At 44.3% G+C, this 144179-nt stretch overlaps 3 protein-coding genes across 12 annotated transcripts in view; 2 read left to right on the top strand and 1 right to left on the bottom strand.

Annotated features, from left to right (window-relative positions):
• The window catches only part of LOC140207160 (uncharacterized), a 17020-nt gene extending 6876 nt beyond the window's left edge, over positions 1-10144 (top strand). Inside the window, exon 2 of the mRNA XM_072275501.1 lies at positions 7449-10144. Within this exon, the coding sequence (XP_072131602.1) occupies positions 7833-9122 (1290 nt within the window). The 5' untranslated portion in view covers positions 7449-7832 and the 3' untranslated portion in view covers positions 9123-10144. The remainder of the gene's footprint in view (positions 1-7448) is intronic.
• A 32232-nt stretch (positions 10145-42376) lies between these two features.
• Positions 42377-103513, bottom strand: LOC140207157 (uncharacterized). Of its 7 annotated transcripts, none has more exons than XR_011888518.1 (3): positions 98032-98182; positions 95349-95516; positions 42377-42647 (listed from the first exon to the last, which is right to left on the bottom strand). XR_011888518.1 is itself a non-coding variant. In XM_072275499.1 (3 exons), exon 3 carries the CDS (start codon positions 77555-77557, stop codon positions 75014-75016), a length of 2544 nt encoding a protein of 847 aa, XP_072131600.1. In that variant the 5' UTR covers positions 77558-77860; positions 95349-95516; positions 103350-103513; the 3' UTR covers positions 73506-75013. The 7 variants fall into 7 exon arrangements, 3 of the variants coding, with proteins under 3 accessions (XP_072131600.1, XP_072131598.1, XP_072131599.1); XR_011888515.1 differs by lacking the exon at positions 42377-42647 and adding an exon at positions 51637-53845; XR_011888517.1 differs by lacking the exon at positions 42377-42647 and adding an exon at positions 57820-58070.
• LOC140207158 (uncharacterized) lies at positions 103408-133934 on the top strand. Of its 4 annotated transcripts, XR_011888521.1 has the most exons (4): positions 103408-104113; positions 117446-123392; positions 123885-123932; positions 129835-133934. XR_011888521.1 is itself a non-coding variant. In XM_072275500.1 (2 exons), exon 2 carries the CDS (start codon positions 117853-117855, stop codon positions 119899-119901), a length of 2049 nt encoding a protein of 682 aa, XP_072131601.1. In that variant the 5' UTR covers positions 103408-104113; positions 117446-117852; the 3' UTR covers positions 119902-124079. The 4 variants fall into 4 exon arrangements, 1 of the variants encoding a protein (XP_072131601.1); XR_011888520.1 differs by lacking the exon at positions 123885-123932 and having other exon boundaries at positions 129832-133934; XR_011888519.1 differs by having other exon boundaries at positions 117446-123932; positions 129832-133934.
• The last annotated feature ends 10245 nt before the right edge of the window (positions 133935-144179 follow it).

Below are 144179 nucleotides of genomic sequence, written 5' to 3'. Positions count from 1 at the left end.
AGTTGTATAAGATGATGAGGGGCGTTGATCGTGTGGATAGCCAGAGGTTTCTTCCCGGGGCTGAAATGGCTAACACGAGGGGGCGTAGTTTTAAGGTGTTTGTAAATAGATACTGAGGGGATGTCAGGGGTAATTTTTTTACACAGAGAGTGGTGGATGCGTGGAATGCACTGCCGGCTATTTGTGTGAGAGTGTTTCAGTTACTTTGGGGCCAGGCACCCATGCAACTCATTGGGAACAGGGAATAATACCAATGGAGAGAGTCAAACTGAGCCAGGTCACAGATTGGAGACGGCAGTGTAAACGTAACTTTGTTGGATCAAATAATGACAGCACAAAAAGATCGTTACTTATCTTTTCACCTGTTTATTTCTTCGAGCTCAGCCAGCGAGTGAACTTGGACCGGACATCAGGGAGACAATCGTTTCTCATCTCCCCAGCGGTTCTACAAGTTCACTGCCCGATGTCAGAATTGTCAGAAGTGATAAGGCCACCGATACAAAAGAACAATCAGTTTGATAACCATTCTGGTCAAGTCAATGGACTATTGATACAGAGAACAGTCAGTTTGATAGACATTTCAGCCACCTTAATTAAAGAAAGGAATGTCCTACCTGGTTTGTTGGAGCCACAACTTAATGACAAAGATAAAAACATCCATCAAATTTGTGCTTTAATTAAGAAAGGAATGTTCTGTCTAATTTCTATCATGAACTGCTTTTTGTCAAAATCAAAAGGTGTGAAAAGCCCAGAGACATCCATGTGGATCTGGGCAAACTTTAATTATCTTGCTCCAAAGGCGGCAGTTGTGAGACATTATTCAAAGTCACAGACATAGTCAGTACTGAATCCATTGTTTACAGGAATCTTGAGAATCCCCCATTCCCTTAAACTTTATCATTCCCTCCTTTTTTATCATTACATGATAACCTTTAAGAACAGATTGTTGCTTCTACAACATGATACAAAACATACCCAACATGCTCCCCATTCTACTTGCGTAGGAGGGACAGAAAAGTGTTAACGTGGGGGCCTCCCGAAACAGGGGCAGGTCTCCTTAGGGTCATTAAAGTCATCATTGACCAATGCATTTTTCAGTCCTTATCAGTTCCGCCAGTAACGTGTTTACAGTCCGTTCGATGTATCCACTGGAGATGCCCTTCCACATTTACTGCAGTAGGTGTTGTCAGTAGCACTTGGTACGGTCCTTTCCACCTCAGTTCCAACATCTTACAATCCCATTTCTTGAGCAGGACAAAATCTCCAGGCTCAGTGATGGGGTAGTCACCCTTAGGCTGGGTGTTGTCCTCTTGATTGCCTGTCGTACCTGTGAATGCAAGCTTTGGAGAGTTTTAGTTTAAATGCATAAATATTTTCCCATCTCCTCCCCTAAGGTATGCACGTCCATCCTTTCAGGAAGTGGAGGTCGGGCCAGTTCTGACCCCTATGGTGTTCACATGGGTTTCCCGTAGATAATCTTGACGAGGGATAACTCCGTTTTAACTGAGGGTGTGATTCTCATGTGGAACAAGGCCAAGGGTAGAGCCTTAAGCCAGGTTGGCCCAGTTTCTTGCATAAGTTTAGTTAGCTTATTCCTTAAAGTTCCATTTGCTCGTTCCACTATACCAGCTGCTCTTGGATGGTGAGCACAGTGAAGTTGCTGTTTCATTGCCAGTTCTTTTACAGATTTTCTCATCTATCTTAGCAATTAAATGAGGTCCATTGTCTGAGCTTATTGATTCAGGTAATCCATAACAGGGAATCACTTCTCAATAATGTTTTTACAACGGTATTATCAGTAGTGGGTATAGCCTCTGACTGCTAAATACATCTACTATTACCAAGCAATATTTACAACAATATTACTGTAGGTAGTTCTACAAAATCAAGTTGTAAACAAGAAGAAGGTCCACCAGGCAAGGGGGTAGTTCCAGGAACACAAGGCATTCCCCTTCCAGCATTCATTTTTTTTTACATGCTGTGGCTCGCTTTTCAACTACTTGCTGGAAATCAGGGCACCTCCGCCACCAAGATATTAACCATTCCCTCCTTGCCCAAGTGTGTACAATTATTTACATAATCTATCAAGATAGATAAGAACACAGAGGGAACACAAACCTGTCCCGCAGGAGTCACCCATAAATTGGTCTGAGGTTCAAGGTGGCAACCCATTTGGGACCGTAGTTTGCGCTCTCCTTCAGGGGCGTCCCCCTGGAATTTACGTATTTTCCCCCATATCTGGCATACCTGTCCTTAGGTTTTTGTCTAATAAGAACTTGTTGGGCTCCCGAGGGGACTAAAAGTGTGGGGTCCAAGGCTGTCTGTTTTGCTGCTGCACCAGCCTGAGCATTACTCTTAAATATCTCATCAGATTCCCCAGTATGGGTTGCACATCTAATAATAACTAAAACTCAAGGTAGCTGTAGAGCGGTGAGTATGTTGTTTACTTTATACTTTATACCTTATTGTCGCCAAACAATTGATACTAGAACATACAATCATCACAGCGATATTTGATTCTGCGCTTTCCTCTCCCTTGATTACAAATATTAAATATTAAAACTATTTAAAATAGTAAAAATTAGTAAATATTAAACATTTAAATTATAAATCATAAATAGTAAATAGAAAAATGGAAAGTAAAGTAGTGCAGAAAAACTGAGAGGCAGGTCCGGATATTTGGAAAGTACGGCCCAGATCCAGGTCAGGATCGTTCAGCAGTCTTATCACGGTTAGAAAGAAGCTGTTCCCACATCTGCCCGTACAAGTCTTCAAGCTCCTGAGCCTTCTCCCGAAGGGAAGAGGGATGAAAAGTATGTTGGCTGGGTGGGTCATGTCCTTGATTATCCTGGCAGCACTGCTCCGACAGCGTGCGGTGTAAAGTGAGTCCAAGGACGGAAGATTTGTTTGTGTGATGTGATGTGCTGCGCCGTGTTCGCGATCTTCTGCAGCGTACACGATCTTTGCAGTTTACAAAGTTTGCAGTTTACATTACTAATGGTGGGGTGGGGGTGTGCAGAGGAAGTTAGTTCTGTAGTCAGGGCATACCGGGTGTCTATGTAAAAGCTCGCACTTTAATCTGTTTGAGATTTCTTTTCCACAGGCTTTTTCATTTTAAAATTCAAAATGTTTATCAAAGAGGATTCCAGCTTAGTCTCCTCCACTGAAGCCCTCATTCAGGCCCTTTTTATTTTGTTCCAAACAGTTGTGGACTCCCTCTTCAATGTCATCTTCATTTATGACTTGGCATTTTTTTTTAAGGTCTTCTACAAAGAATTGGTTCTGTACTGGATTCCTCAAAATCAGAACTGAGTACGCTGTCAGACTAGGCTGTTGCTAAGATACAAGCATGAGTCAGAGCAAATAGCTCAGCTTTCTGGGTGGAGGTAGCTGCTGCAAAGGAGTTTTGCTCAATTACTTCACTGTCGTCACTTACCGCATAGCCAGAACATTGTTTTCCTGCTGGATCCACAAAAGAGCTTCTATCCTCATAAAACATTGCCTCGGGCTTGAAGGGGTGGGAGAGTCTGTCCCTCTTTCACCGGGAGGGGGTGGGGGGGGAGGGTGGTTGCAGTTGGTGCAACCGACTTCATGGCCTGAAATTGCCCAGAGATGGGGTACAACATCTTGGGTTCAGTCAATATTAAAAGAGTGTTTCCCAGATATCCCGTCTTCACCTTTGACTCCTTCCAGTATCGGAGTTGGCCCGTGGCCAAGTCCCGCCAGTCTCCCTCGGTGCCTGAGGCTTGTTTTTTTCAGGGTGTAGGCAAGGAACCCAGGCTCTTTGGCTTGAACCCAGGGCAAAGCCTAATGGTGGTATGGGGAACCACTGGTCCTGTCTGTCGCCAAAGGAAATCCAGAACTTCGGCCAGTAATGCACTGCCCCCTCTTCCTTTAACCTCTCCAATCACCGTGACTGGGAACTTCTGTCCTTCGAGGGGTGCATAATATTGGTTTTCCTCAGTGGAGCACCCTGTAGGATCATAACACAGAGTCTGCCTCTGGCAGAGAGGGTTCAAACAAAGTGGAATCCAAATTAAGTGCCCACAACTGGGCGGTCGGTTGTTTGCTAGTCCCAGGGTGATACCCTTGTCTGTGCATAGAAACTCGACTTCCAACGGACAGAGCAAGTCTTATTCTGCTAGATTACACCTCAGACTGGTGGTGACTGTAAATGAAACCTCACACTGGGTCTCCTTGGAATTTCACCTGCAGTGGCTGGGTACGTGAATACGTACATTCCGTGCCTTCGAACCCAGAGTGACTGTAGCGTCTGATAGCCGGTATCCCTTTTCCTATATCATCATAAACGGAATTAGAATTACAGCATCTTGCAATATGATATTGGGCTCTTCCTGAGGGTTGGTACTCACGGTAGGAAGCATCCTTCTTCCTGCTGAACATATTCACCTTTAATGTTAGTTCCCTTCGGGGTTGATCGGGATTCGAAAGCTGGGTCCCAGTAATATGTCAAAGCTCGTGGCAATCGATTTCGGTCATTGTCAGGCCAAGCCATATTTTAATCCTGTTGGCTAATTTAGTTGGTAAGCACTTGAGCAGTAGGGCATTAAACTGGGGGAACGGATTCCCATTATTAAAGGCTTGGTCTCCTGTGAAAGTAGTGTAGCAGGCCATAAATCGCTCCCAATAGTCTGGTCCCAATTTCCCAGGTTTAGGTTTGCATTCAAGTACTTTTGTGATATTTACAGGTTGCTGGAGAGCCTTCTCCAAGGCTTGAATAATCCGGTCTGTCTGTTCATCCTCATTATGGATTCCCACCTGTAACTCCTGATGGGTTTGGTATCTTAATTCTGCCTTCCATTTCCACCCCTCAGATGAGAGCATCATGCAGCAAAGTGGAAATAAATCTTGCGGGATCTCATTATACATTTGTATAGTACTGCGGACATACCATACAAACTGTGCTGGTTTTTCTTTTCTATCGGGGGCTGATTCATGATCGTTACCATCTCTTGAGGCTTCCAGTGTGCATACAAGATTTACTGAGGGCTGTCCCTCCTTGGCTGCTCGTGGACTGCACAGCATTTGGGTAGGCAATTGTCTCTGTGGATCCATTAACTCTGGGGTCTTCCCTCCCTGTCTCGGAATAATCCCTTTCCCTTTCTGGATCTCAGGGTATAGGGAGCCTTCCCTTCCCTGCCGCTGCTGTTTTACTGGAGCAGCCACCGTACCTGAGTACTGGGAGGATTGGGGTTTGGAAGCACTGGGTGCCCAATCCTCATTGCGGTCACTGTCCTTAAACAGGGTCGGTATGCCAGATATGGGTTCGGGATCCCATATTGGCCCTAGATCTTTGCGCGCGACACTGCCGATTTTAAACCTTCCTGTCTGTCCGTATCTGCTTTTGCCTGTTTTCTTTGTTTCTCGTTCTCTTTCTTTTCCCTTCTACCCATTAGCACTCCACTCCGCCTGCAGTGTCTCCCAACTCTTGGGAGTCCCTTCTGCTGTACATACCTCTATCTCTTTATCACATGCATTATTCCTCCAGCTGGCCAGTAAGGTACCATTCCATTTAGTATCGGCTCTACCTTTCCATTCTTTAATCAATAAGTTCCACTCTTTACTGCAATTCTTTTCCCAAATTAAATTTACTGCTTGTTTCCCCTGGTGGCCACACTGTTTCCCTAGTTTCTTTGTTAGCGCTGCCCTTAACATCCAGAGGTCCTTCTCTTATCCGGTATTCATTCACACATAGCTGTATCAAGGGCCTGTCCCATTATTGCCCTTATCAGTTGTTCTTAATTATCAAGTCAAGTCAAGTATATAGCACATTTAAAAACAACCACGTTGACCAAAGTGCTGCACAAAGTAAAGCAAGTAGCCAAAATCACAAGTACACAAAATGCAGACAAACCAACAAGACAAACAGTTTATAGAAACAAAATACACAATACAAGGGGCTAGGCACAAGCCATTGGGTGAGAAATTTAGCCAGCCTGCCTCCCCCTTAATCAATTTCAACTGGCCATATTATCGGGAGACAGCTGATATAGTCAAATCCGTCAGATAGCAGTGGCCGCCTCTCCTGACCGGGGTCCCCAGCCCCGATTCTTTCCTTAGGAACAATACAGAATACCCAATGTCACCCGCAGCATTTAATTCTCACAAAAACTGCTAACCTATTTTCCGTTAATACTCGCAAAAAAAAAAACAACTCTCACATACTCTGGAGGCCTTTCCTCTGTTATCCTGAACTTGTCTCATTAAATTTCAACTAGCCATATTTCTGTTGCTAAGGTGAGAATTTAACCAGGCTGCCAGTCTCGTAATAATTACAAATTTCAACCGGCCATATCGTGAGACATGAGCAACCCCTTTTCCGAATCATCAAATTTCAACCGGCCATATCCTGTCACCCGCAGCAATGTGAAAGAGACAACTGCTTACCTTAAATTCTTTATCCAAATGGGTCGTCCGATCCTGTCAAGGTACCAGTCCCAATGGGCGAGGGGCAAAAATGTTTGGTCGGACACAAGGAGTAGCCAGAGGTAAACTACCTCGGGGCGCCTGTTACTCAAATTGTGTTCAATTCAAGCTCCCTATCACTTACTCAGCCCAGAGAGACGTTCCCTATGTTGGGATTCGAGTCACGGCGCCAAATATAAACGTAACTTTGCTGGATCAAATAACGATAGCACAAAAAGATCGTTACTTATCTTTTCACCCGTTTATTTCTTCAAGCTCAGCCGGCGAGTGAACTTGGACCCGACATCAGGGAGAGACCCTTTCTCATCTCCCCGGCGGTTCTACAAGTTCACTGCCCGATGTCAGAATTGTCAGAAGTTATAAGGCCACCGATACAAAAGAACAATCAGTTTGATGACCATTCCGGTCAAGTCAATGGACTATTGATACAGAGAACAGTCAGTTTGATAGACATTTCAGCCACCTTAATTAAAGAAAAGAATGTCCTAGCTGGTTTGCTGGAGCCACAACTTAATGACAAAGATAAGAACATCCATCAATTTGCACTTTAATTAAGAATGGAATGTTCTGTCTAATTTCCATCAGGTACTGCTTTTTGTCAAAACCAAGGTGTGAAAAGCCCAGAGACATCTATGTGGATCTGGGCAAACTTTAATTATCTTGCTCCAAAGAAGGCAGCTGTGAGACATTATTCAAACACACAGCAGTCACAGACGTAGTCAGTACTGAATCCATTGTTTACCGGAATCTGAGAACCCCCCATTCCTTTAAACTTTATCAGCAGAAATGCCCCATTCTCATAGAGACAGGAAGAACATCAGAGAATTTGATGATCATTCCAGATACCAGCACTGTGCCCAGTTAGAAGATGATTTCTCTCTCCATCTTGGGTTGAACTTCACTGTAGCAGTGTGATGCCAGATCACACCTTGACAACCCAAGTGATCTCATCTGAAATGTTGTCCTTCACCCATTGATGGATTTTGTAAATCTTTTCACAGGTTAAAAATGACAAGGAATTTGTCTGCGGCAGTTCGCTGTCTCTGTCCAGATCTTTAAGAAGTGGAGCAAGGGATTCACTGGATCATCCTTCCTGCTCAGACTGTGGGGAAGGATTCACTTGATCATCTGAGCAACTGGCATGCCCATCACTTCACAGGGGGATCCCGTTCATCTGCTCAGACAGTGGGAATGGATTCAGTCGGTCATTTCAACTAAAGGTACATCAGCAAGTTCACACTGGGACAAGGCCATTCATCTGTTCTGTGTGTGAGAAGGGATTCAGTTGGTCTTCCCACCTGTGGACACACCAGTCAGTTCACACGGGCCAGAGGCTGTTCATCTGCTGAATTTGTGGGGAAGGGTTCACTCGGTTATCTGACCTAATGGCTCACCAGCGAGTTCACACCGGGGAGAGGCCGTTCATCTGCTCAGACTGCGGGAAGGGATTCACTCGGTCATCTGACCTACTGGTACACCAGTCAGTTCACACTGGGGTGAGGCCATTCACCTGCTCAGACTGTGGGAAGGGATTCACTCAGTCATCCCAATTGAAGGTACATCAGCGTGTTCACACAGGGGAGCGGCCGTTCACCTGCTCAGACTGTGGGAAGGGATTCTCTTGCTCATCCCAACTGAAGGTACATCAGCGAGCTCACACTGGGGAGAGGCCGTTCACCTGCTCAGACTGTGGGAAGGGATTCACTCTGTCATCCCACCTACTGGTACACCAGTCAGTTCACACTGGGGAGAAGCCGTTCACCTGCCCAGACTGTGGGAAGGGATTCACTCGGTCATCCAACCTACTGGTACACCAGCGAGTTCACACTGGAGAGAGGCCATTCACCTGCTCAGACTGCGGGAAGGGATTCAGACATTTAGCTACCTTACAAGCACACCGCTCAGTTCACACCGGGGAGTGGTCGTTCACATGCTCAGACTGCGGGAAGGGATTCACACGGTCAGCTAGCCTACAAGCACACCGGTCAGTTCACACTGGGGAGTGGCCATTCACCTGCTCAGTGTGTGGGAAGGGCTTCATTCGGTCATCTGACCTACTGGCACACCAGTCAGTTCACACTGGGGAGAGGCCATTCACCTGCTCAGTCTGTGGGAAGGGATTCACTCGGTCATCCCAACTGAAGGTACATCAGTCAGTTCACACTGGGGAGAGGCCGTTCACCTGCTCAGACTGTGGAAAGACATTCACTCAGTCATCCTACCTACAGAGTCACCTACGAGTTCACACTGGAGAGAGACCATTCACCTGCTCAGTCTGTGGGAAGGGATTCACACGGTCATCCCAATTGAAGGTACACCAGTCAGTTCACACTGGTGAGTGGCCGTTCACCTGCTCAGACTGTGGGAAGGGATTCACTTGTTCATCTGAACTGAAGGTACATCAGCGAGTTCACACTGGGGAGAGGCCGTTCACCTGCTCAGTCTGTGGGAAGGGGTTCACTCAGTCATCCCATCTACTGACACACCGGTCAGTTCACACTGGGGAGTGGCCGTTCACCTGCTCAGACTGTGGGAAGGGATTCACTCGGTCATCTCAACTGAAGGTACATCAGCGAGTTCACACTGGGGAGAGGCCATTCACCTGCTCAGACTGTGGGAAGCGGTTCACTTGGTCATCTCAACTACAGAGACACCAGCGTGTTCACACTGGGTAGAGGCCAATCTCCTGCTCAGACTTTGGGAAGAGATTCTCTCAGCCAAATCAACCAAATGTGCATCACTGAGTTCACACTGGGGAGAGGCCATTCACCTGCTGTGAATGTGGGAAGAGATTCACTCAATCATCTAACCTTATGTAACTCTTGCTTCAGCTAGCAGGTTAATATAGGGGATGATAGCCCCCAGCCTGGCCAAACTTAAGAAATCTTGTTTGGGTGGGTGCTGCGTGATGTGTCCCCTGTTACAAATCAGTACCCCAAAATAACAGGTGATTAAACAATTGAGCTTTATAATTCTTACTTTGACTATAGGGTTAGTAAAGAAAAGAAAAAAAAAGAAGGACCCTCTCTCATCATCCGCGTCTTCTCCTCTCTCTCTGGCAAAAGACTGCAAAAGTCTCTCTTCCAGACTCACAAGAAAGAACAATATTTCTCTCATTGGATAGCCCCACATTCCAAAACCCTGTTATCTCTAGTCATAACTTGAACATTGCTGCTACAGAGAAACCATTAGCTCAGCAGTGAAACATTGCAGAGAGGCTATTACATTAGCAGTGAAACCTTACAGCATGTTACACTTGTGACACACTGCCGGGTTCACACTGGGGAGAAAGTTTCAGTAAGCTTCATGCTGGATATTTATTCATCACCGTTGCTGAATGCAATTTCGAGAGTGACTGTCGGTGCTGAACTCTGCAATTATCGCTGCTGCTCAGCACACCCAGTTCTGCACCCTGGTCACTGGGCATGGGAGGAGTTTCTTCTGCTGCACATTCACCTTTAATGGGACTAGAGTTCAATATTCTGCATCTGCTGGGTCTGAGTGTAAATAGACTTTTCTAAAGTTGTCATTTCAGTTCTTCTTTATCTTTGTAATTCTTACTGATTGAAATGGGACCAAGATATTTTCATTAAAAAAGTCAATGTTGGTATTGATGAAAGTGTTTATTGCCTTTGTTGTATTTGTCAACTATTGAGCTCTGTTTGGCAGGTTTTTTGAAGCCTTGAAATAAATTTTGTTGGAGGTTTTCCCTATTTTGCACTACTTTCTATTTTCTTTCCTTGTTGATATTCCAGATACGTGGGTATCAAGAATCCCAATGAAAGGTCTTGGCCTGAAATGTTGATTTCCATCCATGGATACTGCCTGACATGCTGAGCTCCTCCATCGCTGTAGTTCTCTAGATTTCTAGCATCTGCAGGTCCTGTTGTTTCCCAGATACTTACATGTTTCTTGAAAGAACAAGCTAGTAGTGGAGTTGTGTGGCTCTGTTGGTAAAATATTAAATAAAATAATTAGAAAGAGGTGGCATAGGGTTGGAAGGTGTAGAGTCTTTGTGGGTTGAATTAAGAAACAGCAAATGTAAAAAAAAAATCCCTGATGGGAATAGAGATCTCCAAACAGTAGTGAGTATGTGGTCCACAAATTACAATGGGAGATAGAAAGTGCGTGCCAAAAGGGCAATGTTACAATAGTCATGGGGGATTGTTATGCAGGTGATTAGGAAAATTAGGATGTTGTTGGTCTCAAGAGGTGGAATTCTAGAATGCCTAAAAGATGGTTTTTTAGAGCAGCTCGTAGTTGAGCCCACTTGGGGATCAGCTATTCTGGATTGGGTGTTGTGATGAACCAGAATTAATTAGGTCACTTAAGTTCAAAGAACCCTGAGGGGCAAGTAACCTTAATATGATCAAATTCACCCTGACATTAGAGAAGGAGAAGCTAAAGTCAGATGTGGAATAAAAAGAATTAGGGAGGCATGAGAGAAAAATGGGTCAAAATTAATTTGAAAAGAACACGGGCAGGGATAAAAACAGAGCAGCAATGGCTGGAATTTCTGGAAGCAATTCGGAAGACAGAAGATATATACATCACAAAGAGGAAGTAGTATTCCTTTTCTTTTCCAGTCTTTATTAACTTTCAAAATTTTAAACATAATAATATTGATAAACAGAGAAGGGGATTACCTTAATAATAGCTAACATTTGCAATTATAAGTTGCTGATAGTACAAGTATGTTAGATCTCCCCAACTCTAAATATAATTGAACATGATAAAAGATAAATGGAAGAAAAAAATTAAAAAGAACCCAAACTAGAAAAAAAAACACTAAATTAAGCTAAGGAAAACTAGATTATACTAAACAAAACTACAACAAAGTCGGGCTAACATATTACATTGGATACAATCATTAATGTCATTAACTCCACACCTCTATCTATATATTTTTAGTTTGAAAAAAGGATTTGAAAAAGGCTATATCATATGAAAATGTTGAATAAATGGTCTCCAAGTTTCTTCAAATTTCACCGAAGGATCAGAGGTGCCACTTCTGATTTTCTCTAAATTTAAGCAAGATATAGTTTGAGAAAACTATTGCGAGGATTTCAATAAGGTAGATCTTCTAGCCATTAATGTAAGGAATGCAATCATCCGGCAGGCTGAAGGGGATAGTAACTATTTTCCATCATTGGTAACCCAAAAATTGCAGTAATGGGCTGAGGTTGTAAATCAATACACAAAACTGTAGAAATAATATCAAAGGTATCTTTCCAATATTTACCCAAAAAAGGGCAAGACCAGAACATATAGGTCAAAGAAGCAACTTCAGAATGATATCTATCACAAATAGGGCTTATATAAGAATAAAAACGAGCTAATTTATCTTTAGACACATGAGCCCTATCTATCACCTTAAATTGTATCAATGCCTGTTTCGCACATAAAGAAGACAGGTTAACAAATTGAAGATCTTTCCCCCCTTTTTCTGTAGATAAATGAAGTTGAAGTTCCCTGTCCCATTCAGTCTTAATTTTATCAGATATACCTGAATTTATTTTCATAATCAAATCATAAATGATTGCTATTAAACCCTTCTGACCAAGATTTAAACCTAATTTTTTCCCGTGATATCAAATGGATATGAAGTTGGAAATGTAGGTAGCTTAGTATTTAAAAAGTTTCTAGTTTGTAAATACAGTATCTGAAAAAATGAGATCCAGGCAAATTATATTTATTTGGTAACTGTTGAAAAGACATAAAACAGCTATCACAAAAATAAATCACGAAAGCTTAATATACCCTTCATTTTCCATACCAAAAAAGCTTGATCTATAACAGATGGTTGAAAGAAAAAGTTAGATTTCATAGGGCTTGATAAAGTAAATAGGTTCAAACCAAAATATTTGCGAACTTGAAACCATATTCATAGCGTATGTTTAATTATTGGATTAACCATCTGTTTATTTAATTTAGAAAGAACAAATGGAAGAGAGGTCCCTAAAATGGAAGTCAGAGAAAACCCTTGTACGGATTTACATTCCAGGTTTACCCATTGTGGGATTAAAGTTATATCCAAATCTTGTGTCCAAAATATTATGTATCGAATAGTAATTGGCCAGTAGTAAAATCTAAAATTTGGCAATGCTAAACCACCATCCTTTTTAGACTTCTGTAAATATTTTTTACTTAATCTAGGCTTTTTATTTTGCCACATATATGAAGAAATTTTAGAATCTAAAGTATCAAAACAGGACTTAGAAATGAAAATTGGTAATGCTTGAAGCAAGTATAAAAATTTAGGTAGGACAATCATCTTAATAGTATTAATTTGACCAAGCATTGATAGACAATTGCCATTTAATAAACAATTGCTTAACCTGAACAATTAAACATAAAAAAATACTTAAATAAATCCTTATGTTTCTTTGTAATTTTAACACTGCCAGATAAGTAAAATAATCAGCAACCATTCTGAATGGTGAACATCTATAAATTGGATCCTGCATATTTAAAAGGAAGTGTTCACTCTTATTAAGGTTCAATTTGTAGCCAGAAAAATTAGTAAACTGATCAAGCAAGGATATTACTGCCGGAATAGATTTTTTGGGCTGAGAGATATATAGTAATAAATCATCAGCATATAGTGATAACTTATGTATTTCATTCCCCTGAGTGATACCAAATATATTAGTTGATTCACGAATAGCAATGGCCAAAGGTTCCAAAGCAATATCAAATAACAGTGGACTAAGAGGACAACCTTGCCTGGTGCCGCGAAACAACTGAGAAAAGGGAGATCTTTGATTATTGGTAAATACCGACGCCGAAGGGGTAAGATATATTAATTTAATCCAAGATATAAATATTGGACTAAAGTTAAATTTCTCAAGTGTAGTAAATAAATATGTCCATTCAACTCTGTCAAACGTTTTCTCAGCATCTAGTGAAATGACACATTCTGGAATTCTTGATGAAGGGGTATAAGCAATATTCATTAATCTCCTAATATTAAAAAAACATATAATGATTTTTAATGAATCCAGTCTGATCAACAGAAATAATTTGAGGCAATACCTTCTCCAATCTAATTGCTAAAATCTTAGAATCTACATTCAACAGGGATATAGGCCTATATGATGCACATTCAGTAGGGTCTTTAACTTTTTTAAGAATTAAAGAAATAGTAGTGCCATAAAAGGATTGTGGTAATTTACCTTTAGATAATGCATCCTTAAATATCCTATATAGCCAATGTGAGAGAATATTAGAAAAGGATTTTAAAGATTCTACTGTGAACCATCTGGACCAGGTGCTTTACCTGAATTCATCGAAGAAATAGCATTTTTAATTTCATATTCAGTAATGGGAGTTTCTAATACTACACGTTCATTGAGTGATAATTTTGGGAAATTCAGTTTCCTTAAAAATTCATGCATTATAGTAGAATCATCAGGAAATTCTGATTGGTATAGTGAAGTGTAAAATTCTTGAAAGGATTTATTTATCTCATCATGGTCAACAGTCAAGGTACCATCTCTTTTACGAATCTTAAGAATCTGACGTTTGACCAAAGCAGTTTTCAATTGATTGGCCAGTAATTTACCAGATTTATCACCATGTATATAGAACTGACTCCTAGTTTTAAATAAAATTGATTTTCGCTCAAGGATGTTAGTAATAAACTATGCTCCATTTGAAGCTCAACTCTTTTTATAAAGCTCCTTACTAGGAGCAATAGAGTATTCCTTATCAATTTCTTTAATCTTATCAACCAGCATATGTATTTCATTATTAATTTTTTTTTCCAGTCCAGCAGAGTATGAAATAATTTGACCATGTATATATGCTTTAAAAGAGTCCCATAGTACCCCATTAGAAATTCCTTCCCTAACGTTTGTTGAAAAGGAGAAATCGATCTGATCCATAATAAAATTAATAAATTTCGAGTCTTGAAAGAAGAGTAGAATTAAACCGCCGTTGTCTAATGCTGGAAGATGTATCCATTAATTTGATAGATAGTTTCAAAGGCGCATGATCGGAGATTGCAATGGAATCATAATTACAGGCAATAACAGATGGAATTAAATGAGAGTCAATAAAGAAGTAGTCAATTATAGAATAATTATGGTATACATAGGAAAAGAATGAAAACTCTTTATCCTTGTAGTGTAAAAATTTCCAAATTTCCAAAGTTCCTGTATCAACCATAGAAGAATTGATAAGAGTAGCAGATTTATTAGGAAGTGTCTGATTAGAAGCAGATCGGGGGATTTAAACAACATTTAAAATCTCCACCCATTAGAAAGATAGATAGATAGATAGATATACTTTATTAATCCCGAGGGAAATTTGGTTTTGTTACAGCTGCACCAACCATTATCAACATATAATCATTTAAATTAGGAAGAGATGTAAACAAATATTTGAAGAATTCAGGATAATCAATATTTGGAGAATAAACATTCACTATAGCAACTTTTTTGTTGAAAAGTAAACCAGTAATTAACAAAAATCTACCATTCAGATCGGAAATAGTTTCATAATGAATAAATGAAACTGAAGGATCTATAAAAATGGAAACACCTTCACTTTGGCATTCGAGTTCGAATGATATTGTTGATTCTTCCAAAACCTAAAACAACACTGATTATCCTCTTTTCTCACATGAGTTTCTTGTGCAAAAATAATGCGTATTCATTCTGTGGAATAACATTAAAATTTTTCCCGTTTAATCGGATGATTTAAACCGTTTGCATTCCACAAAATAAAATTAAAAATATTATGCATATAACTAGAGTTAACCATTTGGTATGTAAGGGGTTAACCAGAGTATAAACTCATGGATCCGGAAGAGGAAAAAGAGATTTGAGGAGGAACCGGAAATTATAGCCCCATTGAAAAAACTAAACTAAAGATAGAAAGACCCCACCCCCACCTACAAAGATCTGGGAAAAAGCCATAGAAAGACCAAAAGGTAATCTAACACTAAATCTAACCCCATCTTTCTAGAAGGTAGCCCAAAAGATATATATTTTTATATAAAAAAAACTCCCCAAAAAAATTACCCTAAATAAATGAAAACTGCAGTTACTGAAAGCATAGGACAAAATATCATCTTATTAATGTTTTTTAAAAGCAAGCGCCAACTCATATTGTTAATTCTTTTCAAGCAGAAACAATAAAAAAAGACGCAATGAGAGTGATAAAACAACGTAGAGGAAAAAAGCTGAAATGCCACCTTGAGATATAAAGAACCAAAAAAACCCAAATATTTCCCCCAACATTTCAACAGAACAAAATTAAACCCTGAATTTTCTACTAAATTACTTTCAAAAACAGAAAAAGTAAAAATACGGATAGAAAATAAATTTAAAAAACGGGCAGAACCATTAAGAGAAGAAAAATACTTTAATCTAAAAGTATAAGAAAAATACCTACACTACAAACCAAGAACATAAGCCCTCAAATTTTCAGAGATTCAAATCTGTAAATCTGTTATTAACCAAAAACAAGGAAACCAATAAGAACAAACATGAAAAAAGGAATAGTAGATTAATTAGGTCTTAGCAGACAAATTCAGATCATAATTGTTTAAGGGCTAAGAGAGTTGTAAAAACGCACCTGAAGGCTTTGTGTGTCAATGCAAGGAGCATTCGTAACAAGGTGGATGAATTAAAAGTGCAGATTGTTATTAATGAATATGATGTAGTTGGGATCACAGAGACATGGCTCCAGGGTGACCAAGGATGGGAGCTCAACATTCAGGGATATTCAATATTCAGGAGGGATAGACATGAAAGAAAAGGAAGTGGGGTAGCATTGCTGGTTAGAGAGGAGATTATCGCAATATAAAGGAAGGACATAAGCCGGGAAGATGTGGAATCGATATGGGTAGAGCTGCATAACACTAAGGGGCAGAAAACGCTGGTGGGAGTTGTGTACAGGCCACCTAACAGTAGTAGTGAGGTTGGGGATGGTATTAAACAGGAAATTAGAAATGTGTGCAATAAAGGAACAGCAGTTATAATGGGTGACTTCAATCTACATGTAGATTGGGTGAACCAAATTGGTAAGGGTGCTGAGGAAGAGGATTTCTTGGAATGTATGCGGGATGGTTTTTTGAACCAACATGTCGAGGAACCAACTAGAGAGCAGGCTATTCTAGACTGGGTATTGAGCAATGAGGAAGGGTTAATTAGCAATCTTGTCGTGAGAGGCCCCTTGGGTAAGAGTGACCATAATATGGTGGAATTCTTCATTAAGATGGAGAGTGACATAGTTAATTCAGAAACAAAGGTTCTGAACTTAAAGAAGGGTAACTTTGAAGGTATGAGACGTGAATTAGCTAAGATAGACTGGCAAATGACACTTAAAGGGTTGACGGTGGATATGCAATGGCAAGCATTTAAAGATCACATGGATGAACTGCAACAATTGTTCATCCCAGTTTGGCAAAAGAATAAATCAAGGAAGGTAGTGCACCCGTGGCTGACAAGGGAAATTAGGGATAGTATCAATTCCAAAGAAGAATCATACGAATTAGCCAGAAAAAGTGGCTCACCTGAGGACTGGGAGAAATTCAGAGTTCAGCAGAGTAGGACAAAGGGCTTAATTAGGAAGGGGAAAAAAGATTATGAGAGAAAACTGGCTGGGAACATAAAAACTGACTGTAAAAGCTTTTATAGATATGTGAAAAGAAAATGATTGGTTAAGACAAATGTAGGTCCCCTACAGACAGAAACAGGTGAATTGATTATGGGGAGCAAGGACATGGCAGACCAATTGAATAATTACGTTGGTTCTGTCTAAGGAGGACATATATAATTTCCGGAAATAGTAGGGGACAGAGGGTCCAGTGAAATTGAGGAACTGAGGGAAATACATGTTAGTAGGGAAGTGGTGTTAGGTAAATTGAAGGGATTAAAGGCAGATAAATCCCCAGGGCCAGATGGTCTGCATCCCAGGGTACTTAAGGAAGTAGCCCAAGAAATAGTGGATGCATTAGTGATAATTTTTCAAAACTCTTTAGATTCTGGACTAGTTCCTGAAGATTGGAGGGTGGCTAATGTAACCCCACTTTTTAAAAAAAGGAGGGAGAGGGAAACCGGGGAATTATAGACTGGTTAGCCTAACATCGGTGGTGGGGAAACTGCTAGAGTCAGTTATCAAAGATGTGATAACAGCACATTTGGAAAGCGGTGAAATCATCGGACCAAGTCAGCATGGATTTGTGAAAGGAAAATCATGTCTGACGAATCTCATAGAATTTTTTGAGGATGTAGCTAGTAGAGTGGATAGGGGAGAACCAGTGGATGTGGTATATTTGGATTTTCAAAAGGCTTTTGACAAGGTCCCACACAGGAGATTACTGTGCAAACTTAAAGCACACAGTATTGGGGGTAAGGTGGATAGAGAATTGGTTGGCAGACAGGAAGCAAAGAGTGGGAATAAACGGGACCTTTTCAGAATGGCAGGCAGTGACTAGTGGGGTACCGCAAGGCTCAGTGCTGGGACCCCAGTTGTTTACAATATATATTAATGACTTGGATGAGGGAATTAAATGCAGCATCTCCAAGCTTGCGGATGACACGAAGCTGGGCGGCAGTGTTAGCTGTGAGGAGGATGCTAAGAGGATGCAGGGTGACTTGGATAGGTTAGGTGAGTGGGCAAATTCATGGCAGATGCAATTTAATGTGGATAAATGTGAAGTTATCCACTTTGGTGGCAAAAACAGGAAAACAGATTATTATCTGAATGGTGGCCGATTAGGAAAAGGGGAGGTGCAATGAGACCTGGGTGTCTTTATACACCAATCATTGAAAGTGGGCATGCAGGTACAGCAGGCCATGAAAAAGGCGAATGGTATGCTGGCATTTATAGCAAGAGGATTCGAGTACAGGAGCAGGGAGGTACTACTTCAGTTGTACAAGGCCTTGGTGAGACCACACCTGGAGTATTGTGTGCAGTTTTGGTCCCCTAATCTGAGGAAAGACATCCTTGCCATAGAGGGAGTACAAAGAAGGTTAACCAGATTGATTCCTGGGATGGCAGGACTTTCATATGATGAAAGACTGGATGAACTAGGCTTGTACTCATTGGAATTTAGAAGATTGAGGGGGGATCTGATTGAAACGTATAAAATCCTAAAGGGATTGGACGGGCTAGATGCAGGAAGATTGTTCCCGATGTTGGGGAAGTCCAGAACGAGGGGTCACAGTTTGAGGATGAAGGACCGAGATTAGGAAAAACTTCTTCACACAGAGAGTGGTGAATCTGTGGAATTCTCTGCCACAGGAAACAGTTGAGGCCAGTTCATTTGCTATATTTAAGAGGGAGTTAGATATGGCCCTTGTGGCTAAAGGGATCAGGGGGTATGGAGGGAAGGCTGGTGCAGGGTTCTGAGTTGGATGATCAGCCATGATCATACTGATTGGTGGTGCAGGCTCGAAGGGCCGAATGGCCTACTCCACCTATTTTCTACGTTTCTATGTTTCTATTAAGAAATTTTTGAGTTTCAATTGGAGATTTAAAGAGACGGTAAGACTTATCAGAAAGGACAATTCTTAGACGAGCTGGGTAAAGGAGAGCAGGTTTAAAACCTTGTTAAAATTCAGAAGACAATGGTTTAAAAGCTATCTGTTCACTTAAAACTTCAAGACTCAAAACCTTAACCAAACGAAATTTGAAACTTTGGAATTCGATCATTCCTATTCTTCGGGCAGCTCGTATCAGACGATCCTTGATGTGAACGTAATGGAACTGAATAATAACAATTCTTGGTTTAGAACCTGCAATCAGTTTGGTGAAAGGAATACGGTGAGCTCGGTCTATTAACGGAGGGGTATCCAAAACTTCTGATCCAACACGTCCATTAAAAATTGAGAAAAGAATTCAACAGGATCACCCTTCCCAATGTCCTCGGGGAGTCCGATTATCCGCAAATTCTGTCTCTGGGAGCAATTTTCAAGATTGATAATCTTGGATTTATAACGTCCCAACATTTGAGATGTCGAAGATAAATTTTGCCTCAAGGTTTCAATTTTCTGATCCTTTCGCCAAGCAGCTTCATCGAGTTCTGAAATTCTTGCTTGTTGGTGTTCAAATTCGCGTCTAAACAATCTAAGATTATCTTCGACCGTCTTTAAAACTCCTTCAATCGCAGAAAATCTGTCGGAAAATTTTTCATCTCGACAGTTGGATTTTTCATCTAGAAAGTTCAAAATTGTATCTAAAGTTAATGGGATGTCTGTAGATGGTTTAGGATCACCATTTTTTCTTTCCTTGCCGTCAGAATCTTTGCCGTTTTTAACATCTCTTCGTCTGAGAGTTGCCATTTCCAACAACTTGAAATCAAAGTTCAAAAAATTTATCTGTATATAAACCGTTTAGTGTAGGTTTAATCAAAATGATGGGTGGTTACGGATTTAAAAAAAGTAAAGAAAATGGAGCGAAGCCAAAGTGTAGCTCACTCCATGAGTGCCTCCTAGAAAGTCCGGAAGTAGTATTCTAAAGGTAAGATGACAAAACCGTGGCTGATCAGAGAAAGCAAAGACAACGTAAGAAACAGAGAGGGCAGAGAGCAAAAATTACTAGGAAGTCAGGAGATTACGATGCTTTTAAAAACCAACAGAATGCAGCTAAAATAATTAAGAGGGATGCTGGAGAGGTAGTAATGGGGTCGGGGTGCAACGTGATGGCAGATGAACTGAATACGTATTGTACATCACTCTTATCTGTCGAAAACACTGACAAGAATATGGAAGTCCCAGATGTCAGTGGTCAGAATGTGTAAAGTTACGTTACTCGGGAGAAGGTTCTTGGGAAACACAAAGGTCTGAAGGTAAATAGGTCACCTGGACCAGATGGTGTTCACCCCAGAGATCTGGAAGAGGTGGCTGAAGAGATGTGGAGGTATTAGCAATGATCTTTTAAGAATTGTTAAGGAAATTATATCCTAAAAAGATTTTCCTTCACTGCTCTCCTCTCCCAGTTTCACATATCACCTACCACTTCTTCCACCCCTCTCACCCCCACACTTCTTCCTTTGATGTCTCAACTTTTTTTCTCCCCCAGTCCTGATGAAGGGTCTCGACCCGAAATGTTAACTGTTTGCTATTTCCCATAAGTGCTGCCTGGCCTCCTAGGTTCCTCCAACACTTTGTTTATGTGTTGCTTGGATTTCCAGCATCTACAGATTTTCTCCTGTTTTTGATAAAAGCAAAAGTGGGGTCACAAAAGTAAGAAAGTAGTGGGAGGTTAGAGGATTGGAAAGCTTTTACATAACCAACAGGAGACAACTTCAAAAAACACACACAACACTCAAAGTTGCTGGTGAGTGCAGCAGGCCAGGCAGCATCTCTAGGAAGAGGTACAGTCGACGTTTCAGGCCAAGACCCTTCGTCAGTCCTGAGATGCTGCCTGGCCTGCTGCGTTCACCAGCAACTTTGTTGTGTGTTGCTTGAATTTCCAGCATCTGTAGAAGTCCTCATGTTTGCATTCAAAAAACACACGAGAGAGATGATGAAAAATTAAGGTAAGTGAGCCAATAATATCAAATATCAAAAGTTGCTCAGATATCTTCCTCTTCATGTGCCTTGTGCGTTACACGCTTGGGCGATCGTGGCTTTCCATATCGAACAATCCCACGCAGCGTCAATGATATCTCTACACTTAGATCTATTAGTCCTTTCACGATGTACATTTATTTTCTTCTTTGCCTTCCTCTACCACATTTCTCAGGCATATGGCCTTGTAATATAAGGCATTCTATTTCTCCCTTTATGATGACATAGCCCAGGAATTTAAGCTTCCTCTAATTTAATGTTCTCATTAAAGATCTTTTTGTATGGGCACGTTAGAGTACTGTCTCATTAGTTACCCTATCTCTATATGATACTTTCAGCATTCTTCTAAGAAACAATAATTCTGTTGCTTCTAAGTTTCTTTGGAGTTCTGGTGTTATAGTCCATGTTTCGGAAGCATACAGCAAGATTGACCAGATGTAAAATTTTAGTAGCCTAAGCCTTGTTGTCATAGAAAGTGTCTATTGGTAAAAAAGGGTTTCAGTTTTGGGAAGTTGGTTTTGGCAATGGCAATTCTTCTTTTCATTTCTACTTTACTTCTAGCATCTTGTAATTAAAGTTACCAAGGTAATTAAAGCTGCTGTTATGTTCAATCTCTTGGTTACTGATGTACAATTGACAGTTGGGAGTAGCTTGCTGTTTTGATATTACCATACACTTGTTTTTTTTACAGTTGATTATTAGACCAATATCTGCACTTGTTTCTACTACTTTATCTGGGAGGATTTGTAGATCTTAGAAACATAGGGTATGTTAAAATTATCCACACTACGCCGGATAATTTTGAAAACAAAGCTTTTTCTCTTCGTTTTGCTCCCCCGTCCACACTGAGCTGGTGTTTTCAGCCCCCGAAAACGGAGATTTTCAAAAACACTCTCCAGAGTGAATAAATCTGAAAACGCTTAATATCCGGCGTAGTGTGTACGGGGTAACCGGAGAGATTTTAAAACGCTGTCATGACAACACCACAACAACAATGCTTTTTTCTGCTTCTGCTTGGCACTGCGCAAGCTGTTATAACGCACAGTCGGTGTAAACGGCCTGAGAGTTAAATTGTATAGTGAGTTTTTTTGACTATTTAAAAACGCTGTCAAGACATGCTGGAACAGATGTTCGTTGTTTTCTTGAACGCCACCACCTAACAATTTCAGAACAGATGGACGAGACTGAAGCCAATTGACCCCTAGCTTACTGAATAAATAAGTATACTCACTTTGCCCTGTTTTCTGTCCTTGCTTGTATGAAGGTGCTTTACCTATTTATGCAAGTACTTCTCTGACAATAGATGTGTAACAGCCTAACGTAACATTGTATGGAAATACAAGATAACGCTGATGCAGACGTTTTATACATTTAACAAGGTGCTTTATTAATGTAACAGAGTTGGTTTTTCAATGTTCGTTGTCAGCTGGGTCATACTGTCCGTGAACTCCCTGTCGGTTGTCTCCATACGCTCCAGTATTTGTTTTTTTTAAGTTTTAAGACCTCCTGTGCGAGAGCCAAGAGCAATTCCTTTAAAGTTTTTCTACTCTGTAACTGGACAAACGCGCACGAAGTATATAGTTTCCTCTTCGCTTGTTTTCTCTGTGTGTCCTGCGCATGCCCAGTAGGAGGAGATTCACCCAAATATCCGCCTAATGTGGACGGAGATATTTTGAAAAACACTTAGTGTGGACGCCTGTCGTTTTTACTCGAAACCGGCGTTTTCAAAATTATCCGGCGTAGTGTGGACGTAGCCATAGATAGAAATATAGAAAATAGGTGCAGGAATAGGCCATTCAGCCCTTTGAGCCTGCACCACCATTCAGTATGATCATAGCTGATCAACAAACTCAGAACCCTGTACCTGCTTTCTCTTCATACCCCCCGATCCCTTTAGCCACAAGGGCCATATCTCAAATATAGCCAATGAACTGGCCTCAACTGTTTTCTGTGGCAGAGAATTCCATAGATTCACCACTCTCTGTGTGACGAAGTTTTTCCTCATCTCGGTCCTAAAAGGCTTCCCCTTTATCCTTAAACTGTGACCCCTTGTTCTGGACTTCCCCAACATCGGAAACAATCTTCCTGCATCTAGCCTGTCCAATCCCTTTAGGATTTTAAACGTTTCAATAAGATCCCCCCTCAATCTTCTAAATTCCAGCGAGTATAAGCCTAGTTGATCCAGTCTTTCATCATATGAGTCCTGCCATCCCAGGAATTAATCTGGTGAATCTTCTTTGTACTTCCTCTATGGCAAGAATGTCTTTCCTCAGATTAGGCGACCAAAACTGCACACAATACTCCAGGTGTGGTCTCACCAAGGCCTTGTACAACTGCAGTAGTACCTCCCTGCTCCTGTACTCGAATCCTCTTGCTATGAATGCCAGCATACCATTCGCCTTTTTCACCGCCTGCTGTACCTGCATGCCCACTTTCAATGACTGGTGTATAATGACACCCAGGTCTCGTTGCACCTCCCCTTTTCCTAATCAGCCACCATTCAGATAGTAATCTGTTTTCCTGTTTTTGCCACCAAAGTGGATAACCTCACATTTATCCACATTAAATTGCATCTGCCATGAACTTGCCCAGTCACCTAACCTATCCAAGTCACCCTGCATCCTCTCAGCATCCTCCTCACAGCTAACACTGCCGCCCAGCTTCGTGTCATCCGCAAGCTTGGAGATGCTGCATTTAATTCCCTCATCTAAGTCATTAATATATATTGTAAACAACTGGGGTCCCAGCACTGAGCCTTGCGGTACCCCACTAGTCACTGCCTGCCATTCTGAAAAGGTCCCGTTTATTCGCACTTTTTGCTTCCTGTCTGCCAACCAATTCTCTATCCACATCAATACCATACCCCCAATACTGTGTGCTTTAAGTTTGCTCACTAATCTCCTGTGTGGGACCTTGTCAAAAACCTTTTGAAAATCCAAATATACCACATCCACTGGTTCTCCCCTATCCACTCTACTAGTTACATCCTTAAAAAATTCTGAGATTCGTCAGACATGATTTTCCTTTCACAAATCCATGCTGACTTTTGTCCGATGATTTCACCGCTTTCCAAATGTGCTGTTATCACATCTTTGATAACTGACTCTAGCAGTTTCCCCACCACCGATGTTAGGCTAACCAGTCCATAATTCCCTGGTTTCTCTCTCCCTCCTTTTTTTAAAAAGCAGGGTTACATTAGCCACCCTCCAATCCTCAGGAGCTAGTCCAGAATCTAAAGAGTTTTGAAAAATTATCACTAATGCATCCACTATTTCTTGGGCTACTTCCTTAAGCACTCTGGGATGCAGACCATCTGGCCCTGGGGATTTATCTGCCTTTAATCCCTTCAATTTACCTAACACCACTTCCCTACTAACATGTATTTCCCTCAGTTCCTCCATCTCACTAGACCCTCAGTCCCCTACTATTTCCAGAAGATTAATTATGTCCTCCTTAGTGAAGACAGAATCAAAGTAGTTATTCTATTGGTCTGCCATGTCTTTGTTCCCCATGATCAATTCACCTGTTTCTGACTGTAAGGGACCTACATTTGTCTTAACCAATCTTTTTCTTTTCACATATCTATAAAAGCTTTTACAGTCAGTTTTTATGTTCCCTGCCAGTTTTCTCTCATAATCTTTTTTCCCTTTCCTAATTAAGCCCGTTGTCCTCCTTTGCTGGACTCTGAATTTCTTCCAGTCCTCAGGTGAGCTGCTTTTTTTCGCTAATTTGTATGTTTCTTCTTTGGAATTGATACTATCCCTAATTTCCCTTGTCAGCCATGGGTGTACTACCTTCCCTGGTAGTGCAAAACTTTTTTTTTTGCCAAACTGGGATGAAGAATTGTTGTAGTTCATCCATGTGATCTTTAAATGCTTGCCATTGCATATCCACCGATAATCTTTTAAGTATCATTTGCCAGTGTATCTTAGCTATTTCACGTCTCATACCTTCCAAGTTACCCTTCTTTAAGTTCAGAACCTTTGTTTCTGATTTAACTATGCCACTCTCCATCTTAATGAAGAATTCCACCATATTATGGTCACTCTTACCCAAGGGGCCTCTCAGGACAAAATTGCTAAGTAACACTTCCTCATTGCTCAATACCCAGTCTTGAATGGCCTGCTCTCTTATTGGTTCCTGCAGCACTTGCTATTAGGGTGCATATTGTTGATGTTAACACCTTCAATTTTTATCCCATCTAGGTGTTCTATTTCTCTGAGAATCATTTCACTACAGATATTAAATAATTCCAGTGAGTCAACGCATCCCTGTCTAACTCCCCTTTGAATTTTAGTCCAACTACTTATATTATCATCAAATTTTTACAGCTGCCATTTGGTTCCAGTATAAATTTTGAAGCAGTTGTTGGTCCCTTCCATCAATGTTTAGCTTAGTGAGAATTTGAAATAAATTTTCATGTTGTGCTTTGTCAAATGCTTTAATGAAATTAATAAAACATAAAAGACATAATTCTGATATTCAATTGCCCTTTCTGAAAGCATACGTAGTATGAAAATCGCATTCCTCAATACACCCATATTGCAGTTTAGAAGTTTCTGGTCTTAACTTGTTTTTATTCGACTCAGAGCAACTCTCAACAAAATCTCAACTATGTGACTCATAAGACTGATTGTGCTATAATTTTTGCAGTCAATAGTTCCAGGAATTTTTGGCAGGGTTATAAATATTGATTTCAAGAGATTGTCAAGCAATACACCAGACTCATATATGCCATTAAACAGTTCAAAAAGAATATCTATGCCCAGATCTTCTAGGGCTTGTATCATTTCCACTGAAATTTCATCAGGTCCAGTGGCTTTACCATGTTTCATGCTTTTCATTGCTTTAGTTATTTCTTGTTTGGTAATAGGTGGGCCAGAATTAGGGTGTTTAATATCTGGGGGTTCCCTTCTATTATCCTCAAACAGCTGCTCTGTATACTGAATCCACCTCTCACATACTTTATCTGGATCTGTTAGTATGGATCTGTCTGCTGATCTTATGCATCCTGTAGAGGGGGTTTTCTTAATTCCAGTAATTATGTTCAGATATGTAGTAACTTCTATTTTGAAAAAGGACCACTCGACAACTTGATGCCCATAGGAACGACGTTAACTGGGATGGCAAAACCGATATTTATATATAGAGTCTTTCACTGAACCATGCGGCATGGAAGAGAGATATACACATGCCCACTGGACGTAAAGAAGACAGAAATAAACCACAACCGCCCCCCCCCAACCCCGGAACCAGCCCCTCTTTCCAAACAGCTTACCAGAGTGGGAGTATTGCTGTATTACCATTATCCTGATTAGTATTAACTTATTTTTATAATGCTCACATTACAACACTTCTCCCCCTTTAAATTCCAACATTCCCCAAATGTAAAATAACTGGGAAACAACAACAGTGGTGTCATTAGCTTGCGTACCCCTGACATTTAAACTAGTGTCTCGGCAACAGTTTACCAATACAAACACCTGAGTAATGTGGCAGATTCAACATTCAGTCTAACAAAAAAAGAACTGTCCACTCATACATTCAGTGTGTCAGGAGGTTTGCGAGGGCACTGTGATCTGCGCACTACCCCCGGTTACCCAGCAGGCACCACTGGTGATCAGGTGTTGGGGGCATGATAGGGGTCTGTGTGTCCATGTGAGAATGTCCATCCTCTTCAGGGGACCCCGACCCCTCTGCCAGCGTCTCTGTCTCTCTCTTTCTCTGGCAAAGTGGCTGGTGGGCATGCTCCCACAGTAGTCTGTCTCGCCATTGGAAACTCTGAGCAACTGTCTGCCTCTGAGCCTATGTCATGACGCAGGCGCACATGTGGTCCTGATGTCTGCGGAAAACATGTCCGTCCGTCAGCTTAACAACATCGGAGACTGGACCACTCTGCTTAAGAATAACCCCAGGTAGCCATTGCTGATTGTTTCTCACATAGACATTGTCATCTGGTTTTAACTGTTTCTGTCGTGCATATTGATCATGCCTCTCCTGCTTTTCTTGCTTCCTCTCCATTTTTGGCTTTGTGTCTGGGCGCAGCGGGTCCAATCTTGACTTGGGCCTACGCCCTATCAGCATCTCTGCTGGAGTGTGTGCAGTCATAGTCTGTGGTGTGAGGTGGTATTTAAACAGGAAACGTGAAAGCTGAATGCTAAGAGAGTCCCCTGTCATCCGCCTCAGGCCTTCCTTCACTGTCTAAACAGCTGAGCCGTTTGCTCAGCCAAGCCATTTGAGGTTGGGTGGAAAGGGGCCGTCCGAACGTGATGAATGCCATTCTGCTGCATGAAGTCACTGAACAGCTCACTGGTGAACGTCGGGCCATTATCAGTGACCAGAGCGTCAGGCAACACGAGGACTGCAAACACTTGCCTGAGTTTCTCTATAGTTGAGTGGGCTGTAATGTTGCTCATGATGTGAGTGCGCATCCACCATTACCAGAAACATCTGCCCCATAAAGGGGCCAGCAAAGCCCAAATGTAGCCTAGACCAGGGGTGGTCTGGCCACTCCCATGGGTGCAAAGGAACTGCCGGTGTCATGTTCTGATTGGTCTGTCATTGCGTGCATGATTTTACCTTGTTCTCCAGATCCTGATGCATTCTTGACCAGCAGACTTGCAAGGCTATTCATCCGAGACACCCCTGGATGAGTCTCCTGAATTTCCTCCACAATCTGTGAGCGGCCAAGGGGAGGCACGATGACCCCCGCCCCCCCCCCCCAGAAGATGCAGCCATCCTGCAGACTCAGTTCTGTCTTGCGTTTGGCATAAGGCCTCAGTTCCTCTCCTTCCAGGACACTGGGCCAAGCTCGTAAAAGCAAAGTCTTGACTTGGGACAGGACTTGGTCCCTCTCTGTCCACTGCTTGATTTGGGTCGCCTTTATACGTGTCTCTGACAGTCTCTCCAATGAAAACACAGTCTCTGGAGGCACATAAGTCGCAGCAGGTGTCTCAGTAAAGGTTGGCGCATCGTTGTTTGCAATTATCCCCACCCGCTCTGTACACTATAGTGTACTGGTAGGCTGACGGTATGAGAGCCCAACGCTGTATCCTGGCTGATGCACGCGGTGGGATGTATCTTGTCTCACTGAACAGGCTCATCAGCGGTTTATGGTCCATATAAATTGTGAATGCACGTCCATAAAGGTACTGACGAAAGCGTTTGACTGGAAAAAAACAATGGCCAGACAATTACCTTCTTTCTCTAGCTGTGAATATACCTTCTCAGCAGCCGTCAGGGTAGTGAAGCAAAACGAATGCGGTCCTCCATTACACGTGAGAGAACTGCCCCGACCCCACAGGGTCGTCTCATGAAAGGGTGATCTCCTTGTCTGGGTCTTAGTGAACAAGTAGCTTTGGTGAGTGCAGGAGTTCTTTCACTTCCTTGAAAGCTTTCTCCTGCTCTTCACGCCACTGCCACTTAGTGTCATTGTGAAGAAGTGGGGCCATGTTGTAAGTGAGGACACAGATTCGATAGGTCTCACGGACAAGGACTCTGGACACACAGCCTTGGTATAAAGGATTTTACTTACAGAAGGCAAACGTGGGAAAATGGCAACAGAAGCAACACGCACACGCGCACACTTTACAGAAGTCGGATCGGCAATAAAACACACGCTGACAATTAATAACGAATGTGGGAAAATCGGGGTGGGGGGTGGGGAACAAATTACACGCGCACACACAACCTAGGGAAAAGTCAATACGATATCTGCCATCCCTTGACTCTGTGCAAGCACGGCTTTTCTGCTTAGGGACAATACCCACACTCCCAACCCTATTCAATGCACAACTCACCAACAGCAGGACGGTCCCTCGGAGATGACAAGGAGAGCGGGTCCAGCACATGTGGCACCCTTTATAGTGCAGCAGGGCTGGAGGGTCCCACCCAGGTAATTCACGGGGGTGGGGGGGCATTGGCTAGGTGCCGGCAGGGTTAAACTGATTACGAAGGCCAATCGCCTGAGGTCAAGTACAAGGCTAATTAAAGGGGCCAATGGTGAGGTGCGCATTGATGTGCGGGGAGGGGTCAAACCTTGATTGGCAGGTGACGTGTCTTCCGACCAGGGCAGTGTTGTCACGTAACAGTCCCGACCCCTCCAATACAGTCCAACCCTCGGAAGCCACGCCCCTGCTCAAGCATTATATATAACACAGTGAGAAGGAAAGTAATATATCTTAATGGAAGTCTTACACTTAACTATTTCTAAGGTTAATGCTTTATGTGACTATATAGAACTAAAGAAAGGCCCTTAATAATTTGGCAAACACAACATAGTATACACACAGCGCTGATAACGAGAATGAGTGTAATCGACCAGTGGATGACAGGATGACAGTTGTCCACCACCCCCAGACGGCCACTAGTTTCTCCATGAGGTGTGGTGCTGCAGGATCTGGTTCCTCGATTTTTGAATTTTAGCCACCGTGTCCCGAATGTGAGTAGCCAAGTAGGTGATGTTAGTCGACTCGTCAGGGATAAACGTGCAGTCACTGCACGGGTACCACCATCAGCCGCGAGTAGGTAATCCAGGGCCTGTCGATTCTACAGGGCGAGCTCTGCCGCCGTTCGGTTGAGGGCATCTTCGGTGTGTTGCAGTGCCACTGCCGTGTCGCTGGCCAGCGTCTCGAGCACGCTGGTCATCCGGATCACCTCACGGGACAATTGGGCCGTGCCATATCTGGGAAAGGCTATCATCCAGAACTTCCCCGCCTCTGTAATGGCCCTCTTGTCCCGGTGGCCACTGTATGCCTAGTGCAACCCCAGATCGTTCAGGGGGTTGGATGAAGGGCACTACATATGCTGGAAGGCAACAACCGGCCCAGCTCGCGGGGAGCCACAGGTAGCCGCGGTGGCCGGAAATCCAGTGGGTCCCATTCAAAGTCCAGGGAGCCCCCAGTTTAGCGGCACCGTCGGCAGTGGTCACTGGAGCGCCCGGATACCAGTCTCGCTCACAGTCGCTGTGGCCAGCTGAAAGGTTGGAACTGTGCTCATTTCGGAGCCTGCATCAACATTCCCTGGGTCTGCTCACTGGCTAAGGGATAACCCTGAGGGTCGGGACTCGGGTGGAGGTCAGTTACTGAAGCACGCACCCTATCGGGGATCGCTGGAAGAGATGTTATGTAGTGGTGAGGGGAGTGGTGGGAGACTGGCATTAGGGGCCCCAAACAGATATACCAAAACCCACAGGAGCAAACAGTCTGTGTAAACAGTTAATTTCAGAGTCATCCAGCGGGATCGGTGTGTGCTGGGATTCGCATGCAGATCCAGCAGTCCGATCTGTTGGTGGTGCTGGCGAAGTCGTAAGCGACCCTGAGGAAGGTGCTGGCAGCTGTCCCGAAGCGGATCATCGCGGTGACCAGGAGGGATGACTGGAGTAACGCCATTGTCCTGTAGGGGGTCAGGAACAGACTCATTCTCGTCGGATTAGTTGTCGCGTATGTAAACAAGACAAGTCAGTTTTACCCGGAATCGCTACCCAACGGGTGTCACCCGGACGGCGCGTGACAACTTCTTTCCGGGGAGATCCTTGTGGCAAACGTATGCATACTCTACCCGAGTCTTCCGTCTCGGGGGGTTCGGTGTTTTCTAAATCCGGGGATGGGGAGTGTGGCAGGACAGCGGGGACTCCCGCCCCGCGGCCGGTCGGCAGCGTATTTAACCGGTCAACGGCCTGCTGCAGCACGCTCAACCACCCCTGCAGTGTGCGAAAGGGCGTTAGCGTGCGTAGTTTTTTCTTTAAGCAGGCCATTCATCCTCTCAATTAATCCCGATGCCTGTGGGTGATAGGGTATATGGAACAGCCACGAGATCCCCGCCTCAGCAGCCCAGCTCTGACCTTTGGCCCCAGCAAAGTGCGAGCCCTGATCGGATTGTACCTCCCACGGGACTCCATAAATGGAAGTGAGGTACTGTAATCCTTTGATGGCTTTGTTCTGGCCGGCCCTGTCACAGGGCACTGCAACCAGGACACCAGAGTACGTGTCCACCGTCGTCAGAGCGTACTGCTTTTTATTTTGGCGTGGGAGCGGTTCAATATATTCAATCTGCCATATGCGACCCGCTCCCGTCCCGCGAGGAATGTGACTCGGCGGCCCTGTCGGCCAGCCCCATGGTTTCACCTGTTGGCAGATGGGGCAGTTGGCAACAGAGGTCTTACATTGATCTAGCGTGAGGGCGACTCCAAATTGCTCTGCCCAACACCGTGTATTGTCGGCACCTAGATGTCCACCTTTGCGGTGTGACCGTCGGTTTCTGGTGGGGAAGTGGTGGCGCGGCATATTTGGGCAGCCTGGTCCACAGCGGCGTTATGTATGCCTTCGTCAGTGTTTCTCTGGGTTTGGGCATCCACGTGATGGACAGAAATTTTTCTGTGGGCAGCCTGGTCCCAAATGAACCGCCAGTGCTGCTGTTCCCAAAGGGGACGTCCATGAATTTCCCACCGCATCTCCTGCCACCGGGCTATCCACACAGCCATACCGTTCGTCACTGCCCAAGAGTCGGTATAAATGTGGACTGAGCCGGTCGTATCCCGCAGGGTAAGGGCTACTACCGCCAGCTCGGTAAGTTGGCTGGACCCACCCGCTCCCTCTATGGTTAAAATTTTGCCCGTGGCGGGATGAAGTGCCGCCGCCTTCCAATACTGTTTTCTCCCTTCCAGCGGCTGGATCCGTCTGTGAACCAGGCATGAAATTTGTGATCAGGGTCGAGGGAGTCGAATGGTTGGCCCCTGGACACAGGGGAAGGCCGGATTTCGGGTATGTCTGGGGCTGGGTCCTTGGACTGCAGGAATGACAGAATCTTTTCGTGGAGGCGGCTGACCCCTTCTGGACCGGGTTCGGCCCAGTCCGCAATATACCACTTCCACTTTACTATGGAGTACCTCTGGACACGACCCTCTTTGTGGGTGGAATCGGGGGACTTGACCCACTGCATTATGGGCAGCTGGGGGCGAAGGACGACAGGGTCGCTGCCTGTTTGGTGTTCGGTGGCGAGGAGCACCAAGTAACAGACCAGCAACTGGCGCTCGAATGGGCTGTAGCGCGCGGCAGCTTCAGAAAGAGACTTGGTCCAGAAACCAAGCGGGAATCTGCGCCCTTGGGTCTTCTGCCAGAGGCTCCATTCGGCGATCTTCTCACTGGCCGAAACCTACAATTCAAAACGGACACCTGCCTGGCGGGGAGCAAGTAGCAGTGCTTGTTCCACAGCTTGCTTCGCGGTATCGGAAGCAGCTTGTTGCTCGGGTCCCCATAGGAATGTGGCCTTCTTGTGGGAGATCGTATAGAGGGGTCTGAGAAGCATGGTAAAGTGAGGTATATGCTGCCGCCAGTAGCCTAAGAGGCCGACGAATCTCTGGGTGTCCGTTTTATTTGAGGAGACAGCAAAGTTTAAAATTTTGTTGTTGGCAGTCTCGGGAATGTCTTTTTGGCCTGAGTGCCATTGAATCCCGAGGAACAGGAACAGGAGAAGGCGGAAGATAGCGGCGCGACGCAGCTCGCAGCGGCCACTCCGGTGGTGATGTCTGTTATTTGTCAAGTGGGGTGCCGTGCACAATCCTGATTTGATGGAGACGGACGTGAGAGCACGGAGGAACATGTGGAGAAACTACTGAAATGCCTGCTTCGCTGCTGCTGCTACTGTGTGGTCCAGAATCTCCAGCTTCAGTTTGTCGCAGCTGAGGCTTGGAAGTGTCCTATGCCCATAAGAGTGGGTTGATCATCGGTACACGGAACCATAACGAATGTGTGTGGCTATCGCTTCATATAATCCACAGGAGATGAATCCAGTTTGAACTCAATTGCTGCTGGTTCGTTTCTAAAAAGTTGCATAAAACTAGTTAGACCACATCTGGAGTGTTTCACACAGTTCTGGTCGCCCCCATTCTCGGAAGGATGTCGAGGCTTTGGAGAGGGCGCAGAAGAGGTTTGCCACGATACTGTTTGGATTAGAGGGCATGAGCTATAACGAGAGGTTGAACAAACTTGGGTTGTTTTCTCCAGAGCGGCGCAGGCTGGGGTGAAACTGGATAGACGTTTATAAGATGATGAGAGGAATAGATGGACAGACGATATATTTTTCCTGGGGGTTGAAATGTCCAATACATTTAAAGTGAGAGGAGATGTGAGTGGCAATTTTGTTTCTTTCAATAGGGTAGTGGGAAGCTGGAGTCTCTGCCGCAGGTGGGAGACCCCACCAGTCACGTGATCCCGTTTGCCCCTCCCATTTAACCAGAGATGGGCAGCATCTGCGCATCTGTTTCCGAGGCCCCGCCTTCCGGATGATGCAACAATCACTTTGCGCATGCTCACTGTCTCCAGGTGAGCGGTGTTTTCCTTTCCGCTCAATGCTGAAGCGGACCTTCTGCGCGATCGGCACCTCTTAGGTCGCGGAGCCGGGGGTCGGATTCACCGCCTGTGGGTCGAAGATATCACTTTCCCATCAGTGAGTATTAAGACCGATCCAGAGCAGGGAGATCCGATGCCGGCCATGAGCCCCAGACTGAGGGCAAATACTAATTTATTTTGCAGTTATCTGGGCGTGTCAGAAATGTGCAGACTTCACTTAATCTGCATTGAACGATCCAAACCAGGAGACCAGCCTGTCTATTTCCGCAGAATTGAAATGGAAGTCCCGCCAAAAGGTCACGTGAGGCTGTGTGCCGCAGATCTCCCTGCCCTCCGCTTTGTGACGCAAGATCACGTGGCGTGTGCTACCGTCCCCGGATGGGTGATGATGCTTCCTCCATGTTGTGTTGGGGCATCTGATGTTGGCCACTGAGTCCCATTAACTTCCCCCAACTCGCCTCGCTTCCTGAGGCACCTTGCATTTGTACTTTGAGCTTTATGGCTGTTGTGTCTTCTCCCCGATTGGGGTAGGTGAAAAAGGAGAACGTCCCACTGACTGCTTTACCGACGGACTGGGAAGTCTAGAGGCGAGAATCGTTTCTGTGATATGCACATGGCCAAGTGGTTAAGCTGTTGAACTAGCAATCTGAAGGTCGTGAGTTTGAGCCTCAGTCCAAGCAGTGTGTTGTGTCCATGAGCAAGGCACTTAACCACACACTGCTTCTGGACGTTTAGAACTCAGCGATGGCAGTTGGTACAGTGTGCACAAGACAAGATCTGTATCCAAAGGTCTCTGCAGTTCCTCGCAGACACGGCCAGAGTAGTTACCATGCAAAAGCGAGAAGTGTCCGGATGGGAAACTTTCTCTGGTGTGTTGATAAAAATTTGGGGAGGGTCAAAGTATATATGACTAAGTTCTTGTTGTTTGTTCTAACTTTGTCATTTTAGAATCTTTTATACAGTAATATGTACTATTCATTCAGTATCTGTGCATTTCTGGAGGGCCATCAGTGATTGTCCTTGATCTCTTCTCCCACCTGGTTCCATCTGCTCATCCCTGCCCATCTTGTTCAACCTCTGTCCAGTCTCCTCACCCCCACTTCAGTGATATGCATTAACCACCTGGGTCCACCTCAGTCCACCCTGTATCCCACCACCTCAATGTTATATATCAGCAATCTTTCTTCTAACCTTTGTCTTCATTGTGAAGTGTTCTTTTGCATATTTGGCCTCGCTGAGTTATTTCCAGAATCGGTTTTTGTTAGCTGGAATGCCAGAGGATCATCAGGTTCCAGTTCTGTTGTGCATTGGTGGGGAGAGTCTAGTTGTGAACTGTGACTGGCTGACACGCTGCAGCATTTTACTGGCAGCAAAGAGTACTGGGAGAATTGGTGCTTGGGCTACAATCCTGTGATCTACATTCCAGGCATGTGGAACTGTTGGTGTTTTGGCTTTGACTTTGGTTACTCCTTCTACAGATGGGGCTGGATGGTCATCTTTCTGCAGTGAAGCAGAAATTTCGAGCAGCTGGACATTGGTTATGGGGAAATCCCGGATTGCATTACCTGTGTGAGATGCGGGGATGATGTGTGAGACTCTCAGGGTCGGAGAGAGGCAGATTCAGCTGTGTGACTCTGTGAGGTTGGGTCCTGGGATATCACAGTTTTTGATCCAGGTATAATGGACCCGGGGATCGAGCTGCCCAGGTTTATGAGGTGTTGAGTGAGTATCAGATGTTCAGGGATCAGATGTTTGTTTCTGGAGTTCCTTTGGAAGCAATGATTGGTAATCTGAGGAGAGGATGAGTTCCCATTCCATCCTCACAGGTAGAGGCTATGAGTAAATGGGCTGTTCCATGTTTACAACAATAGAAATAGATCCGTGAGTTTGATGTTCAAACTGTGTTTGGAAATCCCCCCTCACTGTCAACTGTCTGTGAATCGGGGAAAATCAAGCAGAATATCAAGTTGTTGGAGATTGCACTAAAACCTGAAAATATCCGCAGTCATTCTGACGAAACATTAACAACCCGAATTGTAATGTCCGTTCCTCTCCCCACAGCTGTTCCTTACCTGCTGAGCATTTCTGGTAATTCCAGTTTCTTTCTATTACATTCACCCTGGACTGGTTTATATTTCCTGAAATGGACCTGTTTTAACCTGGGAATGGAAATGGCTTGTTCTGTGACAGTAGAACAGTAAAGAAAGCACAACTTTTCCCTGTAAATTGTCCTGGTACCAATTTGTCTGTTATTCCTGGAAATGTGTTCAACACAGTTGTTGCTAACAAGGTTTAGAAGAATAATCTCAGGAATTATCGGCGTTATCTATGAGGAGCATTTGATGGTTCTGGACCTGTGCTCAATGGAGTTCAGAGGGACGGTGGGGGTGGTGGAGGGATGTATAGTTAAGTAAACCCTCCGAATGCTGAAAAGCCTGGATACAGTGGACATGGAGAGGATGTTTGCATTAGATGGAGAGTCTGTGATTCAGTATAAAGATGCTTCACTTTAAAGCTGAGATGAGAAAACATTTTTGGCCAAAATATGTCTGATGTGTGGAAGTTGTTACCGCAGAGGTTGGTTGAGTCTGCCATTTGGGTATATTTATGACAGAGATTAATATATTCATGACTGCTAAGTAGCTTCAGGGTTACAGGAGGAAGGCAGGAATATGGTGTTGGAATAACAAGCAGCCATTTTGGGTGGTGGGGCAGACCAGATGGGTCGAATCACCTAATTCTGTTCCTGTGTCTTTTGTCTTACCATCACTGAGTGATGGCTGCTTATTACCCCATATCGTTTTGCGATGTGTGAGGGACAATAAAAGATTGTTCACTGAGATCATTATGTCTGCCTTCAATGTTTAAATTTCAGTCAGTTTTGTTCTTAGTAACATTAAGCGGAAATGTTTAGTTCTCTTTTGTACTGTTAATGTGCATCATAATGTGGGTCACTGTCAAGAGAGGGAAGAGAAATGCCCGGATAGTGGAGAGCACCCCTGTGGCTGTCCCACTCAGCAACCAATATCTTGTTCTGGATGCTGTTGAGGGGGATGACCTGATGCCCACGGTGACCGGGTCTCTGGCACTGAGCCTGGCGCTGTTGTGCAGGAGAGAAGGAGGGAGGAGAGAAATGCGGTAGTCGTGGGGGATTCCATAGTCAGGGGAACAGACAGGAGATTCTGTGACCCTGACAGAGATACCCGCATGGTGTGTTGCCTCCCAGGTGCCAGGGCACAGGATGTCTCGGATCGGGTCCTGAATATTCTAAAGGGTGAGGGTGAGCAGCCAGTTTTCTTGGTACATGTTGGTACCAATGACATAGATAGGACAAAGGAGGAGGTCCTGAAGAGAGATTTCCAGGAGTTAGGAAGGAAGCTGAGAAGCAGGACCTCCAGGGTAGTAATCTCGGGATTGCTACCTGTGCCACGTGCTAGCGAGGGCAAGAGTAGTCAGATCAGGCAGATGAATGCCTGGCTGAGAGACTGGTGTAGGGGGCAGGGCTTCAGATTCTTGGATAATTGGGATCTCTTCTGGGGAAAGTATGACCTGTTCAAAAAGGACGGGTTACACCTGAACCCGAAGGGAACCAATATCCTGGCGGGAAAGTTTAATAGAGCTGTTAGGGAGGGTTTAAACCAATTTGGCAGGGGGATGGGAACTGGAATGATAGAGCGGAGGAAGGGGAAAACGGAAATAAATCTAAGATAGTGAGCAGTAAAGATGTCAGGAAAGACAGGCAGGTGATGGGGCAAATGTGTAGCCATTGGGATGAGTTGCAGTGCAATAAAGTTGCAGTGAAATCAAAGCAAAAAGTATCAAATACTGGTCTTAAGGTGTTGTACTTAAATGCACGCAGCATAAGGAATAAGGTGGATGATCTTGTTGTACAGCTACAGATTGGCAGGTATGATATTGTGGCCATCACTGAGACCTGGCTAAAGGATGCATGTCTCTGGGAGCTGAACGTCCAAGGATACACGGTGTATCGGAAGGATAGGAAGGTAGGCAGAGGGGGAGGCGTGGCTTTATTGGTAAGAAATGATATTAAATCATTAGAAAGAGGTGATATAGGATCGGAAGGTGCAGAATCTTTATGGGTTGAGCTAAGGAATAGCAGGGGTAAAGGACCCTGATGGCAGTTATTTATAGGCCTCCAAACAGCTGCAGGGATGTGGACTACAAATTACGACTGGAAATAGAAAAGGCTTGTCAGAAGGGCAGTGTTATGATAATTGTGGGGGATTTTAACATGCGAGTAGACTGGAAAAATCAGGTCGGCACTGGATCTCAAGAGAGAGAATTTGTAGAATATCTGCGAGATGGCTTTTTAGAACAGCTTGTTGTTCAGCCCACTAGGGGATCGGCTGTACTGGATTGGATATTGTGTAATAAACCAGAGGTGATTGGAGAGATTGAGGTGAAGGAACCCTTAGGAGGCAGTGATCATAACATGATTGAGTTCACTGTGAAATTAGAAAAAGAGAAGCCAAAATCTGATTTGTCGGTGTATCAGTGGAGTAAAGGAAATTACAGTGGCATGAGAGAGGAACTGGCCAAAGTTGACTGGAAAGAGACACTGGCGGGAAAGATGGCAGAGCAGCAGTGGCTGGAGTTTATGCGAGAAATGAGGAATGCACAAGACAGGTATATTCCAAAAAAGAAGAAATTTTCGAGTGGAAAAAGGATGCAACCGTGGTTAACAAGAGAAATCAAAGCCAAAATTAAAGCAAAGGAGAGGGCATACAAGGAAGCAAAAATTAGTGGGAAGACAGAGAATTGCGACGTTTTTAAAACCTTACAAAAGGAAACCAAGAAGGTCATTAAGAGAGAAAAGATTAACTATGAAAGGAAACTAGCAAATAATATCAAAGAGGATACTAAAAGCTTTTTCAAGTATATAAAGAGTAAAAGACAGGTGAGAGTAGATATAGGACCGATAGAAAATGATACTGGAGAAATTGTAATGGGAGATGAGGAGATGGCAGAGGAACTGAACAAGTATTTTGCATCAGTCTTCACTGAGGAAGACAGCAGGATACCGGACACTCAAGGGTGGCAGGGAAGAGAAGTGTGCGCAGTCACAATTACGACAGAGAAAGTACTCAGGAAGCTGAATAGTCTAAAGGTAGATAAATCTCCCGGACCAGATGGAACGCACCCTCGTGTTCTGAAGGAAGTAGCTGTGGAGATTGCGGAGGCATTAACGATGATCTTTCAAAAGTTGATAGATTCTGGCATAGTTCCGGAAGACTGGAAGATTGCAAATGTCACTCCGCTATTTAAGAAGGGGGCAAGGAAGCAAAAAGGAAATTATAGACCTGTTAGCTTGATGTCGGTGGTTGGGAAGTTGTTGGAGTCAATTGTCAAGGATGAGGTTACAGAGTACCTGGAGGCATATGACAAGATAGGCAGAACTCAGCATGGATTCCTTAAAGGAAAATCCTGCCTGACAAACCTATTACAATTTTTTGAGGAAATTACCAGTAGGCTAGACAAGGGAGATGCAGTGGATGTTGTATATTTGGATTTTCAGAAGGCCTTTGACAAGGTGCCACACATGAGGCTACTTAACAAGATAAGAGCCCATGGAATTACAGGAAAGTTACATACGTGGATAGAGCGTTGGCTGAATGGGAGGAAACAGAGAGTGGGAATAAAGGGATCCCATTCTGGTTGGCTGCCGGTTACCAGTGGTGTTCCACAGGGATCAGTGTTGGGGCCGCTCCTTTTTACATTGTACATCAACGATTTGGATTATGGAATAGATGGCTTTGTGGCTAAGTTTGCTGACGATACGACGATAGGTGGAGGGGCCGGTAGTGCTGAGGAGACGGAGAGTCTGCAGAGAGACTTGGATAGATTGGAAGAATGGGCAGAGAAGTGGCAAATGAAGTACAATGTTAGAAAGTGTATGGTTATGCACTTTGGCAGAAAAAATAAACGGGCAGACTATTATTTAAATGGGGAGAGAATTCAAAGTTCTGAGATGCAATGGGACTTGGGAGTCCTCGTACAGGATTCCCTTAAAATGAACCTCCAGGTTGAGTCAGTAGTGAAGAAGGCGACTGCAATGTTGGCATTCATTTCTAGAGGAATAGCGTATAGGAGCAGGGATGTGATGTTGAGGCTCTATAAGGCACTGGTGAGACCTCACTTGGAGTACTTTGGCAGTTTTGGTCTCCTTATTTAAGAAAGGATGTGCTGACGTTGGAGAGGGTACAGAGAAGATTCACTAGAATGATTCCAGGAATGAGAGGGTTAACATATGAGGAACGTTTGTCTGCTCTTGGACTGTATTCCTTGGAGTTTAGAAGAATGAGGGGAGACCTCATAGAAACATTTCGAATGTTAAAAGGCATGGACAGAGTGGATGTGGCAAAGTTGTTTCCCATGATGGGGGAGTCTAGTACAAGAGGGCATGACTTCAGGATTGAAGGGCGCCCATTCAGAACAGAAATGCGAAGAAATTTTTTTAGTCAGAGGGTGGTGAATCTATGGAATTTGTTGCCACGGGCAGCAGTGGAGGCCAAGTCATTGGGTGTACTTAAGGCAGAGATTGATAGGTATCTGAGTAGCCAGGGCATCAAAGGTTATGGTGAGAAGGCGGGGCAGTGGGACTAAATAGGATAAAATGGATCAGCTCATGATAAAACGGTGGAGCAGACTCGATGGGCCGAACGGCCTACTTCTGCTCCTTTGTCTTATGGCCTTATTATATTTCTGTCACAATGGGGTGCTGAAACAGACCCAAATGCAAGACACAGACACTGAGGTACAAGGAAGAGGTCTTGATTAGAGTAGGGACGTGACAGGATTCAGGCAAGGAGCAGGGACAAGAACACAGACTTGTGCTAGGGAAAGCAGGACCAGGACTAGGAACCATGGACTAGGAGACAAGACTTGGACTCCGAGCCCGAGACTGGACAAAGACCCAGAAACTGAGTCTTGCCTCTGACATGGCTTCAGGACAGGACGTGGCTGGGGTCTAGAGGCCTGAGCTTGGGGACAAGACAAGGCTTGGACTCCGAGCCCAAGACTGGATAAGGACCCAGAACCTGGGTCTTGCCTGAGGCTCGAACCCCAGAACCAGGCAAGGACATGACATGGCTTGAGGCTGGGGTCCAGGGTCTTGAGCTTGGCTTGGGATCCTCAAGGCTTGGGTTCTTGGAGCTTGGCTTGGGATCCTCGAGGCTTGGGCTCTTGGGTCTTGAGCTTGGCTTGAGGTCTTGGGTCCTGAGCTTGTCGTGGGATTCTTGAGACTTGGGGTCTTGGAGCTTGGCTGAAGGATCTTTGAGGCTTGGTTCTTGGAGCTTGGCTGAGGGATCTCAGAGGCTTGGGTTCTTGGAGCTTGGCTGAGGGATCTCAGAGGCTTGGGTTCTTGGAGCTTGGCTGAGGGATCTCTGAGGCTTGGGTTCTTGGAGCTTGGCTGCGGGATCTTCGTCTTGAAATGCGAAGGCTGATAACTTGGAGGCTGGAGCTGAGAGACAGACTGGGAACTGAACATCAACATAGAGCCGGGACTTATCCTTTGACTAGCCAGGACCCATCTTTAACACAACACTAACATGAGACAGGACAGAACATAGACATAGAGCCCCGACTTATCCTACCGCAAGCCGGGACTCAACTTAATCTCCACACCAAGGTGGGACAGGTCTCTCCATCAGGTAACAGCAGAACGGCCGGACTTACCCATCAGAGGCGGGGATAAGACAAGTGCAAGGCAGTGGCAAAATGGCCTGGCTTATCCCACAGAGGCAAGGACAAGAAGAGACAACACCAAAGAATGACAGACAGTTCCATCTCTGCTCCGGGGAAGCTCCGAGTCTCAGTTCAGCTAGTAACCTCAGCTGGCTACGGAAACAGCCGGATCCCTACCTAGCTTGGAGTGGCTGGCAGCCACTCAGCTGGCCCGAGAAACAGCCGAATCCATACCACAAAGACTACTCCAATGAGTGGCAACAAGGCTTCATGAAGCGGTGGTCCTCCAACCAGGCCTACGCATCATGAATGGTTTCACTAGCCTTCCATCAGCAGGGTGCTCCAAGGAGGACTGACGAGACAAACCAGCAGCCCACACTCAATCCCAAGGCTACTTATATTGCAAGCGCAAAGATGGGAATCAGGTGCCTATGATTAACTCCAACAAGAGACAGCTGGAAGACCCGGAGTCCTGAGTCCACGGACCAGACCATGAACCCCAATGCGGTCTTCACGGACCAGACCATGACACTTCCTTGTTAAAGTTAGACCTGTGGTGAGAGATTTATTAGAAGAAAAACCCTAATTGGAAGCAAACCACGACTGAAGAGGAGGGAACAGCAACAAGTGAACCAGCCCGAGGATTGACAGCATCAACTGGCGAGGACCCATCTGACTCCAAGAATCCAGTGATTCGGTCAGGAGAAAGTTTGGTGAGTCTCATTTACTCAAACACTGGTCCTTTCAACATTACATTACATACCTGTGCAAAGGAAGGTAGAAAATAGTTGGAGTGAGACTGAATGTGCCCAGAGGTACCAGTTATACCTCTGTCAGTCCTAGTTGCAATCACTCCAGGTCTGGTAATGTGCTTCCAGCAGCCCAGCCCTTTAAAACCACTCCCATTCTGTGGAAGTCGAATCTGGATAAAGTCACTCAGAGACCGTAGAAGTACAAACTCTTTATTCCAAGTACCCGGTGCTTCCTCAGTTAGTTTCTCAAACAGGAACAGTCAATGACTGTTCAGGGCCAATTCACTAACTGACTAACAATTCCCCTTACACCACAGATATATCCATCCAGATACCCCACACACAAGACAGGCTGGAGCCAAAGTTATTTACAACATGACAGCCCCTAAATACAAATGTAACGTTCCGTTATATTGGCTCGTGAATGTCTAGGGGAAATCCCGCCCAGCACCTGCTTCAACACTCCCCTCAGGGTCAATCGTCGCCCAAATCAATCACAAACATCAATCATCAGCCAGCACACCCAGTAAATTTTAACACATACACTTTATAGATATTCCTAATTCTAGGGCATTAATATACATTTGATACAGAGAGGAAAGTAATGGGAAAAAAAAAGGTGCCAACACTTATCAAAGTCCAAGTTCTTCGCGCGCTACTGTTGGAGCTCAAGTTCGACATCAGACGACCACCCGAATTCCGTCGACCCACAGCTCGGGACCACCCGAAGTGATCGACCGGAGCCTCTCCGCACGTCCGCCGTCCTCCTCGTCTCTCCTCCGACTCCCCGCCAAAACTCAGTCCACAGTCATATCATACAGCATGGCATCCGAAAACAAAACGATACATAACCATCCATTGGCTAATAGAACCTGGTTATCTCATTTAAAGTAAAACAAACTGTTAGCGCAAACTCTCTGCAGCGTTAAAACACAACAAAGCCGCATTCCACAGATTAACATAACAAAATCGCCATTTTAAATGTAACAAAAGAAAGACCCCATACACAAATTACAAAATAGTCATAATGGCTTACACACACAGAACAGACTGAAGCTGTCCTATCTCTACGCATGAGTGCACAAGGAGATAAGCATCCTGAAACCCTAGCTAGCGACCCTCAAGAAGAAATATGGCTCAGCATGGCTCAGCACATCTGTTGATCATCAGCAATTTCTTTCAGAAAAACAGGCTGCTATTGGTTAATGAAGTGTTAAGCCTTTTACGTAATTTATCATACCCTCCCTTTGATCATTATATGATCAACAAAGCTGTAATTTTTTACAGAGAAAGCAACTGAGTACAGCATTGACTTATCAGTGCATAAAACAGCGTACAACAGTAATTATAACAATCCTATGTACAACTATTAGGCTATAATGCAATATCATGCCCCACATATTACCGAACAGGCCTTTGAAGACCACCATTTTGACCCTTCGGTTAACACGTGTAAATCCTGTCCCACTTTCTTGATGCTGTGATTCTCCTTGGCAGTGTGCTCAGAGAGGGATGTAATGTTAGTAGACTCATCAGTGATATAGGTGCAGCATTCTGTGTCAATAAGAGCACAGGTTCCCCCTTTCTCAGCTAGGATAAAACCTAAAGCCATACGATTCTGTAGGACAGTTTGCCGGATTGCAATCATTTCAGTGGATATTTCTGCTACTTGGGCCTGTGTTTCTGTCAGGGCCCCTGCAGTATTGTGGCCAGCTCCTCAAGTACTGTAGCCAAATTGATTATCTCTCGTGAATTCCTGGCTACTCCATCGGAGTGAAAAGCGATCATCCAAAATCGCTGTCTCAGTTATTCCTCTCTGCTGCTGGGCACATGCAAGTATGGCCGGGATACACGTTTCCCAGTATAAGAGGTTCTGTTTGATGGGGGCCTGAGATACCATCCCTCAAAACACTGACAGCCACAGTCATCTCTGACTGGACCACAGTTCCTCACCTCACTTCCCCGGATGTTATTTGAGAAAGCCCAGGCTGAGAGTTCCTCACTCTGGCTGAGCGGGATTACTGACATTGGAATCATAGTTTTACCATGTTGCGGAATTTCCGCACAAACCCAGGATAGGTATGACAGAGAGACAGAAAAGTGTTAACATGGGAGCCTCCGGATGCTGGGGTGAGCTCTCTCAAAGACATAAACACGAACACCACTATTAACCAACACATTTTCCTTTAGTCCAAGAGAGTCCTTCTACTCAGTTCCTTCAGTAACATGTTTGCAGTCTGTTCAATGTATCCACTGAGATTGCCCCTTCAGTTTCACAGCTGTGGAAGTGGTCAGTAACACCTGATATGGTCCTCTCCAGTGAGGTCAGAGTTTCTCTCAATCCAAGTTCTTGATCAGGACAATTCCCAGATTCTATGGTGGGATAGTCACTCCTCTCTGTGGGGTAGTTCTCTTCCTAGTAAGCCTGTCATATCTCTGAATGTAATGCTTGGAGAATTTTGGTTAGTTGGCATGTATATTTCCCCATCTCTTCCCCTCCAATTTAGGGGCTGTCATGTTGTAAATAACTTTGGCTCCAGCCTGTCTTGTGTGTGGGGTATCTGGACGGATATATCTGTGGTGTAAGGGGAATTGTTAGTCAGTTAGTGAATTGGCCCTGAACAGTCATTGACTGTTCCTGTTCGAGAAACTAACTGAGGAAGCACCGGGTACTTGGAATAAAGAGTTTGTACTTCTACGGTCTCTGAGTGACTATATCCGATTTTGCCGGTAGACTTTCTGGGAGCAATGGTACACAAGGTCTTGGTCCCCAGGGTGTCCTCATGGGCCATCCATAAATGATTTCAGCTGGTGACAACCCTGTTTTCCCCCTGTGGGGTAAACCTCATGTGGAATAGGGCTGAAGGTAGAACCTTCAACTAAGTGAGTCCAGTCTCCGCTGTTAGTTTGGCCAATTTACTGTTCAGAGTGCCATTGGCTGTTTCCACTGTGCCGGCGGCCCGTGGGAGGTGTACACAGTGGAATTGTTGCTTGCTAGCTAGTTCGTTACATACCCCTTTGTTTACTTTGGCCACTAAGTGTGGGTCATTGTCAGAGCTCAGTATCTCTGGCAGGCCATACCTGGGAATTATTTTCCTTAATAATACCTTCACAACAGTCATAGCAGTATTATTGGTAGTTGTAATAGCTTGAATCCATCTACTAAACATATCTATAATAACTAAGCAGTATCTATAGCAATGTACTCTAGGCAATTCAATAAAATCAATTTGTAAACATGAAAAAGGTCCAGCTGGCAAGGGAGTCCTACCCGGTGTGCAGGGTACTGGTTACCAACCATTGCCAGGTGTGTACAATTATATATATAATCGACCAATATTGGTAAAAACTAGATCTGGGTCTTTCTGGCACCCCATCTGGGACCACAGTTTGCACTCCTCTTCAGAGGCGTCCCTCTGAAAAGTACATACCTCCCGCATGTCTGGCCAACCCGTTCTGCTTAAGTCACTGAGGGCTGCTTGAAGGGAACCCAAGGGAACAACTACTGCACTTTTCACTGTCTTATCTGCTAAAGAATTGCCTGTAGTGACCCGGTCAGACATGCAGGTGTGGGCTGCACATTTAATAATAGACAAATCTTGAGGTAGCTGTAGAACGGTGAGTAAGTTTTTTCAAAGGTGGCATTACTACTGGGGTGGCCAGAGGCAGTCAGGAATCTCCATGCTCCCAGAGAGCCCCGTAGTCATGTACAACTCCAAATGCATAATGGGAATCTGTGTAAACGTTCGCTCTTTAGTCTGTTGCTAGGATACAGGCACGAGTCAGAGCAAACAGCTCAGCCTTCTGGGCAGAGACAGCTGCCTCAAAAGAGGCTTGCTCAATTACTTCACTGTCCTTCACTATCACATAGCCAGAGTATCGTTTTCCTGCTGGATCCACAAAAGAGCTTTCATCCTCATAAAATGTTGCCTCGGACTTGAGGGGGTATTGCGGAATGGCTGTGAGAGTTTGTCCTTCTTTCACGGTGATCTGGACAGAGGGGCAGTTGATGCTGCCGACTTCATGGCCTGAAATTGCCCAGAAACGGGGTACAATGTCTTGGATTCAGTCAATATTAAAAGAGTGTCTTACCAGATGTCCCGTCTTCACCTCAGACTTGCCGGTCTCCCTCGGTACTGGGGGCTTGTTTCATCAGGGTGTAGGCAAGGAACTCTGGGCTCTTTCGTTTGAACCCAGGGCAAACCCTAACGGTGGTAAGGGGAACCACCAGTCCTGTCTGTCGCCAAAGGAAATCCGGAACTTTGGCCAGAAATGCATTGCCGTCTCTTCCTTGAACCTCTCCAATCACCATGACTGGGAACTTCTGTCCCTCGAGGGGTGCATAATATTGGCTTTCCTCAGTTGAGCACCCATAGGGTCATAACACAGAGTCACATGAGAGTCGGCCACTGGCAGAAAGGGTTTAACCGCAGTGGAGTCCAGATTAAGTGCCCACCACTGTGGGGTCGGAAACTGGGGAAGCTGTCGGTTGTTCACTAGTCCCAGGGTGATACACATGTCAGTGCATAGAATCTTGACTTCTAACGGACAGAGCAAGTCTCTCCCGGCGAGTTTACACCCCCGACGGGTAGTGACTGTAAATGAAACCACACCGGTTCCCCTGGAATTCCACCTGCAGTGGCTGGGTACGTGAATACGTACGTTCCAAGCCTTCGAACCCAGACAGAGTGATTGTAGCGTCTGATAGCTGGAATCCCTTTTCTGATACTATTTCCTGATTGAGAGTGGTTGTGGTTGCCCCCAAAATCAATCATAAATGGGATTGAAATTCCAGCAACTTGCAATATTACATTGGGGTCTTCCTGAGGGGTGGCATCCTTGCTTGTCGGTTTCTAAACGGGTTGTTGTCCCCACCTGTCCCTTGGTAGGTTTTTGTTCCCATTTCTGATCCCCAGATATAGTCCGCTTGCGTCCTTCTTCCCACTGAACATATTCACCTTTAATATTAGTGCCCATCGGGGTTGATGGGGATTCGAAAGTCAGGTCCCAATAATACTGTATGTTAAAGCTCGTCACATTCGATTTCGGTCATTGTCAGGCCAATCCATATTATTTATTTTAATCATGCTGGCTAACTTAGTTGGTAAGCATTGGAACAGTAAGGCATTCAACTGGGGGGATGGATTCCCATCATTAAAGGCTTGGTCTCCTGCGAAAGTGCCGTAGCAGGCCACAAATCGCTCTCACCAGTCTGGTCTCGATTCCCCAAGCTTAGTTTCGCATTCAAATACTTTAGTGAGGTTTACAGGTTGGTGGAGAGCTGTTTCCAAGGCTTGAATAATCCAGTCTGTCTGTTCATTCTCATTATTGTTTCCTGCCTGTAACTCCTGATAGGTTTGGTATCTCAATTCTGCTTTCCATTTCCGCCCCTCATCAGTTGAGACTATCATGCAGCTGAGACCGAATAAATCTTCTCGGGTCGCATTATACACTTGTATAGTACTGCAGACATACTGAGTAAACTGTGCTAGTTTTTCTTTTCTATCTGGGGTCTGATTCATGATCATTGTCATTTTCTGAGGCTTCCAGGGTGCAGACAGAGGAATCACTGAGGGCTGTCCCTCCTCCTGCTCGTGGATTGGGGGCAACATTCGGGAGGGCAATTGTCTTTGTGGAGCCATTAACTCTGGGGTTTTATTGGATTCTTCCCTCCCTGTCATGGAATAATCCTCGGTATTCTATTGGGACTTCACCGCTGTTTTACCCGAGCGGCCAACTTATCTGAGTACCCCGAGGATTGGGGTTCAGGGGGCACTGGTACACTTGGCTCCTAGTAAGGTGGGTGCCCACTCCTAATCATGGTGACTGCCCTCAAACAGGCTCGGTATGCCATACATGGGTTCTGGATCCCTTGTTTCCCTATCAGTTCGAAGTTTAGTGTGACGTTCCTGCCCTTCTCTTGTATCTAGGCCAACCTTGGTTTGCTTATGTTGTTTATCCTGTTCTCGTTTTCGGCGCCATTCCACCCATTCACGCTCCGCTTTTAGCATCTCCCAAGCTTTGGCGTTCCTTCTGCAGTACATACCTCTATCCCTTTGTCACATGCAGTTTTCCTTCAACTTGCCAATAATATACTGTTCCACTTTACATCTGTCTTTTCCTTCCATTCCTTTTTCAACAATTTCCACTTCTTTCTGCAGTTCTTTTTCCATATCAAATTTACTGCTTGTTCTCATCAGGTAATATCCCAGGTTCACACCCGCCCCCCCTCCCCCCCCCCCCCCCATGGCCACATTTTGTTTCACAATTTCTTATTCAGCGCTGCACTCAAAGTTCGCAAATCTTTTTCCTTGTCTGGAAAACTCACACACATATTGTGTAACCATTGAACTATAGGAACTACAGCACAGAAACAGGCCTTTTGGCCCTTCTTGGCTGTGCTGAACCATTTTCTGTCTAGTCCCACTGACCTGCACACGGACCATATCCCTCCATATACCTCCCATCCATGTATGTCCAATTTATTCTTAAATGTTAAAAAAGAACCCGCATTTACCACCTCGTCTGGCAGCTCATTCCATACTCCCACCACTCTCTGTGTGAAGAAGCCCCCCCTAATGTTCCCTTTAAACTTTTCCCCCCTCACCCTTAACCCATGTCCTCTGGTTTTTTTCTCCCCTTGCCTCAGTGGAAAAAGCCTGCTTGCATTCACTCTATCTATACCCACCATAATTTTATATACCTCTATCAAATCTCCCCTCATTCTTCTACGCTCCAGGAAATAAAGTCCTAACCTATTCAACCTTTCTCTGTAGCTGAGTTTCTCAAATCCCAGCAACATCCTTGTAAACCTTCTCTGCACTCTTTCAACCTTATTTATATCCTTCCTGTAATTTGGTGACCAAAACTGAACACAATACTCCAGTTTTGGCCTCACCAATGCCTTATACAACCTCATCATAACATTCCAGCTCTTATACTCAATACTTTGATTAATAAAGGCCAATGTACCAAAAGCTCTCTTTATGACCCTATCTACCTGTGATGTCACTTTTAGGGAATTTTGTATCTGTATTCCCAGATCCCTCTGTTCTTACCATTAACCCTATATGTTCTACCTTGGTTTGTCCTTCCAACGTGCAATACCTCACACTTGTCTGTATTAAACTCCATCTGCCATTTTTCAGCCATTTTTCCAGCTGGTCCAAGTCCCTCTGCAGGCTCTGAAAACCTTCCTCACTGTCTACTACACCTCCAATCTTTGTATCATCAGCAAATTTGCTGATCCAATTTACCACATTATCAACCAGATCATTGATATAGATGACAAATAACAATGGACCCAGCACTGATCCCTGTGGCACACTAGTCACAGGCCTCCACTCAGAGAAGCAATTCTCTACTACCACTCTTTGGCTTTTTCCATTGAGCCAATGTCTAATCCAATTTACCACCTCTCCATGTATACCTAGCGACTGAATTTTCCTAACTAACCTCCCATGCGGGACCTTGTCAAAGGCCTTACTGAAGTCCATGTAGACAATATCCACTGCCTTCCCTTCATCCACTTTCCTGGTAACCTCCTCGAAAAACTCCAACAGATTGGAGTTTACCTACTACCGACGTTAAACTTACCAGCCTATAATTTCCTGGATTACTTTTCGATCCTTTTTTAAACAACGGAACAACATAAGCCACTCTCCAATCCTCCGGCACCTCACCTGTAGACAGCGACATTTTAAATACTTCTGCCAGGGCCCCCGCAATTTCAACACTAGTCTCCTTCAAGGTCTGAGGGAACGCCCTGTCAGGTCCCGGGGATTTATCCACTTTAATTTTCCTCAAGATGCAAGGACCTCCTCCTTTTCGATCTGTACAGTTTCCATGATCTCACTACTTGTCTCCCTTAATTCCATAGACTTCATGCCAGTTTCCTTAGTAAATACAAACGCAAAAAACCTATTTAAGATCTCCCCCATTTCCTTTGGTTCCGCACATAGCCGACCACTCTGCTCCTGGCCCATGTTGACCCATTGCATCAACTGAGGAAAGCCAATATTATGCAATTGACCCATGTTCTCTAAGTAGTTTACCCAGCACATCTGCCTCCTGCCCACTTAGTAAAATTTACCCAGTACTGCCTCCTGCCCACTTTTGCCTACCTTATACGAGTCTCCCGACAGATTCTGCCCTGATTCCGTCAAGGTATGCGATCAGCCTTGGGCGAGGGACCGTATTTCCAAAGGAACGAACGGAGAGCGACAAAAGGTAAAATACCTATTGGGCGCCCAGTCGGTCTCCACAGTCTCCAGAGTGGTCCAGCCACTTACTCAGTCCGTCTGCTTGGCACTCCCTATATTGGGATCCTCTTAGTGACGCCAAATGTTAAAGCTGAATCTGAGTAAAACTTGGAAAACCAGCTTCTTATCGTCACCACAATTTATTGTGCATTCTCCTGCAGGAGTTTGAGACCCAGTTGTCGAAGGGTACTGCCACCATCTGACAAGTGGACTGACTTAGTCAGGTTACAGCCGTATACTTATACATAGTGAGCCCAATGCATTAATATTACAAGATGTTATTTGAACTGGTACGCCCACCAAGTCTGCTGGTGCCAGTCTTAATTACTTAGATAAGAGAGTTTGCTAAATCAAAGTTTTAATTACAGATGGATGTGCTGTCCAGTCCTTATCAGGTATTCTCTTTGCAAGGCCCTGACTTAATTACAAACAGATGTTCATTACTGTCCTTATCGGCGAGACCCCCTCCCTTTACTCAAACGAAGGTACAATGCATAATGTTATCAACTAATGAGGGTACAATGTATAATGTTATCAGCTCTCAGTGTGTCTCTCTGCAAGCCGCACAGAACTGGTAATGAGCCTGTCTTAGCTAACTGCTGAAGACAGAGTTTACTTCAGCTCAAACATTCCTATTCAGTCTCAATTATTCTTTTAGCCAGAGGTTACATCGGTTCAAAATGATTTTTTTTATATATCCTCAATTCCTCAGGAGGGTTCAGGGGAAATATTTATGTCCAAAATAGAAATTGGTGTTAACTGTGTGTATTGTGGTGATGCAAAAGTTGCTGGAGAATTTACAAGTGGGAAGAAGTGGAGTGATATTTGGAAATCTGACTTTTTAAAGTGTAATTTAGCAAGCAAACCACATATCGACAATGTGCAAAAGCGCTGGTGAGAAAGTCCTTCATTACCCGTTACAAGCGTGCAACATAGAGAGAGTGTAGATGAACTCGATTGAACGCAAAGGAGATCAAAGTTTTTATCGACAGTGATTTGCTAGCTGTTAAAATGAATACTTCTCTATATAAAATTCTCTGTGCACATGTTGTCACTGGGTAAAAAATGCACAGTACATGATTTATGTGCACACTGGTCATTACAAATTAGAGGGGACATCGGTGGGAAGGTGGGGGGACCTCCAATGTCCCTGATGCCCTCACCTACAAGATGCGCATCTAGCTGCAGCTTGTAAACCTGCACTTTAGGGAGTTGTAACTTGAAATCAATGAATTCTGGATCAGCTGGGAGTCAGAGGGGGTGATAGATATGACATGAAGAGAGATGAGTTACACCCAAGGTGCAGGACACAAAAAACTGGGTGAGAGTCAAGAAGGGAAATGAGTTCAAATAGCCATCGCAGAGTACTCTTGTGGCCATCCTCCACAACAACAGGTAGACCACTTTAGAAACTTTTGGGATGATTACTTGGCAGAGGAAAGTTAAAGGGGTGATAGGGGATTCGTTAGTTAGGGGAACAGAATAAGAAAGGGACTAATATCTTCGTGGTAGGGCTTGCTAGTGCTAGTGTGGGGGGAGGGGGTGATGTGGTTAAAATAAGTTGGAGGGGGAACGGGAGCCAGAATGACAGAACAGATAGTGGAGAGGGTGAACTGACTTTATTACATACATTCTTCATATACATGAAGAGTAGAAATCTTTACATTATGGTTCCATCTAAACCTGCAAGGTGTAATTTATAGTAACTTATAATAAATAGTTTGTACATAGGACAGTCAATATAACATATGTAATAGCCTTTGCCCCAAATGACTGCCGTTGTCTAGGGTGAATGGCCGTCTACCCCGCCAAACAGTGCAAATGCTTTGGTGCGGATACGGTGTGAGGCACCCAATGATCAGCCACGACACAAATATCAAACAATATACCAAGTGCAAGTAAAGAATTATACCTTATAGCAAATTTTGGTGATGGGTTAGTAGCAACAACTAAAAGAAAAGGCGCCACATAAGTAACTTATCAGTCTTGCGCACATAATATTTTCATACGTTGGAGCTCACGCCTCCGATTCCATCCACAATGTCCTTCCAAGACTCCGGCCACCATCTGAACCCTCGAGGTCCGGTATCTGCTGCCTTGGAACTGCTGTCCGTTCCCCGCACGTCCGTCCTGTCTGCTCGCCTCCCAAAAAAAACCCGCGCTCTTCAACTCAGCACACACATACAAGATAACAGGACATGACTTCCATTGGCTAGCAAATGAATACAATTTCCATTATCACTAAGTATAACCCAAACATGCTGTTACAGAGAACCCCTTGTTCAGCAGTTAACAGTACGAGAAGCCATTTTAGTATAACACTTCAGAGAAGCCATTTTGGTAATAAGCAATTAACAGTTAACAGTCCATCTAGTATTACTGAGAACCCTACACACAGAAATCAATTAATCAGTCTGATGGCCTGGTGGAAGATGATGTCCCGGAACCTGTTGGTCCTTTTGCTGTGGTACCGTTTCCTGGATGGTAGCAGCAGGAACAGTTTGTGGTTGTGGTGAATTGAGTTCCCAATATCCTTTGGGCCCTTTTTACACACCGGTCTCTGTAAATGTCCTGAATAGTGGAAAGTTCACATCTACAGATGCACTGGGCTGTCCGCACCACTCTCTGCAGCTTCCTGTAATTAGAGGAAGTACAGTTCCCATACCAGGCAGTGATAGAGCCAGTCAGGATGCCCTCAATTGTGTCCCTGTAGAAAGTTCTTAGGATTTGGGGCCCCATCCTAAACTTCTTCAACCACCCGAGGTGAAAGAGGTGCTGCTGTGCTCTTTTCACAACACAGCTGGTACGTACAGACCATGTGAGATCCTTAGTGATGTTTATACTGAGGAACTTAAAGCTGTTCACCCTCTCAACCCCAGATCCATTGATGTCAATAGGGATTAGCCTGTCTCCATTCCTCCTGTCATCCACAATCAGCTCCTTTGTTTTTGTGACAATGAGGGAGAGGTTGTTTTCTTGACACCAGTCAGATGTTGTTCAGACCTCAGATAGAGTCAGCAATCGAATGGTTGAGTATGGTGCAATGAATGTGCTGAGCTGTGTATATCACAATACAAGAAGCATCGTAGGAAAGCCAGATGAGTTCAGGACAAGGAATTATGATATTGTAGCCATTATTGGGACTTGGTTGCATCCAGGGCTGGTGACAGAAATTAATGTTCATAATGCCATGAGATTCAAAGTAAATATGGAAAAAGAGAGGTCTGGACCACGGGTTGAGATTCTAAATTGGAGAAAGTTCAAATTTGATGGTATCAGAAAGGATCTGACAAGTGTGGTTTGGGACAGGTTGTTTTCTAGCAAAGAAGTACTTGTAAGTGGGAGGCCTTCAGAAGTGAAATTTTGAGGATGTAGAGCTTGTATGTGCCTCTCAAAATAAAAGTTGAAAGGTAACTGGTGCAGGGAACCTTGCTTTGCAAGAGATATTGAGGGCCCGGGATATTTTGTTCCTCTAAATGTCTCAGACTGTTGGGTGCAACCAAGACCCATTAATGACTACAATATCATGATTCCATGCACTGAGCTCATCTGACTTTTTTTTAGTTGTCTTCTGTTGGTTTCTAAAAGCTACCCAATAGAGTTTGCTCTTTTGTTTGCCCTCTCTTTGGCTTTTATGTTGGCTTTGGCTTCTCATTTTAGCCACAGTTGTGTCCTCCTGTCTTCCCAATGCTTCCACTTCTTTGGGATGTATCGATCACTCAGCTCCAGAATTGCTCCCAGAAACTCCAGCCGTTGCTGCTCCATTATAACTCCTGTCTTCCCCTTTGAAACAAGTTTGGCCAGCTTCTCTGTCGTAGAAACATGGAGAAGTTAAGTACAGAAGCAGGGTATTTGGCCCATCTAGTCAATGCTGACAAAACATTTAAGCTGTCTAATGCAAGTACCTGCACTATGACCATTACCCTTCATACCCCTACTATCCAGGTACCTATCAAACTTCTCTTAATTGTGAAATTGAGCTCATATTCACCACTTGTGCTGACATCTAATTCCACACTGTCACGACCATTTCAGTAAAGACCTTTTCCAAATGTTCCCATTAAATTTTCACCTTCCCCGCTTACCCATGACCTCCGGTTGTCATCCCACCCAACCTCAATGGAAAAAACTGCTTGCATTTATCCAATCTATATCCTCATAATTTTGTATAATTTTAACAAATCCTCAGTGTATAATTTCCTTGTTTATATTTAGCACCTTTTTACGTGTATAAAATGATGAGGGGTCGATCAAAACTTGGCAACTGAAGTAATCTCATCTGAAATGTTGTCCTACACCCATTGATGGATTTCGTAAATCTTTCTACAGGTTAAAATCGAGAAGGAATTTGTCTCCAGGAATCTCAAACACAGCATGCCAGTTTTGCTGTCTCTGTCTAGATATTTAAGAAGTGGAGCAAGGGACTCAATCGACCATCCTTCTTGCTCAGGCTGTTGGGAGGGCTTCACTCGGTCATCTGACTGACTGGCACGCCTGTGATTTTACACAGGGAAAAGACGATTCACCTGCTCAGACAGTGGGAATGGATTCACTCGGTTATCTCAATTTCACAAGTTCACAAGTACATCAAGTTGACACTGGACAAGGCCATTCATCTGCTCTGTGTGTGAGAAAGGATTAACCCTAAGACCATAAGACAAAGGAGCAGAAGTTGGCCATTCGGCCCATCGAGTCTGCTCCGCCATTTTATCATGAGCTGATCCATTCTCCCATTTAGTCCCACTCCCCTGCCTTTTCACCATAACCTTTGATGCCCTGGCTACTCAGATATCTATCAATCTCAGCCTTAAGTACACCCAATGATTTGGCCTCCACTGCTGCCCGTGGCAACAAATTCCATAGATTCACCACCCTCTGGCTAAAAAAATTTCTTCGCATTTCTGTTCTGAATGGGCGCCCTTCAATCCTTATGTCATGCCCTCTTGTACTAGATGCCCCCATCATGGGAAACAACTTTGCCACATCCACTCTGTCCATGCCTTTCAACATTCGAAATGTTTCTATAAGATCTCCCCTCATTCTTCGAAACTCCAAGGAATACAGTCCAAGAGTAGACAAACATTCCTCATATGTTAACCCTCTCATTCCCGGAATCATTCTAGTGAATCTTCTCTGTACCCTCTCCAAAGTCAGCACATCCTTTCTTAAAGAAGGAGACCAAAACTGCCCACAGTACTCCAAGTGAGGTCTCACCAGCGCCTTATCGAGCCTCAATATCACATCCCTGCTCCTATACTCTATTCCTCTAGAAATGAATGCCAACATTGCATTTGCCTTCTTCACTACCGACTCAACCTGGAGATTAACCTTAAGGGTATCCTGTACAAGGACTTCAAGTCCCGTTGCATCTCAGAACTTTGAATTCTTTCCCCATTTAAATAATAGTCTGCCCGTTTATTTTTTCTGCCAAAGTGCATAACCATACACTTTCCAACATTGTACTTAATTTGCCACTTCTTTGCCTATTCTTCCAATCTATCCAAGTCTCTCTGTAGGCTGTCCATTTCCTCAGCACTACCAGCCCCTTCACCTATCTTTGTATCGTCAGCAAACTTAGCCACAAAGCCATCTATTCCATAATCCAAATCGTTGATGTACAATGTAAAAAGAAGCGGCCCCAACACGACCCCTGTGGAACACCACTGGTAACCGGCAGCCAACCAGAATAGGATCCCTTTATTCCCACTCTCTGTTTCCTGCCAATCAGCCAAAGCTCTATCCACGTATGTAGCTTCCCCGTAATTCCATGGGCTCTTATCTTGTTAAGTAGCCTCATGTGTGGCACCTTGTCAAAGGCCTTCTGAAAATACAAATATACAACATCCACTGCATCTCCCTTGTCTAGCCTACTTGTAATTTCCTCAAAAAATTGTAATATCTTTGTCAGACAGGATTTTCCTTTAAGGAATCCATGCTGAGTTCTGCCTATCTTGTCATATGCCTCCAGGTACTCTGTAACCTCATCCTTGACAATCGATTCCAATAACTTCCCAACTACCGATGTCAAGCTAACAGGTCTATAATTTCATTTTTGCTTCCTTGCCCCCTTCTTAAATAGCGGAGTGACATTTGCAATCTCCCAGTCCTCCGGAACCATGCCAGAATCTATTGACTTTTGAAAAATCATCGCTAATGCGTCCGCAATCTCCACAGCTACTTCCTTCAGAACACGAGGGTGCATTCCATCTGGTCCGGGAGATTTATCTACCTTTAGACTATTCAGCTTCCTGAGTACTTCCTCTGTCGTAATTGTGACTGTGCACACTTCTATTCCTTGCCACCCTTGAGTGTCCGGTATACTGCTGATGTCTTCCTCAGTGAAGACCGATGCAAAATACTCGTTCAGTTCCTCCGCCATCCCACTTCAGTTTCTCCAGCATCATTTTCTATTGGTCCTATATCTACTTTCACCTGTCTTTTACTCTTCATATACTTGAAAAAGCTTTTAGTATCCTCTTTGATATTATTTGCTAGCTTCCTTTCATAGTTAATCTTTTCCCTCTTCATGACCTTCTTAGTTTCCTTTTGTAAGCTTTTAAAAACTTCCCAATCCCTGTCTTCCCACTAATTTTTGCTTCCTTGTATGCCCTTTCCTTTGCTTTAATTTTGGCTTTGACTTGTCTTGTCAGCCACAGTTGCATCCTTTTTCCATTCAAAAATTTCTTCTTTTTTGGAATATACCTGTCTTGCATCTTCCTCACTTCTTGCATAAACTCCAGCCACTGCTGCTGTGCGGCCCTTCATGCCGGTGTCCCTTTCCAGTCAACCTTGGCCAGTTACTCTCTCATGCCACTATAATTTCCGTTACTGCACTGAAATACCGACACATCAGATTTCGGCTTCTCTTTTTCAACTTTCATAGTGAACTCAATCATGTTATGATCACTGCCTTCTAAGGGTTCCTTCACCTCAATCTCTCTAATCACCTCCGGTTCATTACACAATACCCAATCCAGTACAGCTGATCCCCTACTGGGCTCAACAACAAGCTGTTCTAAAAAGCCATTTCGCAGACATTCTACAAATTCTCTCTCTTGAGATCCAGTGCGGACCTGATTTTCCCAATCCACTTGCATGTTAAAATCCCCCACAATTATCATAACACTGCCCTTCTGACAAGCCTTTTCTAGTTCCTGTTGTAATTTGTAGTCCAAATCACTGCAACTGTTTGGAGGCCTATAAATAACTGCCATCAGGGTCCTTTTACCCCTGCGATTTCTCAGCTCAACCCATAAAAATTCTGCACCTTCCGATCCTATATCACCTCTTTCTAATGATTTAATATCATTTCTTACCAATAAAGCCACACCTCCCCCTCTGACTACCTTCCTATCCTTCCGATACACTGTGTATGCTTGGACGTTCAGCACCCAGAGACATGCATCCTTTAGCCGGTCTCAGTGATGGCCACAATATCATGCCTGCCAGTCTGTAGCTGTACGACAAGATCATCCACCTTATTCCTTATGCTGCGTGCATTTAAGTATAATACCTTAAGACCAGTATTTGGTAATTTTCGCTTCGATTTCACTGCAACGCATCCCAATGGCTACAAATTTGCCCCATCACCTGCCTGTCTTTCCTGACATCTTTACTGCTCACTATCTTAGATTTATTTCTGTTTTCCCCTTCCTCCGCTCTATCATTCCGGTCCCCATCCACCCTACTCAGTCACTCAGTCATCCGCCCTACAGAGTCATCAGCGAGTTCACACTGGGGAGAAGCCATTCACTTGCTCAGAATGTGGGAAGAGATTCACTCGGTCATCCAAACTACTGGCACACCAGTCACTTCACAGTGGGGAGTGGCCATTCACCTGCTCAGACTGTGGGAAAGGATTCACTTGGTCATTCCACCTACAGAGTCATCAGCGAGTTCACACTGGGGAGAAGCTGTTCACCTGCTCAGAATGTGGAAAAGGATTCATTCAGTCATCCCAACTACTGGCACACCAGTCAGTTCACACAGGGGAGTGGCCGTTGTCATGAATTCCGAGGTTTTGTTTGCTGTGGACTGTCATTTTAAGAGAGAGAGAGAGAGATTAAGAAGGCAAATCAGTCTGACTTGCAGCTTGTTTACATCGCTCACAGCTTGTTTAGTTTCAACCAAGGATACAGACACTCAGAGTCAGATGGAGATGAAGGAGGAAAAATGGAATGATCGAAACAGGGGAACTAGTGACCAAGAGTTACTGTTTTCTATGCCCACAACGGTGGGTTAATTATCGATTCAGTGAACATCAAATGTGTGGTTGTCACCTCACTTGATCCATAGGAGTGGACCTGATCTGGGGTAACCCTTGCCTGGGTGTGGATGTGGTAACTCACTTGAAGACGATACCTCTGGTGACAAGTCACTTTCAGTTATAATTCGTTTGTGGATTTGGAACAACGATAGATAAAATCTACAGCGACTGTTCTCTCGTTTTATCACCGTGGAACCTGTGGAATTTGACATGATTGCCTTTTCTCAACATTTACCCTGGATTAAAATATCTCTCATCACCTATTCCGTGGTTGAACTGAATTTTCATAATTTGCCATCTCAAGACTCCAAGCCTTGTTTCCGCTGAGCTCAATAGTTTGGGAGTTATATTTACCTAACACGGTTAACTTTTGTTTATCTTGCTTAACTTACTATATTATAAGTAGATACTAATAAAGATAGTGGTTTTACCATTGAAATCAGACTCCAGGTGTAGTCTATTGCTGCTGGTTCATTTCTAAATCATTATGGTTCTTAACAAAATTGGGGCCTGCGTCCGGGATATGAACAGATTTGGGGGCGTATTGATTAGTTATCCATTTCATTGGGAAAATCTCTTTTGATTTATTTGTATGTGGAAAATCAGCAGCAATGGATGTTGGAAGCACCAACCTCTGAGGCATTAGAGGACGCCAGAAGGATTGAGTTGTTGCGTATTGCTAAAAGGTGAAAACTTGCTAAGGTGAAATCGATAATGAGGAGGACACAAATGCAGAGGATAATCCACTGGGTTCTGAACATTCTGTTGAGGCTCAGTTAAGGACTGAGAGGTCTGACGGAATTAAGAAGGGATTCCATCAGTTTAAGTCAGGTGGGTTTGTATTAGTAAAGAAAGGGTCAACCCCGGTACCAGTGAAAATTCTTCGAGATACTGGGACTTCTCAGACAGCATTCTAAAGTTTGGTGATGAGACTAATATTAGTGAGGTAAATCTTATTAAAGGTATTGGGGGTGGCATGGTTTCTGTGCTGTTGCACAAAAGGGAACTATGCAGTCAGGGTTGGTTTCGGGACCTGTTAAGAACGGATCATGTTCCAGTTTACAGGTGGAAGATGTTACTTTGCTCTTAGGTAATGACCTGGCAGATGGTAAAGTTGTTCCTGCGGTGCAGTTGACAACTAAGCCAACCACTAACGACCCACAGATGGATTTTAACATTTATCGTAGTAACTCGAAGTATGGCTAAAAAGTCTGCAAATGCAGACGGTTCTGTGCAGCATGATTCTGATACCCATGAAAGCCAAGATCGGGATTCAGGTTATGATGACTTGTTGGGAACTTTTCTGCCTTCATTTTTTCAACAGGATTCGGGTAGTAAGTCTGATGAGAAAGATTTATTCCTGCCTGTGAAGGAGTTTATAGCAGAACAGAACGGAAACACTGAGATTGAAGTTTTAAAAAACAGCTCTCTCAGATGATGAGATTAAGAAAGTGCCAGTAGGGTATTATCTAAAGGATGGAGTGATAATGAGGAAGTGGCAGCCATCTGCTATACCTGTGAGTGAGGCATGGGTAATTGTTCACCAAGTTGTAGTTTCTAAAGTTTATAGGGCTGAAATTTTAACCTTGGCCCACAGTATGCCCTTAGGTGGTCATTTTGGAGTGAATAAAACTGTAAACAGGATTATGAAACAATTTTACTGGCCTAATTTGAGGAAAGATGTTGTGACTTTTTGCAGAATCTGTCACACTTGTCAAGTTGTGCGTAAACCTAATCAGGTCACCCCAGTGGCCCCACTCTGGCCTATACCGGCATGCAGTGAGCCCTTTTCCAAAGTTATAGTGGTTTGCATTGGCCCATTGCCAAAGACTAAAGCTGGCCATCAGTATTTGCTAACTATTATTGGTACTGCATCCAGATTCCCAGAGGCAATACCTCTCAGAAATATTAAAGCTAAAATTGTGGCAAAGACTCTTACCAAGTTTTTTTTTACTTTATCTGATTTGCCAAAAGAAATCCAGTCTGATCAAGGAGGTAATTTTATATCTGGATTATTCCAGCAGGTAGTTTATGAACTGGGAACTAAACAAATTACATCGTCTGCGTACCATCTGGAATCACAAGGGGCTTTAGAAAGATTTCATTCTACACTCAAAACAATGATTAAGACATACTGTGTTGAAAATGGAAAAGACTGGGTTGAAGGAATACATTTGATTTTGTGCGCAGTAAGAGAGTCGGTACAGGAATCACTGGGTTTTAATCCATTTGAACTCGTATTTGGTCATCGAGTGAGGGGGACCTTTGACCTTGTTAAAGGAACAGAGGATTGATGGGGACGTACATGTTAACTTGTTAGACTATGTTTTGATGTTCAAAAATAAACTACTCCAGTCCAGCAAGACAAAACTTAATGATCTCTGAAAGCAAAATGAAATGTTAGTTTGATAAGCGGGCTTGCGAAAGAAAATACCAGGTGGGAGATAAGGTGCTTGCCTTATTTCCAATGTTGACGAATCCACTTCAGGTGAAATTCAATGGACCATATGAAATAGTTTCTCAAATTAATGATGTGAATTATGTTATTAAAACACTCGATCTACGTAAACTAACACAGGTGGTACACATAAATATGATAAAGCCTTATTTGGACAAGCAGGCCCCATCTGTGAGTGTTGTCAAAACATATGAATCTGGCAACCCTGAGGATGAAACAATTGACTCGTCTGAGAATTTTCACAAGCCAAATATGGTCGCAGTTAGGATAATGAACTCGGTTGTTTTCGAAAACATTGATAACAAGTTGGCTCATCTGCAGCCAAAACAACAACAACAGCTGAAGGATTTAATTATGAAGTTTAAAGGTTTATTTCCCGATGCTCCCAAGCAAACCATGGTCGCAGTACATGACGTAGATATTGCTCAAGCCAAACTGATTAAACAACACCCATATCACACAAACATAGAAAAGTATAAATTGGCTGAGCAAGAAATTGAATATATGCTGGAAAATGGTATTATTAGGCCTTCAACATCAGATTGGAGCTCACCCTGCATTATTGTGTCCACACCTGATGGTAGTGTTAGATTTTGCACTGATTATAGGAAGGTAAATGCAGTAACAAAAACAGATGCCTATCCTATCCCTAGGGTGGATGATTGCATCGATGTTGGAAAAGCTAAATTTCTTACAAATATTGATCTGTTCAAAGGGTATTGGTGTGTTCCACTGACAGACAGAAGCAGAGAAATTTCTGCATTTGTGACACCTTCTGGGTTGTATGAATACAATATTTTGCCTTTGGAATGAAAAATGCTCCAGGAACATTCCAGAGAATGATTGATTCTGTAACTCTTGTTATGGAACACACAGATCCCTATATCGATGACTTAGTCACAGGGAGCGACACTTAGGAAGAGCATACCTCTGCAGTGGAAAAGCTGTTTGACAGGCTTTCCCAGGCCAACCTTACAGTTAAGAGTGAATTTGGCCATGCCACTGTGACCTATCTTGGCTATGTAGTAGGTCAAGGCAAGTTGGCTCCTGTGCAGGCAAAAATCCAGGCAATTTCTGAAGTTCCTAATCCGACTGGTAAGAAAGCTCTGAGAAGGTTTCTGGGAATGGTTGGATATTATTATAAGTTCTGTAAGAACTTTGCTGATATCAGGTGTAATAGCACCGGCATATGTCATGAAATTTGTTGTCTCTGCGGCAGGAGTAGAACCTAATTCATAACAATAGATTTTAACAATTGTGATTTAAAATAAGAATATACATATTAAATAGTTAAATTATATAAGTAGGACAAAATTTAAAAAAAATAAAAAATGTTATAAATTCTTTCTGCTTGGGTTCTTACTAATTTTCAGAATTCTAAACCTTTTAAACTCCAACGTGGAATCAGACAAGAATGTCCTTTGAGCCCTTTGCTCTTTGATCTGGCTTTAGAACCCTTAGCTATTGCTTTCGAGAATCTGGTGATATCGCTGGTATTTCAAGGAGAGATTCTACCATAAAGTTTCGCTCCATGATGATGATCTATTGTGTTTTATTTCTGATGTTGAGACCTCGTTACCTCCTACGCTTTCTTTACTCTCATGTTTCAGTACGTTTTCAGGATATAAACTGAATTTACATAAGAATTAACTTCTCTCCTTGAATAATCTGGTATCAATTAACACTAACCTTCCTTTTAAAATTGTAAGAAATCAATTTACCTATTTGGGTGTAACTATTACTTGGAACTATAAACAGCTACTTCAAGGAAATTTTCTTACCCTATTGAATTATGTGAAAAGGGCATTGTTAAACTGGTCGCCCCTCTCTTTATCATTGATTGGTCGAATTAACTCTATTGAAATGAATATCCTGTCTAAATTTATATACCTTTTTCAGGCCTTACCTGTTTTTATTCCTAAATCCTTTTTTGATTCTCTTGATTCAATTCTATCTTCGTATATAGGGAAAAACAAACATCCTCGATTAAACAACGTCCACTTTCAAAAGTTAAAAAGAATGGAGGTTTAGCTTTACCAAATTTTAGGTTTTATTACTAGGCAGTCAATATACGAAATCTTACGTTTTGGTCCAATTACATTAATTGTGAGGACTGTCCAGTATGGGTCTCTTTAGAAGCTAACTCTGTTAAAAAAAATTCTATTATTTCTCTTCTTGGATCCTCACTTCCTTTATCCTTAAATAAACTAACTGATAATTTGGTAGTTGGACATACTTTGTGGATCTGGTTACAATTTAGAAAATATTTTGGTTTGTTGAGATTTTCTCTTTCTCGTCCTATTTTTCCTAATTGTTTTTTTAAACTTTCTATGACCGATGTAGTTTTTAAAGAATGGGATAGATTGGGTATTAAATGCTTCAAGGATCTGTTTCATGGAGGAAGTCTTTTTTCGTTTGAGCAACTGTCAGCTAAATACAGCTTACCAAAAACACACTTTTTTCGATATCTACAAATTAAGAGAATTTCTGCGTTCTCAATTACTTAATTTCCTATGAGTCCTGATAAGAACTTACTAGTCGTAATTTCTAATTTGAAACCTTTTCATAACGACTCAATATCCAATGTTGTTGGGAATGAGAGAGGCTCCTTTGGACAAAATTAAAAACGCCTGGGAACAAGATTTACAGATTTCAATTTCTGAGGAGACTCGCCACTCCCTCCTACAATTCAAACTGGTCCATAGAGCCCACATATCCAAAGACAAGCTATCGCATTTTTATTGGGATAGATCTCCCTATTGTGATAGAGGCTTCATTAATTCATATGTTTTGGACATGTCGGAGTCTTGAAATATACTGGAAGGAAGTATTTCAAACTTTTTCTGTACTTTTTAAAGTAAATTTGACTGTCTTGTTTGGTATTGTTGGAGAAAAAGGCATAACGTTGGAGGCATCTGATTTGCATATATTTGTTTTTATTTCTCTTATTGCTAGGAGGGTGGTGTTGCTTAAATGGAAGGATGTTGCTTCGCTTACTCACGCTCAATAGTTACGTGTTGTTATGTCGTGCTTAAACTTAGAGAAGATCTGTTCAATTTCTGATCCTAACCAAGACTTTCAAACAATGTGGGGACCATTTTCTGAACTACTTTCAAAACCTTTGATTTGCTGTTAAAGTACAGATGTTGGCTAATAACATAAATTACTATGCGATAAGGATTTTTTTCTGTCTTTTTTTCTTTACCAAACAGCTTCCATCTTGGTAGTGGGTTTAGGTTCTACTTTTTTATAATAAAATTAATACAATTCAAATTACAACTTAATTAATTTATGTGCTTGATTGTGAATATGGGGTTCCAAGATTGCAAGTGTGATCTAAATATAATATATTCAGTACTATATTATCTCTTTTTTGATTCATAATATATATCTTCATGTACTCTGTATCCCTATGTGAAAATTAACAAAAATATTGAAAAAGAAAAGAAAAAATGTAATAAACTATTTTAATTGTGTGGAACTATTTGACTGATTGGGTTGTTGCTTTGGAAATTCTAGAGTGAAGCTTAACTAAACTGTACACATTTATGAGAAGCTCAGATAAATAGAAAAGGCTAAATTCTCACATAAATGGGTCATACATCCAGAAACATTGGCTGCACTTCAGCAGGTAAAAACAGTGGAATGAAACATGCTGAAAATATTACAGATAAAAGCATATTGTCCACCCACAATGAGAGGACGTGACAGATCCGGATCTCACTGCCTTGTCTGAATGGCCGAAAGATGAAGCTACACGTACATGTAGAGCAGTGACTGGCAGATGCTGCAGATCTGCAGAAAACTTGTCAGGAAACGGGATCAGGTGATGGGTGGAGGGTCTCCCACTTGAACCGGTGACTCTGCTCCTCGCCCCTCACACGCTGTCCGACCCATCCGCCGCATTTCCCACATTATTCCATATTTACACCAGATACATAGTTACCTTTTTCCTCCATATCTTCCCCCTCTACATCCGGATCACAGAGTTACAGGCTCGATTCCCATCCCAGTCTGACACACAATTCAGAACCAAACTGGAAATGTGCAAGTTTCATTCAAATCAGTCTATGTGTACAAATACTCATTTCTATTCACATTCCTCCGGCCTTATTGGACAGGAACACTGAAACATCAAGTGGGAAACAGCAGGAGGCCCCTCTAACCATCAACAAGATGACAGCTGCTCTCCCATCTCAGCCCCATGTTTCTGCCCGATCCTCATTTCCTCGATCCCTCTGGTCTCCACACATCTGCTGGCCTCTGTTTTATGTGAGGACAATCGTTGAGTCTTCACTGCCCTCTGCAGTGGGGATTTACAGACATTCACCACTCTCAAAGTGGAGACATTTCCCCTCATCTCAGTCCCAGACTCTTTTTCAGAGACTGGGATCCCTGATTCAACTGGTAATGATGTTGTGCATTTCAATGTGTTCACCTCTCAGTCTTCGATTCTCTAAATGAAAGGGTCATTTGATCTTTCTTCATATGATGACCCCACCACCCCAGGGATCAGTCTGGTGAATCTTCATTGCACTCTCTATAACAAATACTCTCTAACCTCTTTGTTAATCCTCTATGGAATTAATTTCCATCTTCTGCAGCCCCGTGTTGCCCCAACCACTCACCTCCCACCACTGTCACTATTTCCACCTTCCCACCTCCCCCTCACCTGGACCCACCTCTCACTCCCCAGCTCTTGCCCCATCCCCACCCCTCACCTCTTTTCTCGGACTATTTCCCGTCCACTCTCAGTCCAGAGGGAGGGTCTCGGCCCGAAATGTTGACGGTCCATTTCCCTCCACAGATGCTGCCCGACCCACTGAGTTCCTCCGGCAGTTTGTTCTTTGGTCTGTATAACCCGTGTTAGTGTGGGGAGCGGGATTTTACACCATATTCCCGGTGCAATCTCAACAAAACACAAATAATTGTCACTTTGCCCGGACCATTGGCCCCGCTTGCAGGGCAACAGTCTGCCGGTGTTTGCCCCCCAATGTGGTGAATCGCCACCACCGTGGGCTCAGACATTTCCACAGATGAGCCCCTCCTGTCCCCACCGGGACAAACATCCTGTCCGCCCCCTCTCTCACCGTCTTCATCCTCTCCCTCCCCGGGGAACCGGCATCAAACCGACGGGCCGAGCGGTCTCCTCCTACCTCTCAGCGATACATCAGACTCCGGCCGCAGGAGACGCTTCACAAACGCCCCAACTTCCCTCGGAGGGAAATGGAAATAAATCAGAAAGCGCACATTTACTTTAGGGTTTGACGGAGAGATCGGAGCGGGAGAGAAAGTCAGTGGGGGTAACGCCCTCTCGGTTGGTCCGCATCCACTATTGGTTGTAACCAGTGACTGGCATCGCTTCGCACCAATGGGAATAGAGCAGGTCCAGAATCCTCTGATGGCAGCAGTGGGGCGGGCGGAAAATGCTGATCACGTGATTAGTAGCACCGCCGTTAAACCGATAAAGCTCGTGCACAGCAGCGCGTGGGTGACGTGAGACACAGCGCACGTGGGGGCGCACTCCTATTTAAAAGCACCTTAATGGAGGTTTCTTATGATTTCAGCGGGACAACAACATTAATCACGGGTTTCATCACTGAATCCAGTGTTGTGAGATGTAAAGTCCCTGTTATGTGTCCGGCTGTGCCGTGTTGTTGGTGGAGTGGGCAGCGTGGTGTTTGTCTCGATTCGGGTCACAACACCAGAATTGCCAGCGGGGTCCACACACAGTGTATTAGTGACCAGAAAACCTCTCGTCCCTGCAGTCTCTGTCTCCTGGTAAACTCAACACCCTGACAATGTGGACCATAGACACCCCTTCCTCACCCGTCCCGTTTTGATTCAGATATGTTTCCCCCCTTCCTGCTCAGTCCTGAAGTAGGGCCTCAATCGGAAACGTCGACTGTTGACTCTTTTTGATACCTGCTGAGTTCCGCCAGCATTTTGTTTGTGTGGCTCTGGCTTTCCAGCATCTGCAGACTTTGTCGTGTTTGTGATTTACATCTCCGTTGTCCTTCAGGCCTCCGGCCACCGGAACCTCTGTGGCGCTGCGGGAACTCCGGCAACCAGCGGCAATGTGGCGCGGTGTGGACCTCAAACCACGGGTGACACTGCGGGGAGCTCCGACACCGGCGGCGATGTGCAGACTCCGGCCACGGGTGGTGCTGCCGCGCACCTCCTGCTGAACGCGGGTGCGGCGCCGACCGCCGCTGTTTCTCCTCTGAGGCGGCGGTGAGGAAGGAACTGATCCCGGGATTGTGTAAGTCGGAGGTCGGTTGCATTGCGAAAGGGCCCAGGACCGAGTTCTGCCGGACGGCTGCAGGCTCCGGGCTCTCCGGTCCCGCAGCCCCGGTTTTAGCTTTGCGCCCGAGCCCGGGCTGTGGGATCAGTTAGTTGTGGTTCCCAGGCTGGGAGGGGGTTTGGGGTGAAGGGGATCTGTCTGTGTGTGGGTAGAGGTTACGGGTGGACTGTGGGTGGGGGGTGAGTGGTCGGAAGGTTGTGGGACCGTAGGCGTGAAAGGAGGGGGTGTTGAGGTCTGTTGTGAGAAAGTGGGATGTCCTTTCAGGAAGCAACAATTCTCTCTTCATATGAATTACTGACTAATTTTGCTGTTAACAATTGTGTTTGTTACAAAGCCCCAGATTCTGGAAAGCGCTGTCACCGTCATGGGCTATTGGTGCAGATTGGGATGGCGGTGGGGTGTCAGTGACCTCTGTATCAGAGAACGATTTGTTCAGCCTCTTATGGATATAAATGTCCTTACAATAGATTCGGATCTGGTGGCATATCTGGAGTTTGCAAAGGAGAAGGGAATTGGGAAGGGGCTGAGGAGGGAGAGTTTTAAGCAGCAAAGCATGGTCAGGGGTGGAGGGGTACAGCAGCTGTCTGATAGACCATTTTAATTGTGTTTTTAATATAATCTCACAGATGGTGACTGAGGAAGAAGCTTGTTGAGGGAGGCTACCCGGGGGTGAGCAGGTCACACATGGTATCAGGAGAGAGACAGTGATGTGATTTCCTGTGTCACGGGTACAGACAGTCATCTCAAGTGAGGAGTTTGTGTGGAGATGCAGCTTCCCTGGAGATGGAGGAAAGAGGACACACCAACAGGTGGAACCAGCTGTGGGAAGACATGGTTTGTCAGGTCTGACGAGCTGAATGTACCATAACCTTCACACCGAATCAGAAAACCATTCTCAGGGTATTTGAAATTCAGAAGCAGGGGAGATGTGATCACATGTGCAGAGGGCAGGGGTTGTGTCTCCATCAGACCCTCAGTGAGATGGTTCAAGTTACAATGTGCAGGGCTGAAGGCATAGTGTTTGGGGCCGGATTTAATCACTGATTCTGACACAGTGAAAGGATTAGGAGTTTGAAGCAGTTTGGCATGTCAACAAATATACTCCCAGGATCGGGGCCGACATGGCATCAGTGAGGCCTTTGACACGGTTCAGCATGGTAAGTTGCCGTGGAAAGTTAGATCACATGGGATCCAGGGAGAGCTGGCTAACTGGATGCACAGTTGTCTTGATGGTAGAAAGCAGAGCGTGATGGTGGGAGGCTGTTTATTGGACTCAAGGCCCAGCCCAGTGGGGTTCCCCAGGGTTACACCCCATTGCTCTCGTTATTTATTGATATTTAATTATATTTGCATTTACACAGTTTGTTGAATTCTATGCTGTACTTGATCTTTCACTGATCCTGTTACTATTCTATAGATTTGCTAAGTGTTCCTGTAGAAAAAAGAATCTCAGGGTTGTATGTGGTGACATATGTACTCTGATAATAAAATGTACTTTGAACTTTGAACATTGCTACTTGTCATCTCGATCAATAACTTAGTTGAGAATGTACAGGGTATGGATAGTAGGTTTGAAGCAAGTAAGTTCAAACAAGTACTTTTTCTGAAACATATTAAGTATAAACTCTCTGCTCCATTTCCCCCTCCGCGCTCGACCACCCCCTCCCCTCACTGTCTTCCCTCTCACCCCCACATTGGACATAAGTTCAGGGTGAAAGTGAATTCTTTTAAGGGAGTCTGAAGGGGAATTCTTCACTCAGAGGTTGGTGGGAGTGTGGAATGAGCTGCCAGTGGAAGTGGTGGATGTGGGTTCAATTGAGACACTAAAGAGAAATTTGGGTGATGACATGGATGGGAGGTGTATGGAAGCTATTGTGCAGGTAGTTGGACTTGGCCGTAACAACCAAAACAGGTCGGCATTGACTAGAAGGGCCGAAGGGCCTGTTTCAGTGCTGCTGGTCTCTGTGACTCTAATAATATTCTGATTTGTAATTTCCACAGTCAGTGCTTTGCTGCTAATGACTGAACCCAGAAATTTACCCAAACAAGGATTGAAAGACTCTTAGCTGCCTACAAAAGGCGTTTACTTGCCAAAGGGGGATGTTACTAAGTACTGACCATGCAGGGTGCCCAAACTTTTACTTCGGGCCCTTTTCCTTTTTCGTTATTTTGAAACTCTGAAAGATGGAAATAAAAATGTAATCTTGCTTAAAATATTAAAGAAATGTGTCATGTTTAACTTTATGCCTTTTGGAAATCAGGTCATCTTTTACTCACTCAGCTATTCACAGTAACAGAAATTTTGACCAGGGGTGCCCAAACATGAGCTTGCCCCTGTATATATCCTGTGCCTTCCGAATTGCTTCCAGAAATTCCTGCCATTGCTGCTCTGTTTTCATCCCTGCCCATGTTCTTTGCAAATCAATTTTGACAATTTTTCTCTCATGCCTCTCTAATTCTCTTTATTCCACATCTGACTTTAGCTTCTCCTTCTCCAATGTCAGGGTGAATTTGATCATATTAAGATCACTTGCCCTTAAGGGTTCTTTGAACTTAAGTGACCTAATTAATTCCGGTTCATTACAACACCCAATCCAGAATAGAACATGGAAAATAGAACAGTACAGCACATTACAGGCCCTTCAGCCCACAATGTTGTGCCGACCCTCAAACAACTGCCTCCCATATAACCCCCCCACCTTAAATTCCTCCATATACCTGTCTAGTAGTCTCTTAAACTTCACTAGTGTATCTGCCTCCACCACTGACTCAGGCAGTGCATTCCACACACCAACCACTCTCAGAGTAAAAAAAACCTTCCTCTGATATCCACCTTGAACCTCCCACCCCTTACTTTAAAGCCATGTCATCTTGTATTGAGCAGTGGTGCTCTGGTGAAGAGGTGCTGGCTATCCACTCTATCTATTCCTCTTATTATCTTGTACACCTCTATCATGTCTCCTCTCATCCTCCTCCTCTCCAAAGAGTAAAGCCCTAGCTCCCTTAATCTCTGATCATAATGCATACTTTCTAAACGAGGCAGCATCCTGGTAAATCTCCTCTGTACCCTTTCCAATGCTTCCACATCCTTCCTACAGTGAGGCAACCAGAAATGGACACAGTACTCCAAGTGTGGCCTAACCAGAGTTTTATAGAGCTGCATCATTACATCGTGACTCTTAAACTTTGTCCCTCGACTTACTAACACCCCATAAGCTTTTTTAACTACCCTATCTACCTGTGAGGCAACTTTCAGGGATCTGTGGACATGTACCCCCAGATCGCTCTGCTCCTCCACACTACCAAGTATCCTGCCATTTACTTTGTACTCTGCCTTGGAGTTTGTCCTTCCAAAGTGTACCACCTCACACTTCTCCGGGTTGAACTCCATCTCCCACTTCTCAGCCCACTTCTGCATCCTATCAATGTCTCTCTGCAATCTTTGACAATCCTCCACACTATTTACACCACCAACCTTTGTGTCATCTGCAAACTTGCCAACCCACCCCTCTACCACCACATCCAGGTCGTTAATAAAAATCACGAAAAGTAGAGGTCCCAGAACAGATGCTTTTGGGACACCACTAGTCACACTCCTCCAATCTGAATGTACTCCCTCCACCACCACCTTCTGCAGGCAAGCCAATTCTGAATCCACCTGGCCAAACTTCCCTGGATCCCATGAATTCTGACTTTCTGAATAAGCCTACCATGTGGAACCTTGTCAAATGCCTTACTAAAATCCATATAGATCACATCCACTGCACTACCCTCATCTATATGCCTGGTCACCTCTTCAAAGAACTCTATCAGGCTTGTTGGACACGATCTGCCCTTCACAAACCCAAGCTGACTGTCCCTGATCAGACCGTGATTCTCTAAATGCGCACATATCCTATCTCTAAGAATCTTTTCCAACAGCTTTCCCACCACAGACGCAAGGCTCACTGGTCTATAATTACACGGACTATCCCCACTACCTTTTTTAACAAGGGTACAACGTTCACCTCCCTCCAATCCTCCGGTACCATTCCCATGGACAACGAGGGCATAAAGATCCTAGCCAGAGGCTCAGCAATCTCTTCCCTCGCCTCATGGAGCAGCCTGGGGAATATTCCGTCAGGTCACGGGGACTTATCTGTCCTAATGTATTTTAACAACTCCAACACCACCTCTCCCTTAATATCAACATGCTCCAGAACATCAACCTCATTCATATTGTCCTCACCATCATCAAGTTCCCTCTCATTGGTGAATACCAAAGAGAAGTATTCATTGAGGACCTCGCTCACTTCCACAGCCTCCAGGCACATCTTCCCACCTTTATCTCTAATTGGTCCTACCTTCACTCCTGTCATCATTTTGTTCTTCACATAATTGAAGAATGCCTTGGGGTTTTCCTTTACCCTACTCGCCAAGGCCTCCTCATACCCCCTTCTTGCTCTTCTCAGCCCCTTAAGCTCCTTTCTTGCTTCCCTATATTCCTCAATAGACCCAACTGATCCTTGCTTCCTAAACCTCATTTATGCTGCCTTCTTCCACCTGACTAGATTTTCCACCTCACTTGTCACCCATGGTTCCTTCACCCTACCATTATTTATCTTCCTCACTGGACAAATTTATCCCTAACATCCTTCAAGAGATCTCTAAACATCGACCACATGTCCATAGTGCATTTCCCTGCAAAAGCAACATCCCAATTCACAGCCGCAAGTTCTAGCCTTATAGCCTCATAATTTGCCTTTCCCCAATTAAAAATGTTCTTGTCCTCTCTGATTCTATCCTTTTCCATGATAATTATAAAGGTCAGGGAGTGGTGGTCACTGTCCCCCAGATGCTCGCCCACTGAGAGATCTGTGACCTGACCCGGTTCATTACCTAGTACTAGATCTAGTATGGCATTCCCCCGGTCGGCCTGTCCACATACTGTGACAGGAACCCGTCCCGGACACACTTAACAAATTCTGCCCCATCTAAACCCTTGGAACTAATCAGGTGCCAATCAATATTAGGGAAGTTAAAGTCACCCATGATAACAACCCTCTAATTTTTGCAGCTTTCCAAAATCTGCCTCCCAATCTGTTCCTCTGTATCTCTGCTGCTACCAGGGGTCCTATAGAATACCCCCAGTAGAGTAACTGCTCCCTTCCTTTTCCTGACTTTCACCCATACTGACTCAAAAGAGGATCCTGCTACATTACCCACCCTTTCTGTAGCTGTAATAGTTTTAGAGCTGCTCTAAAAAAGCATCTTGTAGGCATTCTATGAATTCCTCCTCTTGAGACCAACACCATCCTAATTTTCCTAATCACCTGCATGATAATCCCCCATGCCTATTGTAACGTGGCCCTTTTGGCACGCATTTTCTATCTGCCATTGTAATTTGTGGACCACATACTCACTACTGTTTGGAGGTCTCTATTCCCATCAGGGATTTTTTTTTTTTACATTTGCTGTTCCTTAATTCTACCCACAGATTCTACACCTTACAACCCTATGCCACCTCTTTCTAAATTTATTTAATATTTTACCAACAGAGCCGTAGAATCCTACTACCAGCTTGTTCTTTCAAGAAACATATAAGTATCTGGGAATCAACAGGACCTGCAGATGCTAGAATTCTAGAGAACTACATACAAGGTGCTGGAGGAGCTCAGCATGTCAGGCAGCATCTATGGATGGGAATCCTCATTTCGGGCCAAGACCCTTCATCGGGACTCTTGATACCCACGTCTCTGGAATATCCACAAGCAAAGAAAATAGGAAGTCATAGTCATAGGGATACTTGACAAAATTGAGTTCAAGGCTTCAAAAAAACCTGCCAAACAGACCTCAAAGTTAACAAATACAACAAAGGCAGTAAACACTTTCATCAATACCGACATTGACTTTTCTATATAAAAATATCTTTGTCCCATTTCAATCAGTAAAATTTACAAAGATAAATAAAAACTTTAGAAAAGACTATTTACACTCAAACACACTTAGATTAACACTACCTTGGACAGAAGGAGGAAGAGAAATAACACATGAAAAAAATCACACAACAGTAAGTATATATTTTCATCAAAAATGAACGGGATTCAGCACTCCATGTGTGTGTATGCCATCGTGATAAGAAATACAGACCAGAAAACTTCAATGAGAGACCAACTCAGAAAAATGAATCATCATTATGGAAGAAAACATTAACCAATTGAATGAGTATGACCCTCCATGGGAGACATCCCAATGATCTGAGCAGACGAGATGGCGACAGGGAAGCATCGAGCACTTGACTGAGAGTTGGAGACCTCTTCCCAGAAACAGAGGGGTTTCCATGCAGAAATACAGGACAAGGTGGCTAACAAAAAAAAAAAGAAAAAAAAAAATCGAAAGTACATGAAATATAAACAAACAAGTGCAGAAAATGCCAAGAGAAACCAGACACAATTCAACACATTCCAGGATCCTGCAGCAGTTTAATTCAATTCGATCACTTACAAAGATACAATCAAGTGGCAAATATCATTCACCAAACTCTTGCTTTAAAATACAAACTCATGAATGCCCTCCATCACTTCATAAAGGCACCATAAATTCAAGCCAGATCCAGTTTTAGAGTCAAAATCTTACAAATTATATGATAATCAATACATTATTTCAGATAGGACAATCTATAATAACCATCCAGATATAATATTACAGGATAAACAAGCAGGAACAACTCTCTCAATCGATAAAACCATTCCCAACACACACATGTCCTCGACCAGTGGAGCACCTCACCACAGGCATTGTTTGTGTCATCAGTCAAGACAACCGAAAGTCAATCAGCTTCCAAATGTTGCTACTCTGTCATTCGTTACCACACCCCGCTGCTGATTCCCTTCTCATCATCATACATTCTTACCCCGACCATCGTCCAGAGCCCCAAACTCTGCCCTGTGCAGACCTGCCTCTGGTTTCTGACCATGTTTCATTGAACATCCAACTGGTGGTTTCCCATTCTGATTTCAGTCTTTAGAGGACAGTGGTGTTTTCCAACAACCTTTTAGAAGCAGGGAAAATGCCCCATAATGTGGAAATGAGTCATGATTAAGGAGGTTATCTACCAATGTCATTCTTCCTCAGCTCAGAGATTAGAAGGGCGAAGAACATCTCAGACAGAACTGCAGTCAGCTCGACTTCTTCAGTCTGCAGAAAATTCAAGGGAAACCTCTTCACCCACAGAGTGGTGACTGTTTGGAACCCATCCCACAGGGAGAGAGAGATGAACAACAAGGGAGGATTTAAAAGACTGTCATGGAACAGAATCACTGGCAGGGTCCAGCCGGCCTGAGTTGCCTCTTTACTGTACATTAGGTGTGTTATAAATTCACTAAGTACCGGAGACAGACTTCAAAATAGAACTGATGTATTTGTCACAGACCCAGAATATTAAACTCCAGTCCCACTAAAGGTGAATATGTAGCTGATGAAACTCCTCCCATGCCCAGTGACCAAGATGCAGAACTGGGTGTGGTGAGCAGCAGCAATAATTGCAGATTTCAGCACCGACAGTCACTCTCGAAATTGCATTCAGTAATGGTGATGGATAAATATCCAGCGTGCAGCTCATTGAAACTTTCTCCCCAGTGCGAACCCGGTAGTGTTTCAGAAGGTTAGATTACTGAGTGAATCACTTTCCAGATTCACAGCAAGTGAATGGCGTCTCCCCAGTGTGAACTCAATGATGCACATTTGGTGGAGATGGCTGAGAGAACCTCTTCCCAATGTCTGAGCAGGTGATTGGCCTCGACCCGGTGAGAACTGACTGGTGTCTCCATAGGTGAGATAATAAAGTAAATCCTTTCCCACAGTTTGAGCAGGTCAATGGCCACTCGTCACTGTGAACTGACTGGTGTGCCGGTAGTTCGGATGACAGAGTGAATCCCTTCCCACAGTCTGAGCAGGTGAACGGCCCCTCCTCAGTGTGAACTGACTGTTGTCTCTGGAGGGTGGAAGAGTGAGGGAATCTCTTCCCACATTCTGAGCAGGTGAAATCCCTCTCCCCAGTGTGAACTGACTGGTGTCTCAGTAGGTGAGATGACAGTGAATCTCTTCCCACAGTCTGAGCAGGTGAACGGCTTCTCCCCAGTGTGAACTCGTTGGTGACTCTGTAGGTCGGATGACCGAGTGAATCCCTTCCCACAGTCTGTACAAGTGAACGGCCTCTCCCCAGTGTGAAATCGCTGGTGTCTATGAAGGTTGGATGACCGATGGAATCCCTTCCCACAGACTGAGCAGGTGAATGGCCGCTCCCCGGTGTGAACTCGCTGGTGTACCATGAGGGTAGATGACCGAGTGAATCCCTTCCCACAGTTTGAGCAGGTGAATGGCCACTCCCCACTGTGAACTGACTGGTGTGCCAGTAGTTCGGATGACTGAGTGAATCCTTTCCCACAGTCTGAGCAGGTGAACGGCCTCTCCCCAGTGTGAACTGACTGGTGTGCCAATAGGGATGATGACCGACTGAATCCCTTTCCACAGTCTGAGCAGGTGAATGGCTTCTCCCCAGTGTGAACTCGCTGGTGTCTCTGTAGGGTGGATGATTGAGTGAATGTCTTCCCACAGGCTGAGCAGGTGAATGGCCTCTCCCCAGTGTGAACTGACTGGTGTCTCAGTAGGTGAGATGACAAAGTGAATCCCTTCCCACAGTTCGAGCAGGTGAATGGCCTCTCCCCAGTGTGAACTCGCTGATGTACCTTCAGCTTAGATGAGCAAGTGAATCCCTTCCCACAGTCTGAACAGGTGAACGGCCGCTCCCCAGTGTGAACTTGCTGGTGTGCCAGTAATTCGGATGACTGAGTGAATCCCTTCCCACATTCTGAGCAGGTGAACGGCCTCTCCCCAGTGTGAACTCGCTGATGTCTCTGGAGGGTGGAAGAGTGAGAGAATCTCTTCCCACATTCTGAGCAGGTAAAATTCTTCTTTGCAGTGTGAACTGACTGGTGTCTCAGCAGGTGAGATGCCTGAGTGAATCCCTTCCCACAGTCAGAGCAGGTGAACAGATACTCCCCAGAGTGAACTGACTGGTGTCTCGGTAGCTGAGGTGACAAAGTGAATCTCTTCCCACAGTCTGAGCAGGTGAACAGCATCTCCCCAGTGTGAACTCGTTGGTGGCTCTGTAGGTCGGATGACTGAGTGAATCCCTTCCCACAGTCTGAGCAGGTGAACGGCCTCTTGCCAGTGTGAACTGACTGGTGTGCCAATAGGGAGGATGACCGACTGAATCCCTTTCCACAGTCTGAGCAGGTGAATGGCTTCTCCCCAGTGTGAACTCGCTGGTGTCTCTGTAGGGTGGATGACTGAGAGAAAGTCTTCGCACAAGCTGAGCAGGTGAACGGCCTCTCCCCAGTGTGAACTGACTGGTGTCTCAGTAGGTGAGATGACAAAGTGAATCCCTTCCCACAGATCGAGCAGGTGAATGGCCTCTCTCCAGTGTGAACTCGCTGATGTACCTTCAGCTTAGATGAGCAAGTGAATCCCTTCCCACAGACTAAGCAGGTGAACGGCCTCTCCCCGGTGTGAACTCGCTGGTGTGCTATTAGGGTGGATGACCCAGTGAATCTCTTCCCACGGTCTGAGCAGGTCAATGGCCACTCGCCACTGTGAACTGACTGGTGTGCCAGTAGTTCAGATGACTGAGTGAATCCCTTCCCACAGTCTGAGCAGGTGAAATCCCTCTCTGCAGTGTGAACTGACTGGTGTCTCAGTAGGTGAGATGACAAAATGAATTTCTTCCCACAGTCTGAGCAGGTGAACGGCTTCTCCCCAGTGTGAACTCGTTGGTGACTCTGTAGGTCGGATGACCGAGTGAATCCCTTCCCACAGTCTGTACAAGTGAACGGCCTCTTGCCAGTGTGAAATCGCTGGTGTCTATGAAGGTTGGATGATCGATGGAATCCCTTCCCACAGACTGAGCAGGTGAATGGCCGCTCCCCGGTGTGAACTCGCTGGTGTACCATGAGGGTAGATGACCGAGTGAATCCCTTCCCACAGTTTGAGCAGGTGAACGGCCACTCCCCACTGTGAATTGACTGGTGTTCCAGTAGTTCGGATGACTGAGTGAATCCTTTCCCACATTCTGAGCAAGTGAACGGCCTCTTCCCAGTGTGAACTGACTGGTGTGCCAATAGGGAGGATGACCGACTGAATCCCTTTCCACAGTCTGAGCAGGTGAATGGCTTCTCCCCAGTATGAACTCGCTGATGTCTCTGGAGGGTGGATGACTGAGTGAATGTCTTCCCACAGATTGAGCAGGTGAATGGCCTCTCCCCAGTGTGAACTGCCTGGTGTCTCAGCAGGTGAGATGACAAAGTGAATCCCTTCCCACAGTTCGAGCAGGTGAATGGCCTCTCTCCAGTGTGAATTCGCTGATGTACCTTCAGCTTAGATGAGCAAGTGAATCCCTTCCCACAGTCTGAGCAGGTGAACGGCCGCTCCCCGGTGTGAACTCGCTGGTGAACCATTAGGTCAGATGACCGAGTGAATTCTTCCCCACCAATTCAGCAGATGACCAGCTTCTGCCCGGTGTAAACTGACTGGTGTGTCCACAGGTGGGAAGACTGAGAACAGGCGAATGGCCTTGTCCCAGTGTGAACTTGCTAATGTACCTTCAGTTGAATTGACCGAGTGAATCCCTCCCCACGGTCTGAGCAGGAAGGATGATCGAGTGAATCCTTTGCTCCACTTTTTCAATATCTGGACAGGGACAGCAAAACTGGTGTGTTGTTCTCGAGATTCCTGTAGATAAATTCCTTGGCAATTTTGACCTGAAAAAAAGATTTACAAAATCCATCAGTGGGGAAGGACAACATTTCGGATGAGATCACTTGAGTTGTCAAGGTGTGATCTGACATCACACTGTTACAGTGAAGTTCAACCCAAACTGGAGACAGAAATCATCTTCTAACTGGGCACAGTGCTGGTATCTGGAATGACCATCAAACTCTCTGATGCTCTTCCTCTCTCTATAAGAATGGGGTATTTCTGCCATCTCCTATCTGTGACCTGGCTCAGTTTGACTCTCTCCATTGGTATTATTCCCTGTTCCCACTGAGCTGCATGGGTGCCTGGCCCCACAGTAGCTGAAACACTCTCACACAAATAGCCTTTAACTTACAGCTGGGATTTTCTTTTATGTACTCTTAATTTAAAGTGCCACAGTTTTAACACCATGTAAATATCTCCTGCTGAAATGTATGGTTGGTCTGCACAGTTGTTAAAAGCAATTAGAGTGAATATTAGTATTATTTAAGGTTCTTGTTGCAGTCATAGAAAAGTACTTCATGGAAACAGACCCTTCAGGACATCTAGTTGGTGCTGAGCTATTTAAACTGTCTACTCCCACACCTCTACCATCCAGGTACCTATACAAACCTCTTAAATGTTGAAATGGAGCTCACATGCACCAGTTGTGCTGGCTGCTCATTCCACACCTGGATGACCATCTGTGTAAAGAAGTTTCCCCTCATGTTCCCCTTAACGTTTCACCTTTCACCCTTAACCCATGGCCTCTGGTTGTAGTCCCACCCCAACTCAGTGGAAAAACCCAGCTTGCATTTATCCTATCTATAACCCTCATAATGTGGTATACCTCCATCAAATCTCCCCTCAGTTTTCTACGTTCCAAGGAATAAAGTCCCGACAACGTCAACATAACATCGATCTCCTGTACTCAGTACTTTGGTTTATGAAGGCCAACGTGCCAAAATCTTTCTTTCCATCCTAATCGAACTGTGACACCACCTGCAGTGAATTATGGACCTGTATTCCCAGATCCCTTTCTTCTACAACACTCCTCAGTGCCCTACCAGTCATTGTGTATTACCTACCCTGGTAGATCCTACCAAAGTACAACACCTCGCACTTGTCTGCATTAAATTCCATTTTCAATTTCTCAACCCATCGTTCAGCTGGTCCAGATCGCACTGCAAGCCATTATACTCTTCCTCGCTGTCCACGACACCACCAATCTTGGTGTCATCCATAAATTTGCTGATCTAGTTAACCACACCATCATCCAGATTACTGATATAGATGACAAACAACAACAGATCCAGCACTGATCTGTGTGGCACACCACTAGTCACAGGCTTCCGGTCAGAGAGGCAACCATCTGCTACGACACTCTGGCTTCTCCCAAAGACAGTGTCTCATCCAATTTACTATCTCATCTTGAATGCTGGGTGACTGAACCTTCTAGACCAACCTCCCATATGAGACTTTGTCAAGTGCTTTGCTAAAGTCCATGTCGACAACATCCACTGCCTTGCCTTCATCCACTTTCCTGATAACTTCCTCAAGAGACTCTATAAGATTGGCTAGACATGACCTACCATGAACAAAGCCATGCTGCCTATCCTTAATCAGTCCACATCTATCCAAATACTTATACATCCAGTTTCTGCACATACGTTCCAGTAACTTTCCCACTACTGATGTCAAGCTCAGCAATGTAAGATTTCCTCGTTTATTTTTAGAGCCTTTCTTGAACAGTGGAACAACATTGGCCATCTTTCAATCCTCCAGTCCATCACCTGTCACTGAGAATGATTTAAATATCTCTGCTTGGGCCCCGACAGTTTCTGCACTTGTCTTCTGCAGGGTACCAGGGAACAACTTGTCAAACCCTGGGGATTTATCCACGTTAATTTGCCTTAAGACAGCAAACACCTCCACCTCTGTAATCTGTACAGGGGCCATGAAGTTGATCCTGTTTTGCCTTACCTCTAGAGACTCTGTGACCATCTCCTGAGTAAATACAGATGCAAAAATAATATTTAAAATCTCCCCCATCTATTTTGTCTCCTCATGTGGATTACCATTCTGATCTTCCAGAGGATTAATTTTGTCCCTTACAATCTTTTTGCTCTTAACATATCTGCAGAATCCCTGAGGATTCTCCTTCACCTTCTCTGCTGGGGCAACCTCATGCCTTCTTTTATTTCTTTCATAAGTGTTCACTTGAATTTCCTGTACTCCATTTGTTCCTATCTGCTCATTTGACACCCGGATGACCATCTGTGTGAAGAAGGTTTCCCTCATGTTCCCCTTAACATTTCACCTTTCACCCTTAACCCATGGCCTCTGGTTATAGTCCCACACCATCTCAGTGGAAAAAGCCAGCTTGCATTTACCCTATCTATGCCCCACTATCACAATCAGATCTCCCCTCAATCTTCTACGTTCCAAGGAGTAAAGTCCTGACCTGTTCAATCTTTCCCTATAACCCAAGTCCTCCAGACCTGGCAACATCCTTGTGAATTTTCTGGGAACTCTTTTAACCTCTTTTACATCTTCCTGTAGGTTGGTGACCAAAACTGCACAAAACACTCCAAATAAGGCCTCACCAATGTCTTGTACAACATCAACATAACATCCATCTCCTGTACTCAGTACTTTGGTTTATGAAGGCCAATGTGCCAAAATCTTTCTTTCCATCCCTATTTAACTGTGACACCACTTTCATTGAATTGTAGACCTGTATTCCCAGATCCCTTACTTCTACAACATTTTTCAGGGCCCTACCAGTCACTGTGCAATTCGAGGTCCTACCAAAGTGCCAATACCTCACACCTGTCTCTATTAAATTCCATTTCTCAAACCATTTTCCCAGCTGGTCCAGATCGCACTGCAAGCCATGATAGTCTTCCTCACTGTCCACTACATCACCAATCTTGGTGTCAGCCACAAATTTGCTGATCCAGTTAACCACGCTATCATCCAGATTACTGTTTCAAAATAGAACATAGAAATCTACAGTGTATTTCAGGCCATTCAGCCTAAAATGTTATGCCAACCATGAAACTTACTCTAGAAACTGCCTAGACTTTCCCTAGCGCATAGCCCTCTATTTTTCTAAGCTCCATGTACCTATCTAAGAAACTGTTAAAAGACCCTATTGTATCTGCCTCAACCACAGCTGCTGGCAGTGCATAGTCCCATCACCTTACCAAGGATCTCATGTTGTCTGTACATACCGGCGATGCTGTGAGAAAAGAATAGCAGCACCTCTTTCACCTCAGACGGTTGGAGAAGTCTGGGATGGGTCCCGAAATTCTACGGACTTTCTACAGGGACTCAATTGAGAGCATCCTGACTGGCTGCATCACTGCCTGGTATGGGATCTGTACTTCCCTGAATCCCTTAACAATATATATTAATGACTTGGATGAGGGAATTAAATGCAGCATCTCCAAGTTTGCGGATGACACGAAGCTGGGTGGCAGTGTTAGCTGTGAGGAGGATGCTAAGAGGATGCAGGGTGACTTGCATAGGTTGGGTGAGTGGGCAAATTCATGGCAGATGCAATTTAATGTGGATAAATGTGAAGTTATCCACTTTGGTGGCAAAAATAGGAAAACAGATTATTATCTGAATGGTGGCCGATTAGGAAAAGGGGAGGTGCAACGTGACCTGGGTGTCATTATACACCAGTCATTGAAAGTGGGCATGCAGGTACAGCAGGCGGTGAAAAAGGCAAATGGTAAGCTGGCATTTATAGCGAGAGGATTTGAGTACAGGAGCAGGGAGGTACTACTGCAGTTGTACAAGGCCTTGGTGAGACCGCACCTGGAGTATTGTGTGCAGTTTTGGTCCCCTAATCTGAGGAAAGACATCCTTGCCATAGAGGGAGTACAGAGAAGGTTCACCAGATTGATTCCTGGGATGGCAGGACTTTCATATGAAGAAAGAATGGATGAACTGGGCTTGTACTCGTTGGAATTTAGAAGATTGAGGGGGGATCTGATTGAAACGTATAAGATCCTAAAGGGATTGGACAGGCTAGATGCAGGAAGATTGTTCCCGATGTTGGGGAAGTCCAGAACGAGGGGTCACAGTTTGAGGATAGAGGGGAAGCCTTTTAGGACTGAGATTAGGAAAAACTTCTTCACACAGAGAGTGGTGAATCTGTGGAATTCTCTGCCACAAGAAACAGTTGAGGCCAGTTCATTGGCTATATTTAAGAGGGAGTTAGATATGGCCCTTGTGGCTACGGGGGTCAGGGGGTATGAAGGGAAGGCTGGGGCAGTGTTCTGAGTTGGATGATCAGCCATGATCATAATAAATGGCGGTGCAGGCTCGAAGGGCCGAATGGCCTACTCCTGCACCTATTTTCTATGTTTCTACGTTTCTAATCGCAGGACCCTGCAGAGAGTGGTGCGGACAGCCCAGTGCATCTGTAGATGTGAACTTCCCACTATTCAGGACATTTACAGAGACAGGTGTGTAAAATGTTCCCAAAGGATATTGGGACCCAATTCACCACAAACACAAACTGTTCCTGCTGCTACCAGCCAGGAAACGGTACCACAGCAAAAGGACCAACAGGCTCTGGGCATCATCTTCCACCAGGCCATCAGACTGATTAATTCATGCTGATACAATTGCATTTTTAGGTTATATTGACTGTCCCATGTACAAAGTATCTATTATAAATTACTATAAATTACACATTGAACATTTAGGTGGAGACATAAAGATTTCTACTCCTCATGTATATGAAGGATGTATGTAATAAAGTCAATTGAATTCAATTTACCCTCTCCACTATCTGTTCTGTCATTCTGGCTCCCATTTCCCCTTCAACCTATTTTAACCACATCACCCTCTCCCTCCACACTAGCACTAGCAAGCCTTACCACTAGGATATTAGTCCCTTCTTGATCTGTTCCCCTAACTAATGAATCCCCTATCACCTCTTTGACTTTTCTCTGCCAGGTAATTCCTCCTCCAACATTTTCTAAAGTGGTCCACCTGTTGTGCAGGATAGCAACAAGAGTACTCTGTGATGGCTACTTAACATCATTCCCCTCCCTGACTCTCACCCAGTTTCCTGTGTCCTGCACCTTGGGTGTAACTCAGCTCTCTTCATGTCATATCTATCACCCCCCCCCCCAACTCCCGGTTGATCCGGAATTCATCCATTTGAAGTTCCAACTCCTGAAAATGCAGGGTTACAAGCTGCAGCTGGATGCACATCTTGTAGGTGAGGGCATCAGGGACACTGGAGGTCTCCCTCTAATTTTTAATGACCAGTTTGCATATAAATCTTGTACTGTCCATTTTTTTTTACCCAGTTACATGTGCACAGTGAATTTTATATAGAGTGGTATTCATTTTAACAGCTAGCAAGTCACTATCGATAAGAACTTTGATCTCCTCTGGGTCGATCGAGTTCATCTACACTCCCACACAAACTATGTAGCAGGCCTGTAACGGGTAATGAAGGATTTTCTCACCAGAGCACATTGTCCATTTGCTTGCTAAATTACCCTTTAAAAAGTTAGATTTTTTTTTAGATTTAGATTATGAGAACACTCAGTTCTCTTTTATTGTCATTTAGAAATGCATATATGCATTAAGAAATGATACAATGTTTCTCCGGCGTGATATCACAGAAAACAAGACAGACAAAAGACTAACACTGACAGAACCACATAATTATACCATACAGTTACAGCAGTGCAAAGCAATACCATAAATGATGAAGAACAGTCCATAGGCACAGTAAAAAAAAAATAGTCTCTAAGTCCCTGAGTCGATCGACCCAGAGTCCCTGATAGCGGCGGCAAAAGGGAGAAACTCCCTGCCATAAACCTCCAGGCACCGTCAACTTGCCGATACCTTGGAAGCAGCCGACCACGACCGACCCTGAGTCCATCCGTCCGAAAACTCCGAGCTTCCGAGCAGCCTCTCTGATACAGCCCCCCAAGCGCCTTCCTCTGCCAAGCGCCTTCGACCTCTCCCCGGCCACTGAAACATGCAAAGCCAAGGATTTCGAGGCCTTCAGCTCCAGAGGTTCCAGTTACCACACAGTAGCAGCGGCAGCAAAGCAGACATTTCAGAAGTTTTCCAGATGTTCAGCTATGCTCTCACATCTGTCTCGATCAAATCAGGATTGTGCACGGTCCCCTACTTGACAGATAATCATCACCGGAGAGGCCGCCATCTTCACCCGCATTACAAATATTTCCAAGTATCATTCCACTTCTCCTCACTTATGAATTCTCCAGCAATTTTTGCATCACCACACAGGTAACACTAGTTTCTTTATTGGACATAAATATTTTCCCTGAACCCTCCTGAGGAATTGAGGATACATTAAAAAATCATTTTGAACCTATGTAACCTCTGGCGAAAAGAATAATTGGGACTGAATAGGAATTTTTGAACTGAAGTAAACTCTGTCTTCAATGGTTAGCTAAGACAGGCTCATGACCAGTTCTTTGCGACTTGCAGAGAGACACACTGAGAGCTGACAATGTTATAGATTGTAACCTCATTAGCTGATAACATTATACATTGTACTGTCATTTGAGTAAAGGCAGGAGGACATGCCGATAACAATAAGGATGAACATCTGTCTGTAATTAAGTCAGGGCCTTGCAAAGGGAACAACTGATAAGGACTGGACAGTACATCCATCTGTAACTAAAACCTTGATTTAGCAAACTCCCTAATCTAATTAAGTTTTGCACCAACAGGTATGGTGGCTGTACCAGTTCAAATATTATCTTCCAATAGTAATGTATGGGGCTTATTACATGGCTGTAACCTGACTAAGTCATTCCACTTGTCAATTGGTGGCAGTGCTTACGTGCCTTCCCTTTGACAACTGGGTCTCAAACTCCTGCAGGAGAATGTGCAATAAACTGTGGTGATGATAAGAAGCTGGTCTCCCAAGTTTTATTCAGATTCAACTTTAACATCTGGCGTCACAAACAGGATCCCAATATTGGGAGTGCCAAGCAGTCTGTGATGGGATATTACCTGATGAGAACAAGCAGTAAATTTGATATGGAAAAGAACTGTGGAAAGAAGTGGAAATTGTTGAAAAGGGAATGGAAGGAAAAGGCAGATGTAAAGTGGAACAGTATATTATTAGCAAGTTGGAGGAATAATGCATGTGACAAAGGGATAGAGATATGTACCGCAGAAGGAACGCCAAAGGTTGGGAGGTGCTAAAAGTGGAGCGTGAATAGGTGGGTGGGCGGGCGCTGAAAACGACAGCAGGAAAAACAACATAAGCAAATCAAGTCCGGCCTAGATAGGAGAGAAGGGCAGGAATGTCAGTCTAAAGTTCGAACTGATAGGGAAACAAGGGAACTGATAGGGAACCCATGTCTGGCATACCAACCTTGTTTGAGGACAGTGACTGTGATGAGGAGTGGGCACCCACCTTACCCCCTCCCCCGACCTTACCAGGGGCCAAGTGCACCCACTGCTCCCAAACCCCAATCCTCCCAGTACTCAGATACAGTGGCCGCTCCGCTAAAACAATGGCGGCAGGGAAGGGGAGGCTCTCGATACCCTGAGATCCAGGAAGGGAATACAGAGGATTATTCCAAGACAAGGAGGGAAGAATCCAATAAAACCCCAGAGTTAATGGCTGCACAAAGACAATTGCCGACCCAAATGCTGCCCAATCCACGAGCAGGAGGAGGGACAGCCCTCAGTGATTCCTGTGTATGCACCCTGAAAGCCTCAAGAAATGATAATGATCATGAATCAGGCCCCAGATAGAAAAGAACAACCAGCACAGTTTGCTCCGTATGTCTGCAGTACTATACAAACGTATAATGCGACCTGGGAAGATTTATTCTGTCTCTGCTGCATGATTCTCTCAGCTGATGAAGATTGAAAATAGAAGGCAGAATTGAGATACCAAACCTATCAGGAGTTACAGGCAGGAAACCACAATGAGAATGAACAGACAGACCAGATTATTCAAGCCTTGGAAAGGGCTTTCCAACAACCTATAAACATCACTAAAGTACCTGAATGCAAATCTAAGCCTGGGGAATCAGGACCAGACTATTGGGAGCAATTTGTGGCCTGCCAAGGCACTTTCACAGCAGACCAAGCCTTTAATAATGGGAATCCATCCCCCCAGTTCAATGCCTTACTGCTCCAATGCTTACCAACTAAGTTAGCCAATGTGATTAAAACAAATAACATGGATTGGCCTGACAATGACCAAAATCGAATGCAATGAGCTTTGACATATTATTGGGACCTGGCTTTTGAATCCTGATCAAACCCAAAGGGAACCAATATTAAAGGTGAATATGTTCACCGGGAAGAAGGACGCGAGTGGACTTTATCCTGGGATCAGAAATGGGAACAGAAACTTACCAAGGGACAGAGGAGGACAACAACCTGTTTAGAAATTGACAAGCAAGGACGTTTCCTACTGTGAGTACCACCCCTCAGGAAGGACCCAATGTAATAAATATTGTAAGTTGCTGGAATTCCAATTCCATTTATGATTCATAAGGGAGGCAACCACAACCACTCTCAATCAGGAAATAGTATCGGAAAAGGGATTCCAGCTATCAGACGATACAATCACTCTGTCTGGGTTCGAAGGCACGGAACATACGTATTCACGTACCCAGTCACTGCAGCTGGAATTCCAGGGGAACCAGTGTGGTTTCATTTACAGTCACCACCAGTCAGGGGTGTAATCTAGCAGGAAGAGACATGCTCTGTCAGTTGGAAGTCGAGATTCCACCACGGACAAGGGTATCACCCTGGGACTAGCGAACAACCGACAGCGTCCCCAGTTACCGACCCCCCCAGTGGTGGGCACTTAATCTGGACTCCACTGCGTTTGAACCCCTTCTGCCAGCGGCTGACTCTCATGTGACTCTGTGCTATGACCCTACGGGTGCTCAACTGAGGAAAGCCAATATTATGCACCCTCAAGGGATAGAAGTTCCCAGTCATGGTGATTGGAGAGATTAAAGGAAGAGAGGGCAGTGCATTACTGGCCGAAGTTCCAGATTTCCTTTGGCAACAGACCACCGTGAGTGTTTGCCCTGGATTCAAGCCAAAGAGCCTCAGGTTCCTTGCCTACGCTTTGACAAAAGAAGCCCCAGCACCGAGGGAGAATGGCAAGACTTGGCCGCGGGCCAACTCCGATACTGGAAGGAGTCTGAGGTGAAGACGGGACATCTGGTAATACATTCTTTTAATGTTGACCGAACCCAAGACGTTGTACCCCATCTCTGGGTAATTTCAGGCCATGAAGTCGGCCACACCAACTGCCCCCCTGTCCGGATCACCGTGAAAGAAGGACAGACTCTCCCATCCATTCCACAATACCCCCTCAAGCCCAAGGCAACGTTTTTTGAGGATGGAAGCTGTTTTATGGATCCAGCAGGAAAACGACATTCTGGCTATGTGACAGTGACGGACAGTGAAATAGTTGAGCAGGCCTCTTTTGAATCAGCTGTCTCTGCCCAGAAAGCTGAGCTGTTTGCTCTGACTCGTGTCTGTATCCTAGCAACAGACTAAAGTGTGAGCATTTACACAGACTCCCGTTACGCATTTGGAATTGTGCACAACTACTGGGCTCTCTGGGAACATGGGGATTCCTGACTTCCTCTGGCCACCCCATTAGTAATGCCACCTTTGTAAACAACTTACTCACCGCTCTACAGCTACCTCGAGTTTTGGTTATTATTAAATGTGCAGCCCATACCCAGATGTCCGACCAGGTCACTAAAGGCAATACTTTACTAGATTAGACAGCGAAAAGTCAATCCTCGGTAGTTGTAGTCCTCTCAGGTTCCCGTCAAGCAACCCTCCATGGCTTAAGCAGAACAAGTTTCCCAGACATGCAGGAGGTACGTACTTTTCAGGGAGATGCCTCTGAGGAGGAGCGCAAACTGTGTTCCCAGATGGGGTGCCAGAAAGACCCCGACCTAGGTTTTTGAATACCCCAGTGGGACAGGTCTGTGTTCCCACACAGTTTTTACCAATATTGGTCATTATATACATATAAGAAGAAGAATGAGGGGAGATATGATAGAGGTTTACAATATTATGAGGGGCATAGACAGAGTAAATGCGAGTAGGCTTTTTCCACAGATTAGGAGAGATAAATATGAGAGGACATGGCTTTAGGGTGAAAGGGGAAAGGTTTAGGGGTAACATTAGGGGGAACTTCTTCACTCAGAGAGCAGTGGGAGTGAGGAACGAACTGCCATCTGACATGGTAAATGTGGGCTCACTCTTAAGTTTTAAGAATAAATTGGATAGATACATGGATGGGAGAGGTCTGTAGGTTATGGACTGGTTGCAGGACAACGAGACAAGCAGAATAAAGTTTCAGCACAGATGAGAAGGGCTGAATGGCCTGTTTTCTCTGCTGTAGTGTTCTGTGGTTCTGGGAAAGGAGGGAATGGTTGGTAACCTGTACTCTGCACACCGGGTACGACTCCCTTACCAGGTGAACCCTCCTCGTGTCTACAAGTTGATTTTATTGAATTGCCGAGAATACATTGCTACAGATACTGCTTAATTATTATAGATGCATTTAGTAGATGGATTGAAGCTATTCCAACTACCAATAATACCGCTATGACTGTTATGAAGGTATTATTATGGGAAGTAATTCCCAGGTACGGCCTGCCAGAGATACTGAGGTCTGACAATGACCCACACTTTGTGGTGAAGCTAAACGAAGAGGTATGTAACAAACCAGCTATGAAGCAACAATTAAACTGCGTACACTACCCACAGGCCGCTGGCATAGCAGAAAGAGCCAACGGCACTCTGAAGAGTAAATTGGCTAAACTAACAGTGGAGACTGGACTCACTTGGTTGAAGGTCCTACCGTTAGCCCTATTTCACATGAGGGTTACCCCACAGGGGAAAACAGGGTTGTCACCAGCTGAAATCTTTTATGGACAGCCCATGAGGACGCCCTGGGGACCAAGACCTTGTGTACCATTGCTCCCAGAAAGTCTACCAGTAAAATTGGATTTGCATACCCTGGGGGAAGAGATGGGGAAATATATATGCCAACTAACCAAAATTTTCCAAGCATCACATTCACAGGTACAACAGGCTTACAAGGAAGAGAACTACCTCACAGAGAGGAATGAATATCCCACCACAGAACTTGGGAATTTTGTCCTGATCAAGAACTGGGATCGAGGGAAACTTGGACCTCGGTGGAGGGGACCATATCAGGAGTTACTGACCACTCCCACAGCTGTGAAACTGAAGGGGCAATCTCGGTGGATACATCGAACAGACAACAAACGTGTTACTGAAGGAACTGAGTAGAAGGACTCTCTCGGACTAAAGGACAATGTATTGGTTGATGATGGTGTTCGTGTTTATGTTCCCGAGAGGGCTCACCCCAGCATCTGGGGGCCCCCACGTTAACACCTTTCTGTCTCTCTGTCACACCTATGCCAAACAGGTAGAACTAGGGACCTGCTGGGTTTGTGCGGAAATTCTGCAGCATGGTAAAACTATGATTCCAATGTCAGTAATCCCACTCAACCAGAGTGAGGAACTCTCAGCTTGGGCTTTCTCAAATAACACCCAGGGAAGTGAGGTGAGGAACTGTGGTCCATTCAGAGATGACTGTGGCTGTCAGTGTTTTGAGGGATGGTATCTCAGGCCCCCACCAAACAGAACCTCTTATACTGGGAAACGTGTATCCCGGCCATACTTGCATGTGCCCAGCAGCAGAGAGGAATAACTGAGGCTGAGCAATTTTGGATGATCACTTTTCTGGCGAGCTGGCCAATAATACTGCAGGGGCCCTGACAAAAACACAGGCCCAAGTAACAGAAATATCCACTGAAATGATTGCAATCCGGCAAACAGCCCTACAGAATCGTATGGCTTCAGATTTTATCCTGGCTGAGAAAGGGGGAACCTGTGCTATTATTGACACAGAATGCTGCACCTATATCCCTGATGACTCTATTAACATTACATCCCTCTCCGATCACACTGCCAAGGAGATTGACAGCATCAAGAAAGTAGGGCAGGATTTACACCGGTTCACCGAAGGGTCAAAATGGTGTCTTCGAAGGTCTGTTCAGTAATATGTAGGGCGAGATATTGCATTATGGCCTAATAGTTGTACATACCTGTTGTACGCTGTTTTTACCCACTGATAAGTCAATGCTGTACTCAGTTGCTTTCTCTGTAAAAAATTACTGCTTTGTTGATCATATTAAGATCAAAAGGAGGGAATGATAAAGTATGTAAAAGGGTTAATACAACCTTAAACAACAGCAGCCTGTTTTTCTGAAAGAAACTGCAGATGATCAACAGATGTGCTAAGCCATGCTGAGCCATATTTCTTCTTGAAGGTAGCTGGCTAGGGTTTCAGGATGCTTATCTCCCTGCGCACTCATGCCCTGTACAGTCCGGCCCTGTAGCTCAGAAGGGTAGGGAAAGGAAGAGGAGGGCAGTAGTAATAGGGGACTCGATATTAAGGGGGTCAGATAGGCGATTCTGTGGACGTAGTCCGGAGACCCGGATGGTAGTTTGCCTCCCTGGTGCCAGGGTCCGGGATATTTCTGATCATGTCCAAGATATCCTGAAGCGGGAGGCAGAGGAACTAGAGGCCGTGATATAGGGAGTTAGGAAGGGAGTTGAGAAAAAGGACCGCAAAGGTAGTAATCTCGGGATTACTGCCTGTGCCACGCGACAGTGAGAGTAGGAATGCAATGAGGTGGAGGATAAATGCGTGGCTGAGGGATTGGAGCAGGGGGCAGGGATTCAAGTTTTTGGATCATTGGGACCTCTTTTGGCACAGGTGTGATCTGTACAAAAAGGGCGGGTTACACTTGAATCCTAGGGGGACCAATATCGTGGCGGGGAGTTTTGCGAGGGCTACTGAGGTGACTTTAAATGACAATGTTTGGGGAGTGGGAATCAAATTAAAGAGACTAGGAGAGAGGAGGTTAGTTCACAAATAGAGAAAGCTAGTAGACAGTGTGTGAGGGAGGATAGGCAGGGGACAGAGATCGGGAGCACTCAGACCTAAGATGTAGGGAATAAGGAAGAAAAAGATAACAAAGTTGTTTGCTCCATTAAGGATAAACAGAGAGTAAGAGGTGGATGTTTCTTAAATGCATCTATTTTAATGCTAGGAGCATTGTAAGTAAGGATGAGCTTAGAGCATGGATTGATACCTGGAAATATGATCTTGTAGCTATTAGTGAAACGTGGTTGCAGGAAGGGTGTGATTGGCAACTAATTGTTCCAGGATTTCATTGCTTCAGGTGTGATAGAATAGGAGAGGCAAGAGGGGGAGGTGTTGCATTGCTTGTCATATAAATATAACAGCGGTGGTCTGGCAGGATAGATTAGTGGACTCATCCAGGGAGGCTATTTGTGTGGAATTGAGAAATGGGAAAGGTGTTGTGACGCTTATAGGGGTGTATTATAGACCAGCTAATGGGGACCGAGAACTGGAGGAGCAAATTTGTAAGGAGATAGCAGATATTTGTAGTAAGCACAAGGTTGTGATTACGGGAGATTTTAATTTTCCACACATAGACTGGGAAGCCCATTCTGTAAACGGGCTGGATGGTTTGGAGTTTGTCAAATGTGTGCAAGATAGTTTTTTGCAGCAATACATAAAGGTACCATCTAGAGAAGTGTCATACAGTGGTGGCTGGGAACAGATCCAAGTGTAAGACACAGACACTTAAGTACTAGGGACAGGACTAGGATACAGGGCGATGGCCAGGACATTGACAGGAAAACCAGGAACCTGGAACAGGACAGGACAAGAGAGCTAGGAGCCCGGGCTTGGACTCCGAGCCAGAGACTGGACAAGGACCCAGTACCTGGGTCTTGCTTCTGGCTCGGACCCCAGAATTAGGCAAGGACGAGGCTTGGCAGGCAGGCAGGATGAGGCTGGAATCCTCAGGCTTGAGGCTAGAGGCGAGGCTTGGCAGGACAGGAGGCTGGAGTTTTCAGGCTTGAGGCTAGAGGCTAGAGACTTGGCTTGGCAAGAGGCTAGAGGCTAGAGACTTGGCTTGGCAAGAGGCTAGAGGCTGGAGTCTTCAGCCTTGAGGTTATAGGCGAGGCTTGGCAGGAGGCAGGATGGACTCCGAGCCAGAGACTGGACAAGGATCCAGTACCTGGGTCTTGCCTCTGGCTCGGACCCCAGAACCAGGTAAGGACGAGGCTTGGCAGAAGGCAGAAGGCTTGAGGCTAGGAAGGCTCCTCCTGGGCAGGGCGCGGATCACCAGGAGGCAAGGGACAGGAAGGTTCAGAACCAACCCCAGGTAACGGCAAGACGGCCTGGATTATCTGGGCGGAGGCAAGGGACAGGAAGGGAGCTAGGTACAGGATGGCTCCAGGACAAGACTGCAGGCGAGACGAGGCGAGAGTTACCAGCAAGACAAGGCAAGGTTTCTGGCAAAGCAAGGGGAGACGAGAGTTACCAGCAAGACAAGGCAAGGTTTCTGGCAATGCAAGGCGAGATGAGAGTTACCAGCAAGACAAGGCAAGGCTTCAGGCAATGCAAGGCGAGATGAGAACTTCAGGCGAGGCGAGAGTTACCGGCAAGACAAGGCAAGGCTTCAGGTGAGGCAACAGAAGGCAGAGGAAGAGATACAAGGAGTAAGGACAAGAACAATCCAGCAGCCACGCCCTGGTCTCTGGAAGTACTTATGCAGCCAGCTCCAACGAGCATCAGCTGCCTCAATTAGAGCTAAACAAGCCAGAAACAGTGTAGTCAGGAAAACCTGGAGCAAGGGTCCAGACCATGACCATGAACCGGAATATGGACTTCACGGACCGGACCATGAAAAGAAAGGGCAGTGTTGGATCTCCTGTTAGGGAATGAGATAGGGCAGGGGACGGAGGTATGTGTTGGGGAGCACTTCGGGTCCAGTGATCACAATAACATTAGTTTCAATATAATTATGGAGAAGGATAGGACTGGACCCAGGGTTGAGATTTTTGATTAGAGAAAGGCTAACTTTGAGGAGATGCGAAAGGATTTAGAAGGAGTAGATTGGGACCATTTGTTTTATGGGAAGGATGTAATAGAGAAATAGAGGTCATTTAAATGTGAAATTTTGAGGGTACAGGATTCCTATGGTTTCTATGGCTTTCTAAATTAGAAAAGCTAAAAGAAGATATGAGGCAGCTTTAGCAAGAAAGGTGAAAATAAATCCAAATGGTTTTATACAGTTATATAAATAGCAAAAGGATAGTGAGGGATAAGATTGGTCCCTTAGAGAATCAGAGTGGACGGCTATGTGCGGTGCCAAAAGAGCTGGGGGAGATTTTGAACAATTTCTTTTCTTCGGTATTCACTAAGGAGAAGGATATTGAATTGTGTAAGGTAAAGGAGACAGGAAGGGTAGTTATGGAAAGTATGACGATTAAAGAGGAAGTACTGGCGCTTTTAAGGAATATAAAAGTTGATAAGTCTCCGGGTCCGGACAAGATATTCCCTAGGTCCTTGAGGGAAATTAGTGTGGAAATAGCAGGGCTCTGACAGAAATATTTCAAATGTCTTAAGAAAGGGGGATGGTGCCGGAGGATTGGCGTATTGCTCATGTTATTCCATTGTTTAGAAAGGGTTCTAAGAGTAAACCTACCAATTATTGGCCTGTGAGTTTGACGTCAGTGGTGGGTAAATTGATGGAAAGTATTCTTCGAGATGGTATATATAATTATCTGGATAGACAGGGTCTGATTAGGAACCGTCAACATGGATTTGTGCGTGGAAGCTCATGTTTGACAAATCTTATTGAATTTTTTGAGGAGGTTACTAGGAAAGTTGACGAGGGTAAAGTGGTGGATGTTGTTTATATGGACTTCAGTAAGGCCTTTGACAAAGGTCCACATGGAAGGTTAGTTAGGAAGGTTCAATCGTTAGGCATTAATATCGAAGTAGTAAAATGGATTCAGCAGTGGCTGGATGGGAGACGCCAGAGAGTACTGCTGAATAACTGTGTGTCAGATTGGAGGACGGTGTGTAGCGGTGTGCCTCAGGGATCTGTACTGGGTCCAATGTTGCTTGTCATATATATTAATGATCTGGATGATGGGGTGGTAAATTGGATTAGTAAGTATGCAGATGATACTGAGATAGGTGGAGCTGTGAATAATGAAGTAGGTTTTCAAAGCTTGCAGAGAGCTTTAGGCCAATTAGAAGAGTGGGCTGAAAGATGGCAGATGGAGTTTAATGTTGAAAAACGTGAGGTGCTACATTTTGGTCGGACTAATCAAAATAGGACATACATGGTAAATGGTAGAGTATTGAAGAATTCAGTAGAACAGAGGGATCTAGGAATAATGGTGCATAGTTCCCTGCAGGTGGAATCTCATGTCGATAGGGTGGTGAAGAAAGCTTTTGGTACGCCGGCCTTTATAAATCAGATCATTGAGTTTAGGAGTTGGGATGTAATGTTGAAATTGTACAAGGCATTGGTGAGGCCAAATTTGGAGTATTGTGTACAGTTCTGGTCACTGAATTATAGGAAAGATGTTAATAAAATTGAGAGAGTACAGAGGAGGTTTACTAAAATGTTGCCTGGGTTTCATCTCCTAAGTTACAGAGAAAGGTTTAACAGGATAGGTCTCTATTCTTTGAAGCGTAGAAGGTAGAGAAGGGACTAGATAGAGGTGTTTAAAATTATGAGGGGGATTGACCGAGTTCACATGGATTGGCTTTTTCCAATGAGAGCGGAGGAGATTCAAACAAGAGGACATGAGTTGAGAGTTAAAGGGCAAAAGTTTAGGGGTAACATGAGGGGGAACTTCTTTACTCAGAGAGTGGTGGCTGTGTGGAACGAGCTTCCAGCAGAAGTGGTTGATGTTGTCGTTTAAAGTTAAATTGGATAGATATATGGACAGGAAAGGAATGAAGGGTTATGAATCAAGTGCAGGTCAGTGGGACTAGGTGAGAGTAGGAGTCTGGCACAGACTAGAAGGGCCGAGATGGCCTGTTTCCATGCTGTAATTGTTATATGGTTATGCATAGAGATAGGACAGCTTCAGTCTGTTCTTTGTGTGTAAGCCATTATGACTATTTTGTAATTTGCCTTTAGGGGCTGTCATGTAGTAAATAACTTCGGCTCCAGGATCTCTTGTGTGGGGCATATCTGAACGGATATATCTGTGGTGTAAAGGGAATTGTTTGTCAGTTAGTGGATTATGCGGAAACAGTCACAGACTGTTCCTGTTTGAACGACTAACTGAGTAAGCCCCGCAGCTTGGAATAAAGAATTTGTACTTATACAGTCTCTGAGTGACTTTATCCATATTCAACTTCAACAGAATGGGAGTGGTTTCAAAGGGCTGGGCTGCTGGAAGCACATTACCAGACCTGGAGTGATTGCAACTGGGTCTGACAGAGGCATAATTGGTACCTCTGGGCACATTCAGTCTCACTCCAACTATTTCCTACCTTCCTTTGCACAGATATGTAATGTCTCAAGGTCCAGTGTTTGAGTAAATGAGACTCACCAAACTTTCTCCTGACTGAATCACTGGAATCTCCGAGTCAGATGGGTCCTCTCCAGTTGATGCTCCCAATCCTCGGGCTGGTTCACTTGTTGCTGTTCCCTCGTCTTCAGTCGTGGTTTGCTTCCAGTTGGGGGTTTTCTTCCAATAAATCTCTCACCACAGGTCTAACTTTAACATGAAAGATAATGAAGCACATTAACAGTACAAAGAAGAACCAAACATTTCTGCTTAATGGTACTAAGAACAAAACGTACTCAAATTTAAACGTTGAAGGGAGATATAATGATCTCAGTGAACAATCTTTTATTGTCACTCACACTTCACAAAACGATATGGGATAAGAAGGAGCCATCATTCAGTCATGGTAAGACATAAGACACAAGACACAGGAACAGAATTAGGTGATTCAATCCATCTGGTCTGCCCCACCACCCAAAATGGCTGATTGTTATTCCAACACCATATTCCTGCCTTCCTCCTGTAACCCTGAAGCTACTTAGCAGTCATGAATATATTAATCTGTCATAAATACACCCAAATGGCAGACTCAACCAGCCTCTGTGGCAACAACTTCCACAGATCAGACACCTCATCTTAGTTTTTAAGGGAAGCCTCTTTATTCTGAAACTATGCTGTCAGATCACAGACTCTCCGTCTAATGGAAACATCCTCTCCATGTCCACTGTATCCAGGCTTTTCAGCATTCGGTAGGTTTACTTAACTATACATCCCCCACCACCCCCACCGTCCCTCTGAACTCCACTGAGCACAGGTCCAGAACCATCAAATGCTCCTCATAGATAACGCCGATCATTCCTGAGATAATTCTTGTAAACCTTGTTATAAACAACTGTGCTGAACACATTTCCAGGAATAACAAATTGGTAGCAGGACAATTTATAGGGAAAAGTTGTGCTTTCTTTACTGTTCTACTGTCACAGAACGAGCCATTTCCATTTCCAGGTTAAAACAGGTCCATTTCAGGAAATATAAACCATTCCAGGTTGAATGTAATAGAAAGAAACTGGAATTACCAGAAACGCTCAGCAGGTAAGGAACAGCTGTGGGGAGAGGAACAAACATTACAATTTGGGTTAATAACCTTTCATCAGAATGACTGCAAACATTTTCAGCTTTTAGTGCAGATCTCCAGCAACTTGAGATTCTGCTTGAATTTCATTGAGTGACAGACAGGTGACAGTGAGGTGGGATTTCCAAACACAGTTTGAACATCAAACTCGCGGGTCTATTTCAACTGTTGTAAACACGGAACAGCCCATTTACTCATAGCCTCTCCCTGTGAGGATGGAATAGGAACTCATCCTCTCCTCAGATTAGCAGTCATTGCTTCCAAAGGAACTCCAGAAACAAACATCTGATCCCAGACCAGAAATACTCGCTCAACACCTCATAACCCAAGCAGCTCGATCTCCGGGTCCGTTTTACCTGGATCAAAAACTGTGATATCCCAGGACCCAACCTCACAGATTCACACAGCTGAACCTGCCAAACACCGACCCTGAGAGTCTCACATATCATCCCCGTATCTCACACTGTGTAGTGCAATCCGGGGTTTCCCCACAACCAATGTCCAGCTACTCAGAATTTCTGCTTCACTGCAGAAAGACGACCATCCAGCCTCATCTGTAGAAGCACTAACCAAAGTCAAAGCCAAAACACCAACAGTTCCACATGCCTGGAATGTAGATCACAGGATTATAGCCCAAGCACCAACTCTCCTGGTACTCTTTGCTGCCAGTAAAATGCTGCATCGTGTCAGTCAGTCACAGTTCACAACTAGCACCTGCACACCAATGCACAACAGAACTGGAACCTGATGACCCTCTGGCATTCCAGCTAACAAAAAACGATTCTGGAAATAACTCAGTGAGGCCAAATGTGCAAAAGAACACTTCACTATGAAGACAAAGGTTAGAAGAAAGATTGCTGATATATAACATTGAGGAGGTAGGATACAGGGTGGACTGAGGTGGACCCAGATGATTAATGCATATCACCGAAGCGGGGGTGAGGAGACTGGACAGAGGTTGCACAAAATGGGCAGGGATGAGCAGATGGAACAATGTGGGATAAGGGATCAAGGACAATCACTGATGGTCCTCAAGCAATGCATAGATACTGAATGAATAGTACATACTACTGTATCAAAGATTGTAAAATGCCAAAGTTAGAACAAACAACAAGAACTTTGTCATATATACTTTGACCCTCCCCAAATTTTTATCAACACACCATAGAAAATTTCCCATCCGGATATTTCTTGCTTTTGCATGGTAATTACTCTGCCCCTGTCTGCGAGGAATGGCAGAGACCTTTGGATACAGATCTTGTCTTGTGCATACTGCACCAACCACTGTCGCTGGGTTATAAATGTGGAGGAGCAATGTGTGGTTAAGTGCCTTGCTCATGGACACAACACAAGTGGAGGGCGGGGCAGATCTGCAGCACACAGCCTCACGTGACCTGTTGGCGGGACTGCCATTTCAATTCTGTGGATATAGACGGCCTGGGCTCCTGGTTTGAATCGTTCAATGCAGATTAAGTGAGGTCTACACACTAATGGCGAGCCCAGATAACTGGGTACTAAATGAGTAATTGGCCTCAGTTCCGGGCGCGCGGCCAACATCGGATCTCCCCGCTCGGGATCGGTCTCAGTACTCACCGATGGGAAAGTGATATCTTCGGCCCGCAGACAGTGATCCCGACCCCCGGCTCCGCGACCTAAGAAGCGAGGACACTTTGCCGATCCCGCAGACGATCCGCTTCAGCACAGAGCGGAAAGGAAAACACCGCCCACCCGGAGACAGTGAGCATGCGCGAAGTGATTATTTCATCATCTGGAGGGCGGGGCCTCGGAAACAGGCGCGCAGATGCTGCCCATCTGTGGTTAAATGGGAGGGGCGAACGGGATCACGTGACAGGTGGTGGGGGGGTGTTTCTCTCTCTCTCTCTCTCTCTCTCTCTCTCTCTCTGTTAAATCCACAGTCAGCACCGTCAGCCTGTGACTGACGTCATAGTCCCGCCTCCTCTCTCCGGCGCCCTTAAAGACACAGTCACAGTCCGACGTAAACACGAGGAATTCTACGGATGCTGGTGAACGCAGCAGGTCAGGCAGCATCTGTAGGAAGAGGTACAGTCGACGTTTCAGGCCGAGACCCTTCGTCAGGACTAACTGAAGGAAGAGTGAGGAAGAGATTTGAAAGGGGGAGGGGGAGGGGGAGGGGGAGGGGGAGATCCAAAATGATAGGAGAAGACAGGAGGGGGAGGGATAGAGCCAAGAGCTGGACAGGTGATAGGCAAAAGGGATATGAGAGGATCATGGGACAGGAGGCCCAGGGAGAAGGAAAAAGGGGAGGTGGGGAAAAAACCCAGAAGATGGGCAAGGGGTATAGTCAGAGGGAGAAAAGGCAAAAGGGACTGTCTTTTCGTTGGCTTTGTGGAACAATCTATGTTCCGTGCCTATTCTGGTATCTGTCCCCCACTTTTCCTTCGCTACATCGATGACTGCATTGGCGCTGCTTCCTGCACGCATGCTGAGCTCACTGACTTCATTAACTTTGCCTCCAACTTTCACCCTGCCCTCAAGTTTACCTGGTCCATTTCCGACACCTCCCTCCCCTTTCTAGATCTTTCTGTCTCTATCTCTGGAGATAGCTTATCCACTGATGTCTACTATAAGCCTACTGACTCTCACAGCTATCCAGACTATTCCTCTTCTCAACCCGTCTCTTGCAGAAATGCCATCCCCTTCTCGCAATTCCTCTGTCTCCGCCGCATCTGCTCTCAGGATGAGGCTTTTCATTCCAGGACGAGGGAGATGTCCTCCTTTTTTAAAGAAAGGGGCTTCCCTTCCTCCACTATCAACTCCGCTCTCAAACGCATCTCCCCCATTTCACGTACATCTGCTCTCACTGCATCCTCCCGCTACCCCACTAGGAATAGGGTTCCCCTGGTCCTCACCTACTACCCCAACAGCCTACCGGTCCAACATATTATTCTCCATAACTTCCGCCACCTCCAACAGGATCCCACCACTACGCACATCTTTACCTCCCCCCCTCTGCTTTCCGCAGGGATCGCTCCCTACGTGACTCCCTTGTCCATTTGTCCCCCCCCCCCATCCCTCCTCACTGATCTGCCTCCTGGCACTTATCCTTGTAAGCGGAACAAGTGCTACACATGCCCTTACACTTCCTCCCTTACCACCATTCAGGGCCCAAGACAGTCCTTCCTGGTGAAGCGACACTTCACCTGTGAGTCGGCTGGGGTGATATACTGCGTCCGGTGCTCCCGATGTGGCCTTGTATATATCGGCGAGACCAGATGCAGACTGGGAGATCGTTTTGCTGAACACCTACGCTCTGTCCGCCAGAGAAAGCAGGATCTCCCAGTGGCCACACATTTTAATTCCACATCCCATTCCCATTCTGACATGTCTCTCCACGGCCTCCTCTACTGTAAAGATGAAGCCACACTCAGGTTGGAGGAACAACATCTTATATTCCGTCTGGGTAGCCTCCAACCTGATGGCATGAACATTGATTTCTCTAACTTCCACTAAGGCCCCACCTCCCCCTCGTACCCCATCTGTTACTTATTTTTATACACGTATTCTTTCTCTCACTCTCCTTTTTCTCCATCCGTCCCTCTGACTATACCCCTTGCCCATCCTCTTGGTTCCCCCCCCCCCACCTTTTCCTTCTCCCTGGGCCTCCTGTCCCATGATCCTCTCATATCCCTTTTGCCAATCACCTGTCCAGCTCTTGGCTCCATCCCTCCCCCTCCTGTCTTCTCCTATCATTTTGGATCTCCCCCTCCCCCTCCCACTTTCGAATCTCTTACTAGCTCTTCCTTCAGTTAGTCCTGACGAAGGGTCTCGGCTGGAAACGTTGACCGTACCTCTTCCTAGAGATGCTGCCTGGCCTGCTGCATTCACCAGCAACTTTGATGTGAGTCACAGTACGACCGCAGGCTCTTAACAGCTGCAACACAACTTCCCGACTTTTGAACTCAATGCTTTAACTAATAAAGACCACGCCATTTGCCTTCTTAACCACCCGATCAATCTGTGCAGTCTCTTTCAGGGAGCGATGAACTTAGAGTCTAAGATCCCTCTGATCATCAACACTGTTCAGGGTTTTGCATTTAACAGTGTACTACCTCATACATTCGACCTACCGAGCTGCCAAGATGATCATCACTAATCAAATCTCACAGAGATTTCTTAGGTCCTGTTGAATTTATTGCCAAGTGCACAAGTACGGGAAGGTGCAGGTATAGAGAAACACTGACTTGTGGCAGCATCACAGGCAAGTACATTCAGATAACACACGGAACACAAATTATAACGATTCTCTGTCAGTCACAATCTATAAATATGTTTTATGTCATTAACAATATACAAAATACATTGTGTCCTGATCAATATTAAAATGTGCATTTTGTGTCAATAACAGACTTGGAAATGGTGAATTTAGTCCCTGTCTCCATTCCTCCTGTAATCCACAACCAGCTCCTTTGTTTTTGTCACCATGAGGGAGAGGTTGTTTTCTTAACATCACTGTGTCGGGGTGATGACTTCTTCTCTGTAGGCTGCCTCATTATTATTTGAGATTAGGCCAGTCAGTGTAGTATCGCCAGCAAATTTAATTAGCAGATTGGAGCTGTGGGTGGCGACACAGTCATGGGTGCACAGAGAGTAAAGGAGGGGGCCAAGGAGACAACCCTGTGGGGTATGTGTGCTGAGGGTCAGAGAGACAGAGGTGAGGGAGCCCACTCTTACCACCTGCCGGCAATCTGACAGGAAGTCCAGGATCCAGATACACAAGGCAGGGTGAAGGCCGAGGTCTCTGAGCTTCTTGTCGATACTTTACGCCTTCGTATGGCTACTGCTCTGCCCATGACTGCAAGGAACTGCAGAGAACTTTGGAGAACAGAGAACATCAGAGAAACAAGCCTCCCCTCCATGGACTCTCCCTACACTCCCCTGCCTCGGAATAGCAGGCCGTGTACTCAAAGATCCTTTCAACCTGGACATTCTTGCTGCAAACCCACTCCCCCATCGGGGAAGAGAAACAAAAGCCTTAAAGCGCGTACCACCAGGCTTAAGGACGGGCTTTCGGTCTGCGGTTATAAGCCAAATGAATGGTCTCCAGTACGATAAGATGGACTCACAATGTAACTCGACATGACCCTGCACCATATGTCTATCTGCACTGCACTTCTCTGCAGCCATAATGCTTTGTTACAGTTAATGTTTTGTCGTATATCAGCTCAATGTACTGTTGTAATGTATTGATCTGTGTGGATGGTAAGTCAGGCAAGATTTTCACTGTAGCTCCGTACGTGATAAAAATAAACAAATTCCCCATTTTAATTGTGTGGAAATATTAGACAGACTGAGCTTCTGCTTTGGAAATTCAGAAGGAAACTTAACTGAACTATTGTCTTTTCTGAGAAATGCAAATAAGTGGAAAAGGCTTCAATCTGGCATTACGATCTGCAGTAACTGGGATCAGGTGACCGGTGGTGGGTCTCCCATACTAATTATCAGAATCAGGTTTAATAGCACCGGCAAATGTCATGAAATTCGTTGTCTCTGCGGCAGCAGTAGAACCTAATTCATAACAATAGATTTTAACAACTATGTATTACAATAATATATATATATTAAGTAGTTAAATTATGTAAGTAGTGCAAAACTAAAAATAAATAATGTAATAAACTCTTAATTGTGTGGAAATTCTGGAGCAAAGTTTAACTAAACTGTACACATTTATGAGAAGCTCAGAAAAATAGAAAAGGCTAAATTCTCAAATTTAGCTCCGTGGTAAATGTTAAATGGTGACTGAAGGCAGCTGCAGGTTCATGAGGGACTGTTACTGTCAGATTCTGCAGTTCTTGCGGCTGCTCATCGCACCCAGGACTGAACCCTGGTCACTGACCTTTGGAGGAGTCTGTTCTGCTGATGTTAGCCTTAAACTAGACTGGTGTTTAATATTGTGGATCTGTGAAAGATAAATCAGTTCTGTATCAAATCCTGTGTCTCAGGTACTTACTGTCTTTATCACACTCACAATGTACACTAGAGAGGCCACTTGGCCCATCTGGTCCCTGCCCATGTTTCTGTTCCATATCAGTTTATTAAAATCTATCCCTGCCGTTCCCCTCTCACTCTCCCTGTGATGACAGGTTGCAACCAGTCACCACTCCGTTGGACAGGAGATTTCCCTTGAATTTCATAGAATCATAGAAATCTACAGCACGTTACAGGCCCTTCGGCCCACAGTGTTGTGCCGACCATGTAACTCACCTAGAAACTGCCTAGAATTACCCTACCGCATAGCACTCTATTTTCCTAATCTCCATGTACCTATTTAAGAGTCCCTTAAAAGACCCTGTTGTATCCGCCTCTACCACCGTCGCTGGCAGTGCATTCCACACACCCACCACACTTTGTTTAAAAAACGTAGCTCTGACATCTCCTCTGTACCTACTTCCAAGCAGCTTAAACCTATGCCCCCACGTGTTAGCCGTTTCAGCCCTGGGAAAAAGCCTCTGGCTATCCACACGACCAATGCCTCTCATCATCCTACACACCTGCATGAATTTCCAGTCTGCTTCTCTCCAGGCTGAATAAGATGATGGTTTTAACGTTCTTCAGGGCTCTGGACTGTGGCGGTTAAACTCCTTCTTCCCTGCTCTTTTCAACGTTTTGTGTCATTTTCACTCATTTCAAAGGACTGTGCCTCAGGCAGCTGGGTTATTGTGATGCACCTCTAAAGTCTGACAGCAGACTAGCAAGGAGGAGGAGGAAGAGGAATCAGACCAGCAGGATGTGGCTATGGCTACAAATGAAAAATCAGAAACATTTGGAAACTGGTTGATCAGAAAAAAGGTGGCTAATTTCTTCAAAATACTGGTGGAAATCAACAGCTGTCCATTATATAGCTCCGCACTTCTATCACCATAGCAACTTACGAGCTTTTTTTTTCTTTTTCTTCTCTCTCTCTCTCTCGTCAAAGGACTGTGCCTCAGACAGCTGGGTTGGTGCAGTGCACCTCTAAAGTCTGACAGCAGATCAGCGAGTGAATCTTCGATGGAGCAGAGTCAGAAACCAAAGAGTTGCCATTATGAGTCAGGGTTTTGGGGCTCCAGAAAGAGGTGGGACCTAGACTTTACAAGGAGGAGGAGGAAGAGGAACCAGACCAGCAGGATGTGGCTACAAATGAAAGATGAGAAACATTTTGAAACTGTTTGATTGAAAATAAGGTGGTTAATTTCTGCAAAATACTTTTGGAAATCAACAGATCAGGCGGCAAATGTGGAGAGGAATAAATAGAGAACGTTTAGGCCGAGTCCCTTCAGCATTCCTAGAATATGTACTCCTCTGCTTAGTTGCTGCCAGCATTTTGTGTGTGTGGGCGTCTCAGTATTTCCAGCAACTTCAGAATCTTTTGTATTTCATATCTGCATTTGTAAGAGGATTGTACCTTGGCATTAGATACACGCACTACCTGTTGATATTGAGTATATTGCTTATGGGAGCCGCCAACACAAAAAAAACGGAGCTATGGACATGGAACCAGTCCTTGCAGAAACTTTTAACGCATAAATCCCCCCCTGCGTTAAGAATTGCGTCGTCGCCGCAGTACCGATCAAATGCGCAGGCGTCAGGGTTGTTGACGTTACCGAAAATCACGCATGCGCGCTGTACACAAAGGGCTTCGGAATGATCGGAGAAGGTAGGAAACTACTGGGCTAACTTGCCGGGGCACAATGATTCTCACCCTGCTAAAGGAGTGTTGCAGGAGTGCTGGGAAAATGGGAGGTTTCAGAGGGATACCTTTAGTCGGGTAGGGAATGATATTACTAAAGAATGTGGAGTGTTTGATCTAAGGATAAGTCCTTCAGTAGTTTATCCGGTTGTAGCTCCATGGAAGCTTGTATGGCCTGACATAGACTGGCGTTTGTTAGAGGTAAAAAGGAAAGAAAGATTTAAAACAGATTTGGTAAATGCATTTAACTGTCATGTGATGGAAAAGTATAGTGATTATACTCACATTTGTACGGCTGGTGCGAAGGAACCTGAAACAGGAGTGACAGGGTTTGGGGTGGTTATACCAGCAAAAGAAATTGGAATCAGTAGAAGGACATTTAATAAGTTAGGGGTGTTTACAGTGGAGATACTGGCAGTGTTGGTTGCGTTGCAATGGGTGCAGAAAGCCAGACAAGTCAAAGCATTGATATGCTCAGATTCATCCTCAGTTCTAGCAAGTTTAAGGTCTTTTCACACAAACAGTCGGCAAGATGTACTTTATGAAGTCCTTCAGTTAGTTGCAAGAATTGCAAATCAGGGAGGCCACGTAAAATTTCTATGGGTTCCAGCACATGTAGGGGTGAAGGGGAATGAGAGGGTGGATGAGTTGGCAAAGAGGGCGTTAAAGAAAGAAAACATAGAAATGCACATTAGTATCAGTAAAGCAGAGGTTAATTGTGTAATCTGGGAAAAAATCAACCAAATGAGGCAAGAAAGATGGGACAGGGAAGGGAAAGGGAGGCATTTATATCAAATACAAAAGAGTGTTGCAGGTACTAGGGTAGGTAGTGGAAACAGAAGAGAGGAAACTGTGTGGACTAGGTTAAGGCTGGGGCATTGTGCATTAAACAAAACATTGAAAATGACAGGGAAACACCAGACAGGATTGTGTGAGGAATGTCAGGAAGAGGAGTCAGTAGAACATGTAGTTCTGAGTTGCAGGAAGTATGGGATACAGAGAGAGATGATGAGAATTAAATTAAGGGAATTGGGGGTGCAGGAATTCACATTAAAAGGGTTGATGGGCATGGGTGAGAGAGCACAGGTTAGGGTATTTTTAGCTTTCTTAAGGGGTACAGGGGTTTTCATAGGATATGACGGATAAACAGGAATAGGATACTAGGATGGCCAAAGATGGGAGGATAAAGTTAGGCTATGTGTGTGTGTGAGGGATTGGGTGAAGGGGTTTAGAATATATGTCTATTGCACACTCCGGAGCAGAAGGTGGCGGTAATGCACCACTAAGTTGGGTGACAACCGCTGTAAAACAAGACACAGACAGACAGGAGAAGGTAAGAGCGCGTTTGCAGGAGGGTCAATCGCTGTGAGCTCTGGACACTGAAGCCCGCAATCCCGACACAGTCCGTCTCTCTCAGTCCCACGATCCATTCACAGGCCCTAGGGAGCTTCCGGCTGATGAGGGAATGGGAACCGATGGATCTCTCAGACAGAGCTGAGCTCCAGCTGTCTAAATGCAAGGATTAGGAACTCGGAGAAAGGGAACAAAATCTTTTACACCAGCTGTTGAGAAAATCACCTTTGTTCTGCCTCCAATCACAAACTAGAAAATCCGCAGATGCTGTAAACCCAAGCAACACACACAAAATGCCGGAATTCAGCATTAGTACTCTTTTCCATAGATGCTGCCCGGCCTGCTGAATTCCTCCAGCATTTTGTGTGTGTTGCTTGTTCTACCTCCTCCTGTTCTGAACTTTTCTACCTGTGAGAACATGTGTTGACCCATTCTCTCTGGGTACATAATGATATCAAACACCTTTGTCCTGGGCAACAAGATAGATAGATAGATAGATATACTTTATTGATCCTGAGGGAAATTGGGTTTCGTTACAGCTGCACCAACCAAGAATAGAGCATAAATATAGCAATCAAAGTAGCTTTCACATCACAAATGTGCCAGACTCCAATGAGTCAGACGACTGCCCTTCCCTTCATATTCATCGGCATTGCCATCAATGAGTTCACCACTGTCAGTCACTTGGGGGAGGGTTCAGGGGAAATATTTATGTATAATACAGAAACTGGTGTTACCTGTGTGTATTGTGCCAATACAAAAGTTGCTAAAAACTTTGCAAGTGGGAAGAAGTGGAATGATATTTGAAAATCTGACTTTTTAAAGCATCACTTAGCAAGCAAACCACATATGGACAATATGCAAAAACTCTGGTGAGAAAATCCTTCATTACCCGTAACAGACCTGCTACATAGTTTGTGTGAGAGTGTAGATGAACTCAATCAAACCCAGAGGAGATCAAAGTTCTTATCGACAGTGATTTGCTGACTGTTGAAATGAATACCTTTCCATATAAAATTCACTGTGCACATAGAACCATAGAAACTACAGCACAGAAACAGGCCCTTTGGCCCTTCTTGGCTGTGCCGAACCATTTTCTGCCTAGTCCCACTGACCTGCACATGGACCATATCCCTCCATACACCTCCCATCCATGTGTCTGTCCGATTTATTCCTATATGTTAAAAAAGAACCCGCATTTACCACCTCGTCTGGCAGCTCATTCCATACTCCCACCACTCTCTGTGTGAAGAAGCCCCCCCTAATGTTCCCTTTAAACTTTTCCCCCCTCACCCTTAACCTATGTCCTCTGGTTTTTTTCTCCCCTTGCCTCAGTGGAAAAAGCCTGCTTGCATTCACTCTATCTATACCCATCATAATTTTATATACCTCTATCAAATCTCCCCTCATTCTTCTATGCTCCAGGGAATAAAGTCCTAACCTATTCAACCTTTCTCTGTAACTGAGTTTCTCAAGTCCCGGCAACATCCTTGTAAACCTTCTCTGCACTCTTTCAACCTTATTTATATCCTTCCTGTAATTTGGTGACCAAAACTGAACACAATACTCCAGATCTGGCCTCACCAATGCCTTATACAACCTCATCATAACATTCCAGCTCTTATACTCAATACTTCGATTAATAAAGGCCAGTGTACCAAAAGCTCTCTTTACGACCCTATCTACCTGTGACGACACTTTTAGGGAATTTTGTATCTGTATTCCCAGATCCCTCTGTTCCACTGCACTCCTCAGTGCCTTACCATTAACCCCGTATGTTCTACATTGGTTTGTCCTTCCAACGTGCAATACCTCACACTTGTCAGTATTACACTCTATCTGCCATTTTTCAGCCCATTTTTCCAGCTGGTCCAAGTCCCTCTGCAGGCTCTGAAAACCTTCCTCACTGTCTACTACACCTCTAATCTTTGTATCATCAGCAAACTTGCTGATCCAATTTACCACATTATCATCCAGATCATTGATATAGATGACAAATAACAATGGATCCAGCACTGATCCCTGTGGCACACCACTAGTCACAGGTCTCCACTCAGAGAAGCAATTCTCTACCACCACTCTCTGGCTTCTTCCATTGAGCCAATGTCTAATCCAATTTACCACCTCTCCATGTATACCTAGCGACTGAATTTTCCTAACTAACCTCCCATGCGGGACCTTGTCAAAGGCCTTACTGAAGTCCATGTAGACAATATCCACTGCCTTCCCTTCATCCACTTTCCTGGTAACCTCCTCGAAAAACTCCAACAGATTGGTCAAACATGACCTACCACACACAAAGCCATGTTGACTCTCCCTAATAAGCCCCTGTCCAAATGCTTGTAGATTCTGTCTCTTAGTACTCCCTCCAATAACTTATCTACTACTGACATTAAACTCACCGGCCTATAATTTCCCGGATTACTTTTCGATCCTTTTTTAAACAACGGAATAACATGAGGCACTCTCCAATCCTCCGGCACTTCACCCGTAGACAGCGACATTTTAAATATTTCTGCCAGGGCCCCCGCAATTTCAACACTAGTCTCCTTCAAGGTCCGAGGGAACACTCTGTCAGGTCCCGGGGATTTATCCACTTTAATTTTCCTCAAGACAGCAAGCACCTCCTCCTTTTCAATCTGTACAGTTTCCATGATCTCACTACTTGATTCCCTCAATTCCATAGATTTCATGCCAGCTTCCTTAGTAAATACAGACGCAAAAAACCTATTTAAAATCTCCCCCATTTCCTTTGGTTCCGCACAAAGCCGACCACTCTGATCTTCAAGAGGACCAATTTTATCCCTTACAATCCTTTTGCTCTTAATATACTTGTAAAAGCTCCTTGGATTATCCTTCACTTTGACTGCCAAGGCAACCTCATGTCTTCTTTTTGCCCTCCTGATTTCTTTCTTAAGTATTTTCTTGCACTTCTTATACTCTTCAAGCACCTGATTTACCCCGTTTCCTATACATTTCATACAACTCCCTCTTCTTCTTTATCAGAGTTGCAATATCCCTTGAGAACCAAGGTTCCTTATTCCTATTCAATTTGCCTTTAATCCTGACGGGAACATACAAACTCTGCACTCTCAAAATTTCCCCTTTGAAGGCTTCCCACCTACCAATCACATCTTTGCCAGAGAACAACCTGTCCCAATCCACGCTTTCTAGATCCTTTCTCATTTCTTCAAATTTGGCCTTCTTCCAGTTAAGAACCTCAACCCTAGGACCAGATCTATCGTTGTCCATGATCAAATTGAAACTAATGGTGTTATGATCATTGGAACCAAAGTGTTCCCCTACACAGACGTCTGTCACTTGCCCTAATTCGTTTCCTAACAGGAGATCCCTTCTAGTTGGTCCCTCTATATACTGACTTAGAAAACTTTCCTGAACACATTTTACAAACTCTAAACCATCTAGACCCCTAACAATATGGGAGTCCCAATCAATGTATGGAAAATTAAAATCCCCTACCACCACAACTTTATGTTTCCTGCAGTTGCCTGCTATCTCTCTACAGATTTGCTCTTCCAAGTCTCGTTGACTATGTTGTTGTTGTTACTGGGTAAAAAATGCACAGCACAAGATATTTGCACACACTTGTCATTACAAATTAGAGGGGACATTGGTGGGAAGGCGGGGAGACCTCCAGTGTCCCTGACACCCTCACATACAAGATGTTGGATCTCGAAATGGATGAATTCCGGATCAACCGGGAGTCGGAGGGGTTGATAGATGTGACATGAAGAGAGGTGAGTTACACCAAAGGTGCAGGAGACAGGAAACTGGGTGAGAGTCAGGAAGGGGAATGAGGTTAAATAGCCATCGCAGAGTAATCTTGTGGCCATCCCACACAACAACAGGTAGACCACTTTAGAAACTGTTGGGGGAATTACCTGGCAGAGGAAAGTCAGAGGGCTGATAAGGGATTTGTTAGTTCGGGAATTAAAACTAGCAGAGGACTAATATCCCAGTGATAAGGCTTGCTTTTGCTAGTGTTGCGGGGAGGGGGTGATGTGGTTAAAATAAGTTATAGGGGGAATGGGAGCCAGAATGCCAGAACAGATAGTGGAAAGGGTGAATTGAATTGAAATGACCTTATTACTTATATCTTCCATATACTGTACATGAGGAGTAAAACCCTTTATGTTTTATCTCCGTCTAAATGTGCAATTTATAGTAATTTATAATAAATAGTTTGTACATAGGACAGTTAATAGAACATAGAAATACAATTGTATCAGCATGAATTAATCAGTCTGATGGCCTGCTGGACGAAGCTGTCCCGGAGCCTGTTGATCCTGGCTTTTATGCTGCGATACTGTTTCCCAGATGGTAGCAGCTGGAACAGTTGGTGGCTGGGGTGACTTGGGTCCTCAGGCCCTTTTTACACACCTGTCTTTGTAAATGTCCTGAATGTCTGAAGTTCACATCTACAGATGCGCTGGGCTGTCCACACCACTCTCTGTAGAGTCCTGCGATTGAGGGAAGTACATTTCCCATACCAGGCAGTGATGCAGTCAGTCAGGATGCTCTCAAGTGTGCCCCTAGAGAATATTCTTAGGATTTGGGGGCCCACACCAAACTTCTTCAACCGTCTGAGGTGACAGAGGCGCTGTTTTGCCTTTTTCACAACACAGCCGGTATGTACAGACCACATGAGATCCTTGGTGATGTTTATGCTGAGGAACTTAAAACTGTTCACTCTCTCAACCCCAGATCCATTGATGTCAATAGGGGTTAGCCTGTCTCCATTCCTCCTGTCGTCCACAATTTCTCCTTTGTTTTTGTGACAATGAGGGAGAGTTTGTTTTCTTGACACCAGTCAGATGTTGTTCAGACGTCAGAGAGAGTCAGCAATCAAATGGCTGAGCATGGTGCAACAAATGTGCTGAGCTGTGTATATCACAAAGCAAGAAGCATCATTGGAAAGCCAGATGAGCCCAGGGCATGGAATTATGATATTGTAGCCATTACTGGGACTTGGTTGCACCCAACAGTCTGAGGGATTTAGAGGAACAAATTTGGAGAGCAATCACAGACTATGCCAAGAAACAAAGGTATAGTAAGTGGTTTTAACTTTCCATATACAGTGGCATGCAAAAGTTTGGGCTTCCCTGGTCAAAATTTCTGATACTGTGAATAGTTTAGTGGAAACTGGAAACCTTAGATCAATTATGAGGTCAAGTCCCTTTTAAAGGCTAGAGCTGCGGCTTTTAGGTCCGGAGATACCAGTCGCTACATGGAATCCAGGTGTGAACTCCGGAAAGCCATTAAAGGTGCCAAGAGGCAATATTAAAGGAAAGCCATTAAAGGTGCCAAGTTGGAAGCCCAGGCTAACCAGAGGGATGCCGTTAGACTATGGCAGGGTCTAACTGAGATCACTAGGCACAAAGAAAAGGCTGGGCATATCAATAACTGTGGCGCTTCTCTTCCTGATGAACTTAACGTATTCTACGCAAGATTCGAACAGAAGAGGAGTGTCCCGCTCCCTCTGGATGAACTGGAACCTGGTGACATCGAGATTCATCGTCGCAGAGGAGGATGTTAGAAGGGCCTTCCTGAAGATAAATCCAAGGAAGGCGACGGGCCTCGATGGCGTCCCAGGACAGGTTCTCCGGGCCTGTGCAAGCGAGCTAGCTGGAGTGTTTGCTGACATCTTCAACATCTCCTTGCTTCAGTCTAAGATCTCCTCGTGTTTTAAGAAGGCAATGATAATCCCGGTGCTGAAGAAGAGCAAGGTGGCATGCCTGAATGACTATCGACCTGTGGCTCTGACATCAATTGCTATGAAGTGCTTCGAGCGATTGGTTATGGCACACATCAATGACAGCCTACCGGTCAAACTCAATGCTTTGCAATTCACCTACCGGAGCAACAGGTCAACGGCAGATACCATCTCTCTGGCCCTACATTCCTCCTGAGAACACCTGGAGAATAAAGACGCATATGTAAGGCTCCTTTTCATTGACTACAGCTCTGCCTTTAATACCATCATTCCAAATAATCTGATTCCTCAGCTCTGGAACCTGGGCCTTAGCACTCAGATCTGCAGCTGGATCTTCAACTTCCTCACAGACAGGACCCAGGCTGTAAAAATAGGGGACAAGCTCTCCTCTACGATCACTCTGAGCACCGGTGCCCCACAAGGCTATGTACTCAGCCCCCTGCTGTACTCACTGTACACCCATGATTGTGTAGCCAGGTTTCCATTGAACTCAGTATATAAGTTTGCTGATGACACCACAATTGTAGGCCGTATCTCAGGTAATGATGAGTTTGAGTACAGAGAGGAAATTAAGAACCTGGTGGCATGGTGCGAAGACGATAACCTATCCCTCAATGTCAGCAAGACGAAGGAATTGGTTGTTGACTTCAGAAGGAGTAGCGGACCGCACGACCCATTTACATCAGTGGTGCGCAAGTGGAACAGGTCAAAAGCTTTAAGTTCCTTGGGGTCAATATCACAAATGACCTGACTTGGTCCAACCAAACAGAGTCCACTGCCAAGAAGGCCCACCAGCGCCTTTACTTCCTGAGAAAGCTAAAGAAATTTGGCCTGTCCCCTAAAACCCTCACTAATTTTTATAGATGCACCATAGAAAGCATTCTTCTAGGGTGCATCACAACCTGGTATGGAAGTTGTCCTGTCCAAGACCAAAAGAAGCTGCAGAAGATCGTGAACACAGCCCAACACATCAGACAAACCAGTCTTCTGTCCTTGGACTCACTTTACACCGCACGCTGTCGGAGCAGTGCTGCCAGGATAATCAAGGACACGACCCACCCAGCCAACACACTTTTCGTCCCTCTTCCCTCCAGGAGAAGGTTCAGGAGCTTGAAGACTCGTACTGCCAGATTTGGGAACAGCTTCTTTTCAACTGTGATAAGACTGCTGAACGGATCCTGACCCGGATCTGGGCTGTACTCTCCAAATATCCGGACCTGCCTCTAGTTTTTTTTTTGCACTACCTTACTTTCCTTTTTCTATTTTCTATTTATGATTTATAATTTAATTTTTAAATATTTACTATCGATTTGTACTGCAGGGAATGCGAAGCGCAAAATCAAATATCACTGTGATGGTTGTACGCTCTAGTATCAATTGTTTGGCAACAATAAAGTAAGTGAGTAGAAGATGAACTGATCTCCAAAAGTCATAAAGTTAAAGATGAAACATTCTTTTCAACATCTTAAGCAAGATTAGTGTATTATTTTTGTTTTGTACGATTTTACCGTGAAAAAAAGGAAAGGAGTGCCATGCAAAAGCTTGGGCACTCCAAGAGATTTGAGCTCTGAGATCACTTTTACCAAGATCTCAGACCTTAATTAGCTTGTCAGGGCTATGGCTTGTTCACTATCATCGTTAGGAAAGGCCAGGCAGGTTATGCAAATTTCAAAGCTTTATAAATACCCTGACTCCTCAAACCTTGTCCCAACAATCAGCAGCCATGGGCTCCTCTAAGCAGCTGCCTGGCACTCTGAAAATTAAAATAATTGATGCCCACAAAGCAGGAGAAGGCTATAAGAAGATAGCAAAGCATTTTCAGGTAGCCGTTTTCTCAGTTCGTAATGTAATTAAGAAATGGAAGTTAACAGGAATGGTGGAGGTCAAGTTGAGGTCTGGAAGACCACGAAAATTTTCCAAGAGAACTGCTCATAGAATTGCTAGAAAGGCAAATCAAAACCCCCATTTGACTGCAAAAGACCTTCAGGAAGATTTCGCAGACTCTGGAGTGGGGGTGCACTCTACTGTGCAGCGACACCTGAACATGTATGACCTTCATGGAAGAGTCATCAGAAGAAAACCTCTCCTGCGTCCTCACCACAAAATTCAGTGTCAGAAGTTTGCAAAGGAACATCAAAACAAGCCTGATGCATTTTGGAAACAAGTCCTGTGGACTGATGAAGTTGAAATAGAACTGTTTGGCCACAATGAGCAAAGGTATGTTTGGAGGAAAAAAGGGAGCAGAATTTCATGAAAAGAACCCCTCTCCAACTGTTAAGCATGGGAGTGGATTGATCATGCTTTGGGCTTTTGTTGCAGCCAGTGGCATGGGGAACATTTCACTGGTAGATGGAAGAATGAATTCAATTAAATACCAGCAAATTCTGGAAGCAAACATCACACCATCTGTAAAAAAGCTGAAGATGAAAAGAGGATGGCTTCTACAACAGGATAATGATCCTAATCATACCTCAAAATCCACAATGGACTACCTCAAGAGGCGCAAACTGAAGGTTTTGTCATGGCCCTCACAGTCCCCCAACATAAACATCATCGAAACTGCCTCAAAAAAGCAGTGCATACAAGACTGCCCAAGATTCTCACAGAACCTGAAGCCTTTTGCAAGGAAGAATGTGTGAAAATCCCCCAAACAAGAATTGAAAGACTCTTAGCTGGCTACGGGAAGCATTTACAAGCTGTGGTACTTGCCAAAGGGGGTGACCATGCAGGGTGGCCAGACTTTTACTTTGGGCCCTTTTCCTTTTTTTGTTATTTTGAAACTGTAAAAGATGGAAATGAAGAAGTAATCTTGCTTAAAATGTTAAAGAAATATATCATCTTTAACTTCATGCCATTTGGAAATCAGGTCATCTTTTATTCGCTTAGCTATTATCAGCAACAGAAATTTTGATCGGGGTGCCCAAACTTTTTGCCACTGTATTGACTGGGACTCCCATGCTGCGAAAGGACTAGATGGGGTACCGAGTTTGTCAAATGTGCCTTAATCAGTACGTAAAATTTTCAACTTAGAAGTGTGCAATCACCTATAGGAAATAGTCCAGAGCTAGTGACAGAAATTTGTGTATGGGAACACTTTGTGTCCAGTGATCTTAAGGCCATGAAATTCCAAGTAAATATGGAAAAACAGGTGTCTAGACCTCTCTTGAGATTCTAAATTGGAGAAAGGTCAATTTTTATGGTATTTGCAAGGATCTGACAAGTATGGATTTGGACATGCTGTTTTCTGGCGAAGGAGAACTTTGTAAGTGGGAGTTCTTCAGAAGTGAAATTTTGAGGGTGTAGAGTTTGTATATACCTACCAAAATAAAAGTTGAATGGTAACTGGTGCAGGGAACCTTGGTTTTCAAGAGATATTGAGACCTTGGTTATTTTGTTTCTCTAAATGCCTCAGACTGTTGGGTGCTACCAAAATACATTAATGACTACAATATCATATTTCCACACCCTGAGCTCATCTGACTTTCTTTGGTTGTCTTCTGTTAGTTTCTAAAAGCTTCCCAATGTTTTTTGTTCTATTATTTGCCTCTCTTTGGCTTTTATGTTGGCTTTGGCTTCTCATTTCAGCCACGGTTGTGTCCTCCTGCCTTTACAATGCTTCCACTTCTTTGGGATGTGTCTATCGCTCAGCTCCTGAGTTGCTCCCAGAAACTCCAGCCATTGCTGCTCCGTTGTCACTCCTATCTTATCCCATCCAAACAAGTTTGGCCAGCTTCTCTGTCACAGAAACATGGAGAAGGTCAATACAGAAACATGCCCACTCTGGACGATCAGAATAGTGATCTATACGAGGAGAGATAATAGATGGGGGAGATTTTAAATGGTATTTTTTGCATCTGTATTTGCTCAGGAGGTGGATACAGAGTCTATAGAAGTGAGGCAAAGCAGCATCAACTTCATGGACCCTGTACAGATCACAGAGGTCGAGGGGTTTGCTGTTTTAAGGCAAATTAGCGTGGATAAATCCCCAGGGCCTGACAAGTTGTTCCCTGGGACCCTGCAGAAGACAAGTGCAGAAATCGTCGGGGCCCAAGCACAGATATTTAAATCACTCTCAGTGACAGGTGAGGGACTGAAGTATCGGAGGACAGCCAATGTTGTTCCGCTGTTAAAGAAAGGCTCTAAAATAAACTAGGAAATTATACGTTGGTGAGCTTGACATCAGTAGTGTGAAAGTTATTGGAACGTATGTGCAGGAACCGGATATATAAGTATTTGGATAGATATGGACTGATTAAGGATAGGCAGCATTGCTTTGTACATGGTAGGTCATGTCTAACCAATCTTATAGAGCTTCTCAAGGAAGTTATAAGGAAAGTGGATGAAGAAAAGGCAATGGATGTTGTCTACATGGACTTTAGCAAAGCACTTGACAGAGTCTCATATGGGAGGTTGGTCAAGAATGTTCAGTCACTCAGCATTCAAAATTAGATAGTAAATTGGATGAGACACTGGCTCTGGGAGAGGACGGAGTGTGGTAGCAGATGGTTGCCACACTGACTGGAGGCCTGTGACTAGTGGTGTGCCTCAGGGATCAGTGCTGGATCTGTTGTTGTTTGTCATCTATATCAGTCATCTGGATGATAACATGGTTAGCTGGATCAGCAAATTTGTGGATGAAACCAAGACTGGGGGTTTAGTGGACTGTGAGAAGACTATCTTGACTTGCAGTGTGAACTGGGCCAGCTGGAAAAATGGCTTGAGAAATGAAACATGGAACTTAATGCGAGGTGTTGCACTTTGGTAGGACCTACCAGTGTAGGTCTTACACAGTGACTGGTAGGGCACTGAGGAGTGTTGTTGAAGAAAGGGATCTGGGAATACAGATCTATATTTCACTGAAAGTGGTATCACAGGTAGATAGGGACAGAACGAGAGATTTTGGCACCTTGGCCTTCATGAACCGAAGGACTGAGTACAGGAGATGGATGTTATGTTGATGTTGTACAAGACATTGGTGAGGCCTTATTTGGAGTGTTTTGTGCAGTTTTGGTCACCAGGAAGATGTAAAAGAGGTTAAAAGAGTTCCCAGAAAGTTCACAAGGATGTTGCCAGGTCTGGAGGACTTGGGTTATAGGGAAAGATTGAACAGGTCAGGACTTTACTCCTTGGAACGTAGAAGATTGAGGGGAGATCTGATTGTGATAGTGGGGCATAGATAGGGTAAATGCAAGCTGGCTTTTTCCACTGAGATGGTGTGGGACTATAACCAGAGGCCATGGGCTAAGGGTGAAAGGTGAAATGTTAAGGGGAACATGAGGGAAACCTCTTCACAGAGACCATCATCTGGGTGTGGAATGAGCAGCCAGCATGTGGTGCATACGAGCTCAATTTCAACATTTAAGAGGTTTGTATAGGTACATGGATGGTAGGGGTACGGGAGTAGACAGGTTAAATAGTTCAGTAAAAACTAGATGGGCCAAAAGGCCTGTTTCTGTGTTGTACTTTTCTATGACTGAGACAAGAAAATGAAATAATACTAATATTCACTCTAATTCCTTTTAACAGCTGCGCGGACCAACGATTCATCTGGGCAGGAAATTTTTACATGACTTTAAAACTGTGGCACTTTAAATTAAGAGTACATAAAAGAAAATCCCAGCTGCACGTCAACAAAGGCTATTTGAGTGAGTGTGTTTCAGTTACTGTGGGGCCAGGCACCCATGCAGCTCAGTGGGAACAGGGAATAATACCAATGGAGAGAGTCAGACTGAGCCAAGGCACAGACTGGAGATGGCAGAAACATAAATAAAAAACTACAGCACAATACAGGCTCTTTGGTGCACAAAGCTGTGCCGACCATGTCCTTACCTGAGAAATTACCAAGGGTTACCCACAGCACTTTAATTTTCTGAGCTCCATATCCCTGTCCAGGAGTCCCTTAAAAGACCCTGTCGTATCCGCCTCTGCCACTGTTGCTGGCAGCCCATTCCATGCACTCACCACTCTCTGTGTAAAAAAACTTAGCCTGTTATCTCCTCTGTACCCATTCTTATAGAGACAAAGAACATCAGAGAATTCGATAGACATTCCAGAAACCATCACTCTGCACAGTTAGAAGAGGATTTCTCTGTCCAGGTTGGGTTGAACATCACTGTGACAACGTGATGCCAGATCACACCTTGGCAGCTCAAGTGATCTCATCTGAAATGCTGTCCTACACCCATTGATGGAATGTGTAAATCTTTTTTCAGGTTAAAAACAACAAGGAATTTATCTACGGGAATCTCAAACACAACCCACCAGTTTTGCTGTCTCTGTCCAGATACTTAAGAAGTGGAGCAAGAGATTCACTCTATCATCCTTCCTGCTCAGACTGTGGGGAGGGATTCACTCGATCATCTGACCGACTGACATGCCCGTCATTTTACACAGGGGGGAACCCATTCATCTGCTCAGACAGTGGGAATGGATTCAGTCGGTCATTTCAACTGAAAGTACATCAGCAAGTTCACACTGGGCAAGGCCATTCACCTGTTCTGTGTGTGAGAAGGGATTCAGTCGGTCTTCCCACCTGTGGACACACCAGTCAGTTCACACTGGGTGGAGGCTGGTCATCTGCTGAATTTGTGGGGAAGGATTCATTCAGTCATCTGACCAAATGGATCACCAGCGAGTTCACACTGGAGAACAGCCGTTCACCTGTGCAGACTGTGGGAAGGGATTTAATTGGTCATCGAAACTGAAGGAACATCAGAGAGTTCACACTGGGGAGAGGCCGTTCACCTGCTCAGTCTGTGGGAAGGGATTCACTTGCTCATCTAAACTGAAGGTACATCAGAGAGTTCACACTGGAGAGAGGCCGTTCACATGCTCAGACTGTGGGAAGGGATTTACTTGCTCATCGGGACTGAAGGAACATCAGAGAGTTCACACTGGAGAGAGACCATTCACATGCTCAGTCTGTGGGAAGGGATTCACTAAATCATCTCAGCTACTGAGACATCAGTCAGTTCACACTGCAGAAAGGGATTTCACCTGCTCAGACTGCGGGAAGAGATTCACTCACTCTTCCACCCTACAGAGACACCAGTCAGTTCACACTGGGGAGAGGCCATTCACCTGCTCAGACTGTGGGAAGGGATTCACTCGGTTGTTTCAACTGAAGGTACATCAGAGACTTCACACTGGGGAGAGGCCGTTCACTTGCTCAGATTGTGGGAAGGGATTCACTCGGTCAGCCGACCTACTGGGACACCAGTCAGTTCACATTGGGGAGAAGCCGTTCACCTGCCGTCAATGTGGGAAGGGATTCACTCGGTCATCCACCCTACAGCGACACCAGCAAGTTCACACTTGTGAGAGGCCGTTCACATGCACAGTCTGTGGGAAGGGATTCACTCAGTCATCAACCCTACAGATACACCAGCGAGTTCATATTGGGGAGAGGCCGTTTAAATGCTCAGACTGTGGGAAGGGATTCACTTCGTCATCTCATCTACTGACGCACCAGTCAGTTCATACTGGGGAGAGGCCGTTCACCTGCTCATTCTGTGGGAAGGGATTCAGTCAGTCATCTAACCTACAGAGACACCAGCGAGATCACACTGGGGAGAAGCCGTTCACCTGCTCAGACTGTGGGAAGGGATTCACTCGGTCATCCACCCTACAGAGTCACCAGCATGTTCACACTGGGGAGAGGCCGTTCACCTGTTTGTTGTGTGGGAAGGGATTCACTCAGTTACCTAACCTACAAGCACACAAGTCAGTTCACACTGGGGAGAGGCGGTTTACCTGCTCAGATTGTGGGAAAGGATTCACTTCGTCATCTCAGCTGAAGGAACATCAGCGAGTTCACACTGGGGAGAAGCCGTTCACCTGCTCAGACTGTGGGAAAGGATTCACTTCGTCATCTCAACTTAAGGTACATCAGAGAGTTCATACTGGGGAGAAGCCGTACACCTGCTCGGACTGTGGGAAGGGATTCACTCAATCATCAACACTACAGGTACACCAGCGAGTTCATACTGGGGAGAGGCCGTTTAAATGCTCAGACTGTGGGAAGAGATTCACTCTGTCATCTCACCTGCTGACACACCAGAGAGTTCATACTGGGGAGAGGCCATTCACCTGCTCAGACTGTGGGAAGGGTTTCACTCAATCGTCAACCCTACAGATACACCAGCGAGTTCACACTGGGGAGAGGCCATTTAAATGCGCAGACTGTGGGAAAGGATTCACTTCATCATCTCACCTACTGACACACCAGTCAGTTCATACCAGGGAGAGGCCATTCACCTGCTCAGTCTGTGGGAAGGGATTCACTCAGGCATCTCACCTAAAGAGACACCAACGAGATCACACTGGGGAGAAGCCATTCACCTGCTCAGACTGTGGGAAGGGATTCACTCAATCATCCGAACTACTGGGACACCAGTCAGTTCACACTGGGGAGTGGCGTTTCACCTGCTGTGAATGTGGGAAGGGATTCACTCGGTCATCCCAACTACTGGCACACCAGCGAATTCACACTGGGGAGAGGCCGTTCACCTGCTGTGAATGTGGAAAAGGATTCACTCGGTCATCTCATCTACAGAGACACCAGTCAGTTCACACTGGGGAGAGGCCGTTCACCTGCTGTGAATGTGGGAAGGCATTCACACGATCATCTCATTTACTGAGACACCAGCGAGTTCACACCTTTGTCTGACGTATTGAGCTAATGGTTCCAGATATAATGTGAGGAGAAGCAGTGACCATGCACAACCCTGTCTCGTGCCCCTTTGTAGGGTAAAAACTATTTGATAAATATCCATTGATTTTAATCCTAGCAGTAGGGTTGTCATATAGTGCCTGTATAGTTTTAATAATTTGTCATGGAAACCAAATCTGTGTAAAACTCTGTATAGAAAATTCCAATTAACTGAATCGAATGCCTTTTCAGCATCCACGATTATCACTATTGCTTGGATTTTATTTTTTTGTATATGATCCATAAAGTGAAGTGTCCTTTGTATATTGTCTTGTGTTTGGCGTTGCTGTATAAAACCTGTCTGATCACTATGTATCAGTGTGGGTAGAAACTCTGCTAATCGTTTGGCCATGATGGAGGTAAATAATGTGTAATCTACATTAAGAACAGATATTGGTCTAAATGACCCACATTCCATTTTATCCTTGCCTTCTTTCGGTATAGCCGAGATTATCACTTCCTTCCAATGGGTGGCATTTGCACGTTTTTAGAGCCCAGTTCAGTGTGGGGAGTAAGACAGGAATTAACTCATTTTTTAACTCTAGACAATTCAGGAAGGTGCCAATTTGGGTTATGCTTCCCCCTGGAACTTTGGAATACAGAGTTTTTTTTAAAACACTTCAAAAGCTTCTTGAATTTCACTTAGCTTTTTTTAAAATCATTTTTGTTCTTGGATCCCTAATTCTATGAATTGTATTTTCTGTTATCTTTTTTTTCAGTTTCCACGCCAGTATTTCATTCCTAATTTTTTTAAAATTTCCTCTAATGTATCCTGTGCCAAATTCAATCTGTTTTTTTTCTAGTTCATTCCACCTATTTTGTAATTCCTCCAATGGTTTATTCCTTATTTTTTTTCTTATATGAAGATATCGCTATAATTTTCCCTCTTAAGACAGCCTTTAGAGGTGAAACCTCTCCATTATCATTGAATTCTAAGTAAAGACCAATTTCTTTTTTTAATTTGTTCCTTAAAATAGGTATCATTGAGTAGACTTGAATTTAGTTTCCAAATAGTATTCTTTGGTTGTAGGTAAAAATCAACATATAAATATATAGGTGCATGGTCAGTTACCTCTATTGTCCCAATTCCACAGGTGTTTATTTTGTCTTTATCTTTTCCATATGTTATGAAATAGTCTATTCTTGTATATACAGAATGGGGGGGGGGGGAGAATAATGAGTGTAATCCCTTCTGTTGGGGAAAAGGTCCCTCCATATATCAATTAGACCAACATCCTCAAAAAGTGTATTAACTTTCTTATGTAAGGATCTTGTTTCATAGGTTTTTCTATTGATAGACTTTGGAAAGAGATTCTCTCAGCCATCTCCACCAAATATGAATCATTGAGTTCACACTGGAGAGAGGCCATTCACCTGAAGTGAATGTGGGAAGGGATTCACTCAGTAATCTAACCTTGTGACACACTACCGGGTTCACACTGGGGAGATAGTTTCAATAAGCTGCATGCTGGATATTTATCCATCACCGTTGCTGATGCAATTTCGAGAGTGACTGTTGGTGCTGTACTCTGCAATTATTGCTGCTGCTCACCACACCCAGTTCTGCACCCTGGTCACTGGGCATGGGAGGAGTTTCTTCTGCTGCATATTCACCTTTAATGGGACTGGAGTTTAATATTCTGGATTTGAGACAAATGAATCAGTTCTATTTTAAACTCTGTTTCCGGTACTTAGTGGATTTATAGCACACCTAGTCTACAGTAGAGCGTCAACTCAGGCCGGCTGGACCCTGCCAGTGATTTAGTTCCACAACAGTCCTTTTAAATCCTTCCCTGTTGTTCATCTCTCACTCTCCCTGTGGTGATGGGTTCCAAACAGTCACCACTCTGTGGGTGAAGAGGTTTCCCTTGAATTCTCTGCAGACTGAATAAGTTGAGCTGACTGCAGTTCTGTCTGAGATGTTCTTCGCCCCTCAAATCTCTGTGCTGAGGAAGATTGAATTGATAGACTTTGGGAAGAGATTCTCTCAGCCATCTCCACCAAATATGAATCATTGAGTTCACACTGGAGAGAGGCCATTCACCTGAAGTGAATGTGGGAAGGGATTCACTCAGTAATATAACCTTGTGACACACTACGGGGCTCACACTGCGGAGAAAGTTTCAATGAGCTGCTAGTTAACATCCTTATTCAGGGCTCATTTTCACATTTTGGGTCATTTTCCCTGCTTCTAAAGGGTTGTTAGAAAACACCACTGTCCTCTAAAGACTGAAAACAGAATGGGAAACCATTAGTTTAACGGAGTGGAGTCTGAAATCAGAGGTGGGTCTGCACAGGGCAGAGTTTGGGGCTCTGGACGATGGTCGGAGTAAGAACATATGATGAGGAGAAGGGAATCAGCAGTGGGGTGTGGCAACAAATGTCAGAGTAGCAACATTTGGAAGCTGATTGACAGAAAACGATTTCGTTGTCTGACTGATGAGACAAACAATGCCTGTTGTGATTTTCTCCTTTGGTCGAGGGACATGTGTGTGTTGGGAATGGTTATATCTATTGAGGGTGTTGTTCCTGCTTGTTTATTCTGTAGTATTATATCCAGATGGGTATTATGAATTGTCCTATCTGCAATAATGTATTGATTATCCTGTAGTTTGTAAGATTTTGACTCTAAAACTGGATCAGGCTGAATATTTGGTGCTTAATGAAGTTACAGTGGTCATTCATGAGTTTGTATTTTAAAGCAAGATTTTGGTGAATGATATTTGCCACTTGATTGTACCTGCATAAGTGATCAGGTTGAGTAAAACTGCTGCTGGATCCCAGAATATGCTGGATTGTGTCTGGTTTCTCTTGGCATTTTCTGCATTTATTGCGTGGTTTGTATGTCTTTTACGTATTTTTGATTTTTTTTTAAATGTTAACCACATTGTCTGGTATTTCCCCAAGGTACCCCTGTTTCTGGTAAGAGGTCTCCAACTCTGATTTGGGCACTCGATGCGTCCTTGTCACCATCTCATTTGCTCAGATCATTGGGATGTCTCCCATGGAGGGTTGTACTTATTCCACTGGTTAATGTTTTCTTCCATAGTGATGATTCATTTTTCTGAGTTGGCCTCGCATTTAAGTCTTCTGGTCTGTATCTCTTATCAGAATTGCGTATACCTGCATAGTGTGCTGAATACTGTTTATTTTGTATGAAAATATATACTTTAGAAATCTTATCAGACTTGTAAACATAACTTTCCTGGATCAAATAACAACAGCACAAAAAGATGGTTACTTATCTTTTCACCCGTTTATTTCTTTGAGCTCAGCTGGCGAGTAAACTTGGACCCGACATCAGGGAGACAATCGTTTCTCATCTCCCCGGCGGTTCTACAAGTTCACTGCCCGATGTCAGAATTGTCAGAAGTTTTAAGGCCACCGATACAAAAGAACAATCAGTTTGATAACCATTCCGGTCAAGTCAATGGACTATTGATACAAAGGTACAATCAATTTGTTAGACACTCCAGCCACCTTAATTAAAGAAAGGAATGTCCTACCTGGTTTGTTGGAGCCACAACTTAATGACAAAGATAAGAATATCCGTCAAATTTGTGCTTTAATTAAGAAAGGAATGTTCTGTCTAATTTCTATCAGGTACTGCTTTTTGTCAAAATCAAAAGGTGTGAAGAGCCCAGAGACATCCATGTGGATCTGGGCAAACTTTAACCCTTATCTTGCTCCAAAGAAGGCAGTTGTGAGACATTATTCAAACACACTGCAGTCACAGACATAGTCAGCACTTAATCCATTGTTTACAAGAATCAGAGAACCTCCTATTCCATTAAAACTTTATCAGACTGTTGACTGATTTTTTTATATGTCTCTTATAGCTCTTCCTCCTTTTGTCCTCAGTAGCGTTAATCTAAGTGTGTTTGAATGTAAATATTATTTTCTAAATTTGTCATTTCCGTTCTTATTTTTTCTTTTTGAAGTTTCCAAACTGGAATGGAATATGTTGATGAAAGAATACGCAAATATAGGTATAACAAAAGTGCTTATTGCCTTTGTTGTACTTGCTATGCCATGGAGATCTGCTTGGGAAATCTTATTAAGCCCCGAAGTAAATTTTGTCAATAGTTTTTCGTTTTTGCGTTATTTTCTATATTCTTTGCCTGTTAATATTCCAGATACCTGGGCCAAAACGTTGATTCCCATTGGTAGATATTCCCTAACTTGCTGAGCTCCTCCAGCGCATTGTGTGTGTTGCTCCAGACTTCCAGCAACTTCAGTATCTCTTGTGTCCCATATAATGGTATGTTTCTGAAAAGGACATACAGGTAGGCAGAGAGAGTGTTGTGGCTCTGTTGGTAAAAAATCAAATCGAATCGTTAGAGAGGTGACGTAGGGTTGGAAGGTGTTGAGTCATTGTTGGAAGAACTAAGGAACAGCAAGGGTGAAAAGACGTTGATTTGTTGGAGACCCCCAAACAGTAGTAGGTATATTGTCTACAAATTACAATGGGAGAAAGAAAATGCATGCCAAAGCAGCAATGGTACAATAGTCTTGCAGATATATTGGGAACATCAGGTTGGTGCAGGATCCCAAGAGGGTATTTCCTAGAATGCGCACAAGATGGCGTTTTAGAGCAGCTCCTGGTTGAGCCCAGCTGGGTATCAGCCATACTCAACTGGGTGTTGTGCAATGAACCAGAATTAATCAGAGCACTTAATGAAAAAGTGCCTATAGGGGCAAATGATCATAATAAAAGGGAATTCACCCTGAAATATGAGAAGGGGAAGCTAAAATGAGTTGTAGCAGAAAAAGCATGGGATAAAGAGAATTACAAAGGCATGAGAGAAGAATTGGACAAAATTGATAAGAAAAGAACACAGGCAGGGATGACGACAGAATGGCTGGAATTTCTGGAAGCAATTCGGAAGGCACAGGATATATACATAAAAAAGAGGAAGATGTATTCTAAAGACAAGATGAAACAACAGTGGTTAATGAGAAGGCAAAGCCAACATACGTAAAAGCCAAAGAGAGGGCATATAACTGTGAAAATGGTGGGAAGTTAGAGGATTGGCAAGCTTTTAAAAAACAAGGCAACTTAAACAAAGTAATTAAGAAAAAGATGGAATACCAAGTTAAGCTAGCCAGTAATATTAAAGAGGATGCCAAATCTTTCTTCAGATACAAAAACTGTAAAGGAGAGGCGAGTGTTGATATTGGACAATTGGAAACCGATGCTAGAGGGGTAGTAATGGGGCGCAGTACACAGAACTGGCAGATGAACTGAATAAGTATTCTGCCTCAGTCTTCACTATAGAAGACACTAGCAGGATGGTGGATGTCCAGATGTCAGTGGTCAGAATTGTGTAAAGTTACATTACTCAGGAGGAGGTTCTTGGAAATAGAATGGTCTGCAGGTAAATAGGTCACCTGGACCAGATGGTGTACATCTGAGAGTTCTGAAAGAGGTGGCTGAAGAGATTGTGGAGGGACAAGTAATGATGCTTCAAGAATCAGTGGGTTCTGGTATGTTTCTGGAAGACTGGAAATTTGGAAATATCACTCCACTTTTCAAGGAGGTAGAGAAGTAGAAGATACAAAATTATGGGCCAATTAGTCTGACCTCAGTGGTTGGGAAGATATTGGAGTCGGATGTTGAGGATGTGTTTTCAGGGTGTCCCACATGATAAAATCGGCCATTTTCAGTATATTGTCTTCAAGGGAAAATCTTGTCTGACAAGCATGTTGACATTCTTTGATTTCATTGACGAAGTAACAAGCAAGACAGACAGAGGAGAATGCGTTGATGATGTGCACCCGGACTTTCAGAAAGTGCTTGACAAGTTGTCACCCATGGGTCTGCTTAACAAGTTATGAGCCGATGATATTACATGAAAGACTCTTGCATGGATAAAACAGTGGCTGATTGGCAGGAGGTAAAGAATAGTAATAAGGGGAACCTTTTCCGGTTGGATGCCAGTGACTAGTGGTGTTCCACAGGGATCTGTGTTGGGACCGATTCTTTTCATATTATATGGTAATGACTTAGATGGCAGAATGGATAGCTTTGTTGCAAAGTTTTGCCGATGATACCAAGATAGGCGGAGGGACGGTAGTTTTGAGGAAGTAGAAAGGCTACAAAAGGACCTCTACAGGTTAGAGGAATGGGCAAAGAAACAGCAGATGGAATACAGTGTAGGGAAGTGTATAGTCATGCACTTTGGGAAAAGAAATAAAACTGGCAGCTGAAATACAGTGTAGGGACTGCGGGTCTGCAGTTAGGTACTCGGGTTCCCTCAGCATAATGTTGCACGAACATTATTAGCAAAACGTTCCGATACAATACGGGTTTCATTTTGTTACAGACAAAAATGCCATTTTGGAACAACAAGTAAAGAACGTTTCCACAGTGGTGGAGAAGCGCTCAAACACCCCTCGCCATCTGTGAAAACCCTTACAATCCCTACACCACACCCCATTTCTGTAAACTCCTCCGACCACTACAGCACTCACCATGGCTGCTAAACCCTCCACAATCCACCCTGGTGCATTCAGGCAACAGCTGACCCGAGAAAGACACTGCCCGTGGCAGATGGCAGGGCTCATAAAACACCCTGACGCTTTTTGTTACTAAACCTACCGATTTGCATGGCTATCTTGAATAAACCTCCTTCCACTTTGCCTCCTGTAAAAAAAAGCGATTTCCTTTGCTCAGTTCCTTCATCTCTGCCACGTTGTTGACAGGATAAGGTTTACCTTTCCAGGTCGTCAGAGATGTCCTCCTCCTTCAAAGAATGCGGTTTCCCTTCCACCACCATTGATGCCAATCTCACACCCAGTTGCTCTATTTCCTGAAAATCCGCCTTCACTCCATATTCCAGTCACCTCCACAACTTCTCTTATCCCCAACCGTCAATCATATCTTTTTCTACACCCCACCACAACTCCCTGCTTTCCTTGTCCATTCGTCTCCCCCCACTAATCTATTTCTTGGAATGTAGCCTTGCAAAGCGAGGGAAGTGCTACACGTTCCTATTTACCTCCTCCATCAGCACCATTCAGGATTACAAACACTTCGTCCAGGTGAGCAACACTTCGCCTGCGGGTTTGTCGGGTTCATCTACTGTATACGGCGCTCCCAGTGCGGCCTCCTGTACCTCAGTGAGACCCGATGTAGATTGGAAAACAACTTTGTCAAGCACATTCGTTCCGTCTGCAGTAAAACGTATTTCCCGGTGGCCAATCATTTCAAAACAACTCTGCCTTCCCATTCCAACATACCGGTCCATTGTCTGACTAACACAATGAGAGCCACAACTCATAATACATCTGTGTAGCTTCCAACCTGATGGCACAAACATCGATATCTTTAACTTCTGCCTCCACTTTTTTTTCCCACCCACAGCCCACCATCTCGGTTCTGTCTTCTCTCTTATCTCCTCTCTTGCCCACTCCCGGTCATCTCCCTCTGGTGCCTCTTTTCCATCCTTTTCTCCCATGGTTGGCTCTGGTCTCCTCTCAGATTCCTTATTTTCAACCCTTTGCATTTTCCGCCTACCTCACTCCTTCTCACTTCATCTCCCCCTCCCCCACCACTCACCTTCACTCTTATCTGGCTTCACCTGTCATCTGCCAGCTTATACTCCTCCTCCTCCGCCCAGCATCTTATTCGTCCCTCCTTCCATTTCCGATGAAGGGTCTTAGCAAGAAAAGTCAGTTATGCTTGTTCTGCAGATGCTGCCTGATCTTCTGAGTTCCTTCAACATGTTGTGTATGTTACTCTGCATCTCCAACATCTGCAGAATCTCATCGGGTCAGAGTGCAGAGACGACATCGGGTCTCCATAATGCAGAGGAGGCCACACCGGGAGAACTGAAAACAGTAGATGACTGCACCAGGCACGAAGCTGAAGTGTTGCCTCATACGGAGGACTGTTTGGCACCCTGAGTAGCGGTGAGGAGAGTGGTTTGAGGCAGATCTAGCACTTCAACCACTTGCAGGGTTATTTTCCAGTCCCCTACGCCCCTCCGTATCGCTGTGACTGTCTCCCTTTTGTTGTCAGCACTGCCACCCGGTGGTGATTTGCCACAATTACAGGCCCTCCTTATTTGTGGACTCCATTGTCACCAGGTGCTGCTCTGCCGCAATAACGCTGAGAGACAGAAATGTGATACTGCAGCCTGCTGAAATGTTTATTCAAGATTCAAGGTTGTTTAATTCCCTTTCCAGCAGACAAGTGTAAATGAGATCGAAATAATCATTACTCTGGCTCTGGTGCAGCTATATATATGTATATCTCCACAGCTGAAACGCTGCACATGGATTGTATGTCCATAAAGTGTCACAAGGCACAGGATGTCTGTCCATAAGATGACTGACAGGAAATGATAAACTAGCGGTGTGGAAGGGTGGGTTAGTTCGTGGAGTTGTTGGCCAGCCTTATTGCTTGGAGAAATTAGCTGTTTCAGAGTTGGTAGTCCTGTTGTGCATGCTACGTAGTGTCCTCCCTGATGGTCGTGGGACAAGCTGACCATGAGCTGGGAGGGTGGAGGAAGATTGTGAAAATCAGGCTGGTGCTTATTCTCAAGAGAGGGAATTTGGAGAATACCAATGAGATGGCTTTTTAGAACAGCTTGTGGTTGTGCCACTATGGAAAATGTAACTCTCGACTGGGTGTTGTGCAATGAATCAAATTTGATTAGGAAGTTCAAGGTAAGGGAACGCTGAGGAGTCGGTATTCACAAGATGGCAGAATTCACCCTGCAGTTTGAGAGGCAAAGCTACAAAAAGATTCATCATGATTAGTGGAGTGAGATGAACTGCAGATTCACGAGACTGACTCTCCCTAGTCGCTCTCTTCCTCTTGTTTCTCTCTCCCCCGTCTCTCTCTCTCTACCGCCACTCAGCCTGTCTGTCTGTGGTCTCGCTGTCCCTTTCTACACCCTCCCCTCTCCCTTTCAGCTCTCTCCCCCCTCTGCTTCATCAGACTCTGAATGCCTGTATGTTCCGTTCTCCAAACAAAACACCAGGGCAACTTATCTTGTAGACAATTGTGTCTGTGTCACTGTCGCACATTGAAAAGGACGCAGTGCAGTCTTAGAATAAACACGGAGAGAGATTCAGTGTCGGTCAGTGAAGGGGCGGGGAGGTGGTTTGTCGACAGAAAGGGGAGAAAGTGAGTGTGAGGGAAAGTTGGTGTGAGGGGTGTAAGAGTGGGAGGTGAGAAAGAGGGAGAGGGAGTTTCAGGGTGAGGGGAGAGGAGGAGAGTAGGGACCGAGACTAAGAGAAGATGGAGGACAGAGACAGAGAGGAGGGTGTGCTGAGGAGTGAGTGCATGGTGAGGGGTAGGGTGGAAGAGGGAGACAGAGAAGGTGAGCGCACTATGGAGGGAGATGGCATGACGATGTCGAGAAAGCTGCACACACTCAGGGCGTTGGGGAGTTCTGTTCCCTCTGTCCCACTCACAGTAAATCTTCGAAGCATATATTTTCATGAACGAAAACATGATTTAACTCTCGATGCGAGCGTGTGCTTTTCTGGTAAGAAGTACACACCACTGAACTGAAAAGAAATCTCAACCCACAAATATGAAGAAATCATCACCATAGAACGGTGATTCCCAACGGTGGTGGGGGGGGGGGGAACGGGCGGGTGTTGATTACCATAAGACCATATGATATAGGAGCAGACGTAGGCCTTTCGTCCCATCGCCTCTGCTCCGCCATTCAATCATGGGCTGATCCAATGCTTCCAGTAATCCCCAGGCCCCTGTTTTCACCCCATACCCTTTGATGCCCTGGTTAATCAAGAACATATCTCCTTCTACCTTAAATACACTCAAAGACGGCCTCCACAGCCGCTCGTGGCAACAAATTCCGCCGATTTACCACCCTCTGACTAAAGTAATTTTTCCGCATCTTGTTCTAGAAGGACGTCCTGCAATCCTGAAGTCGTGCCCTCTTGCCCTATGTGTCTCAAGGGGGCTTTCGGGTCAAATAACAGTCGTCGGGGACATTCAAGATTCTTGGTGGGGTGGTAATCGACAACATAACATGAGTCAGCAGGCACTTCCGAAAAAAGTACGAGGCACTCGAAACACAGGAAGAACCATAGTACTGCAGGCGGTGAACACATGCCGTCACAGCCGTCTAAAACTCAGCAATATCATCCGACCTTATCAACCTAGCAGATAATATTGCAGATGCATAAATTAGCAATCAGTGTGATCAACAGTTCCCCTGACTCGCGCACGGGAACTGCAATTTCAAAAATTAGCCCTGTTAATGATGAATAAGTACGTACCGCACGATCTCCATGTCTGAAGGCGGCGAAGCCTTGAATTCTAATCCTGCTACGAAACAGAAACTACAAAGAGTGCGTCTTTAGAATGTTACATACATAGAAACATAGAAAACCTACAGCACAATACAGGCCCTTCGGCTCACAAAGCTGTACCGAACCTGAACTTGCCTTCGAAATTACCTTGGGTTACTCATAGTCCTCCATTTTCCTAAGCTCCATGTACCCATGCAGGAGTCTCTTAAAAGAGCCTATCGTATCCGCCAACACCCTGGAGTATTGATTTATTCCCTTTCCGTCAGATCAGCGACACCCCATGTGTCTCATTCGTAATACTGTACCGTACTGTCTAATGAAACAATGAAACCATCAAGATTGCAGGAACATTTCCATAAAAGACACACTGAAAATGCTACTGATGGTTTTACTCAGTTCCGGAAGATGAAAGAAGAATTTGAAAAGCGTCGCACACTCGAGTCATTTGCAAGGAAAGCTACAAATGACTTTGAATGTGGTCTCATTGCTTCTTATAACATTTCCAAAATGATAGCAACAGTGTGCAAGATCTCATACAATTAGTGAAAGATTAATAACACCTGCCGTATCAGGTACTCACCACTGTTCTCAAAATGGATACCGGTATTTTATAATCGATTCCTCTGACTAAGAACTCTGTAGCTCGTCATCTTGATGAAATGAGTAAGGACATTGAGTATCACTATGCACAGAGCTACAAGAAAAACAAAATTTGCGAGCCAACTGTATGAGTCAATTGTGCTAGACAACGAGGCATTGATAATGGCATCTGCACGATTCATCAAAAAATGGAAACATTGATCAAGAGATTCTCTGTTGTAAAAAGTTGAAAACATATTAACGGAGAATCAGTCCACGAAGAGCTCAAAGTGAAATTGATAACAAAATTATTCTGATTAAGAACATGATTTCTTGTGCAACGGATGGAGCACCATATATAACAGGTCGACATGCTGGTTTAGTGGAACTTATGAAAATGAAATTGCAAGTCTATTGCGTCACGTATTGTCAGAATACCGCATCTAATCTACAGGGCACAGTTACTGTGAAGCTAGGTTTAGAGATAAATAAAAAGTTAAAGCAGAATAATTTAACTCACATTAGCATATGGTAGCCACGTGTTTACACTATGAAAGTATATCGGGCCAAAGAGGGGCGAGCATGGCAAGTATGAAGGTGTTTCAGAAGGGCGTCTGCAAGTATGGGGGCGTTGGTCTGAAAGGGTCGGGAAGCACTGCTACAGAAGAAAGAGTTAGCCAATGGATAAGCATCACTGTCCATGGATGAGATCCCCACGATCTGCGTAGACCGAGAACGCATCCGACGACAGGCTCAAAATTGGAAACGTCTTCCCAGAAACTGAATGTTTCCTTGTGACAATACAGGTCTAGGTGGTTAAGACAAAAACATCAAAAAATACATAATGAAAGACTAAAAAATTTAAGACGATAAAAGCAGAATGTGCCATGTGAAACCAGAAACTATCCCGCACGTCACAGGAACCTGCAACAGTTTAATTCAATCTGATTACTTACAATCAAGTGACAAACATCTCTCATCAAAATCTTGTTTTAAGATACAAAATCATGAATTATAAACTCAATCCTTATCCAGTTTAAGAGTCAGGGCCCGAGAGTTTTATTATGACTGATCCATTATTAGAGATCGGATAACACATGATACCCGTCCGGATATAATATTACAGGATAAACAATTTATTTAATAGGAATGACCATTCCAAATACACAGAGCACACTGAAATTAATAAGTGAAATACACCGGAAATATGCTGACTTGAAAGAGGAAAATGAACGACTATCGGTGCATGAACAGAGTATACATTGTCCCAGTTGTAATATATACGACTGGTATCGTCCCAAAATCACTAAACAATTCGACCTGCACGACAATATTTATGTAAATCTCCAGAAAGCCACAAAACCCAACACCACCAGAACAGTCCAAAAGTTCCAAGCAATTGAGAAATGAGTCGGTGTCTATAAGGTGATTTTTATCAGTTTTAGCTGAGATTTAAAAAACAAATAAAAATAACCAGCTTGCGATTCTACTGCAGTGAACGTAGAGGAGAGTCAACACGCAATTTGAATGTTAAACATTCCTCCGTAACAGTGTTGCTTAACCCGATGGATGAATGCAAGCTTTACTGTAAATTTGTGTTGACTTTCTTTTTTTTCCTTTAATTTTTATGCAAAAGACGAAAGTAACAAATGAGTTACATTTTTGCCGATTTGTTCTTGAATGTCCCCAGAACCTGTCTCGCTTTCTCAGACCGAAAAGGGTCTGGCGGTAACGAGGGCGGGAATATGGTGGAAAACTGAAAATAAAAGGTAGGATGAGTTTAATAATTGGTCGGAGTGGAGGTGGCGGGGTGCGGGTGTCGGAGAGTCTGTTCCTGTGCTGCGTTTCTCTCGGGCTCGAAACCAGATTTACTTTCCCTGCTGCCACGTTCTCCGAAGATCATTGGTTCTGTAGAGTCAAGATCGAAAATATTGCGACCGCCGCAGAGAAGAGCTTAGATATTTTTGTTTATTAATTAGTTGAATAATTGACGTGAGCGGATATTTCGCTGAGCTGACGAACTGCTCTCTGAATTTGGAATGAGTTACCCCATAAATAAACGTGTTTGCGCAGCAACTTAATATCATCAGCATGTCTCCGGTGTGTTGAAAAATGTATTCAGAATCGTTGTAATTATTTGGATCCAGTCCGGCGATGGTGTTATAAAGGAATTCAGCAACACTCACCGACCACAGGATGATGAAGCTTCCGGAGATGGTGAGAAGTAAGATCACAGACCTCCTCCTGCTCTCCATCTCCGGGTCACTGCGGTTCTCCGCCTTGCTCTGACCCCTCAGCCCCTCACGGACGCGACTAGTCACTAAAATGTGTCTGACTGTCAGAGCGTTGAACAGTATTAACAGGAACGGGAGTAATGGCGTTAGGACGGTAGAAAGCCGGTCATATCCCACCCACCCGGGATCCGTATAGTAGCCCGGTATTTCAATACAGCCCCGGGGTATATTGTCAACCACTTCCACAGGACGATATATAAAGAATTCGGGCACATTATTAAAGCAGAGCAGAACACCGTTGCTGTCAGAACCACAACCGCAGTTTTCCCGGTGCAATATTTTATTTTCCACTTCTGGCAACAAATGTCGACAAACCGATGAAAAGTAAAAGTGACGGTGAACCAGACAGAACTTTCTCTGGCTGCATCTCCCAGAACAGAAATCAAACTGCACACGAGGGTGATGTCCAGGAAAGTCCCGGGGAAGTAATAATAACCGACCCGCCACAATATCACCGCAAACACGATGGTCAGTAGATCCGCCGCTGCCCTGGCCACCGGGTAGAGATGGTGCTGGTGGAGAGGCCGCACTTTCCCCTGGGAAACAACAGAGAGACCGAGTGAGTTACTGTCTGTCCGCTCCGTGGGTCTCGGGGCAGGGAGATGCTGGAAATGGAGGGTGTCGAGGTTTTACAAATGACAAGGAAGCGCCGAAGATTCTCCAAGGAAGTTTAAACTTTAATTTGCAAATCAAAGCTGAGACAGACAGTGGGCTAGGCTCTGTGAGTCTGCTACTGAATGCCCGCCTGTCTGTTTCACACAGCAATTTTTTACAGCCCTCCTTCTGGGTTAACAGCATTAGCATATCGCTGTATGTTTTACTCTAGCTAATAAATCAATTACTCTTATCTCTTTTACTTGGCTACATTCGTTTTTCTGGAGGGGTCAAAAGTACACAGATTTCATTCAATGGTTATATAGTTGAAATACCATAATAATCCCCTACACACTCAATAACAGACACTTAATGCATAGTAAAGGCATGGTCAACATCTGAATAATCACGATGTGCAATAATAGCACACTTAAATATACACTTAGAAAACAGAGTGCTACAATGTTTTTCAATACAATCTGTCCTTTGAGATCTATAAGGCCTCACAGAGAGCGGAAACTACGAGTCCACACACAAAAGCTCAAATAAACTCCAGAATTTACTCCCAAATCTGGGTCAAACTATAATTTCTTGTGCTTAGAACTCAAAGTGTTCTCTCCCTACCTTCCTAGGCCACTGAGCCAAAAACCTTGTCCCTTTGTGTCTGAGACAGGAAAAAAGACTCAGGAGCCTTTATAGTCTATTCCCACGTTATCATTTCGCTCCTGTACATCTTGCATGTTGTGTAAGCTGTAACAGTACATCATCGGTATCTCTCTTTCCACTGGGCTTGATTCAACAATTTCCAGGAGTATTGGAAAGCATTTTGTTGCGGCCCACACTATAAGAGACTTGAGACACAGAAGGAAACAGCCCAGAATAATAGCACAGTTTACCAATACAATACCTACAGTTATCGCTATCTTGGTTAACCATGCACCCCATCCCCCTAGTTTACTATCCAACCAGTCAAATAACTGATGTCCAAACCCTGCATTCTGTCTAACTTCTCTTCTCAGACTTTTCAATTTGTTCATTGCTCTGGTAAATGATCCCTCCGGACTAGTGTTATTTGGTATAAAAGTACAGCACTGTTCTCCAAACATTACACAAACTCCTCCGTTTTCTGGCAACAGCCAGTCTAACACCTGTCTATTCTGCCACACCACTCTACTAGTTGCATCCAGCTGTTGTCCTAGTGCCTCCAGCGCATCATCGGTGTAGTTAATAAATCTCTCTTGATTATAATATAAATAATTTATTCACAACTCAACGTTTTTGCTAACCCCTATTACAGGTATAATTGCTTCCCAGCCAGCAGCAATCTCGTTTCTTGCCTTAAACTCGTTAGGTATAGCTCTTGGCTGTCCGATACTATTGATTCAGGTCGTTGGGTCAGGTTCATATTTTCGCCTCTTCCGCCGCAGTGTCTGCTGCTTCGGAGCATCAAATTGTACTTCAGGAGATACTACAACTTCTTGAATCAGCATAACCCGTGTACATGTACCTACCCAACTAAGGGGAAGCGTGGATCTCAGGCCTTCCTCCATTCCGCATAACCACCAAGTGTCCACTAATGGAATGTTCTGGACATCCAACGCACCTTCGGGTGGAGGGGTACCTACCATGTATCTTTGGCCTGGGGTTACATCCCAAGTCTGCACGCAGTTAGCCCTAAAATGGCCAACCAAAAAAGCACCTGTCCCTATAAAGCATTCATAATTCAAATGATCCTGTATTATCAATTTTCCTACTGCGGGGGCCTGACTTCTTTTACTAATGGCCCAAGGTCTGCTATAATTACGTTTATGGGTGAGCACGTTTCGATCGAATTGCGAGGAGGCTTGGGATAGCATACACCAATAAGGGCAATATGGGGTGTTATCAATACATTTCTGATAACAAGGATCCATCCCGTTACAAATTCCCATGCTGCAAGTCTTGACTACACTTGGACACTGCCGTGCACACTGCTCCCTCCGCTCCTTTCGCCATTGCGTGCAGGTGGAGGAGTTATAAGGCATGGGAGCTACGTGTTGCACAGGCTTCACCCTGGAGCACAAATACGTATTGGGACCAACGACCTAGGCAGGAAGAGGGATGAGGTCCTGAAGTGTGAGTTTCGGGAACCAGGCAGAAGACTGAAGAACAGGACCTCAAGGGTGGCGTTCTCAGGATTGCTGCCAGTGCTACGTGACAGTGATGGTAAGAATTGGAGGAGATGGCAGTTGAATGCGTGGCTGAGGAGTTGGTGCAGGGAGCAGGGTTTTAGATTTTTGGATTATTGGGATCTCCTCTGGGGAAGGTGGGACCTGTACAGATTGGATGGGTTGCACCTGAACTCGAGGGGGAGCAATATCCTTGCAGGTAGGTTTGCTAGCATGGTTCGGGAGGGTTTAAACTAAATTGCGAGGGGGATGGGACCCAGAGCGATAGAGTAGTGAAAGAAGTGCATGGAGTAAAGCCAGATCTAACATACAGAGAGGCTTTGAGGAAAGAGAAACAGAATAAACAGTGTAAAGACAGTAAGGTAGAAGGGCTGAAATGTGTGTACCTCAATGCAAGAAGCATCAGGAACAAAGGTGATGAACTGAGAGCTTGGATACATACATGGAATTATGATGTAGTGGCCATTACAGAGACTTGGCTGGCACCAGGGCAGGAATGGATTCTCAATATTCCTGGATTTCAGTGCTTTGAAAGGGATAGAGAGGGCGGAAAAAGGGGAGGAGGGGCGGCATTACTGGTCAGGGATACTATCACAGCTACAGAAAGGGTGGATAATGTAGCAGGATCCTCTTTTCCGTCAATATGGGTGGAAGTCAGGAACAAGAAGGGAGCAGTTACTCTATTGGGGGTATTCTATAGGCTCCCTGGTAGCAGCAGAGATACAGAGGAGCAGATTGGGAGGCAGATTTTGGAAAGCTGCAAAAGTAACAGAGTTGTTATCATGGGTGACTTTAACTTCCCTAATATTGATTGGCACCTGATTAGTTCCAAGGGTTTAGGTGGGGCAGAGTTTGTTAAGTGTGTCCAGAACAGATTCCTGTCACAGTATGTGGACAGGCCAACTCGGGGGAATGCCACACAAGATCTAGTACTAGGTAATGACCGGGTCAGGTCACAGATCTCTCAGTGGGTGAGCATCTGGGGGACAGTGACCACCGCTCCCTGGCCTTTAGCATTATCATGGAAAAGGATAGAATCAGAGAGGACAGGAAAATTTTTAATTGGGGAAGGGCAAAAAATGAGGCTATAAGGCTAGGACTTGCAGGTGTGAATTGGGATGATGTTTTTGCAAGGAAATGTACTATGGACATGTGCTCGATGTTTAGAGATCTCTTGAGGGATGTAAGGGATAAATTTGTCCCGGTGAGGAAGATAAAGAATGGTAGGGTGAAGGAACCATGGGTGACAAGTGAGATGGAAAATCTAGTCAGGTGGAAGAAGGCAGCATACATGAGGTTTAGGAAGCAAGGATCAGATGGGTCTATTGAGGAATATAGGGAAGCAAGAAAGGAGTTTAAGAAGGGGCTGCGAAGAGCAAGAAGGGGGCATGAGAAGGCCTTGGCGAGTAGGGTAAAGGAAAACCCCAAAGCATTCTTCAATTATGTGAAGAAAAAAAGGATGACAGGAGTGAAGGTAGGACCAATTAGAGATAAAGGTGGGAAGATGTGTCTGGAGGCTGTGGAAGTGAGCGAGGTCCTCAATGAATACTTCTCTTCGATATTCACCAATGAGAGGGAACTTGATGATGTTGAGGACAATATGAGTGAAGTTGATGTTCCGGAGCATGTTGATATTAAGGGAGAGGAGGTGTTGGATTTGCTAAAATACAATAGGACAGATAAGTCCCCGGGGCCTGACGGAGTATTCCCCAGGCTGCTCCAGGAGGTGAGAGAAGAGATTGCTGAGCCTCTGGCTAGGATCTTTATGTCCTCATTGTCCACAGGAATGGTACCGGAGGATTGGAGGGAGGCAAATGTTGTCCCCTTGTTCAAAAAAGGTAGTAGGGATAGTCTGGGTAATTATAGACCAGTGAGCCTTACGTCTGTGGTGGGAAAGCTGTTGGAAAAGATTCTTCGAGATAGGATCTATAGGCATTTAGAGAATTATGGTCTGATCAGGGACAGTCAGCATAGCTTTGTGAAGGGCAGATTGTGTCTAACAAGCCTGATAGAGTTCTTTGAGGAGGTGACCAGGCATATAGATGAGGGTAGTGCAGTGGATGTGATCTGTATGGATTTTAGTAAGGCATTTGACAAGGTTCCACATGGTAGGCTTATTCAGAAAGTCAGAAGGCATGGGATCCAGGGAAGATTGGCCAGGTGGATTCAGAATTGGCTTGCCTGCAGAAGGCAGAGGGTGGTGGTGGAGGCAGTACATTCAGATTGGAAGATTGTGACTAGTGGTGTCCCACAAGGATCTGTTCTGGGACCTCTACTTTTCGTGATTTTTATTAATGACCTGGATGTGGGGGTAGAAGGGTGGGTTGGCAATTTTGCAGATGACACAAAGGTTGGTGGTGTTGTAGATAGTGTAGAGGATTGTCAAAGATTGCAGAGAGACATTGATAGGATGCAGAAGTGGGCTGAGAAGTGGCAGATGGAGTTCAACCCTGAGAAGTGTGAGGTGGTACACTTGGGAAGGACAAACTCCAAGGCAGAGTACAAAGTAAATGGCAGGATACTTGGTAGTGTGGAGGAGCAGAGGGATCTCGGGGTACATGTCCACAGATCCCTGAAAATTGCCTCACAGGTGGATAGGGTAGTTAAGAAAGCTTATGGGGTGTTAGCTTTCATAAGTCGAGGGATAGAGTTTAAGAGTCGCGATGTAATGATGCAGCTCTATAAAACTCTGGTTCGGCTGCACTTGGAGTACTGTGTCCAGTTCTGGTCACCTCACTATAGGAAGGATGTGGAAGCATTGGAAAGGGTACAGAGGAGATTTACCAGGATGCTGCCTGGTTTAGAAAGTATGCATTATGATCAGAGATTAAGGGAGCTAGGGCTTTACTCTTTGGAAAGAAGGAGGATGAGAAGAGACATGATAGAGGTGTACAAGATAATAAGAGGAATAGATAGAGTGGATAGCCAGTGCCTCTTCCCCAGGGCGCCACTGCTCAATACAAGAGGACATGGCTTTAAGGTAAGGGGTGGGAAGTTCAAGGGGGATATTAGAGGAAGGTTTTTTACTCAGAGAGTGGTTGGTGCGTGGAATACACTGCCTGAGTCAGTGGTGGAGGCAGATACACTAGTGAAGTTTAAGAGACTACTAGACAGGTATATGGAGGAATCTAAGGTTGGGGCTTATATGGGAGGCAGGGTTTGAGGGTCAGCACAGCATTGTGGGCTGAAGGGCCTGTACTGTGCTGTACTATTCTATGTTCTATAACAATTGTTTCTCTCCAGCATTCCTGCTGTGTATTGTGCCCATTGGTACCACTGGCTAGTATGTGTCTGTTGCCACTGCAAAGAGGTAATTGTTGCGCTCCGCATACTCCTTTCTTTTAAGGTTTGCGGAGTCCTAAAATTCCTATGCCATATCGGCCAAATTAATGGTTTCCAAGTCCGTACAGGGGTTTGTGGTGTATCATCCCAAGGGGTAAGACTGGTCGCTCCCAAGTCATCCTCACTGTCTGAAGGAGTACTACTATCTACAATTCCATCCTTAGGTCATCAGACCTGTTCTCAAAATCAAAAACTTCCCTTATCGTCTGATCACACTCCTGTGGTACAGTGACAACTTCTTGTTCTTCTTGTCTGTCCCCTGCTATCCGTTCCTCTTCACCACTTACCTCGGGCTCCACGCCTGACTGTACCTGCGAGACTGCTCTGGTGCAGTGATTGAGATGGTACCAGGTGGAACGTCCCTCTACTTGAACTGCAGTGGATGACGCCTTGGTTACCGTAAAAGGTCCTTCCCTTCTTGGTTCGTTCCACTTTCTTCGAAAAGCTCGCACATAGACCTGATCTCCTGGCTTGATTGGTCCTTCCCTTTGCACGATCTCCGGCTCTTTCCGTTTTTCCTGTGCATAGATAGACTTATGTATCATAGTTAGTTGCTGCATGTATTGTTTTAGTTCTACTTCCAATTGTTCCAAGCTAGGCCCTTTGTATGGTGCTCTGCACTGGGGCACTGGCATGGGCCTTCCGGTTAGCATTTCATGCGGTGTTAGACATGTCACTCGATTAGCTTGCATGCTGTAACTCATTAAAGCTAACGGCAGCGCGTCAATCCAGTTGAGTTTAGTACCCGCACAAATTTTATTCAGTTTGGTTTTTAGGGCCCCGTTAATTCTTTCCACCATGCCCTGCGACTGAGGGTGATACACACATTCAAACCTCTGCTTTATTCTTAGTGCTTGCAGTACTAATTTGACCACCTTTTGGATGAACGCTGAACCATTGTCTGAGCTGACTTCTGTAGGTATTCCAAATCTTGGGATCACCTCACTTGTCAGAAATTTTACCACTCTTCCTGCCCCTTGATCTTTCGAGGGTACCGCTTCTACCCATCTACTGAATCTTTCAATTACTACTAACATGTATCTTTTCCCTCTTACTGTCCTTACCATGTCTACGTAGTCGATCACGAAATGTTTAAATGGCTCTTCGAGCATGGGTATATGACCTATTGGGGTTGTAATTCCTTTCCAAACATTATTCTGTGCACATACCTCACACTGTGACAGCACATAATCTACTGAAGCCTGTAAATAAGGCGACCAAAGACCGTCCTTTTTTATTTTCCTTATCACTTCCCCCCTTGCACAATGATCCATCCCATGCGCATATGCCGAATCAGTATAAATATCGACTTTCTCAACTTCCACCATTTCGCACGCTGCTGTCAGGGCTTTGATTTCTGCTAACTGGGCAGAACACAGTGTGTGAGTGGTATTCGGTAGCAATGAATATTGACGACTTTAAGGATGCGCCTAACCCGGAATTTTTAGCGAATGCGAGAAATCCTGTTGTATCGGAGATTGCTAGGAGGTTAGATATTAATGGAATTATGAAGAATACCACAAACCCCTTAATTCAAAGAAAAATCGCTGAGCATCAATAAGTTTGAAAATGTTTGAAAAGGTGTTAGTAATCTGGAAATGCAGTTACATCTTGAACAAATAAAGTTAAAGCAATTAGATGCTGATTTGGAAAGAAGTCAGTTAGAAGCTGATAATAAACAGAAGGAATTCGAGGCTAGAGAGACCCATAAAATAAGGGAATTTAAAGAAAGAGAATCTGAAAACTGGAGGAAATTTGAGCTAGAGATGGAGAAATTAAGGATAGGAAATCAGTCTTCTGGTTCTAAGAAACAGTTTATTGCTAGTCGTGAGGTTATTTTGGTTCCTCCATTTAATGAAGCTGAAGTGGACAAATATTTCCAGCATTTTGAAATTGTTGCTCTGAGTTTAGAGTGGCCGAAAGAGCAATGGCCAGTGATGTTACAAAGTGTAATTAAAGGTAAGGCACAACAAGTTTATACAGCTTTAGATGCTGAGCAAGCACTGGATAATGATATATTGTTAAACAGCATATATTGAAGTCATATGAGTTGGTTCCGGAAGCGCATAGAGAAAGATTCAGAAATTTGAAAAAATCTGTAGAAAAAACTTATGTGGAATTTGCCTACGAGAAATCTGTGTGTTTTGAGGTTTTCCTCTAAAAATGTGAATGGGGAGTATAATAAATTAAAAGAGTTGATTTTACTGGAGGAATTTAAAAGAAGCATTCCTGTTGAAGTGAGAACATACTTAAATAAAAGGAACACTGCTACATTGCAGGAGACTGCTAAGTTAGCTGATGAGTATGCTTTAATTCATGAGAATAAATTTTCTCCAGGTAGAACTTTTAAAAGGAAAAATAGCACAGAGAGTCAAAGTAAACCAGAAATTAAATCTGAAGGTAAGGAGAAAGGTAAGGGTGAAGGGAGACATGTGAATGAAAGACATTTTGGTATTATTTGTAATTATTGTAAGAAACCTGGACATGTAATAGCTAACTGTTTTCGATTGAAAAAGAAAGAGAAGGAAGCAGTCCCAGATGCTTGTGTGCAGCATATTAAAACACCTGATCAATAAGTACCAATGAAGTTTTGTCAGAGTCTGACCAAGTTAAGAGGGGATATGAATATATTATAATAGAAGGATTTGTATCCTTGAAAGAAGGGTCCAATTCAGTACCAATAGAATACTTAGAGATACTGGAGCTTCTCAATCACTAATATTAGACAGTGTGCTAAAGTTTAGTGATGAGTCTGACAGTGATGAGGTAAACTATATAAGAGGAGTTGGGAGTGCCCTTATGCCGGTACATTTACATAGAGTAAATTTAAGGTCAGGATTAGTTACAGGGGTTGTTAAAGTAGGACTACAATCCGGTTTACCTGTGAATGATGTTTCTCTTTTGTTAGGGAATGACTTAGCAGGTGGACAAGTTTTTCCTGAAGTGCACTTGACAATAAATCCTAATTCTAAGGAACCACAGGAGGATTCTAGCAGATTCTTCCTGTGTTATAACAAGAGCTATGGTTAAAAAGACTGATGTACAGGATGAGGTTGTTACCCATGACTGTTCAAATGAAGAATAGAATTTTGAGTTTGTATCAGAAACTTTCTTACCTACATTATTTGGTCAGGATTTTGGTAGTAAGTCTGACCATGAAGATTTGTCTTTATCTCGGAAGAAGATGATAGCAGAGCAGGGTAGAGATCCTGAGATAGTTAAATTAAAGGAACAAGCTCTTCCAGAGAGTGAAATTAAGAAGGTGGCAGTAGGATATTATTTTGAAAAGGGAGTATTAATAAGAAAGTGGAGATCGCCTATAATTCCTGCTAGTGAGGAAAGGGAAGTTAATCATCAGATAGTAGATCCTAAAGTTTATCGAAATGAGATTTTAACTATGGCTTATAGTATTCCTTTGGGTGGTCATTTAGGTGTAAAGAAACCTATGAACAAGGGTTTTAAACATTTTTATTAGCCTAGTTTAAGAAAGGATGCGGTGACATTTTGCAGAACGTGTCATATGTATCAAATTGTGGGTAAACCTAATCAGGTTACTCCAGTGGTCCCACTGCAACCAATTCCAGCATTTGGTGAGCCGTTCTTAAAAATCATTGTAGACTCTGTAGGTCCTTCGCCAAAAACTAAATCTGGACATCAATATTTGTTAACTATTATGTGCACAGCATCTAGATTTCCAGAGGCAATACCTCTTAGGAATATAACAGCCAAAACTGTGACAAAGGCTCTTATAAAATTCTTTACTTATTTTGGGTTGCCTAAGGAAATAAAATTACTACCTTGATCCAATTGTATGTTTGGATTGTTTCAGTAGATAGTTTATAAACTGGGAGCAAAACAGGTTATCTCATCACCCTATCATCCAGAATGGCAAGGAGCCTTGGAGAAATTCCATTCTACATTAAAAACGATGATTAGGACATATTGTGTGGAAAATGAAAAGGACTGGGATGAAGGTATACATTTACTACTTTTTGCAGTAAGGGAGGCAGTACACGAATCATTAGGTTTTAGTCCTTTTGAACTTGTGTTTGGGCATAGAGTTCGAGGACCTTTGGCCTTGTTGAAGGAACAATGGATTAATAAAGAGGTACACACTAATTTGCTAGATTATGTTTTAAAATTTAAAGAAAGATTGTATAAAGCTTGTAGCTTGGCAAAGGAAAATTTAAAATTGGCTCAAGAGAAAATGAAAACTTGGTATGATAAGGAAGCTGGAATGAGGTTATTTAAGCATGGAGATAAGGTGTTCGTTCTTTTCTTTTCCCAGTGCAAACAAACCCATTGCAAGCTAAATTTCATGATCCTCATGAGATTAAATCTAAGGTAAATGATGTGGATTACGTGATAAGAACCCCAGATCAAAGAAAGCCAACACAGTTGTGTCATATAAATATGATAACACTGTATTATGAGAGAGAAGCTGCTACTATGACTGTTGTGGTCAATAAATTTTATACCTTTGTATTTTTTGGTGTAAATTGTTAATATTTTTTTCCGTAAGAGCCCAAATGCTTTTGGAGGGAGGTGTTACATACCTCAAGGAGATCTTGTGACTTTCTTGTGAGAATGATGTAATGGTCTTTTGGAGGTCACCTGATGTAATTTTCCTGCCAACGTGAGGTCACGTGATGATATGTTCACCACGGGTATAAAAGGGAAGACCCCTGGTGACGCAGTTAGTTTTCCAGCTAGAACATTAATCAGTGTCTCCGTTCCATTGCAAATTTGTTTTATGACACAGTTTCATTTTTAAAACAGAGTGTGACATTCTTTTGTAAGGTACAATAGTGCTGGATTGGCAGTTTACCCATTTCTGCCAGATTTGTTGATGTATCTTTTCAGTAGTATTGGAGAGTGAAGACTTTATCGAAGTACAGGACCTGAAGGATTAAGAGAAGTTGGTATCATTTGGCAGTTTAACAAAGGATCGACCTTATTGAGG

This window comes from Mobula birostris, chromosome 13, assembly GCF_030028105.1.
Source record: "Mobula birostris isolate sMobBir1 chromosome 13, sMobBir1.hap1, whole genome shotgun sequence".
Classification (NCBI taxonomy): Eukaryota; Metazoa; Chordata; class Chondrichthyes; order Myliobatiformes; family Myliobatidae; genus Mobula; species Mobula birostris.
The sequence above is the reverse complement of the archived record's forward strand: the minus strand, read 5'-3'. Positions and strand labels throughout refer to the sequence as shown.

Excerpts from the sequence above, each read along its gene's own strand:
- LOC140207157 (XM_072275499.1), bottom strand. The coding sequence starts at position 77,557 with ATGGTTCACCAGCGAGTTCACACCGGGGAGCGGCCGTTCACCTGCTCA.
- LOC140207158 (XM_072275500.1), top strand. The coding sequence starts at position 117,853 with ATGGATCACCAGCGAGTTCACACTGGAGAACAGCCGTTCACCTGTGCA.